Genomic DNA, 144,179 nt, shown 5'->3' on the forward strand with positions numbered 1-144,179 from the left:
TTGTTCCAGCTTGGGCCATTGGGAGGTCTGCCAAGTTATCTTGTTTTGACATCTCTCTTTTATGAAAAGCACTTTTCAGCTTTCTGGCTCTACAAGAAACTCTACTCAACTTTTATTTTCCATTTTCAGCCCTAGAATTATCCATTTTTACAAGCTTTGTTTCCTTTTATTAAAGAATTATATTAGAAATCAAGATCTAGAGAGCTAGGTGTGCTCATAGACACTGGGATATAACTGCTTTTGGGCCTCTCAGCAGACGGACTTTGAAACTGTGTATATAAATATAAACTCAAATATGCCCACATCTATCTATCTATCAATAGATCTATCTATCCATCCATCCATCCATCCACCCATCCATTCATCCATCCTGAATGTATGGACATGGCTTCATTCTGACATTTCCAACTCCAGTCCAGAACCGCTAGTTTATTCTAACATGATTCCTTTGTTTATGTGTAATTGTTTTATGACTATACTGAGAAATGGGCACTAATCATCTACAAAATATATTCTAACATATAAAGTAGTTTCAGAATTACTAACCCATATTCTTGCAGGAAACAAATTTACCAACTAGATTCCAGTGTTTGTATACAAACTTGAGTCTTAACAGCATTCAATCAAAACACTGCTTTCCAAAGTTACTTAGGTCAAGACTCTTTATCTCCACCCTTTTAAGGGTGGCTGTACTACAAATGTATACATTTGTAGTACAGTTAGACTCATTTATCTACTTGTATATTTTGAGATGGAGTCTTGCTGTGTCCCCCATGCTGGAGTGCAATGGTGTGATCTTGGCTCACTGCAGTCTCAGCCTCCCGGGTTCAAGTGATTCTCCTGCCTCAGACTCCCGAGTAGCTGGGATTACAGGCACTCACCACCACACCAGGCTAATTTTTATAGCTTTAGTAGATATAGGGTTTCACCATGTTGGCCAGGCTGGTCTTGAACTCCTGACCTCAGGTGATCTGCCCAGCTTGGCCGCCCAAAGCACTGGGATTACAGGCATGAGCCGTCGCACCCAGCCTCTGAGTTGTATGCTTTATAATAAACTGGTAAACTTAAGTAAAATGTTTCCCTGAGTACTCTGAGAAGTTCTGTCAAATTATTGGACATGAGGGCTTATGGGAGCCCCTGATTTATAGACAGTTGCTCAGTGTAGATGGGCTCCAGAGATTGTGACTGGCATGGGCAGTGGGGGGCAGTTGGTGGTTCCGAGCCCTGAACTTGTGAGATCTGTGCTAACTCTGGGTGGTGACAGAATTGAATTGTTGGAGAACTAGTTTGTGTTGGAGAATTGGTTTGTATTCAGCAAGCTACACACATTTGCTGTCAGAAGTGTTGTCAGATAAAAGACATCACAGGATGGGTGTGGTGCCTCACACTTGTAATCCCAGCACTTTGGGAGGCAAAGACAAGTGGATGGCTTGAGCTCAGGAGTCTTAGACCAGCCTGGGCAACACGGGAAACCCCATTTTTATTAAAAATAGAGTGGCTGTGGTCCCAGCTACTCTGGAGGCTGAGGTGGGAGGATTGCTTGAGTCTGGGAAGCAGAAGTTGCAGGGAGTCCAGATTGCACCACTACATTCCAGCCTGGGTGACAGAGGGAGACCTTGTTTCAAAAAAAAAAAAAAAAAAAAAAAAAGGAAAGAAAGACATCACAGGTGAGAACCTTAAACTGACTCCAGGTGAGTTTGGCTAGTGGTGAGAATCAGGTTTCTCTCCCTCACCACTTAGAAATGAACCACCCTGGGCTCCATCTCCAAGGTCAGAGTGGTTACTAAGCTTGGGCCTGTGTTTAATCTAGAGTATGGGGTTCCTTATGAACTGTGGATGAAACAGGCTGTTTCCCTTTTTGTTTTGTTTTCTTTTTCTTTTTCTTTTTTTTTGAGACAGAGTCTTGAATTCTTGCCCAGGCTGGAGTGCAGTGGGGTGATCTCTGCTCACTGCAAGCTCTGCCTCCCGGATTCAGGCAATTCTCCTGCCTCAGCCTCCCGAGTAGCTGGGATTACAGGTGCCCGCGACCACACCTGGCTGATTTTTGTATTTTTAGGAGAGATGGGGTTTCACCATGTTGGCCAGGCTAGTTTCAAACTCCTGACCACAGGTGATCCACCTGCCTTGGCCTTCCAAAGTGTTGGGATTACAGGCATGAGTAACACGCCTGGCTTTGTTTTCTTTATAAAAATCTTGCTGCAATGTAATTCCAGTTTGCCCAAGTATTTAAGAATTTTATTTCTTAATTTAAGTATAAGAGTTTTATTTTCCTGGTTGAAAATCTAGCCAGGCACAGTGCCTCACACCTGCAATCCCAGCACTTTGGGAGGCTGAGGAAGGTGGATCACGAGGTCAGGAGTTCAAGACAAGCCTGGCCAACATGGTGAAACTCCATCTCTACTAAAGATACAAAAAATTAGCCGGGCATGGTGGCAGGCACCTGTAATCCCAGCTACTTGGGAGGCTGAGGCAGGAGAATCGCTTGAACCTGGGAGGCGGAGGTTAATTTCTAGCCACTTTTTACATCAGTCAGTCCAGATTCCACAGAGCAAGCAGCTTCAAGAAATGGTTACAAAGCTCAAGGGGGGAAGTGAGACATAACTGCTGCCTAGTTCCTGTGCCTGTGTGGACCTAATAACTTAGAGGTAGTTTACATTCCTCAGATTAAAAAATTTCTGCCGGGTGCAGTGGCTCATGCCTGTAATCCCAGAACTTTGGGAGGCCGAGGCAAGTGGATTGCTTGAGCCCAGGAGTTCGCGGCAAACTTGGACAATGTATCAAAACCCTGTCTCTACTAAAAATACAAAAATTAGCTATATGTGGTAGTGCATGCCTGTAGTCCTAGCTACTCAGGATGCTGAGGCAGGAAGATCGCTTGAACCCAGGAGGTCAAGACTGCAGTAAGCTGTGATGGTGCCACATAAAGATGGGAACAGCAGACACTGGAGACCCCTGGGCTGGGGGAGGGAGTGGGCCAAGTGTTGAAAACCTACCTGTTGGGTATATGCTCACTGCTTGGCTGATGGGATCAATCCTACCCTAAACCTCGACATCATGCAATACACCCATGTAACAAACCTGCACATGTAACCCTTGAACCTACAAGTTGAAGTTTTAATAAAATCTAATATTTCCTCTTTATGGATGCCCAGTCATAGTTGAACACTGTAGGTATCTAGAAGGATTCCATAGTGAACTATGTTTATTCAAGACTTTTTAGGTTAATGTGTTTTTAAAGTTTTATTTTGCAATTTTATATGTCAATATCTCATGGTTTAGGATAGGCTACCTCATTTTAGTTTTTTGTTTTGTTTTGTTTTGTTTTTTTTGAGACAGAGTCTTGCTCTGTCACCCAGGCTGGAGTGCAGTGGTGTGACCTCGGTTCACTGCAAGCTCCATCTCCCGGGTTCAGGCCATTCTCCTTCCTCAGCCTCCCGAGTAGCTGGGACTATGGGTGCTCGCCACCAAGCCTGGCTAATTTTTTTGTATTTTCAGTAGAGATGGGGTTTCACCATGCTAGCCAGGATGGTCTCGATCTCCTGACCTCATGATCTGCCCGCCTTGGCCTCCCAAAGTGCTGGGATTACAGGCATGAGCCACCACGCCCCGCCAGGATAGGTTACCTCATTTTAGTTAATTGTGTTTTGTTTTGATTTATATATTTATAGTTCTGCATGGCAATATTCAACGTCACACATTTCAAGCCAGTGTACAGCAAAAGTCAAATATGAATGAGTCATACGTCTATTGCCACTATAATTATCTTCGTGTTTGTTTGCCTGTATAAATATTACCCACATTTTAAAAATAATTTGTATATAACTGTTATTTTGATTAGTGATAGGTGGTTATTTTCTCATGTGTCGGTGAGTAGTCATGGAAATTGTCTTAATTTCTACACCTGTTTATTGTTGAATATGTATTATCTTGGAGTGAGAGAAACATTTTGTGATTTGGAGGTATGTTTTGAAAAGCTTCTTAACTCTATTGATTGTATGTTTATTTTTGTGAAAAATACACACCAAAATGTACAATCTTAAATACTTCAAATTATGTAGTTCAGTTTATATTACATATATTGACACTGTTAGCAACATATATGTAGAATGTTTTCTATTTTTATGTTATTTCATTGAGACAGAGTCTCACTCTGTCACCCAGGCTGGAGTACACTGGTGGAATCGTGGCTCACCCCGGTCTCCCAGGTTCAAGCAATTCTCCTGGCTCAGCCTCCTGAGTAGCTGGGATTACAGGTATGTGCCACCATGCCTGGCTAATTTTTGTAGTTTTAGTAGAGATGGGATTTTACCATGTTGGTTAGGCTGGTCTTGAACTCCCAACCTCATGTGATCTGCCTGCCTTGGCCTCCCAAAATGCTGGGATTACAGGCGTGAGCCACCGTGCCCAGCCTAGAATGTTAGTATCTTGTGAAACTAATACACAATCCATGTGAATCCTATTTCCCATTGCCTGGCCCTTTCCAAACATTATTCTATTTTCTCTTTTTAATAGTGTATCTACTTTAGATATCCCATATAAGTGGATTCATATAGTATTTGTCTTTTTTCAGCTGGCTTATTAAATTTAACATAATGTCATCAAGATTTATGTTTATGGTAGATGTTAGAAGACTTCTCGTTTGCTTTTAAAGCTGAGTTGTATTCCATTATTTTTATATTCCAAATTATATTTATCCATTCATTTGGTGAGGGAAGTTTGGGTTGCTTTTACCTATTGGCTTTTGTGAATAATGCCACAATAAATGGTGTTAATAACTCATTTGGCCATACATATGAGAATTTTTATCTGTGCTGTATTCTGTTTTGTTGGTGTAGGGTTTTCTTTTACGCCAGTACCAAAGTGCTTTGATTACCTTACCTTTGTTTTGTATTTTGAAATCATTAAGCATGATGTCTCCAATATTGTTTTCTTTTTTTAAATAGTCAGGCTCTTTGTGGTTTCTTGATATTTCATATGATTTGGGAGTTGTTTTCCTATTTTTGGAAAAGAGAAATTTGGAATTTGAAAGGGATTGTATTGAATGTGTAGATAGATCACTTTGGTCCAGTATGGCCATCTTCACAGTATTAAGTCTTCCAACCTTTGAACAAGAGCATGCTTAAGTGTGTATTGTTTAATTTTCATATTTTGTGGGTTTTTTTGGCTTTCCTTCTGTTAGTGATTTGTAGTTTCATTCAATTTGGCCAAAAATAATAGCATGTAATATTCAAGTTTAAAAAATGGATTAAGACTTGTTTTGTAAGATAAGAGGTGTATCCAGGAGAATTTTCTTATGAGCTATTGAAAAGATTGTGGATTCTGCTGTTGTGTGGTGTGTTCTGTATATGTCTTTTAGGTTTAATTGTTTTACATTGCTTTCAAGTCCTTTGTTCCCTTATTAATATTCTGTCATGCTTTATTATTCATTACTGAAAGTATTGAAGTACTCTCCCACTGTTATATTACTTCATTTCTGTTAATGCTTGCTTTATATATTTGGGAAACCTGATAGGAGATACAAATAGGTTCCCAGTGAATGAACCATTTTATATTAATATAATGTCCTTGTTTGTCTCTTGTGAGTTTTGACTTAAACTATGTTTTATAAAATATGACAGCTTTTTACTTAATATAATTAGTTCTCCACCTCTCATTTGGTTAACATTTGCACAGAATGTCTTTTTCCATCCTGCCACTTTCAGTCTATTTTCACCATTAGATCTTAGGTGAGTCTCTTGGAGACATGACATAGGTAGATTTTGTTTTCTAAATTAAAAACAATTCCTTTATTTAATGTATTTCTTTTGATTGGGAAGTTTAGTCCATGAATATTTCAATACTTTTCTGAAAGAAAATGACTGGCACTTACCATTTTATTGTTTTAGTTAAGTCTTATAGCTATTTTGTCCCTATTTACTTTGTATTCCTTTATGTCTTGTTGATATTTGTAATGACTCATGCTTTGCTTTTTTATTTTCTGTTGCGTATCTGCATTTTCTTTATGGTTACCATTTAAATTACATAAAATCTCTTAAAGTTACAACTGTATATTTTAAACTGGTAACAACTTGCACTCAGTTGCATACAAAAATCCTTGCTCATTACATCTGCCCTCAAATTATAATGTCACTGAGTATATCAAATATTAATGGGTTTTAATTTTCATGATGTCTTTCAAATTTTAAAGCACAATTGTTTTCTGCCTAATTATTATAATACTACTAAGTTTTATTTTTGTGTATATGCATATCTTTCCCAGAGAGTCGTGTATTTTTTTTTTTTTTTGAGATGGAGTCTAGCTCTCTCACCCAGGCTGGAGTGCAGTGGTGTGATCTTGACTCACTGCAAGCTCTGCCTCCCGGGTTCACGCCATTCTCTTGCCTCAGCCTCCCGAGTAGCTGGGACTACAAGCACCTGCCACCATGTCCAGCTAATTTTTTGTATTTTTAGTAGAGACAGGGTTTCACCGCATTAGCCAGGATGGTCTCAATCTCCTGACCTCGCGATCCACCTGCCTCGGCCTCCCAAAGTGTTGAGATTACAGGCATGAGCCACCGTGCCCTGACAAATTGTGTATTTTTGTATGATTTGGTTTGTTTTCTGTCATTTTAAATTTTCAATGGGAAAGACTTCTTTTTGCATTTCTTGTAGGACAGTTATACTGGTGATGTACATTCTCAGCATTTAGTTACTTGGAAAATATTTATTTTTTCAAATTTTGTAGGACAGTTTTGTTAAAAGTTTTGTTTCCTTTAGCGCTTGGACTGTATAACTAAAGACCCCTCTTGTTGGCGGGGTTTTCATTCAAAAATTCACTGGTAATCTTGCAGGAGCATGCATATAGATGATACATCTCTTTTGTCTTTCTGCATTCAAGATTATCTTCTTTTCTGTGACTTTCAAAACTTTGCTTATATTGTGTCTTGTTATGGGTCTCTTTATCTGAGTTGAAGTTTGTTGAGCTTCAGTTTTTAGTATGTTTTTTCTTATAATGGATAATTTCTCAGTCTTTTTTTATGCTTCTGCTCTACAATTTGTTTCTCTTTGTCATTGTGTTGATATTCTTATTTTCCTGATTAAACTAAGTTTTCTGTGTTTCTATGTTACACATTGAGAATAATTGAGGTGGTTATTTTGATTTTTAAGGCAATTTATACATCATCATTTCTTTAGGGTTGATTTCTGCATACTTGTTTCTTTGATTGGGCCATGTTAGTCTGATATTTGTATATTTTGTAACATTTGGTTGAGATACGGGCATTTAAAAAAGTAACCTGTCACAGTCTGTATAAAGTGGCTCTCTTCCCTGCAGTGTCTGACACCAATTTACCAGGCTAGATATTGAGAATTTCTCAAACCTGTTCTTAAGATGTCTCTTCCCTATATTTTTGTGTTCTCTTTATTGAGTTATGTGGTTTTGCCCAAGTTTCTGCTTTACAGCTTGTAATTAGTTGGTATACCTGCTGTTTCTCTGTGGTCCTACAGTCTCTCTGCTGCTATAACAATCATTTACCTTTTGTCTCGCAGACACTAACCTGTCATTCAAAGAGTAGCACCATTTCTTTCAGCACTCTTTGTCATGGTAGACAGAAACCAGTCTTTGGAAAGATCCCTCAAAGCCAGAATTATGGACACATGTGCCACTATTTTTTTTTCACTTTTGAGAGAGAAGCCGGGAGTTGAGAGTTTTCACTTAAAGGCATTATTTTGTATTGAGGAGGAAGTATGGCTGTGGTGGGTAAATGTAACAAATGCTCCTTTTTTTTCTATGTGGCTGTTGGCATCGTTTTCATCTGTGGCACTGCAATCTCTTAACTGCTTTTTAGAACTCTTACAAAGGCACTGTGGTCAATATATTTTTGTTAAGTTTACAAGTCTATTAAGGAATTTGGGCTTGTGGTATTATGCTATCTTATTGTGCTTGGTATAATTTTATATTTTGTATTTGTAGGGTATACTCACCTGAGTCTAATAAGTGGTATAATTTATTTTTATTTTTTTTAGCTGTGTCCTCTCATTTCACTCCAGATCTTTTGCCTGAGCAAAGCATAAAACATTTACTCCCAAAAGTGATACTGAGAAGATATGAAAGCTATGACACTGAAAATTTAAACTTAAGACTGGAAAAGTGTGGGTGAGTGTAAGGAACACACACAAAAAAATTATAATGGACTTAACCAATGTTTATCAACTACCTTAGCAAAATCTTTCAGTGTGATGAATGTGGCAAAGCTTTTGACCGGTGCTTAATCCTTACTCAACATAAGATAATTCATGCAGGAAAGAAACCATACAAATGTAAGGAATGTGGCAAAGCCGTTAACTGGTTCTCAAACCTTATTCAAAATAAGAGAATTCATAGTGTAGAGAAGCCCTACAAATGTCAAGAATGTGACAAAGCCTTGAACCAGTGCTCACACCTTATTGGACATGAGAGAATTCATACTGGAGAGAAATCTTACAAATGTGAAGAATGTGGCAAAGCCTTCAACCAGGGCTTACATCTCACTGGACACAAGAGAACTCATACTGGAAGGAAACAATACACATGTGAAGAATGTGGCAAAACTTTTAACTGGTTGTCATACTTTTCTCAACATAAGAGAATTCATACTGGAGAGAAACACTACAATTATAAAAAATGTGGAAAAGCTTTTATGCATGGCTGAATTCTTACTAAAAATAAGATAATTCATACTGGAGAGAAATGCTACAAATGTGAAGAATGTGGCAAAACCTTTAACCAGAGCTCACATCTTATTGGACACAAGAGAATTCATATGGGAAGGAAATCCTACAATTGTGAAAAATGTGGAAAAGCTTTTATGCATGGCTCAATCCTTACTAAAAATAAGAGAATTCATACTGGAGAGAAATGCTACAAATGTGAAGAATGTGGAAAACCTTTAACCAGAGCTCACACCTTATTGGACATAAGAGAATTCATACTGAAAGGAAACCCTACACGTGAAGAATGTGGCAAAACTTTTAACTGGTTCTCATACTTTTCTCAACATAAGAGAATTCATACTGGAGAGAAACCCTACAATTGTGAAGAATGTGGAAAAGCTTTTATGCATGGCTCAATCCTGACTAAAAATAGGAGAATTCATACTGGAGAGAAATGCTACAAATGTGAAGAATGTGGCAAAACCTTTAACCAGAGCTCACATCTTATTGGACACAAGAGAATTCATACTGGAGAGCAATGCTACAAATGTGAAAAACGTGGCAAAGCCTTTAACTGGGTTTCAAACCTTACTAAATATAAGGGAATTCATACTGGAGAGAAATCCTAGAAATGTGAAGAATGTGGTAAGTATTTGATCAATGGTCAATCCTTACTGAATATAAGATAATTCACATGATAGAGAGCCCCTATAATTGTAAGGAACATAGCAAAGGTTTTATTTTGTGCTCAACTTTTACTATAAGTGAATTCATTCTGGAGAGAAATTTTACCAAAGTAAAGAATGTGGCAAAACCATTAATGAATGTTGACATCACAATCTACATCAGTGATTTCATACTAAATAAAATTGGTATAAATGTAATGACTGTTGAAGGGTCTTTCACAAAATATAACCCTTAAAGTGCACAGGATTATTTTACCGAACAAAAACATTACAAATATAAAGAAAGGCACAATACCTTACTTATACCACAGATTTTATTGTACACTGGAAAATGTATACTGAAGGGAAACTCTCCAGGAGTTCCTCAAACTTTATACTGGGGAGAAACCCTATGGATGTAATTAATTGGAAAAACTTTTGTTCCATACATATACCTTAGAAAACACTGGAGAGTTTCTACCAGAATATATTATACAGATTTAGATAATGTGAAAATGTAAATTAGAAATCAAGCCAAAGAAATATCATAGATTGACAGTAGAAAGCACTAAGGCAGTAACAGTTTAAGACATTACTCTAAATCCATGTTGATTATAGAGAATAATTTAAAATAGGTTGCTTACTTGTACCTAAGTTTAAATGGAGAAGGAGATTAATTTTTTCTTTTTTGGACAGTTATAATTACATTCAAATTATACTTTTTGGAATTGAAATAATTTTAGTTATTTTGAAAAGCAAATATTTATGTAAATTAAACACAAATTTCTTGATGTTATATCTTCATTTCTAGTGCTTATGTGAAAGCATGTGGTTTCTGCATCAGTCCTCTGAGACATGTTTCACTATTAGGTAGGCACCATTAACACACTTTTCCATGGAACACTAAGGACATTTAAATGTAAGACACATGAAGAAAATCTAAGTGGAGAGGCCTTTTATAACAGTGTTGTAAGTGATTCATGCGGCAGGTGTTAAGGGTAATATTATTTTGCATTGTAGTAGAAAAGAAGCATTTTGAATCTTAGAAGTAATTTGTTTTACCAGTTACACGTTAAAATAATGAAATGCGTGGAGTTTAAAATACTTTTTGAGACAATGTTTGAACTTAATTTATTTTAATGGAATAAAATTGTTTTTTATGTGTTAAGACTGTTTTCAGAGGCATAGACAGGCTCAGAGAGCTGCAGTAATATCCTTAGTACCCACCTAGTAGCCTGCAGAGTCAACACTGTGTCTTGGAGGAGACAGATACCTACTAAATAGCTGGCCCAGGAACTGTGGATTGGTGGTGAAGTCCTGGTAGGAGCCCAGGAAGGTGGTAAAGGAGAAGATGGCTCAACTTGGAAGTCTGGTACAAGAGGCTCATGCAGCTTCTCCCTTGTACATGGCTGGGAGTATCTGCATAATTCCCATCTCAAGGTTTAAGGTAGAGTTTTATTTATTTATCTATTTTGAGATGGAGTCTCGCTCTGTCGCCCAGGCTGGAGTGCAGTGGCGTGCTCTCAGCTCACTGCAAGCTCTGCCTCCAAGGTTCACGCCATTGTCCTGCCTCAGCCTCCTGAGTAGCTGGTACTACAGGTGCCCGCCACCACACCTGGCTAATTTTTTTGTATTTTTAGTAGAGACGGGGTTTCACTGTGTTAGCCAGGATGGTCTCAATCTCCTGACCTCATGATACGCCCGCCTCAGCCTCCCAAAGTGCTGGGTTTACAGGCGTGAGCCACTGCACCCAGCCAGAGTAGACTTATTTTTTTATGGAGGGGAACAAGAAGAGACATATGGTCAATGACAGCACTGTGAACCACTGGCAGGTTGGGGGCTGGGGCTTATACTAGGAAGCTCCCATTCTTCAGAGACTTGTGCATGTGGAGTACACAGGTGTCCATGGTGAAGGTTCAAGGCTTCCAAAGTTTTATGTGGGCCAGGTGCAGTGGCTCATGCCTGTAATCCCAGCACTTTGGTAGGCCGAGGTGGCTGGATCACCTGAGGTCAGGAGATCAAGATCAGCCTGGCCAACATGGTGAAACCTTGTCTCTACTATTAATACAAAAAATTAGCCAGGTGAGGCGGCAGGTTTGGCGGCAGGTGCCTGTAATCCCAGCTACTCAGGAGGCTGAGGCAGGATAATTGCTTGAACCTAGGAGGTGGAGGTTGCAGTGAACCAAGATCATACCATTGCACTCCAGCCTAGGTGACAAGAGTGAAACTCCATCTGAAAAACAAACAAACAGCGACAAGAAAGTTTTATGTGGAGGTGGAGAATAATTAAGCCATTAACACCTTCAAGGCATCTTCATGATACTTTGTCATCTGTAGAGCAACAGCACCCATCTACATTAATAGCCTGTATGAAGAGAATTATCCCAGTGAGTCCTCAAAAAATGTCCTTCTTGTAAAGTTGGGAAAACACAGGCTTTGTAATGTCAAATGTCTGCTGAACAGCGCATGGATCAGAACTGAGAACTGTAAACAGCAAGGGCTGCAAGAAATTTCCTTCAAGCTGTTGGAGGCTCTATCTGCTCCTCACATGGATGGAAAGGACCTCAAGGAGCCTCATTTTCTATTTTAGAGACAGTGCACAGGGCAAGACAGCCTAGGAATACTTTTTTGACTTTAAGCAACACAATTTTTTAACATTAAAAAGAACCTTGCCAAACAGATACAATTACAGACGTGACAAGGGGGCAAATGCTGGGAGAGTCCAGGAGGGGAGAAAGCCCACTTAAAGGGCCAAGAATCTGAGCAGATGACTCAGGGAAAACACATTTGTATTAAGCAATTGAAGGATGACTTGAAAATTTCAGTCAGAAAACTGGAAATCAACATGAATCAACATGATTTTATTTGCCACATGGATACCAGATTGGCAAAACATTAAAAGAAAGTTAACATCCAGGAGAATCTGGATTCAGGGAAGCAGCTACATTCAGAAATTGCTGGTGGCAATGTACCTTCCTAAGCCCTTTTGGAAAGTGATCGGTCTATAGCTATTAAAATTTTACATATGCATATCCTTCCACCAAGTAATCTCCTGGGGAGTTTGTCATCTACAAGGAAATAATATATCCAATGGGCTGAGCGGTGTCCCCTCCCCAAAGTTCATGTTCTAACACTCAGTGCCTCAGAATGTGACTGTATTTGGACATATGGTCTCCAAAGAGGTTACAGGTTTTGAGTTCATTAGAGTGGACCCAAATCCAATATGACTGGAGTCCTTATTAGAAGAGGCGTTAAGGATGCAGAGATAGAAGTTCAGCCATCTACAAGCCAAGGAGAGAGTTCTCAGAGAAACCATTCCAGCTAACAGCTTGTCGTTGGATTTCTAGCCTCCAGAATTGTAGAAAACTAAGTTTCTGCTGTTAAAGTCCTTCAGTCTGCAGTGGTTTGTATGGATGCTCTACCAGATGGTTATAGACTATTAGGGCACACATAGGATGTTTCCTGAGAAGTGGCTGAAATGGAAATAGAAGACGATCATGTTCAGGCTCCACCTGCATTGCAAGGCTGAACTGCTGAGGAAAATGGCCTCCTTTATGGAATATTATGAAGACATGTGAGGTTGCAGATCCAGCCCTGATGGGGCTACAGGAACGAATTCTGTGGGATAGCCCATACATAGAGTAGCCTAAACATCCACCCTCCCCTTTTCAGCACCCCTTTTTGTGTAAAAACCTCCCTAGTTAAAGTGTGGGCTTTTAAATCTTAAAGGTCTGGCAGGGCAGTGTAGTTGCCTGCTATAGGAAATACCTTGGGTGGGTGTTTAAAACAATATAAATAGGCTGGGCACTGTGGCTAATGCCTGTAGTCCTAGCACTTTGGGAGGCTGAGGCAGGTGGATCACCTGAGGTCAGGAGTTCAAGACCAGCCTGACTAACATGGTGAAACCCCGTCTCTACTAAAAATGCAAAAATTAGCCAGGCATGGTGGCACGTGCCTGAAATCTCAGCTACCTGGGAGGCTGAGGCAGTAGAATCACTGGAACCTGGGAGGCGTAGGTTGCACTGAGCCAAGATCAGGCCGCAGCACTCCAGCCTGGGTGACAGACTAAGACTCTGTCTCAAAAAAAACAAAAAAAAGCCAATATAAATAGTAGCAACATGCAAAGATACTCATGGCCTAGTGTAAACAATACAAAACTATTTTTCTCCTTTTTCTACAACTATGTGAGCAAGAACTTAGCACCAAACCAAGTTTCTGTTGGTGATGAATGGAGGTCCAATTCTTTTGGGAGGAGACTGTGGGTCATTTAGATGTCAAAGCCCTTTGACAGGGGCAATGGAGTCTCCATATTTGAGTCTGGGTCCTGGGCCTGCCCTGATCTTCTTGGATTCCTGTCTGAGGTGGTCCCTCTGTTCCTACTGTCACCCCAGACCAGCGCTGGCCATGGTTGGTGGCGTGGTGCTCCTGCCCTTTGTCCAAGGAGATGGGGTGGTTGAACCTATTACTCATTTCTACTGATCTGCATGAAGCTCTGCAAGGAGAGTGCCCAGAAGCTGGGCCAAGAGGCATCAGTGACCTGCCTGGCTATCTCTGCAGTGGGGAAAGTCCAATTAGAAATTCTGTTCTCCAGATCAGGTACCTGTGAGCATCTGCATAGACTCCCAGCCAGAGAGAAAACCAGATTACAGTGTGAAGTCTTGGGGTTAACATCTGAGTAGACAAACTTGTTCTCCAACACTCAACTTCTTATCCTGTCAGCCATGACTTGGGATATGATCCTGGCAGACCTATCAGGCTCCAAACACCTTACCACCTGCTCCTGTCCAGGGAAGGCACCCTCAACTCTTATTCCCCCAACACATGGTGATGGGCAGGGATGTGGGGTTGCCCAGATGGGATCACAGGTGAGGCCTGGCCTGGATGGGTCTGCCCTGAGCTGCCCTGTGTTACCTATGTGTGTCCCCTGCCAAGCGACCTGAGGATTTGTGGATGAGAGCTGAGCCAACGTCTGCATCATTGGAAGATGCCCTCACTTCAAGCCTTCCACAGATGAGAGCCTCAGGAAGTCAAGATATAGCAATAGAACATCTTGCTCTTGAGCATCTCCATGAAATTAGCTTGATACAGGGCTGTGTCTAGAATAAGGGTTTCTGGTTACCAGAGTTTTAAGTTCTGGAGGGTCTGACACCAAGAAAGTGAGGTTACTTGAAGGTTCCATGACCTGGGCCCCTTCTTTCAGTGTGAGCTGCCCACAGGCCCTGCTGGGGTCCTGACTGCTCACCCTCCTTCCCCGTGTCAACTTCTAGAACTGCCTTAATTGCACATGACATAATCCTTTATAGCAAAATGTGTAAGACTTTCACTCAAATACCATTAGAATTAATAAGTTGATCAGTGTCACAAGATACAAGATACACATACAAAATTTTACTTAAAGCAACCAACAATAAAAATAAAATGTATAAATTTGATTTATAATGCTTCAAAAATATTTAGAAAAAGTAATAGAAGTGCAAAAATTTTACACTTATTATTATTATTTTTTTGAGACAAGGTCTTGCTCTGTCACCCAGGCTGTAGTGCAGTGGTGTGATCACAGCTCACTGCAGCCTCGACCTCCTGGGCTCAATTGATCCACCTGCTTCAGCCTCCTCAATAGCTGGGACTACAGGTGTGTGCCACCATGCCTGACTAATTTTTGTATTTCTTGTAGAGACTGGGTTTCTCCATGTTTCCTAGGCTGTTCTCCAACTGGGCTCAAGCAGTCTGCCTGCTTCTGCCTACTAAAGTGTTGGGATTATAGGTGGGAGCCACCATGCCTGGCCTACACTTAATTTTTTTTTTTAATGCTGAAAGAAATCAAGATCTGAAATAATTTAAAGGTGTCTAATTTTCAAGAATAAAAATGCTTAATATTTCCAAGATAACAATATCCCACAAATGGACTGAGAAATTCAAAATAATCCCTTCAAATTCACAGCTATTTTTTGTTGTTGTTTAAAATGACAACTCTTCCTACACCAAAACTGATATAGATATGCACAGGAAACCAAAAGCATGAAACAATCTTGAAGAACAATTGACTTCCATTTCCCAATACAAATTCTTACTGCAGGCTGGGTGCAGTGGCTCACACCTGTAATTCCAGCATTTTGGGAGGCCGAGGGGGGCGGATCACTTAAGGTCAGGTTCAAGACCAACCTGGCCAACATGGTGAAACCCTGTCTGTACTGAAAAAAACAAAAAGCAAAAAACAAAATTAGCCAGGCATGGTGGCAGGCGCCTGTAACCCCTGCTACTTGGGAGGCTGAGGCAGGAGAATTGCTTGAACCCGGGAAGTGGAGGTTGCAGTGAGCTGAGATCACACCAATGCACTCTAGCCTGGGCGATAGAGTGGGACTCCATCTAAAAAAAATTCTTACAGCAAAGAATAATATCTATTACCCCACTTCCTCCCCATTTTTTTCTCTGTCCAGACTTAGAACTATGGGGTAATTTGACCTCTCTGTGATACAGCCAGCTGCAGGTTTTTCCCTGCAGGCTTAAACCCAAGCCAGGGTCTCAAACATTCCCAGGCACTGATAAAAATGTTTAGGATGTTGCCCACAGCATTGATAGAAATTAGCCCTGGCCCTAAGTCAAATTTCTTAACCTTTATATAAGCTCCATAAACAGATCCACTCATTGCAGACATACCGGGGTAGAACATCTGTGTTTTGACCCTTGCAAGGATACACTGCCATCCCCTCTTTGTGTCTGTTCCTTTAATGCATGCTTTGAACAGACCACTCTGGGCTTCGAGGCTTCTTTCTTTGGAATTCCATCTGCCCCATTTCAGGATGGTTTGGGGCAGTCCCTTGTGGAAACTCCCCTGCTGTCACTTTTAGGGCAACTCCAGCCACTGATTCAGCCTGAGGAAAGAACTGGTGTAGTCGGCATTACTCTAAAGAATGTGCTGGGAGGCCGGGTGCAGGGGCTTACACCTGTAATCCCAGCCCTTTGGGAGGCCAAGGTGGGTGGATCACGAGGTCAGGAGTTCAAGAGCAGCCTGGCCAACCTGGTGAAACCTGGAGTCTACTAAAAATACAAAAATTAGCCGGGCATGGTGGCGGGTGCCTGTAATCTCAGCTACTTGGGAGGCTGTGATAGGAGAATCACTTGAACCTTGGAGGTAGAGGTTGCAGTGAGCCCAGATCGTGTCACTGCACTCCAGCCTGGGCGACAGAGCAAGACTCTGTATCAAAAAAAAAAAAAAGAGAGAATGGCCTAGAGAAAACAGGACCCTGCTGGGGAGATCCCAGGATGACTGCAAGCGCCTATGTGAGGCTCTGTCACCCACTGCCTGATGCCTGCAGGCTGCCCTGTGAGTGCCAAGATGCTGTGAAAGCTCCAGCAGGCTAGAGGAGGCTGATGGGGGTGTTGAAATTTCCAAGGATCCTGGAGCTCATCGGGCAGAGAGGCGTTAGGCTGGCCTCTGCCACGGCAGTCCACCAGGGAACAAAGGCTCTGCTGGGGACCAAGAGCAAAGTCCCCAAGTTAGAGGAGGAGGAATGCACCTAGAGGAAGGCCTGCTGCTGCCCACTCTGTCAGTTACCCCTGTGGAGGTTAAATGGAAGAAAGGCTCTGTGGAGAGGTGCCAGGGGAGTCTGCAGCCTCAGGCCTGCTTCTGAGGGTGGCTTTGGATGGTAGTGGCAGCAGGTGCTCTGGGTCCCATTTTCTTTGGCAGACAGAGAAAAAAAGAGGAAAGAGAAGCTGCCCCGCCTGCCCCACAGTCACCTCAAGCTCACTGGGGCTCTAGGTGATCTGTGGTGGTAGCTGGACCATGCTAGGTCTTGAGGGGCAGGGCTGAGGGGTGCTGCAGCAGTGGCTGTTTTCGTGTAGACAGCAGGCCTGGCTGATACTTGGACCTGTACAGGACAGGAGTGGAATTTTTGGGGCTGGGAATGGAGTGTGGGTGCCAGTGTGAGGAGCAGGCTGGTACCACCACCTCTTCCATCTCCCAAGAGTGGAGCTAGCACCACAGCCCCTACCATGACAGGACGGCCAATATTTCTTTCAATGTTTGGCCATTGAAGGGCACCAGAGGCCCCATGTGGCTAGAATGAGTCACCGGTCCCTTCAGAGCAAGCAACAAGTTTTGGCTCTGAGGGGTCTACATCTTCCCAATCCTCTAGTACATGCTGGGACAAACACTCTCCTGGGAACTGTCCTTGAGACAACCTTAGACAAGTTCTGTCTCTAGGTGGGGGTCTCAAAACCCATGCTTTGAGGGGAAGCCAAATGGAAGCCAGTGACATTATCCCGCACAAGAGGACTGGTGTGTATCAAACAATGTCGCTTCCCAGGAGGGCACAGGGCATCATAGCTTTTTTTTTTTTTTTTTTTTTTTTTTTTTTTTTTTTTTTTACAGAGTCTCGCTCTGTCACCCAGACTGTAGTGTAGTGGCACAATCTTGGCTCACTGCAACCTCTGCTTCTCAGGTTCAAGAGATTATCTTGCCTCAGACTCCTGAGTAGCTGGGATTACAGCCAAGCACCATGACGTTGGGTAATTTTTGTATTTTTAGTAGAGATGGGGTTTCACCATATTGACCAGGCTGGTCTAGACTTCCTGACCTCAAGTGATCCACCCACCTCAGCTTCCCAAAGCACTGGGATTACAGGCATAAGCCACTGTCCCTGACCTGAGATCATGGCTTCTTTTCAGGACTTGGAGAGGATGGGGATTGCATGTCTGCACAGAGCCCATAAAACAGCTTTGTGTGGTTGGTGCCAAAGCCTGATGGTACCTGGAGTATGACAGTTGATTCTTGGGGTATTATGACAGTTGATCATTGATTATTGGGAACTGAATAAGGTGACTCTGGCCATGCATGCTGTTGTCCCCCAAATGGCTCAAATCCTGGAAAAACTAAATACTTGCTCAGGTCCATGGCATACTGTCCTGCATTTGGCAAATGCTTTTGGCAGCATACACTTAGACCCAAAGTCCCAGGACCATTTTGCCTTCAACTGAGAGGACTAACAATGTGCCTTTTGGTTGCTCCCAGAGAAATTTACACAGCCCAACTATCTGACATGGTTTAGAGTGATGTGAGACATTTTGGAGTGATGTGCCCAACATTCTCTGGGAAAACAATATGGATAATGTTATTCTAATCTCTACAGATTGAAGTCTTTTGCAGAAACCTCCCCAGAAACTCCTAGAGTATTTACAATCCAGAGGATGGGCCAGTCATGCACAGAAAGTCCAGGGACCAGGCGGCACCATAACATTACTGGGCATGGTCAGGTTAAGTAAGACCAAGGTTTTGCCAACAGCTGTGACCATCAAAATCCAGACATACCCACAGGCCTCTGTATAGTTTGGATCTGTGTCCCTGCCTGAATCTCAAATCTAACTGTAATCTGCAGTGTTGGAGGTGAGGCCTGGTGGGAGGTGATTGGATCATGGAGGTGGTCCCTCATGAATGGCTGAGCACTATCCCCTCTGCGCTGTTCTTGTGATAGTGAGAGCTCTCACAAGATCTAGTTGTTTAAAAGTGTGCAGGCCGGGTGCGGTGGCTCACGCATGTAATCTCAGCACTTTGGGAGGCCGAGGCAGGCAGATAACGAGGTCAGGAGATCGAGACAATCCTGGCTAACATGGTGAAACCCCATCTCTACTAAAAATACAAAAATTAGCTGGGCGTCGTGGCACGTGCCTGTAGTCCCAGCTACTTGGGAGACCAAGTCAGGAGAATCACTTGAACCCGGGAGGTGAAAGTTGCAGTGAGCCGAGATCGCACCATTGCACTCCAGCCTGGGCAACAGAGTGAGACTCCATTTCAAAAAAAAAGTATGTAGCATCTCTCTCCTCTCTCTCTTGTTCCTGTTCCAGTCATGTAAGATGTGCCTGCCTGCTTCCTCTTCCCCTTCCACCATGATTTTAAGCTCCCTAAGGCCAGCAGTGTGAGAATGGACTAATATACCTTGTTTTATGAAACGGCTGTATCTGCAAAGGGATCCGCAACACAGAAGGAGGCAGGAAACCAAAGAATGAGACAGACAAATCCAGTTTGTCAGTAAAGGGTAATTTATTGGGGGGAATTTGTGGACAGAAGCATGGTCTTGAGTGGTAGCAAGACAGGTAGTTCCCCAGGCTGTTACTGCCAAGATTTAGGGCTTACTTAGTATAGGAAAAGGGTAAATATGCACTATAGGAATGTGCAGGACATTTAAGGTCAGCCTTCCAGAAAGAAAATGAGGTGCTCATCGTAGCCTGTAGTTTGTATGATGACATATAGGTTGCTTTGACCTAAGGAGAAGATTTACAGTAAGTATGTGCTCTTACACAAGAAACAGTAGATCAAGTAGAAATCTTAAAGGCATTCCCAGAAATCGGGTTAATCCAAAGTCAACATGGTGGATTCGCATCCAAGATGGAGCTGCTTTAGCCTCCACAGGCTCCTTCCCCAGACCCGTGGAGCCCTTAGGGTTTAGAGGACCAGCGTAGAAATTCTCATCCAGGCAGTTTCTTCCTTTTGGTTCTCGAAAGGGAACTGAGTGTACACATCTGCTTATTATTCTCAAATAATTTCTTCTTTCACCTTATTATTTCTCAAATCTTTCCTTCTTTTCCCTCTCCACAGAAAAAGTTCCAGAAAATTTAAAAATCTTTTCAGAAAAGACAGTACACTGAGCAAGATTTGCACATCAAGAAAAAGTAGAGACAGGAGATGAGAGTCAAGTGTTTTGGGGGGTAGAGAAAAAGACTAGGCTGGAAGGGGTACTGGGCCACTTGTGCGGGTGTGTACACCTGTGTGTGTGTGTGTGGTGTGTGCGTGTGTGTGGTGTGTAACATTTCTACTTGAAAAACTCCAGCCCTCTCTAGCCTGGATTAATAGAAAGATGTGTGTTTGCCCATGGGCAGGTGGGGTGCTTGGGGGCAGGAGACCCTGGAATGGGATGCGGTGATGGCAGCTGGGCTGTTGGGCAGGCGGGATGAGCTGCAGAAGGAGCAGGGCTCTGGTTCCCAGGCTTGTCCATCCTGCTGGCATGGAGCCACCTCCAGGCTGTGGGGTGGGTGTGGTAGGTGGGGCTTCCTTCCTTCCCCAGACTAGCCCAGCAATTCCCCAGGAAGCCAGACCTCTGCTACCCTTCTTTCTGCACCTCTACAGGGAGAGTCATCCTGTCTGCACCAAGGATGGGAAAAGCAGAGGAATCCCACAGGCCAGGTGGGTCGCAATGGGTAAACGGGGGGTGAACATATATGTGTTTCCTGTGGCTCCCCACTCTGTCATTTGCAGACACTGCTAATCAGTCAGTCACAGAATTCTCACCCCAGTGCCCAGTGAGCACCACCAAAAGCTCCAGATGGTTTATAAGTATCTGGAGACTCTTGCATTCCCTGTGGATCCTTCCTGACCAGATCTTAGAATCTTGCCTGGAAATGAGGAAGTGGCATGTCACCACCCAGTACCTTAGGAAGACCCTGCCCTGTCAGTCAGAGATGGCATCTTGGGTGACCACTCCCTGAGTGGAGGAAGAGAGGGTCCTGTGCAGGGAGCTTCCTTGGTGGATCATGGGGTAAGTGATGCCTTTGGTCTGGCATAAAGCCTGGTGTGTGGAGCAGAGATTCGAGTGGGGCTGGGACAAGCAGGTGCTGCTCAACCAGGCCTCCAAATACACCTTGTCCCCCTCCCACCATAGCTGAGCCTGGATGGGAATGTGGACACCTCATAGACTCCAGAGGATGGGACCCTGGTCAGTGGTGGTCCTGGGGTGTGGGGTGAAGGCAGCTGGGACAGGGCCTTCAGGTGTGGGAGGAGCCAGCCTCTCCTGTGAGGCCCTGGGCAAGTCCCTGCCCTCTTTGGGCCTCTGTTTCCTCATCTGGCAAATGTACAAATCATGAGCCTGTTGTGCAGGCCTCACAGGGTCATGATGGGGTTCGGGGAGGATGGGAATTTGAGGGTGCTTGTGCCTGGCTCTTCTCATGAAGGATGATGGTGACAGCAATGCTGAGAGCCACATGAAACCGAGTCCTCAGGAGGCCCTGTGAGGATGGTGTGGTTCCCATCACACTTCCCTGACAAGAGGGAATTATGATCTTCAGACTCAGGAGAAATATGGGGTTTGTTTCAAGTCCATGGAGCTCCACAGTTCTTTTGAGAGGTGAGAGCCTAGCAGGTTGACCTAGCGGATTGACAGAGGGTGGGCAGAGACTCTGTCTTGTGGTCACTTTCAGACAGCCTGTGGCCACGGGTCCCTGGTCAGCAGCAGGCCCTGTTGAATGGGAGCACTGGGCAGGCACTGTGAGGGAGGCCTGAGGTGTGGCTCCTGGAACCTCACAGCTGTTGCTCTGTCCTACAGCTACAGCCTGTCCTGCTGCTGAGCCCCATCCCAGTAGGCCAGCCACGCCCTCAAGGCCAAGAAGACCAAGCCATGAAGAATCTCAGGCCCACTGAATGCCCGGGTGGCAGGGGCAGAGTGCCTCAGGGCTCAGGGAAGTTTGGGCTGAGTGTGTGCTCTGGGAGCCAGACAGCTAGCTGCACAGGGCTCCCAGCTCCACCATGACCAGCCCTGTAACTGGGGCAGGGGACTCACTCCTGTGGTACTTGAGCATCATTGTCATATAATTAATGTGTCTGTCCAATCCTTTTCTCTTTTTATCTCTCTTCCTCTATAATCGCCATGTACTACTGATCTGTTAGTGATTGTGTTCAAATGAATAAACATATGTTAAATAGTGTGTATTGTACTTCCTCATGATTTCTTCACTATAGTGTATGACTCCACTCATACGAGGTACTTAGAATAGTCAAGTTTACAGAAACACAAAGTAGAAGAGTGGTTCCCGGGGCTACAGGAAGGTAGGTGAGGTGTTTAATGGGTACAGAGTTTTAGTTTTGCAAGAGGAAAAACACCCCCTATAAATGTGGAGGATGCTCGTAAAACCGTGTGAATGTGCTTAATTCCTTTGACCTGCACTCTTAAAAATTGTTAAAATGAAAAAAAAAATTGTTGACCAGGTGCAGTGGCTCACGCCTGTAATCCTAGCACTTAGGGAGGCGGAGGTGGGCAGATCACCTGAGGTCAGGAGTGCAAGACTAGCCTGGCCAACATGGTGAAGCCCCGTCTCTAGTAAGGATACAAAAATTAGCCAGCTATGGTGGTGCATGTCTCTAATCCCAGCTACTCGGGAGGCTGAGGCAGAAGAATTGCTTGAACCTAGGAGGTGAAGGTTGCAGTGAACCAACATTGCACCACTGCACTCCAGCCTGAGAAACAGAGCAAGACTCTGTCTCAAAAAAAGAAACAGAAATCCCAGCAACAACAAAAAAAACAGACTATAGCTATCTGCAATGGCATGAATGAATATCACAAATATAATGTATAAAAGTAAGTAGATATAAAAATATACGTACTATATAATTTTATACAAAATCCAATAAGCAGAAAAAACTGAGGTCCTGGTTTTCAGTAATACTGGAGTAGCTTGTTGAATTAACACAGATTATAATGAAGACACCTGAATAATATATTTTTTATATATATATATATATTTTTTTAATGAAGTCTCACTCTGTCACACAGGCAAGAGTGCAGTGGTGTGATCTCAGCTCACTGCAACCTCTGCCTCCTGGGTTCAAGCGATTCTCCTGCCTCAGCCTCCCAAGTAGCTGGGACTACAGGCGCACGCCACCATGCCTGGCTAATTTTTGTATTTTTAGTAGAGATGGGGTTTCACCATGTAGGCCAGTCTGGTCTTGAACTCATGACCTCATGATCCGCCCACCTCAGCCTCCCAAAGTGCTGGGATTACAGGCGTGAGCCACCGTGCCCTGCCTATATTATATATTGTTATAGAAACACATCTGTATGATACAAATATGACCTATGTGTGGGTAAGAACTGAATGAGGATTTCAGCTGTGCCCACTGTAGGGGAGATAGGTATTGAAGTTTGAATCCAGCCCAATTAAAACGGTTTGTAAACAGTAACATCGCTCTTCAAAGCTACACAACGGAATTGAGAGTCTCTATAATGATTCTTTACAGTTTTAGTACACAACTTTAAAATTCATGAGACGTGTGAGGAAACACGAAAATGAGATCCATACACAATTTAAAAAGCAGGCAGTAGAAGTGATCCTAAGATATTCAAGGTGTTCTAATTCAGGATGTTTAAAGGCAGCTATTATAAATCTGTTCATGGGGGTAAAGGAAAATATTTTAAGAGATGTGGAACCTAAGCAAAGAAATGGAAATTATGAAACAATAGGAAGATAAGGAAATTAAAAGAAATACTTTTGAGCTTATTCAAAGATTAGAAACAGAAGACAGAGCAATAGAAATTGCCCATTCTGAATAAAAGAGAGAAAAAGCTTAAAGAAAATGAAGAGTCTTAGAGACCTGTAGAGTGATTGAGTCCAAGTTGGAGAGGGGACAGAAAAATTAAATGAGGTACAAAGTAAATCACCAACTAATAGCTAAAAACTTCCAAAAATTGGTCAAACCCCCCAGTTTTTATACCCAACATGTCAACAAACCCGTCCAAAAAATATAAATAAAACCATACCAAGGCCATATTGTGATTTAGGAGACTGGCAAGGCAGAGCTTTCTATTGACTTGCTGTGATTTCTAATTTTAACTACTTAGAAGAGTGAAAAATAGGTTCTCCTTAGAGTTTCTTTTTTTTTCTTGGAGAAAAAAAAGTATTAAAGGCAGATGAGTTTCCAGCTTCCTCTTAAATTTCCAGTGTCTTACTTTGGAAATTATTTGAATTTGTTTCTTCCAAATCCTGCAGTAATACTGATGCTCCAGAAAGGCGTCCCATGGAGATTCTGCTCTTGTGCATCCATCCTGCACGGAGCTGAAGCTGTGCCTCCTCTAGTTTCATTAGCGTTTAGTCGTGGGGTACTTCGAGTTAATCTGGAAAACTAAATGTTAACATGGATTCAGGCCTGGCGCGGTAGCTCACGCCTGTAATCCCAGCACTTTGGGAGGCCGAGGTGGGTGGATCACTTGAGGTCAGGAGTTCGAGACCAGACTGGCAAAAATGGCAAAACCCCATCTGTACTAAAAATACAAAAATTAGCCAGGTGTGGTGGCAGGTGCCTGTAATTTCAGCTACTGGGAAGGGTGAGGCAGGAGAATCTCTTGAACACGGGAGGCGGAGGTTGCAGTGAGCCTGGATTCAGTCACCGCACTACAACCTGGGCTACAGAGAGAGACTCCATCTCAAAAAACGAAAAAGAAAAATGGATTCAAAGAATTATCACTGTTAAGTTCCACCAGCAAATTACTAAACGTGGTTCCAAAGGAATATTTAAAAAGGGAAATTAAGTGTTACCAAGAAAGCCCTATTTACAGCAGAAACACAGACACTGTTCGTGACCTCACTACAGAAACTTCCTTCATGTGTTGGGAGGGACCAAGGGGCTCTCTGGTCCTGCACCTGCATTAATTACTTCCAGGAGGTCCACGCTAGGACCCCAAGGCCTGGGAACCAGCCTGGGTCAGGGGCAGAGAAGTGGTGAACGTGGCTCCAAGGGGCACTCCTGAGGTGCAGAGGAGGATTTGTGACAGCCCAGAGGATAGAGGAAATGGTGGCTTTGAAAAGGCAAGTGCCAGTTTATCAGGAAACATGTATCTCCATTTCTGGCAGTGAACTGACGGTTTCAGACACTCATGAGAAAGCGTCCTACGTGGAATGCCCAGAAGTCGGAGAACTGTCAGACATCTGGCCGTTAACCACATTCCTACGCAGGGGCTACACTGCGCATGTCCGAAGGGGCGTGTCAGGGGTGGGGCGAGGAGGAGGTACCGTTCCGATGCAGAGACGGTGCCGAGGGAAGGGGCGGGGCGAGGAGAAGGGGCAGAGCCGAGGGAAGAGGCGGGGCGAGTCCAGCTCCAGGAGGAGGAGCGTTACTATGGGAACCTTGACAGGTTTGTGAGCAGCTCCCTGTCTCCTGCTGCTCCGTGAGGAATCAAACTTCTGGCACTGACGAAGCATGAAGCCAGCATCTTAGGGGGAGGTAGTGACATAATTACAAGATACGATCAGCCACCCTGGTCCCGCTGTCGCCTGGCAGGCAGGAGAGGTTTGGGAACAACCAGGCTCTCCTTGGCATGGCAGAACTGCTCTGGACACAGGGAGGTGTGGATTGGTGGGCGGGAGCTAAGCCTGGCATACTGGGAGTTGTCGTCTTTGATTAGCTTCCAGTTTTTTCATCACTGGGCGAATGGATTACAATCCCAGCCAGCATGAACAGGAGGCGGCGCGCAGTCCTGAAGGCGAAGTCCGGTTGTGCCGGCCTTGCTGTGCATGCTGGGAGCTGTATGTAGTCTCTTCACCGCTCCCGCCCTTTCAAGAGCTTCGGGACTACAATCCTAGCATGCCCCAGGCTCGGGAGCCTGGTGAAGTTCTCGGGGGGAGGAGCGAAGCGGCGCGCGCCTGGCCAGGCACGCTGGAAACGGTAGCTCTTAACGGTTCTCAGCCCGTTGGTGGCAAGGCAGCTGGACTGGAATCCCAGCAGGCGACATGCGAGGAGGAGGGCAGCCCAGGAGGGTTGGGCAGGGCAGTGTGGACCTCGCCGCTTCCACAGCGATGCTGGCTACTGATCGCAGGCACCTCCTTGCCATGGGAAGTGAGTCGGGAGGGGGACAGGAGGGGCAGGTCCAGGCTGGGCAGTGAGGAGGGCATGACGCCGCGAAGTGCACCTCGCCCTTGTCCAACTCGGACGAGTGTGGTCCTCACCCCACTTCCCGCTGCTAGGCTGGGTTCCCTCTCCCACCTGCACCTGGGTTCTTTCTGGGCATCGCGCCTCCTCCAGCCCAGGGAGCCGCCTGCTTTGGGAAGCTGCTATGGGAACTGGCCTGAGGTCCAGGCGCTGTCCATTGTGCCGCTGCCCTCTTTTCTCTCCAGCGAGAGCGCAGTGCAGCCACTATGGGGAGAAATCCGCCGCCTGGCCCGCCAGTGCACAAGTTCAAAGCTTCGCAGGGGGTGACATGGCCTGTGGCTTCGTGAAAATGTCACCCTCACCAGCACCTTTTTCACGGATGTTGAGGCGGCAGAGAAGGTCATTATTGGTTTACGCAGGAGATGCTAAAATCCGAGGAGAAAATTTCACTTCCCAGGCGTGTGTCTCTGGTGCGCCATTTTTCACCAACCCATTTGGTGGAAAGTCCACCAAATGGCTACCTAAAGATAAAGACGGTTTAGGCATTTTCATTGGCACGTCATTGGCCTCATCTCAACTGAGGCCTGACTGGGCAGTGTCTCAAAGACACAGATGGCAACCTGATATTCAAGAACAGATAGTGCTCCAGCTTTGTGGGAGCGACTTTCAAGGTGTGGACCACTTGGGGAGTCTTTGAAATTCCTTAGGCTTCAACATCTTTGCTGTGAATAGAAAGCTGATCACCCCCGGCACTCACGGCAGTACCTTTACTCTCTCGGGCTGATCTGTTGAATTTTTCTGTCTAGACAATGGAAACTTCCGGAAGCACTTCTAGTTTCGTGTACCTTCCTAATAATTGATGTCCCTAAATTCCATATGTCCTCAGGGACAGTTGCTTTGATTCTGGAATGGCGCCAGCTTTTATGCTTTTATGTCTAATCCGTAAAAACCAAGGTGTTAATCTACATGAAAATAAGACCTTGTTCATATAGCACATTCCAACAGGCTTCATTTGTGATTCCTGAGTGAGGGTTACTATAAATAAAAACCCCTAAAAACCCTGGGCATGGATATTGACACTGTTATTGTACTTTGTGAATAATTTACTCCTTCAGGATCAATTACACATGGGCTCATCAGCACCTTTGTAAATAAAGGAACAAGAACCTTGCGGCATCTATGGACGTGGCAAGATGAAGTATAGGGAGACCACAGCACATCAGCGCTTCCCTTGTTTTCAGTAGAGTCTGTGGGGTCAAGTACCTGCATTCCTCCCCCATCCCTCAATATTCTCATTCTACTCCTGAGTGTTCCCTCGTTAGGTGGGAGTTTCTAAATACACTTGTCTGCAAGTGTTGGTGGGGATGTTGTAACGTGAGGGCATCCATCATCCGTCACCTTAAAGGTGAAGGGAGAGGATTTTGTGATTTGTGTTCAAGAGGCACTGCTGTTGGGTGTGTGGCTGCAAATACACGTGATCTCAGCTGTCCCCAGCAGCTGCCTCACAAGATTGGTCCTGATGCAGCCACAGCTGCTGTTCACACAGCCAGGAGCTCCTTGCAGTTTGGTGTATTCTGCTGAGATTTGTGGCTCTGACCCTCCTCTGCTCACTCCGTTCCTGGTAGTATCTGCTCAGCTGCCTGGTTTGTTCCAGTGTTTCCTGGGAGCCTGTTGTGTAACTGCATTTCAGAGGGTCTTTGGGGATTCCACCCTCACTACACCAGTCACTCTACACTGGCCATGCACTTAGCTTCTTGTATGTGTCCTCTTCAGTGGAGCTGTGAAGAGTTCTAGTTGGGGATAGATCTCATTCTCACGTGCTCAGGCTGCTTAGAAAGCTGATCATCTCCTCTTTGGACACATGAACATTATTTCTTTTGTGTATTTTGAAGTCTGATGCTGTTTTTTGTTTTGTTTTGTTTTTTGTTTGTTTGTTTGTTTGAGACAGAGTCTCGCTCTGTCGCCCAGGCTAGGGTGCAGTGGTGGAATCTCGGCTCACTGCAAGCTCCGCCTCCCAGGTTCACGCCATCCTCCTGCCTCAGCATCCCGAGTAGCTGGGACTACAGGCGCCCACCACCACGCCCAGCTAATTTTTTGTATTTTTAGTAGAGACGGGGTTTCACCGTGTTAGCCAGGATGGTCTCGATCTCTTGACCTCATTATCTGCCCACCTCGGCCTCCTAAAGTGCTGGGATTACAGGTGTGAGCCACCGCACCCGGCCTGTTTGTTTTTAAATAAAGTGGATTCTTGCATTAACAGTCACTTTTAGATATCTTTGTGAATTTAACTCTGGCATCAACTTCCTGATGTTGGCATGCGATCCCCATTTTATAAGTGAGGAAACTGACACTCAGAGAGGTAGAGTAGCTTTATTTACTTCACACAAGCTTTTCATGAATTTCAAGTCTCAACCTAGAAGTCTTCCTCTAAGGTATGATTATGGCATATTCCAGTTTGTGTTTCTCTGCCAGCATCCCGAAGGGGTCCACATCTCATTAGGACTCCATTTTCTTCTTAATGACAGGAAACTTGCAGAAACAGGCCTTTGGTTGGGGAGAGCACTTGCTGGCACTTGGCCTTCCCTGTCCTCTGCCTTCCTCCTGTCAGGGCGTAGATTTGATTTGAGGTGATTTGAGGGAGCTGGAGCAGCGGTAGATCCTGACCAGCACTCACCTGGAACGCTTGTTGATATGTAAAGATAACACCCACTCTCTTTATGAGGTGTGATTTTTTTTGTTCTAATTATTCCTCTGGGCCTTCTCTTCCAGGTTTGTGCTATGTACTAACATGCAATACAAATACTGATGAAAACAAAACTATTGCCCTCCTACCAAATGGTAACAATGCTTATATTTTTCCTCTTTTTCTAATTATAAAATAAATGCATGCTATTTTAAGAATGTCAGATCATAAAGATATTTATGTAGTGAAAGTCTCCCATGTCTTCCTCTTCCTTCCAAACTCACTCCCTTCTTAGAAGAAATTATTATAGCTTGGTTTTTATTCTTCTGGATGTTTTCTATAAATTTATAAATACATATAAAGTTGGCCGGGTACAGTGGCTCAGGCCGGTAATCCCAACACTTTGGGAGGCTGAGTGGGGAGGGTCCCTTGAGTTCAGGAGTTTGAGGCTGCAGTGAGCTGTGATCACGCCACTGCACTCCCATCTGGGTGACAGAGTGAGACCCTGCCTCCAGAAAAAAAAAAAAAAGAGATAAATACATGTACAGTTTTTGAACACATATTATATTATACTATATTGTTTTTATTTTGCTGTTTCACAAGCAATGTATCACTTACATTATTCCAAATAAGTGCATGAGATTCTAACTCTCTATTTCTAATGTATTCCAAAGAATGGGTATACAATATTTGTTTCACTGTTTATTTTTTGATAGAAATTTACATTGTTTCTAGTTTCATCATTGTTAAAAAATGCAGCAATAAGATTCTTGTACATAATTTATTACACTGATAATTAACTGTTCAGTTTATCTTGCCTTCTTTTAGTCAGAGAATATGTCATGAGTTTAATATTTATTTTATGATTTGTTTCATAGGGAAATTAATGTTATGACTGGATAAATTCGAGGTTGTCTATCTCCGTTTTCTGATGGAAAAGCGTGGAGTTCAGAAGCATTGCTCGCTCCTTCAGTTTCTAACAAGTCAGTAATCTCATAGCAATTTAAATTTAAATGTTTGAATTACCTCTCCTTCCCTGGTTCAGAGTAAGTATGTTGTTTTTCTATTTGTAAAACTTCTGACTCTGGGTTTTTTCAGTTGGGCTTTAGAGAGGGCAACTCCCATATTGCTGTTATATCTATTTCTCTTTGGCATCTGGCTGCATCTGATAAAGATTATAGAATTAGATCTGGTTCTGTATATATTTTGGGACCAAAAATTCAAAGTAATCAACTCAAGATAGGAGTCTACAACTTTAATTCTTAATAAAAGATTTCCTTTGATTTCCCCAAATCTTTATGATTCCTAGAAGAAATTCACCCATGGGTGAAGCATGTGGCTCTGTTGAATAAAGTTTTGTTGGGGATTTCCACATTGAGTTTCATGAGGCATACTATTTTACAGGGTTTTTTTTTTTTTTTTTTTTTTTTTGGTACTTCCTTTCTCTGATTCTATTGGAGAGTAATACTAGCTTCCTAAAATATATTGGGAAATGTTCCCTCTTCTACTTTTGGACAATATTAAACTCATAATGACAAGTTTTCTTGTGAAAATGTTCTGAAAAAAATGTAGGGTGGGCCAGTCATGGTGGCTCACACCTGTAATTCCAGCACTTTGGGAGGCCAAGGCAGGCGGATCACAAGGTCAGGAGTTCGTGACCAGCCTGACTGACATAGTGAAACCCTGTCTCTACTAAAAATACAAAAATTAGCCGGGGATGGTGGTGCGTGCCTGTAATCCCAGCTACTCAGGAGGCTGAGGCAGGAGAATCACTTGAACCCAGGAGACAGAGGTTGCAGTGAGCCGAGATTGCGCCACTGCACCATAGCCTGGGTGACATAGCAAGACTCCGTCTCAAAAAAAAAAAAAAAAAAAGGTGTAGAGTGCCCTTTTCCCTTTTGTACTGGGTAATATTATTTATCTTGATTGGTATTTACCCATATACCTGCCAATGGTTCAGTGAGCGCCCGTCTTCTACTCGCCAATCTTACCCCTACTTCAGCCACTCCTCCCTACTTTCTGGTACTCAGCCATATGTTTTTCTCTCCTCACATTCTCAACCCTGTCTCCTTAACATGTGGACTTCCATGCTCTTCCTATATCCTCCCACCCTGCACTGCCAGTAGGCTCTGCAGGCTCTAAGCTGGGGCAGCAACACAGTCCCCTCTCTTGATTTCAGCCTCTAGACCTCAGTTCTGTGCTCCTTGCAGATGCTTCTAGTGTTTGGAGACATCTGGCTCATGTGGTTGGTCTGGCTTCCTGTGTGTTTGGTGCCAGAGGGAGTCTGTTTCTTGCTCTTCCACCATACAGAGAGGGCAAAGCTCTGAATTGATTTTGAAATCAATTCTTGGTTATCTCTTTTGGACTGAAATAAATTGACTATTAATTTGTGATGACATAAATATTGTAGCTTAGTTTGTGGTAGTTATAATTTCATTTCTATTTATTGTTTTACAGGCCATGCCACCATGCGCAGCTAATGTTTTATTGTTTGGCAGAGGCATGGTCTCACTCTGTGGCCCAGGCTAGTTTCCAATTCCTAGGTTCATGCAGTTCTCCCAACTTGGCCTCCCAAAGCCCTGGGATTATAGGCATGAGCCACTGTGCTTGGCCAATAGTTAAAATTTTAGATTATTATGTACAGTACTGTGATTAGCCATATTTAACTTATTCACAGACAAGGCTTTAATAAAAATTACTTCAGGTTACTATATTTTTCTTTAATTTTTTTCAAATTAGTTTTCTTTATTTTTCTCTAATCTTTTTGTGCTAGCCTCAGTCACCTTTACCCTGAGTTTCCATCCTGGTCAGCAGAGGCAGCTCCATGGATGATGGCCTGTGGCTCTGTGTACTTGGAGCTCTTACCAAGTAAGACTTTGTGACCAGGAGGCCTCTTTTCAGGACAAATCATCTGCATGTAAAACAAAGAGCCTTTCCAGGCCAGGAGTACTTTGCCAAAATCTTTTTGCTTTTGAGGTTTCTTTTTGTTGATTTTTTGTTGTTGTGGTTGTTGTTGTTGTTGTTTTTTGAGACAGGGTCTCACTCTGTTGCCCAGGCTGGAGTGCAGTGGGGTGATCTTGGCTCACTGCAACCTCTGCCTGCAGGGTTCAAATGACTCTCTTGCCTCAGCCTCTCAAGTAGCTGGGTTTACAGGTTCACACCACCATGCCCCAATAATTTTTGTATGGGGTTTTGCCATGTTGGGGTTTGCCATGTTGGCCAGGCTGGTCTTGAACTCCTGACCTCAGGTGATCTGCCTGCCTTGGCCTCCCAAAGTACTGGGATTAAGGGCATTAGCCACCATGCCCGGTGAGTTTTTGAGTCTTTATCCATCATTGGACACAATAAATATCCAGACACACAGATGTTTCCCAACATGTCTATGCGTTTAGAGATTGGACCTTTCTTTTTCTAGTGATCCTGGTTCTTGACCTTCTCACTTAAGGTTTTGTCATCTCCCAGCAGCAGACACAAGGTCTCCTTAAGCCCTGTGAGTGTAGAGGGAGGGTCTTTGAAAATCATCGAGTATACACTGTATTTCAAGGTGCGTTCACGTTTCTCTGTCTCTTCCAGGCCAGGTCTTGGAGAGACCAGGAAGCCAAGAGTTTCCTCCAAGAATGGAGATTCCTTGGGAGCGATGTTTGCCTTGAGTAAAGAAAGATGAATCACATGTGGTCAAAGGCAGTTGTCCAGGGTCTCAAGAAAAGAGCCAGAAAGAGGAGCTGGGGCTGCTGGGATTGTGGGGGTCCTCTCTCCCACCTAAAAAGCTACTACTGCCTGCTGACCCTCTGAAGAGGAGACCCCTCTGGGCTCCAGCACCTAAAACAGACAAAACTGGGAGGATGGTTCTCTCTTCTGTGTCACACATGTCCTAGAGAAAACCTGTGTATCTAAATGACCAAAGAAAACGATGAGAAAAAATGCAAAATCTGTGCCAGGTCATTCAGTGTCTGGCTAGGGCTGTGTGGTGCACATGCATTCCAAGACTGAAGGGTGCTGAGCCTGCAGAAAATGTCTGTCAGACCTGCCTCTCACACCTGGAGTATGACTGCCCATCCAGGTTCATGATGCAGAACTGTCTTTAAAAGGCCACAGCAGATATGGAGAGAGGGATTTCTAACCCTAATAGAATATGACCAGCTGTCCCGCTGGGGAAAGCCGCATGCACCAGTGATGTGCTGCCTAAACTGGCCCAGACCACACTCTACTGCCTAATGAATAAGCCCCACATTTGCTCTTTATGGGTAAAGGGAGAGGGTGAGAGAGGAGAGGAGTGTCTGCACAGACATGAGAAGCCTGCAGATCCAGATGACCCCCTTGCTGATCAGAATATTAAAAATCGATATGCGGAAACAATGACCCCATAGCAGATAAGCTTCTAGAGCAGGCTTCAACCATGCTTCATCTGGACCCACTGGAAGAGAAGTGTGCCCGCCATCTATGTTGATGGTCTGGGGGATACCATTTCTGAGACAGATTTAAGAAATGGTCTCTACCTGTTGGCGAGATCCGGATGGTCACTGTTGTGCAGAGACAGCAGTGTGCTCTCATCAGCTTTCCACAGGGCAGGCTATGGAAATGGCCACTGAGAAGTCCTTTTGTAAATTGATTGTCCATGGCTGCAGACTCACCGTCAAATGGGGGAAGATTCCAAGCCCTCAAGGAAAAGGAGAAAGAGAAGCACAGAACGGCAGACTCTGGGATCCTGCCAGAGCCTATTTCAGGGCCGCCAGGAGGTCCTCCTCCTGCTGCAGCTCTGGTCCCCACCTTGGAGCCTCCTTCGAAGGAGTGAGACTACCTTTCTGACTTTTTCTGACCATAGACACCTTTTCTGACTATTTCTGTCCTTTGGACCTGCCGAGGACAGCAGCCCCAGGGACCCGGGCTCCTGGGCCCATTCTTCACCAGCTTCTACTTGATCGTGCAATTTGAAGTCATTCTTGTGCAGTGGAAACAGGGCCCCAGGACAACCCGATAGATCAATGGTCTCTGGCCTGTGCCCCACTGATGGTTGGATGGTGGCCACAGGGTGCTGGAGTCCAGCCATCGCTGCTTCCTTGAGTTGAAGAGGTTGGAGGCTGGTCCACTTGCTCCTGTCCTGCCCTCAGCGATGTGGATGGTTGCTCTTTGAGCCTGGTAACATCACTGGCTTGGCCCTGCCAGGCATGCCCTGCCTTGTGGGGGCCCTGTGTACCCACACACTGCTTTAAGGGGCTTGCCCTTCCCTGGGCCAAATTCTAGTTTTGGCCAGTGCCCCAGGAAGCTCAGTCCCCTCTTTTGTTATCTTGGCTATTTCTCTGGCACCCATGGCTCCCATGGGTCCCTTTTCTCCCAGGGCTTGGGCTGAGCTTGGCATCTGTAGGTCTAGGATGTTTGCCCTGTGAGGGAGGCTCTGTCACGCAAGTGGGCAGGCATGGGGACATGTGACAGGCTGCTGGCTGGCTGGGGCTCTGCAGATGCCACAATCCCCCTCCCCTCCAGCAGCCTCTGAGTCCAGCTTCCGCATTGACACTGATTTCACCCAGCTCAGGAGCTGTCTGGGGTTGTCTGGGTGCTGTCTTGACTCCTTTAAGGCTGTGCTGCTCAGTGGCCCCTGAGAAAGGTCAGATCCAGGTGCCACCATGGAAGGGGAGTGTCTACGGCCCTACTGCTGGGTTTTCAGTGGGCTGGGCAAGGCCTGGTTGTTGGGGCCCTGAGGGGGTTCGGGGCCAGGGCCTGTCCTATTGTCCTGGGGGTGTCCAGGGAAGATGTAGAAAGAACAGGGGTTTGGAATCCCTGCTCAAAGCTGCATTGTGGACACCATGAGCCCCGGATGTCCAGGTCCATGGGGAGTTTGGGAGAGAATTCCAACACAGAAATCGCCAAAAATCCCATGGTCTATCCTGAGATAGGAACAGGCTTGCCACATCTTGAGCCGCTGGGCCCCCAGAGAGTGGCCTGTTGCCCTGGGCTCCGTGGAATTCTTCTTGTGCTGCTGGGACTTGGCCTCAGGTCAGCTTCTGGGCTTCTGGAGCTGGGCTAGTGGACCAGGGAGGGCCAACCCGTCCCCCTTGGGGAGGGCCTCCATGCTGAGGGATGCCCGCAGAGGCCTGGGTGCGAGAGACCCTCTCTCCAGGACCAGGGCCTTCCTAGGGATCTTTGTATGTTTAGCTGAATGGAAAGCAAACTTGGTCCACTTCTCCCCCAAGCCCATCTGACCTTTGTACGGCTGGGCCCCAGGTATCTGGGTCCTTGGAGTTTTGGGGTCTCTAGTAACCCACCTGGTCTGACACTGAGGAAACACCTACAGGCTGCTGATCCCACAGTGAGGGGTGTGTGCCACCTGGGGTATGGGCGCTCGTGAATGAGGGTCCCTGCTGATCCCACAGTGAGGGGTGTTTCCTGCCTGGGGTATGGGAACTTGTGAGTGGGGACCCCTGCTGCACTCTGTCCCTGTTGGTGCTCGCAGCTATGGGTGTGGGCTGGCACAGACAGGACCGAGCCCTCCAGGGGCTTCCAGGGTTCTTGTAGGGCAGGAGGGGAAGGGTGTGGTGGGGGGCTTGGAGGGGTCTTGCCCTCATCCCCTGCCCTGTTACTGGGGTGAGTCCAGCACCTGCCCTGGGGCCCAGCTGGCCTGTTTTTAGAAGCTTCTTAGAGAAGGAAGAGGAGAAGGAGAAGGAAGGCCTGGGGAGCAGGGATGGAGGGTCCTGGGCACTCCCCACTATTTACTGTCTTAGATGGTGACTCAGGAGGGGACCTGGTGCTAGAGACCACCTTGGGGTCAGTGGTCATAGTGCATCTTTCTGAGCTCAGCCATGGAGGCCTCAAAGTGCTTCACAATCACATCATCGTCCATAGCCCAGGTATGGGACAGTGCATCTTAGGAAAGCTCCCACAGGACAAACAGGAGAGCTTCAGGAGAGGGTCTAGGTTTGGGGCTGGGCATCAGGCCAGGAGGGGTCTCCTGGGAGGGGTCTGTGACTTCACCTTATTTCCGCCATGGGCACCTCACACTAGGCAGTGCTGGGTCCTTTCTAGATACCCCTGGGGTCCAGCTCTGCACAGGAGGCCACTAATGGGGGAAGTTCCAGTCAGGGAAGAGCTTGCCACACTCCTGCCTTTCATCTGAGTTGTGTCAGGGGTAGGTTCGGTTTCCAGGAGGACTCATGGTGCCCTGTCCAGTCCACCAGGCCTGGCTTGGTTTGGCCGTCCCTCTGGGTTAAAGCAGAGGGTCCTGTGGACAGTGTGAGCACTGCCTTCGGGCCAGGTTTGGTGTGCTTGTGTGCTTCCCCAGCACCCTTGGGCACATGGGGACAGGGTTCTGTGCACTTTCAATGCCGCATGTGCCCTGGCTATGAGCATGCACTTGCCCTGCAGAAGGCAGATGTACCAGAGCCTGAGGATGAGCTTGTGATGAGCTTGACGTAGGGGTTTGTGGGAACAGCAGGCATGGGAGGACCTGGCCCTTCACGGTGGAGGGCTGGTGGCCTGAGCAGGGCCTACTGGGGCCTCAGTCTGTGGTGCTGGGGGCCCCCTCTGCATGGGATGAGACCTCCCCCAGGAGGCTGGATCAGATAAGGTCCTGCAGCTCCTTATGGGGGTGTTCTCATATCCATCAAATGTGACCCCTGAAAGAGGGGGCTCCCTGAGTGCTCTCCCAAGATGAGTCCTGGCCCAGTCTGCCCAGGATGCTGGCCCTGAGTCCCAGCCCCAGCCGTGTGATGCCCCCTCTCAGGCAGGGCATGGTTTGTGTGCCCTGCAGGGATCTGCCTCTGCCTCCTGTGCAGAGGAGGGGAGCTGGGTCCTTCTGGAGGAGCCAGACTCCTGGGCAGGGTCCCTGGACTGGGTCTCCTGTGCACACTTGTCCCATCAAGCAAGCACTGTAGGAGTCAGTTTAAGGTGGCAATCTGGGTGCACAACATTTGCTTGTCTTCAAGGAAGGAGCAGAGGTGTTCAGAATCCCCTGGACTGCCCTGAAAACCTCACTCTTCCAGGCCCCTCTGCAGACCCTTCCCAAGGCCAGATCTCTAGGCAGTAGGCTGGGCTGTCACCCTCTTCTCTGAGACCCTACCCCTGTCCTGAGACCTCCCCACTGCCCCTCAGATGCCCCATCCCTGCGGATTGCCCACCTCCCCTGGCACCCTCCATGCCCCACACGCCTTACTTGATGCTGCAGCGCTCTCTGAACATGGCATGGCTTGTGAAGGTGTGGCTCACATCTAGGTCATTCTGGTGCATGTTCAGAGGACATCTTGGCCTGCTCCATTTTCTATAGAGCAGGGCCAAGCCTCAGAACAGACACAAGAGTCACTGTCAAAACTGCTGTCATAAAACAGACATTCTGGAAGGGAAGGAGTCTTTTTCTGCAGATACTTCATTTCCAAAGCCAGGAAAGTCATCAGCACACAGCTCACCTGTGTTGCCCATGCCACTGTCTGCCCAGGATGTGTGACTGACCCCTTCCGCCCCTTTGGGGTTGACTTTCCCTCCATCTGGGTAGCTGGGCTTCTGACACAGTCTGGCCTATGCATCCTGCTCTAGCTGGGAGTGGAAGGGCCAGACCTGGTGTTTCCCTGGGTTCTTGGCCTTTGTCTTCTCGACATTCAGTAGGAGTGACCGTGCTGGGCCCCAGACCTCTGTGAGGATTCCTTTTTAGACCCAATGAGACATTTGTGGACAGAAGATGCTCTGGTGAGACAGACCTTAGGGTGACTCTAAAGGGGATCTGAGCCTAAGGATTCTGGAAGTTTCCAGTCTTTGGCTCCACAGTTCCTCAGGAGAGGTTCAGTCTGCCTAGGACTGGGCCTCCCTTTTCACGAAGAGTGGGCAAGAGCTCAGGTTGTGAACTCTGATCTGGATTTATTCCTTCCTATGGGATGTCCAGAAGGTGTTCCTGTTCCTGGCTTAGAAGCAGACCATGCCAAGGCATCAGATTCCTCCCAGCAAGGTGATGCTTGCAGGGATGGGCAGGAGGGCTAGGGACCAGGCCTGTTGTCCTTTCAGTGAGGAAAGTGTGTCCTGCCCTGTCTGAGAGGCAGGCAGCACCAGGAGGCAAAAATGGGCTCCTGTCCTAAACCCTGAAGAGCAGTCATGGGGGACCCTCACTCACAGCTGTGCCTTCTTGCTGTTCCTAGATTTATTCCAGTTAAGCATTTATAGGCATTTATCTGTGTGTCTGATGCCCTGACGTTTTTGCTGTAGGTAAGAAGTGATGGAGTGAGCTGAGCTGCCAGGCTTCCTGGAGTGATTCTTGGATGCTGGGTCACGTGGTTAGGGGCCCTGATGGGACTGAACTGGAAGGAACCAGAATAGGACAGAACCAAGCCCCTGATTAGTGGGCACTGGTGGCCTGGCCTCATGACCACAGGACACACTGTTCCCAGGGCACAGACACCCTGGGCTTTGGTTGGGTCTTGGCCTCCAGGTAGGGCCCTGTTGGGCAGCGGGCAGCAACTCCTGAGACACTACTGTGATTCTTGGTGGTGGCTGTGGTAAAAAACCTGCAGGGCTAGAGTTTGGGGTGAGATTCAGCAGTAACTGTGGCCTCTCCTAGTGACAGTATGTCACTCCCACTCCCAGCACGCATGCCCACAGGCCACGGCCTCCACATCACAAACCCCCCACCAAGTTGCCCATCTATGGAGCAGCTCCCATACGGCAGGGTCAGGCTCTTACCTCCACCTCCAGGGCACAGACAGGGGGAGCTCTGTCTCACTGTAAGGCAATGAGGAGAGTTGAGGGCCCAGACCAGGCTAGGGGCCATCCCCTTTCCCGAGCAGGCCTCAGGGAAGGACCAGCCCCATTCCCATCTGACCTAGGTCTTAGCCCAGGAGCCTGCATAGGGAAGAAAGGACAGACAGGGCCTCCTTACTGGCTGACACTCAGGAGGGGCTGGGGCAAGAGAGCAGAGGGAGCGCAGGGCCAGGCAGGGGCTGCTGAGGATCCATGGGAGCTCAGGGTGCACAAGGGGGCTGCCCTTCCTGGGCTGCAGGCAGCATCCCCTATGGGAGCTGAGAAAGTCCAATCCTGAGATGGGACAGTGCTGCCCAGGGGTGTGTGGCTGGGCCCTGACAACAGTCTCCCCAAAAGTGACCACATCACCAGGCTCAGTTCCAGGAAGGCTGAGAAGTGCCCAGTACACTGAGGATGCACCTCAGTTACATAAAATAAATGAAACTGGAGTACTAACGTACAGTTTAAAGGTTATAGTTACTATTTTTATATGATATACTAGTAATTTTTGAATAGGGTAAACTTTAGGTGTTTTGACACCAAAAGAAAACTACATGAGTTCATGCATGTGTTAAATTGCTTTACTGTAGTAATCATTTACATGTATATGTATATATGAATATAATTATGGGCTCATTAAATTTAAATATTATAAATAGGTGACAAAGAATAAAGTTAACTGGAAAACTGTGTCATTAGACTTGATTTTGCCTAAATGACAAACTGAAGGTACCTCCTAAGTATTAATATTTGTACATCACATAAATTTCATATATTGGAAATATGTTTACAGAAAAGGAATTATAAATTTTAATACACACAAAATGATGCAGTAAATGCAAAATGGTGGAAAGAGATGAAAATCTGATTAATCAGAGTGGTTAATTCTTAGATATAATTAATGATGTGTTAGGTATAATTTCAAGACATATACATGTAGATTTAATACCAAAGAGTTCACTGTGTACACAGAGATTAATTAAATGAAAAATTGATACATTTACAATGATATTAATCGATTTTAAAATGATCACAGAAATCAACTGTCTGGTATAGAAAAAATAAGGAGTGTTAAGTAATTATTAGAAAGTTTGAAACTAAAAAAAAAAAAAAAAAGCCAGGGGCGATGACTTATGCCTGTAATCCCAGCAATTTGGGAGGCCGAGGCAGGCAGATCATGAGGTCGGAAGATCGAGACCATCCTGGCCAACATAGCGAAACCCAGTCTCTACTAAAAATACAAAAATTAGCTGGGCATGGTGGTGCGTGCCTGTAGTCTTAGATACTCGGGAGGCTGAGGCAGGAGAATTGCTTGAACCTGGGAGGCAGAGGTTGCAGTGAGCCAAGATTGCACCACTGCACTCCAGCCTGGTGACAGAGCTAGACTTTGTCTCAAAATAAATAAATAAATAAATAAATAAATAAATAAATAAATAAACAAACAAATAAAGTTCGAAACTTTATTAGAAAGTTAATCAAGTGGAAAAGTGATCAGCATTTTGGAGCACTAAACACAGGATGGACAAAATTTTCTAATACCAAGAAAATCATTTAATATTGCAAGGTTTTAAATCTAAATTAGTGTCTTTAACTTCACAAAGGCAGAAATCCTATAAGCAATGTTTCTTGAACACTGTAAAATGACAATAAAAATTAAAGTAACAAGTAACATGTAGCCACATGCAAATTTCCTTTCAGATTGTTGTATTTTTTTTTTTTTTATTTTAGGTGAATTTTTATTTCAACAGGTTTTTGGGGAAGAGGTTGTGTTTGGTTACAGGGATAAGTTTTTCAGTGGTGATTTCTGAGATATTGGTGCACCCATCACCCAAGCAGTGTACAGTGTACTCAATGCATAGTCTTTTATCCCTAAGATTGTTTTAAATGACATCTAGATTAAACCGAACATTCAAACTGAGATTACTTTTACAGCACTAGAGAAATGCTAAGGAGGAAGCTTCATGACTGAAACCAAAAGACCTGAATTTATATATTTGACTCTACTAACTAACATTCTTTATTTTATAAAAGAACAGCAATTCTGCCCACGTACAGGAGTTATGCATTAAAGTGGAGCATGATCACTTCAGACATTTGTCTGAAACATAAAAATTCTTCCAAGTATTAAGAAAATATTTAAACTTCACAGATAATGTTAGTGTATAATACATGGGCATTGAATAAGAAAAATTAAAATTTCTCATGTGGCACTGTTCTACACAAAATATTTATGTAAACATTTTTACTCATAACACGTGTGTACATTTGATGTTTTAGTACAGAATAACATATTCTCAAAGGTCATTTAATGTAGTAACTTAAAAATCTTTAAATTTTACAAGAATTCTAAAACTGCCCAGCAGAACGGATAGAAAAATATGGGAACTTCCCACGACTAGAAGTGAATCAGGAGGCAAATTAACAGTCATGAAAGCGAGAAGTTAGAGCCGCCTTCAGAGACAGCTCTGATTGCAGGGCTGATTACACAGACCTTAAACCTGTGAGGATCGTCCACTCTGCCCCTTGGAATAACAGAGAAAATTGCTAACCAGGGCCATCCCAAATGTGAGACTGCAAGGTAAGAACTAAATTGTAAATTATGAAGCACACAAAATAAGCTACCCAAAAAAGGGAAAGAAGAAATTATACATCACATAAACTTCATAGATTGGAAACATATTTAAAATAATTCAGTAACACAAATGGGGAAAGAGAATATCAAAATAATTTTGAAAACACATGAAGTTCTAAAGCGGGCACTGGGGGCTGTGGCTCATGCCTGTACTCCCAAGCACTTTGCGGCAGCCAAGGCAAGAAGATCACTTGAGGCCAGGAGTTTGAGACCAGCTTGGGCAACAAAGCAAAAGCTGTCTCTACAATAAATAGATATAAAAAAAATAAGCCAGGCACAGTGGTGTGTGCCTGTAGTGTTAGGTACTGGGGAGGTGGAGGTGAGAGGATCTCTTGAGACGAGGAATTTGAGGTTGCAGTGAGCTATGATCAGCACTGAACTCAAGCCTGGATGACAGAGAGATTCTGTCTCAAACACACACACACACACACACACACACACACACACACACAAAACAGGCATGTTTTGCAAAGACTCAAATAGAAATTGAACAACGGAAACTTAAATAAATTTAATATACAATGTATGGTTTAATTATTAAACCAAGTTAATAACAACAGGATTAGTGAACTAGAATACTGAGATGAATAAATAAAAGAACTACAGAAAAACAAAATGATCACAATACAAATATGATTGTACATGTACAAAGAATAAAATGAGATGAAATCAAACACATTGGTTTCACTAGCTTACATACAAATAACAAATCACACTAATAACAAATATTTATACATTTCTGAAACTGAATATCAGATAGGAACCCTTGAATGCTGAAGTGTATTGTGATTAAAAGTGACCACCAACTAAAAATACTCAACAGAAATAAAAGTCAAACTGCGTAACATGAAAGAAAAGAAAAAAATATTTAAAACCATGAGAGAGAAAAGCAGGGAGAATCAATGAAGGTGAGAGCAAAGTCTCCACAGCCTGTGTTCAGCTAGAAAACAGAGAAATAAGTAAGAGTGCTGAGAGGTTACTGTTCAACCAATAATTAGATACTTCACTAACATATTTTGAATAAGTGAGGATGCACTAAATGATTTCCAAAGGCAAAAAAATGAGGAATCTTATTACCAACATGAGCTTATTAAGAATACACTTCAAAAAGAAAAAAATTTAAAATGAAGTTCAAGGAATCAAAATGAAATGCAAGAAACTGCAAACATATTGGGCTATCAAATCATGGTGGACAATGAACTAAAGGATCCCTCAAGTCTTTGGCAGCATCAGTTTTCAAATGATTAACATAAAATAACAGTGTTAAACTCTATATAATGTAATGAAATAAAATATCAAATTTTCTGATACTTCAATAATTTTTTTTTTTTTTTTTGAGACGGAGTCTCGCTCTGTCACCCAGGCTGGAGTGCAGTGGCGCGATCTCGACTCACTGCAAGCTCCGCCTCCCGGGTTCACGTCATTCTCCTGCCTCAGCCTCTCCGAGTAGCTGGGACTAGAGGCGCCCGCCACCAAACCCGGATAATTTTTTTGTATTTTTAGTAGAGACGGGGTTTCACCGTGGTCTCGATCTCCTGACCTCATGATCCTCCCGCCTCGGCCTCCTAAATTGCTGGGATTACAAGCGTGAGCCACCGCGCCCGGCCGATACTTCAATAATTTAACTGGTGTTAGAATATCTTTTTCAGATAATTATTTTCAAAGAAAAAATATGTGATACTTCTGTCTCATCATTTGCAGAATATCAATTATCCTTTTTTCAGACCTTATTAGCACCAAAGGGTTCACAGTGGCATAGGCACTGGTCACACGCCTCTGGACACCCAGGATGACTGGGTCATAGGTTGATATCGGGATCGAGTAGGATGAGAGACTCAAATCCATCCAGTACGTGACCACAAAGAAACTCACCAACAGCAAGATGGTCTTGGCGGTCCTTTTTTTCTGGAGAGACTCTTGGGGAGACTTTTTTTTTTTTTACTTGCTCAATCTCTTTATTTAGTGGCACACATAGAATGAATGAATCAGCTGTTAGTTGTGGCATACTTAGTAAGTCTGATCTTGCCTATAGAAATAAGATCTTAATACTTCATTCTCAGAACACTTTAAAACCTAAGCCACAGTTTTTCTTTCAAGGATGTGGAAAGCATTCCTCATTCAAATCTGATTAATGGTTTTATAATGTATGTACCTCATTTTTACTAGTCATTATCTTCATGCTGGATTCTAATGTTCTTTTTGATGGTGGCGTGTTCAATGATAGAAACTTACAGAGAGAAAATTCCTTCCTTCTCAATTTATAAACAAACATTTTAAAAGCAACATTTTTGACGTAGTAGGAAGACATTTATATGACATATGCAGCTACTGCCTTAAATTGGCAAAAATAACAAAAGAAAAAATTGTTATTTAATCTTTAAATAATGAGTCTCTATTTGCTACAAATCTATAAATATTTTAAATATATTTCCTTCTACTGCAATAAAAATTAAAAGACAACCCTCTGTTTAACAGCTTTTGAAGATGTTAATTTTATAAGGAAATAAAAAAGATTGACTTGCCTCCCGAATATCCAGTGATAAACTGAACCCTAATTTCCCTACCTCAAGAACATAAAAATGATGTAAAGTGGACCAAAGTATGTAACAATATTAACAATATTAAAAATGATTTTTCATATTGTCTTTCACTAAAGTAATCAATGTAAAAAGAATGTAAAAATGTTTTTGCTTGAAGATTTAGTGAATGTCCAAGGAATCACAATTTTTTAGCTTTTACATCCAGGGTACTATACCATGTGAAAATACTATAGTGCCTCATATAAAAAAGCACAGTGATAAAATTTCACATGTAAAATAGCCTAAATAACAATAATAATTACATTCTCCACAATCGTTTATTATCTAAAACTTCAAAGCCCTCCATGTTTTTCAGTGCTTTGAGTGAGCAATCAAAACAATCGTGTTTATTCAGGTTTAAAACTTAATTTCTCCTCTTGAAATCTGGAGGCAGAGATGGAAGAGACACTTAAGGTCATCTTGTCCAACTTCTTAAGCCCACGTATGTGGAAACAGTCTACAACGTTTCATTATATCGTCATTGATGCACCTTCTTCACCAGTGGCATCATGGGAAATATGAAGGTCTTCAGGCATCTCAGCCAGACTAATTCGAGGTGCTCTTCATCATCATCGCTTTCCACAGGGATGGTTGACTCTCTGTAAATGTTGACATTTTTTCTAATTGCCTCATCTTTTTCAAGATCTTCAAGAAAATCTTGGTATTACCTTTCATCATCTGTATCCATGTTCTCTCTCTCGCAAGCTCCTTCAATTTCCAGTTTCTACATCACTGATGTTTGGTCCAGTCTTAGTCCTTCTTGATTCATACCACATCTGGAACTCTATCTGAGTTCATTTTATTGACATGCTCATCATTTAAATTACAGCTGGCCAAATCAAACCCTAACACCAGCTCTCCAGGATTTAGAAGATGTCCCAAATGAGTACGACAAAAATACTGTTTATCTGTATTCATTTCAGATGTCTTCTGTACCCAGACTTCCCTGAGGGTATGCTTTTTTACATCATTCCAGCATCTGCACCACATTTTATATCTCGGACTATGCTGCGTTCCATCACAATAAACTCCTCTAGCTGTTTGGGGTGACATAAACTATTGAAAGGGTGACTCCAGAAAGTACTCCCATCAATATCTGCAACTTGTAGGATGTTTGGATCAGTGAGGTGAATGGCACTGGTTACTCAGATACACACACAAATCTGGTTCATATTTCCCAGGCTTTGTACCAGTTTTGGAGACAGACAACTTTATCCTTGCATATTGGAACAAGTGTGTGTGTGTGTATGTGTGTGTGTGTGTGTGTCTGTAGACATACACAAACGTGTAAAGTAGACTCAGAATTGCTAGTCCATACCCTTTTGGGAAGCAAATTGTTCAACTAGAATACAGTGTTTTTGTATAGTTCTTGAGTTTTACAGTATCCAGTTAAAGTACTGTTTTCCAAAATTGCTTAGGTCAGGACCTTCCATTCTCACACATAGAATGGGATATAGTTTATCTTAAAAAAAAATAGGCTGGGCATGGTGGCTCATACCTGTAATCCCAGCACTTTGGGAGGCCGAGGCAGGCAGATCACGAGGTCAGGAGTTCAAGACCAGCCTGGCCAATTTAGTGAAACCCCATCTCTACTGAAAATACAAAAATTAGCCAGGTGTGGTGGCGGGTGCCTGTAGTCCCAGTTACTCGGGAATCTGAGGCAGGAGAACCGCTTGAACCCGGGAAACAGAGAAAGAAGTGAGCCGAAATTGTACCACTGCACTCTAGCCTAGGCGACAGAGGGAGAGTCTGTCTCAAAAAAAACAAAAAAACAAAAAAACAAAAAAAAAACACCAAAAAATTTAACACATGCTACAACATGCATTAACCTTAAGGACATTATGTCAAGTAAAATAAACCAGTCACAAAACAACAAATTCTAAGTGGTTCAGCTTTTATGAGGTACCTGGCATAGGTAAATGCATGAAGACAGAAAGTACAATAGTGGTTGCCAAGGACAGGGGGAAGGGAAAATGGAGATTGTTGTTTAATGGGTACAGAGTTACACTTTTCCAAGATAAAAAATGTTCTGGAGGTGGATGGTTATGATGATTGTACAGTAATGTGAATACATTTATTACTTCTAAAATGTACACTTAAAATAGATACAATGGTAAATTTTATAGTATGTGTGTTTCACCACTATTTTAAAAAGGGAAGTTGTCAGCTTTAGTATAATAATAGGCAAATACTATAAACCAAAAAATAGAAAGTAATTAATTATCATTGTGTAAGAATACACACAGTTCTTAAATAATATTTTAAAAAATATTACTAACTGATAGATGATTGATTCAAACACAAATAACATGAGAAAAATAAACTTAAGCATGAGAATTTTATGTGCTACTTGGGAAGGCTTCTGTAAGTATAAAATAAAACATCAAAGTAATTTAGGATAAGATTAATACATTTCAATGTTATTTTTTCTAAAAGTTTAAACAGCAACAAAGTGAAAATTAATTAGAGACTATATAATGAATTACAGTGTATTCTGTAAGCAGATAATTTATTTTAATAAAAACTCCAACAAAACAAAACTAACAAAAGTGGGCAAATTATTTTAAACACAAACAAATATTGCCTAAAAATAAAAGTTCTCAAACCTATTCATAATTTGAGAAAGGTGATTGGATGTGAGATGAGAAATCTATTTAAATAATTTTACCCAATACATAGGCAGTAAAAATTAATTTTTTGAGGCAGGTTCTTGCTCTGTCACCCAGGCTGAAGTGCGGTGGCATGATCTCAGCTCACTGAAACCTCAGCCTCCCAAGTTCAAGTGATTCTTGTGCCTAAGCTTCCCAAATAGCTGCAACTACTGGTGTGCACCACCACATCAGGCTAATTTTTGCATTTTCTTTTCCATAGAGATGGGTTTTGCCATGTTGGCCACGCTGGTCTTGAACTCCTGGCCTCAAGTGATCTGCCAACCTCAGCCTCCCAAAGGGCTGAGATTACAGGCATAAGCTGCTGCACTCTGCATAAAGATTAAATATTTCTGAAGGCATCCATTGAAAGAAAATGTCAAAGTTGGTAAAATAGGGGAGAACAAAAAGTGGTCCCAAGGAGCCAATGCTACAACCCACAGCTTTCCCTGAAATGGCAAAACAAATCTAGCCCCCTGGGTGAGATTTTGCTAATCAAGGAAATTACCATAAGGAGGCTCACCTGGATGTGAAAAGCAGTGTCCAGAAAAATGAAGCCTCTCTCATAGGCCTGGATTTGACCTCATACCTCTAACCTCCAGTGCAACCACCATCATCTTTTCCACATCTCCCCCATGAAGTCCCCACAGCAACAGGAGGAATTCTAGTCAATTATCTCTTCTGAAAGGCCCTGTCCTTGAATTGTCTCTTCTCTTAGACTCTCAATGGTTCATGCAGCTATTTTCTTTTCTTTTCCTTTTTTTTTTTTTTGAGACAGGGCCTCACTCTGTTGCCCAGGCTGGAATGCAGTGGTGTGATCTTGGCTCACTGCAGCCTCCACGTCCCAGGTTCAAGCGATTCTCCTGCCTCAGCCTCTCCAGTAGCTGGGATTACAGGTGCGTGCCACCACGCCTGGCTAATTTTTTGTATTTTTAGTAGAAATGAGGTTTCACTATGTTGGCCAGGCTGGTCTTGAACTTCTTAACTCAGGTGATCCGCCTGCCTCAGCCTCCCAAAATGCTGGGATTACAGGCATGAGCCACCACACCCGGCCCATTCAGTTATTTTCACACAGAGCAGACATCCATTGTCTGAGACATTAAAGTTTAGATTCCAACCCAGGTTGCACACTTATGCTCTGAGTGTATAGTGAACTGATTGCTATGGAGCAGGAACAGTCCTCAGGCTTCTAAGGTGAAACCACAGGAGAACTCCAACACACACGACCCCACTTTCACATTTGGATAACCAACACCAAAGCCTACTTAAAACCATTCAGACACCTGTGTCTCTGACTGCATCTTCTGTGGGCCAATATCCTTGCTGGAGAAGACACACAATATGCACCCAGATATTGGTTCTCCAAGTCATTTACCTGAATAAGCAGCATTGGAAACACATGAGAACTTGTAAAAAAAAAAAAAATAAAAGAATATTCTTGAGCCACGGACAAGAACTGTAGAGCAAGACATTAAGGAGAGGCCCAGTAATCTGTGATATTTCAAACCCTCCAAGTGATCCAGATGCACACTAAATTGAACAACTTCTGCAGGAATGAAGTAATAGCTCATCCCTGAGTTAACAAATTATACAAGGAATATACCACAGGCATGTGGCAATTTTGGAGTTTTGACTCAACACTCAAAAAAATATAAATAAAAATCAATTCGATTGAAGATATAGCCTTCATTGACTTTTCACTCTTTTCTGTCTCACTTCTCTCCCTGTCCTCTTTGTACTTCCTGGGATCACCTCCCAAATCAACCTCTTGCACTTATTAAGTATCACAATTTTCTAATGGAAAACAAATGATAATTTATTCACTATTTTATCAAATACAATAGAAAATTCATATGACAACCGAGTAGCAGATGGTATATTTGATAACATTTTTATTATTGTAATGTGCTTGATAAGTTTTATTATAAGGCCATAAATAACAATCAAACAAGTAAACAGATTTTCTATTTTTTTTTATTATTATACTTTAAGTTTTAGGGTACATGTGCACAACGTGCAGGTTAGTTACATATGTATACATGTGCCATGTTGGTGTGATGCATCCATTAACTCATCATTTAACATTAGGAATATCTCCTAATGCTATCCCTCCCCACTCCCCCCACCCCACAACAGGCCCCAGTGTGTGATGTTCCCCTTCCTGTGTCCATGTGTTCTCATTGTTCAATTCCCACCTATGAGTGAGAACATGCAGTGTTTGGTTTTTTGTCCTTGCGATAGTTTGCTGAGAATGATGGTTTCCAGTTTCATCCATGTCCCTACAAAGGACATGAACTCATCTTTTTTATGGCTGCATAGTATTCCATGGTGTATATGTGCCACATTTTCTTAATCCAGTCTATCATTGTTGGACATTTGGGTTGGTTCCAAGTCTTTGCTACTGTGAATAATGCCGCAATAAACATACGTGTGCATGTGTCTTTATAGCAGCATGATACATAATCTTTTGGGTATATACCCAGTAATGGGATGGCTGGGTCACATAGTATTTCTAGTTCTAGATCCTCGAGGAATCGCCACACTGTCTTCCACAATGGTTGAACTAGTTTACAGTCCCACCAACAGTGTAAAAGTGTTCCTATTTCTCCACATCTTCTCCAGCACCTGTTGTTTCCTGACTTTTTAATGATCGCCATTCTAACTGGTGTGAGATGGTATCTCATTGTGGTTTTGATTTGCATTTCTCTGATGGTCAGTGGTGATGAGCATTTTTTCATGTATCTGTTGGCTGCATAAATGTCTTCTTTTGAGAAGTGTCTGTTCACATCCTTCACCCACTTTTTGATGGGGTTGTTTGTTTTTTTTCTTGTAAATTTGTTTGAGTTCATTGTAGATTCTGGATATTAGCCATTTGTCAGATGAGTAGATTGCAAAAATTTTCTCCCCTTCTGTAGGTTGCCTGTTCACTCTGATGGTAGTTTCTTCTGCTGTGCAGAAGCTCTTTAGTTTAATTAGATCCCATTTGTCTATTTTGGCTTTTGTTGCCATTGCTTTTGGTGTTTTAGTCATGAAGTCCTTGCCCATGCCTATGTCCTGAATGGTATTGCCTAGGTTTTATTCTAGGGTTTTTATGGTTTTAGGCCTAACATTTAAGTCTTTAATCCATCTTGAATTAATTTTTGTATAAGGTGTAAGGAAGGGATTCAGTTTCAGCTTTCTACATATGGCTAGCCAGTTTCCCCAGCCCCATTTATTAAATAGGGAATCCTTTCCCCATTTCTTGTTTTTGTCAGGTTTGTCAAAGATCAGATGGTTGTAGATGTGTGGTATTATTTCTGAGGGCTCTGTTCTGTTCCATTGGTCTATATCTCTGTTTTGGTACCAGTACCATGTTGTTTTGGTTACTGTAGCCTTGTAGTATAGTTTGAAGTCGGGTAGCGTGATGCCTCCAGATTTGTTCTTTTGGCTTAGGATTGTCTTGGCAACGTGGGCCCTGTTTTGGTTCTATATGAACTTTAAAGTAGTTTTTTCCAATTCTGTGAAGAAAGTCATTCGTAGCTTATGGGGATGGCATTGAATCTATAAATTACCTTGGGCAGTATGGCCATTTTCACGATATTGATTCTTCCTACCCATGAGCATGGAATGTTCTTCCATTTGTTTGTATCCTCTTTTATTTCATTGAGCAGTGGTTTGTAGTTCTCCTTGAAGAGGTCCTTCATGTCCCTTGTAAGTTGGATTCCTAGGTATTTTATTCTCTTTGAAGCAATTGTGAATGGGAGTTCACTCATTATTTGGCTCTCTGTTTGTCTGTTATTGGTGTATAAGAATGCTTGTGATTTTTGCACATTGATTTTGTATCCTGAGACTTTGCTGAAGTTGCCTATCAGCTTAAGGAGATTTTGGGCTGAGATGATGGGGTTTTCTAGATATACAATCATGTCATCTGCAAACAGGGACAATTTGACTTCATCTTTTCCTAATTGAATATCCTTTATTTCCTTCTCCTGCCTGATTGCCCTGGCCAGAATTTCCAACACTATGTTGAATAGGAGTGGTGAGAGAGGGCATCCCTGTCTTGTGCCAGTTTTCAAAGGGAATGCTTCCAGTTTTTGCCCATTCAGTATGATATTGGCTGTGGGTTTGTCATAGATAGCTCTCATTATTTTGAGATATGTCCCATCAATACCTAATTTATTGAGAGTTTTTTAGCATGAAGGTTGTTGAATTTTGTCAAAGGATTTTTCTGCATCTATTGAGACAATTATATGGTTTTTGTCATTGGTTCTGTTTATATGCTGGATTACATTTATTGATTTGCATATGTTGAACCAGCCTTGCATCCCAGGGATGAAGCCCACTTGACTGTGGTGGATAAGCTTTTTGATGTGCTGCTGGATTCGGTTTGCCAGTATTTTAATGAGGATTTTTGCATCGATGTTCATCAGGGATATTGGTCTAAAATTCTCTTTTTTGGTTGTGTCTCTGCCAGGCTTTGGTATCAGGATGATCCTGGCCTCATAAAATGAGTTAGGGAGTTTTTCTATTGATTGGAATAGTTTTTCTATTGATTGGAATAGTTTCAGAAGGAATGGTACCAGCTCCTCCTTGTACCTCTGGTAGAATTCAGCTGTGAATCCATCTGGTCCTGGACTTTTTTGGTTGGTAAGCTATTAATTATTGCCTCAATTTCAGAGCCTGTTATTGGCCTATTCAGAGACTTAACTTCTTCCTGGTTTAGTCTTGGGAGGGTGTGTGTTCCAGGAATTTATTCATTTCTTGTAGATTTTCTAGTTTATTTGCATAGAGGTGTTTATAGTAGTCTCTGATGGTAGTTTGTATTTCTGTGGGATCAGTGGTGATATCCCCTTTATTTGATTCTTCTCTCTTTTCTTCTTTATTAGTATTGCTAGTGGTCTATCAGTTTTGTTGATCTTTCCAAAAAACCAGCTACTGGATTCATTTATTTTTTGAAGAGTTTTTTGTGTCTCTGTCTCCTTCAGTTGTGCTCTGATCTTAGTTATTTCTTGCCTTCTGCTAGCTTTTGAATGTGTTTGCTCTTGCTTCTCTAGTTCTTTTAATTGTGATGTTAGGGTGTCAGTTTTAGATCTTTCCTGCTTTCTCTTGTGGGCATTTAGTGCTATAAATTTTCCTCTACACACTACTTTAAATGTGTCCCAGAGATTCTGGTGTGTTGTGTCTTCGTTCTTATTGGTTTCAAAGAACATCTTTATTTCTGCCTTCATTTCGTTATGTATCCAGTAGTCATTCAGGAGCAGGTTGTTCAGTTTCCATGTAGTTGAGCGGTTTTGAGTGAGTTTCTTAATCTGGGTTCTAGTTTGATTGCACTGTGGTCTGAGAGACAGTTTGTTATAATTTCTGTTCTTTTACATTTGCTGAGGAGTGCTTTACTTCCAACTATGTGGTCAATTTTGGAATAAGTGTGGTGTGGTGCTGAGAAGAATGTATATTCTGTTGATTTGGGGTGGAGAGTTCTGTAGATGTCTATTAGGTCCGCTTGGTGCAGAGCTGAGTTCAATTCCTGGATATCCTTGTTAACTTTCTGTCTCATGATCTGTGTAATGTTGATAGTTGGGTGTAAAGTCTCCCATTATTACTGTGTGGGAGTCTAAATCTTTTTGTAGATCTCTAAGGATTTGCTTCATGAATCTGGGTGCTCCTGTATTGGGTGCATATATATTTAGAATAGTTAGCCCTTCTTGTTGAATTGATCCCTTTACCATTATGTAATGGCCTTCTTTGTCTCTTTTGATCTTTGTTGGTTTAAAATCTGTTTTATCAGAGACTAGGATTGCAACCCTTGCCTTTTTTTGTTTTCCATTTGCTTGGTAGATCTTCCTCCATTCCTTTATTTTGAGCCTATGTATGTCTCTGCACATGAGATGGGTCTCCTGAATACAGCACACTGATGGGTCTTGACTCTTTATCCAATTTGCCAGTCTGTGTCTTTTAATTGGAGAATTTAGTCCATTTACATTTCAGGTTAATAGTGTTATGTGTGAATTTGATCCTGTCATTATGATGTTAGCTGGTTATTTTGCTCGTTAGTTGATGCAGTTTCTTCCCAGCCTCGATGGTCTTTACAATTTGGCATGTTTTTGCAGTGGCTGGTACTGGTTGTTCCTTTCCATGTTTAGTGCTTCCTTCAGGAGCTCTTTTAGGGCAGGCCTGGTGGTGACAAAATCTCTCAGCATTTGCCTGTCTATAAAGGATTTTATTTCTCCTTCACTTATGAAGCTTAGTTTGGCTGGATATGAAATTCTGGGTTGAAAATTCTTTTCTGTAAGAATGTTGAATATTGGCCCCCACTCTCTTCTGGCTTGTAGAGTTTCTGCTGAGAGATCAGCTGTTAGTCTGATGGGCTTCCCTTTGTGGGTAACCCGACCTTTCCCTCTAGCTGCCCTTAACATTTTTTCCTTCATTTCAACTTTGGTGAATCTGACAATTATGTGTCTGGGAGTTGCTCTTCTCGAGGAGTATCTTTGTGACATTCTCTGTATTTTCTGAATTTGAATGTTGGCCTGCCTTGCTAGATTGGGGAAGTTCTCCTGGATAATATCCTGCAGAGTGTTTTCCAACTTGGTTCCATTCTCCCCGTCACTTTCAGGTACAGCAATCAGACGTAGATTTGGTCTTTTCACATAGTCCCATATTTCTTGGAGGCTTTGTTCATTTCTTTTTACTCTTTTTTCTCTAAACTTCTCTTCTCGCTTCATTTCATTCATTTGATCTTCAATCACTGCTACCCTTTCTTCCAGTTGTTCAAATCAGCTACTGAAGCTTGTGCATTCATCACGTAGTTCTTGTGCCATGGTTTTCAGCTCCATCAGATCATTTAAGGACTTCTCTACATTGGTTATTCTAGTTAGCCATTTGTCTAATCTTTTTTCAAGGTTTTTAGCTTCTTTGTGTTGGGTTCGAACTTCCTCCTTTAGCTCGGAGAAGTTTGATCGTCTGAAGCCTTCTTCTCTCAACCCATCAAAGTGATTCTCCATCCACCTTTGTTCCATTGCTGGCGAGGAGCTGTGTTCCTTTGGAGGGGGAGAGGTGCTCTGATTTTTAAATTTTTCAGCTTTTCTGCTCTGTTTTCTCCCTATCTTTGTGGTTTAATCTACCTTTGGTCTCTGATGATGGTGACGTACAGATGGGGTTTTGGTGTGTGTGTCCTTTCTGCTTGTTAGTTTTCCTTCTAACAGTCAGGACCCTCAGCTGCAGGTCTGTTGGAGTTTGCTGGAGGTCCACTCCAGACCCTATTTGCCTGGGTATCAGCAGTGGAGGCTGCAGAACAGCGAATATTGCTGAACAGCAAATGTTGCTGCCTGATCGTTCCTCTGGAAGCTTTATCTCAGAGGGGTACCCGGCCGTGTGAGGTGTCAGTCTGCCCCTACTGGGGGGTGCCTCCCAGTTAGGCTACTTAGGGGTCAGGGACCCACTTGAGGAGGCAGTCTGTCCATTCTCAGATCTCAAACTCCGTGCTGGGAGAACCACTACTCTCTTCAAAGCTGTCAGACAGGGACATTTAAGTCTGCAGAGGTTTCTGCTGCATTTTGTTCAGCTATGCCCTGCCCCCAGAGGTGGAGTCTACAGAGGCAGGCAGGCCTCCTTGAGCTGTGTTGGGCTCCACCCAGTTCGAGCTTCCCGGCTGCTTTGTGTACCTACTCAAGCCTTAGCAGCAGTGGGCTCCCCTCCCCTAGCCTCGCTGTCACCTTGTAGTTTGATCTCAGCCTGCTGTGCTAGCAATGAGTGAGGCTCCGTGGGGGTGGGACCCTCTGAGGAAGGCGAGGGATATAATTTCCTGGTGTGCCGTTTGCTAAGACTGTTGGAAAAGTGCAGTATTAGGGTGGTAGTGACCCGATTTTCCAGGTGCCATCTGTCACCCCTTCCCTTGGCTAGGAAAGGGAATTCCCTGACCCCTTGCACTTCCCAGGTGAGGTGATGTCTCGCCCTGCTTTGGCTCACACTTGGTGGGCTGCATCCACTGTCCTGTCCCCACTGTCCGACGAGCCCCAGTGAGATGAACCTGGTACCTCAGTTGGAAATGCAGAAATCACCCGTCTTCTGTGTCACTCATGTGGGGAGCTGTAGACTGGAGCTGTTCCTATTCAGCCATCTTGGAACCACCCCTTGGCTAATTATTTTTTATTTGTTGTAGAGATGGGATCTTGCTGTGTTGCCCAAGCTCATCTTGGACTCAAGCAAGCCTCCCACCTTGGCCTCCCAAAGTGCTTGGATTATAGTCATGAACCACGGTGCCCAGCCCAGAGACACAGTGCGCAGCTTGGCAGAGCGTGTGATGGAGCCAAGGACAGGGCTGTCAACTGGCTCCACAGCAGGGTCAGTGGGAGAAGAAGGAAAGGAAGCTGTTCTTGGGGGCTTCCCCATACTATTGACTCCAGGTATACTTGGCATCAATGGAGGACGTGGGGCTGAGACACTGGGTCCAAAGTTTGCGATCATGCCAGGATCCCAGAGCAGCAGAACTATGGTTGCTGATAGGTGTCATGACACTCAACAAGAGTGTCAACCTTTATCTGGGAGTTTTGGAGGCCATTGGTCATGAAAAGCTAGGAAGGCTGAGGTGGGAAAGGAAGTAGAGGTTGGTAGTCCCTCAGATCTTACTCTTACCCAGCTCTGTTTCTTCTGTCAAAAGGCCTTTCCTTCTCATCTTCATGGCACCCACTCTAGGAGCTAAGTCCACTGCTTCATAGTCTGATTGCCACCCTATGCATTCTTTGCCTCATGTTAATTCCCTGGAGAGGCAGTTCTGGGAAATCATTAAGAACCCGATTTAAATATCCCAGCTCTGTGACTTCGTGTATGTGACTTCATCTCCCTGTGTCTCAGTTTCTTCATCTGTGAAATTGAGATAATAATAATAATAAAATATACTTCACAGGATTGCTGTGAGAATTAAATAATGATATAGTAAAGCCCTTAAAATAATGCTTGGTATATAGTGTCATATATGTGTTTGCTGCTGAAGCTACTTCTGCTACCATTACATAACTCTTCCTGCTCCTCCTCTTCCTCCTCCATACAGTCCAATCCCTTCAAGCCTCCCTGCAGCCTCCAGATGCAAGCACTCCCCAATCTTCTGATGTTTAACCCACAAGTCCCATCTCTCCTCCATTCCAATGGTCACCACCTAATTTCTAGTCCTCAATGCCTCTAGCCAAACAATGGCCTTCAGATTGTCCTCCTTTCCTGCAATTAAGTTCCCTTTTGAGCCATTTTCCAATCTGCCTCTGAGAGAGTTATTTTTAGAAAAATGCAGATCAGATCATGTCATTTTGTCTTATTTTCAGTAACTACATTGCCCGTAGAATAAAGGTCAAACTTAATCTGACACCAAGCCATCTTCTGAACTCTCTGTGTACCTTTTGCTCTAAATATATCCAAATTCTTGCTCTTTTCCAAACCTATCCATATTTTTCCTTCTGCCTAGAAGCAATGAATATTTCCTTCCCTCCCTCCCTCCCCCTTCCTCCTTCCTTCCTTCCTTCTCTACTTTCCTTCCTTCCTTCTCTACTTTCCTTCCTTCCTTCTCTCTCTCCCTTCTTTCCCTTTCTTCTTCCTTCCTTCCTTACTTCCTTCCTTCTCTCTCTCCCTTCTTTCCCTTTCTTCTTCCTTCCTTCCTTTCTTCCTTCCTCTTCTCTCTCCCTTCTTTCCCTTTCTTCTTCCTTCCTTCCTTTCTTCCTTCCTTCTCTCTCCCTTCTTTCTTCCTCCTTCCCTCCTTCCCTCCCTCTGTCCTTCCCTCCCTCCCTCCTTCCCTCACTCCTTCCCTCTCCCTTCTTTCTTCCTCCTTCCCTCCTTCCCTCCGTCCCTCCTTCCCTCCCTCCCTCCTTCCCTCCCTCCCTCCTTCCCTCACTCCTTCCCCTCCTTCCCTCACTCCTTCCCCTCCTTCCCTCACTCCTTCCCCTCCCTCCCTCCCTCCCTTCCTTCCTTATTTCCTTCTTCCCTGTCAACTGCACTTTTATTCAAAAATTAAAACCCAGATGGAGAGAGAGAAGTCTTCCCCAGTTCCCTCAGTGCATATATACACAGTAGATGGTAATCCTTGAAGACAAGGACAGAATCTTATTCATGCTACTCACACATGGGTACAAATGAAACAAGTGAGTAGAAAATCATGTTCTGCCACATAAGGTGGTGTCTTAGTCCATTTTGTGTTGCCATAACAGAATACTTGAGACTGGGTAATTTATAAAGAAAAGAGGTTTATTTAGCTCCTAGTTCTGCAGGCTGGTAAGTTCAAGGCATGGCCCTGGCTTCTGGCATGGGATTCTGTGCTGAATCACAACATGGCAGAGAAGGTCAAAGGGAAAGCAGACATGTGCAAGGGGATAAAATGCAAGGGGCATCCTGGCTTTATACCCACCTGCACTTGAGGGAACTAACCCGGTCTTGCCAGAGTGAGAAGTCACTACCAGGAGAACGTACAAAGACATTCATGAGGAGCCCACCCCCAGGAAACAAACACCTCCCACTAGGCCCCACCCCCCAACACTGCCACATTGGGGATCAAATTTCAACAAGAGTTTTGGTGGGGACAAACTTAAACTGTGGCAGATGTCATGTCTGAAAGTGAGTTATGGGAAGTAAGGTAGCTTCAGTAATTTATGACAGAGAGGGAAACTTTTCAGGTAATGCTAAATAAGGATGTTTCCTCTTTCTGTCCAAAATGTCAGGTACCTTGCAATAGCCAGAGAGAAAGCATTCCAAACGACAGCAGTGGGTACAGAGGAGTGGAACTCTCTAGGTTTCTGCTTTGTCAGAAGTGTGCACTTTCAAGTCAGGAATACCTGGAGCAAGAGATTCAGGAAAACAGAAGCAGACAAACTCCAGCTCAAATCACTGGGTGCTGAACTGTGAGCAGCTAGGGATAGAGATCCTGGAATTATTGGAGGGGAGGATGTCAGCCTTGATCCAAAGAAATGGCCAAGTGCACTTGAATTTGCGTTGGATGTGAAATATTGTGGAACCAGAAAACAAGAGCAAAGCTGGTGGATTAAAGGTGAAAGGGCCTATGCAAGGCAGAGCTGAACTACTCCAAGCTACCAGGAACTATGTTCTGGTCACTATTGCTGCTGAACAAGTCATCCCTAACCTCAACAGATTCTCATGAATTTGCAATTTTCTGCATGAATCTGCAACTGGACAGGGTTCCTTGGGAAGGCTGGTCTTTGCTCTTTGTGGCATTAGCTGGGAGCTGGAGAATCTACTTTAGGACAGCTCTCTCATATGGTTGGCAAGTTGGTTCTGGAAGTGAGCTGGGAGCTCAGGGGGGGATGAGGGCCAGGGGTCTTGGTTTTCCTCCCTCTCGGCCTCTCCACAAGCTGCTCAGGCTTCCTTACAACATGGTGGCTTAGTTCTGAGAGTGAGCTCACAAAAGAAGCAGGTGAAGCAGAGTGCTAGCCAATGTTGAACAATTGGCTTCCTGGGGTAGAAAAAGCCCTAATTTGCAGTGTTTGCTAATTTCCAGGGAGTAAATAATCCCAACATGGCTAATTTCAAACTACTGAACATAGAATTGGGAAGAGATGTATACAATTAGCTTTCAAGAGCTGGTATAATCTCCAGCACCTCACTGGGTGGAAACTGCCCTAGCCTTGGAGGTCACATAGTGTCACTTGTACTGTAGTCCATAGACATGTCCAAATGCAAGAGAAAGGAAGTTAGACCTCTATATCTTGATGGAAAGAGTATCGAAGTACCATTGTAAGAAGAACTGTGGGATGGGAGATATTTTTGCTACAATTTAGAAAGTACAGTAGGCTGCAGAATGGAGATGTTAATGCCTAGAGAAGCCAGGTAGAGAATGAAAATTGGTAGGGAGGTCAGGTGTCAAGTGATGAGAACAATTGACATGTGCCCTCCATGCCCTGGGAGAAGTAGGTGGGGAGGGCTGGGTGTGGTGGCTCCTGCCTGTAATCCCAGCACTTTGGAAGGCTGAGGTGGGCGGATGACTTGAGGCCAGGGGTTCGAGACCAGCCTGGCCAAGATGGTGAAATTCTGTCTCTACTAAAAATCCAAAAAAATTAGCCGGGCATGGTGGTGCATGCCTGTAGTCCCAGTTACTTGGGAGGCTGAGGCAGGAGAATCACTTGAACCCAGGAGGTGGAGGTTGCGGTGAGTTGAGTTCACACCATTGTACTCCAGCCTGGGTGACAGAGTGAAACTCTGTCTCAAGAAAAAAAAAAAAAAGGTAGGCAGGGAGCAGGTGCTGGTGAACTGGAGACTACCACGTTGGGTGAGCCAAACACTCAAACACTTCTATGGATAGAGCCAGCCCTCAGGCAAGTTGTTGGCAACATTTAACACAGTCCCAACTCAGAGGTGACTAGAGGAAATAAATTAGTTGTTATATGTTTAAACTTATAAACATATGTAATATGTTTAAAATATAAAGCATATTAACTTGGCAGCCTGGATTTAAAAAAACAAATGGCTGAGTGCAGTGGCTCATGCCTGTAATCCCAGTACTTTGGGAGGCTGAAGAGGGAAGATCACTTGAGACTGTTGACCAGTCTGGGCAACATAGTATGATCCCATCTCTACAAAAAATAAAAATAAAAATAAATTAGCTGGACGTGGTGGCACATGCCTGTAGTCCCAGCTACTGGGGAGGCTGAAGTGGGAGGATCACTTTGAGCCCAGTAGTTCAAGATTGTACTGAGCTATGGTAGAGTCACTGCACTCCAGCCTGGGTGACAGAGTGAGAACCCAACTCTAAAAACAGAAACAAAAACAAAACAAGCCCTGCCTTTTAGTTATTTTTAAAAGTCATCAGAAATGAGTAGACCCAAGTGCCATTTGCATTCAAGGCTCTGATAGATAGTTTCCCCATGGAATGCTGCTTAAATCAGTCCCATTTCATTTTGAGCATATCTAATATTTCCAAGGCACAGTGTTTGCTTTGTATGTATGTATAACATGTACACATCTTCTATCAGTACACACATACATATATACATATATATGTATAATTAGCACATGGAGTCTTGCTCTGTTGCCCAGGCTGGAGTACAGTGGCATGATCTTGGCTCACTGCAACTTCCACCTCCTGGGTTCAAGCGATTCTTGTGCCTCTGTCTCCCGAGTAGCTGGGATTACAGGTGTGTGCCACCATGCCCGGCTAATGTTTGTATTTTTAGTAGAGACAGAGTTTCACCATATTGTCCAGGCTGTTCTCAAACTCCTGACCTCAGGTGATTTGCCTGCCTTGGCCTCCCAAAGTGCTGGAATTACATGTGTGAGCCACTGCACCCAGCCTCTTGTACTATTTTCCATATGCATCTTTGCTGCAGAGCCCAGAATGAAGAAATGGCAGCACAGTTGGCTGATTTAGCCGAGGGTTACACATAGCTGGTGACCTAAGGGGTCAGAGTGCTGTTATGAGTTGGAATTCAGGGTGGGGTCCTACAAATCCACTCTGTCCTTTGCCACCGCACTGGGCAATGCCTCCTGTGACTCACGGTCAAGCTGCATTACTTGCAGCCTGATTAGCTGTGATTAGCCAGTCCCCAGATCCTTCGAACCCTGGTTTTCCTTTCTTCCTGCTAAGATGACTTTTTTGGCAATGTTTGCCCCTGCCAGAGAGGAGGCGCAGGAACAACAGTGACATTCACAGTGGGAAATTTTCATACTGGCTGGAAGCATCCACTAAAATTAAATGTACGGATTATTTGTGGGTTTCATTTTTCAGACTATTTGTGTTCCCCAGTGACACAAGTAATTGGAAATTGACTATAGTAGCTCTTTGAGAAGATTATGGAAACACGGTGAACAACGTATGCAGCTGGGTGAATTGGGAACGTGGGTCTTCTGATTTTTTTATTTTTATTTTTTATGTTTCCGAGATGGGATCTCACTGTCACCCAGGGTGGAGTGCAGTGGCGTGATCTCGGCTCACTGCAACCTCCACCTTCTGGGTTCAAGTGATTCTCCTGTCTCAGCCTCCCAAGTAGCTGGGATTACAGACACCTGCCACCATACCTAGCTAATTTTTGTATTTTTAGTAGAGACAGGGGTTTCACCATGTTGGCTGGTCTCCAACTCCTGGCCTCAGGTGATTTACCCACATCGACCTCCCAATGTGCTGGGATTACAGGCCTGAGCCATCACGCCCAGCCCAGATCTTCTGATTTTTTATGTGTGTGCGCTAATAAAAGGTTTTAGCATACAGTTTTCAATTAATTCATATTTACTGGGAATCTTCTATATTCAGTTAGGGAATTTGAAGTAGGCCATAGTCCCTGATCTCTAGGGAAGCAGGGTCTACCTGTGACAGATTATACAGCAATACAATGTCAGTAGCCACTCAATACAATGGTTTAAGCCAAGAAAAAACTAATATTTATTTTAGGGTTATAGAGTGTACAGTGCCTGATTGGAAGAGACATGAGAAATTGACAAATGGCCTGAACAAACTATAGATGAGGTAGAAAAATGGGTTGGTCGGATCTGGGAGGGCTTCAAGAGGAAAATTCTTCACAGCCTGAAGAGCAGGTGGTAGCACCAGGGGGTGGAGGAGTGAGACACATGGGGGCGAGGGATTGGGGTGAGAAGAGCATTCCTGAGTAGAACCTCAAAAGCAAAACCTCAGAGTGAAGAAAGTAGAAGACAGTTTTTTTTTCCTTTGTTGCCTGGGCTGGAGTGCAGTGGTGTGATCTCGGCTCACTGCAACCTCCACCTCCCAGGTTCAAGCGATTCTCCTGCCTAAGCCTCCTGAGTAGCTGGGACCACAGGCACGTGCCACCACGACTGGCTAATTTTTTTGCATTTTTAGTAGAGATGGAGTTTCACTGTGTTAGCCAGGATGGTCTCGAACTCCTGACCTCGTGATCCACTTGCCTTGGCCTCCCAAAGTGCTGGGATTACAGGCGTGAGCCACCGTGCCCGTCCGGAAGACAATTTTTTTTATGTATAAGTTTGTTTTGGATTTTTAGTTTCTTGAAATATTTACTTATTGACTCTAAATGGACTTATTATATTGGTAGATCTGCAAGAGAGTACTATTATTTTTAAAATACAGGAAAAAGGCAACTTTTTTTATCAGACCAGAGTGGCTGGAATGGAATGTTCTGGAAGGTGGGCAGCTGGCAGCAGGATTGAGTAAATTCCTTTGAACCAGACCGTGGTAGACCCAGTAACCAGGTCAAATAACAAAATGTTTTTCTAGGGCGAGATGTTGTTTTCATGAAAACGTAGCATTGCTACATGTTTTGTTCATGCCCAAGTGTGCTGTCTGTGAAAAAATAAATTGCTTATTTATTTTTTGAATATGCATATGTTAACAAAATTCCAAAAGACACAAAAAGGTATGTAGCCCCAATTAAGTCTCCTGCTCACCCCTGCCCCCTGGCAAACCAGTTCTTTATTCTAAGACAATTTAGCAGTTTTTGTTAGGAGTTTTTGTTATATGCTATTTGCCAACAACTAAAAGGTCTCTGGGCTTAGAAAGAGCCAGTATTATCTGCATCATTTCGAGTTGTGCTCAGTTTTAAAATTCTAGTCCTCAACTGCAGCCCAAAGCCAGCACTGTGTCAAGTGAACACTGGTTGCAAGAATTGTCAACACTGCCCATGTGACATTTATTTATTTATTTTGAGATAGAGTTTCACTCTTGTTGTCCAGGCTGGAGTGCAATGGCGCAATCTAGGCTCACTGCAACCTCCACCTACTTGGTTCAAGCGACTCTCCTGCCTCAACCTCCCAAGTAGCTGGGATTACAGGTGCCTGCCACCACGCCTGGCTAGTGTTTGTATTTTTAGTAGATACAGGGTTTTGTCATGTTGACCAGCTGGTCTCGAACTCCTGGCCTCAGGTGATTCACCCATGTTGGCCTCCCAAAGTGCTGAGATTACAGGTGTGAGCCACCGCGCCCGGCCAATGCAGCATTTAGTACATAAGTGCATGAGATTCTTTTGGGCTTTTGGGTTCTAAGGCACAGAACATAGTCAAATCATTTCAGGCCCAAAAAGGAGCTGTTGCCTTGTAAAGAGATCTCACAGAATCCGAGGAAAGAAATCAAAATACAAGCAGTCTCTGGGGAATGTGTCTGGGCATGACAAACTGAAGCCTGTCTTCTCTTTCTCTTTCTGATTGTGTGCTGTGGGTTTGTGCAATTCATCTCTTTGTGCAGATTAGCCCTCTTTTTGTTGTTGAAAATAGTTTGCCCTCTTCCCTAAATCGATACGACCTTTCAGCTCTAGTGCTCACCACCCCTGTTGGCAAAAACTTCTATGCCTTTTAGCTCAAATTCTTGTGAGAATTGGATTGTACCAGTTTGTCTCCCTGAGCCGGGCCACACACAAGCAATGGCTTACACTGGCTGGCTTTGGTCACATGTCCCTCCCTGGTCCCCTGAGCTGTTATTTGAGCAGGAGCAAGGGAAGGTCAAATGGCAGGTTAGAGGTCCCTTTCAGGCAGTTCAGAATTACCCTTTTGACCTTATCTTGTTTCCACTGCTGTGTGTAACCTCCTTAAGGACAAAGACCCTGAGGGTGTCTAGCTTGGCACTGAACACATAGTTTGATGCGCAGCAAATATTTGTTAGTTTTATTGATTTTTGCCCCCCTCTTGGAAAACACTATCCTTCAGAAAGGACTGAAAAGTCTGCATTTTAGATATTTATTCAACTGCCATTAAAGGAGTGTGGTGAAGCAGATAGGACTCAAAAATCAGTTACTGCCAGGAGGTAATGATTTGGAGCTGTGTGTTCCTCTTTTGAACAGGATCAATAGATTATTTTCATTAGAAACACAAGGCAAAAAAATAATAATCACACAGAGGCAGAGCAGCTATAGCCTGGGATATGTCCTTTAGACAGAATTTAACCATATGTCTACTCAGCGTCCTGAAAGTGTGACAGAGTAATAAACTCTTTTTTTTTGAGACAGAATCTCGCACTGTCACCCGGGCTGGAGTGCAATGGCGTGATCTCAGCTCACTGCAACCTCTGCCTGCTGGGTTCAAGCAATTCTCCTGCCTCAGCATCCCAAGTAGCTGGGATTACAGGCACCCGCCACCACATCTGGCTAATTTTTTGTATTTTTAGTAGAGAGGGGGTTTCACTATGTTGGCCAGGCTGGTCTCGAACTCCTGACCTTGTGATCCACCCACCTCGGCCTCCCAAAGTGCTAGGATTTCAGGCATGAGCCACCGTGCCCAGCCCAAGTAATAAACTCTTAATTGGAATATCTTGGAGGTGGCCAGCCCTAGTGAGTGAAAATTGTGAAATTATGACAAGCATTTAGCCAAGTACAAGGCCTACTTTAATGACTAGATAAGAATCTTTGATAAGAGTAGAATGTTTACATGCAAATGATGCTGATAATGTGATTGTCAAGTATCCAGAGTTAATTTTCTTTCATTTTTTTTTTTTTTTTTGAGACAGAGTCTCGCTCTGTCTCCCAGGCTGGAGTGCAGTGGCGCAATCTCGGCTCACTGCAAGCTCCGCCTCCTGAGTTCACACCATTCTCCTGCCTCAGCCTCCTGAGCAGCTGGGATTACAGGCACCTGCCACCACGCCTGGCTAATTTTTTGTATTTTTAGTAGAGATGGGGTTTCACCATGTTAGCCAGGATGGTCTCAATCTCTAACCTCGTGATCCACCTGCCTTGGCCTCCCAAAGTGCTGGGATTATAGGTGTGAGCCACCACGCCCGGCCAGTTAATTTTCTTAGGTAGATTCAACATCCCTTTTCCGATTTTGTTAGAATTGATCATTTCATTTGCAAACATATTTCTAAAATCGCTACTAATTTCAGAAGAGCTGATTCTGGATGTGTCTTTTATTGGCTTACAAAAATTTACCATCTACTTGTGAATATATAATTGCCAAAAATTGGGTTAAATTTGAATTGTTTTCTTGGGGAAAATCTTAGACAAGGGATGACTGAAGCACTTATGTTCTGCTAAGGTAAATATATGTGCATCATTTACATTTGGTACATAAACAAGAAGTGTTATCTGGCCAGGTGTGGTGGCTCATGCCTGCAATTCCAGCAGTTTGGGAGGCCAAGGTGGAAGGATTGCTTGAGGCCAAGAGTTGGAGACCAGCTGGGCAACATAGCAAGACCTCGTCTCTACAACACAAAAAAACTAGCCAGGTGTGGTGGCACACACCTGTAGTCCCAACTACTCAGGGGGCAGAGGCTGGAGGACCACTTGAGCCCAGGAGATCGAGGCTGTAGTGAACTATGATGACAGGTTTCGCCATGTTGACCAGGCTGGTCTCAAACTCCTGACCCCAGGTGATTCACCCACCTCAGCCTCCCAAAGTGCTGGGATTATAGGTGTGAGCCACCGCAATTCAGTCTGGATGACAGAGCAAGACCCCAGTATTAAAAAAAACAAAGTCATTTGTCGGGAAGCACTAGAAAATGGGATTTTGGAAATCAAAGTCTGGACATGGAACAAAGGTAACCAGAATAATCTCTCAGCCTGACTTTACCTTATCAGGAAGTGGAGAGTGTCCATCCCTTTGACCCAAGCAGGCCTTGTGACTACTTTAATAAAGAGGGCACAGAAAAAATGACTCTGGGTCAGTTCAGACATAGCTTTTTGCTGGCCTGGCAGCTTCCAGTTCCTGCCTCTTGGAAGCCATCTGCCTTAGAAGTGTGTTCACCATTAGGTCTCTGTGTAGTAAAAAGTCCAAGCCACGTGGAGAGGCCTGGAAGATGTGGCACCTGTAGAGTGATGGAGGCCAAGGAGTACTAAGGCACCATACATGAGGGTGAGGAAGCCCTCTTGGAAGCGGGTCCTCCAGTCCTCTCCTGCCCAGCTTGTGACATGGAGAGCAGAGATGCACCATCAGCCGAGACTTTCTGACCTACAACATCAACAGCAGCTTAAATAGCGGTTTTAACTGTTAGGGTCATAAGTCACTTTTTTCTTCTAGGCCTCTATTGGTTCATCAGAAAAAGGACAGTGGTACCTTTTTCTCTGTTTCATAGGGTTGGTGTCAGATTTATCATGAGGTCATGCTGAGATAACAAGTGTGAAAGCTGTTTTGTAGGTTAAGAATGCTAAGAAATGGAGCACAGTGGGTAGGCTCAAAACATGTGACTTAGCCACATGTGGTGGTACGCCCCTGTAGCCTCAACTACTTGGGAGGCTGGGGCAAGAGGATCACTTGTGTTGAGGGGTTGGAGATGGCAGTGAACTATGATTGCACCACTGTACTCCAGCCTGGGTGACAGAATGAGACCCTGTCTCAAAACCAAACCAAACCAAACCAAAACAAAATATTTTGATTAAAAAAAAATTGTTTTTTCAGATGGAGCCTCGCTCTGTTGCCCAGGCTGGAGTGCAGTGGCACAATCTAAGCTCACTGCAAACTTCACCTCCTGAGTTCAAGCAATTTTCCTGTTTCAGCTTCCCATGTAGTTGGGACTACAGGCACATGCCACCATGTCCAGCTAATTTTTGTATTTTTAGTAGAGACAAGGTTTCACCATGTCGGCCAGGCTGGTTTTGAACTCCTGACCTCAGGTGATCCACGTGCCTCAGCCTCCCAAAGTGCTGGGATTGCAGGTATGAGCAACTGCGTCCGGCAAAATTTTTTTTTAAATGTGATGTGTCCCAGTGTGTACGTGGAATGTGACAGATGCTGATTGTTCCTATGATCACAGCTCTTGAAGCCCCTGGTATCATCTATCATTGGTCCTCAGGTTCCCTTACTGACTCCTATTCTATGTTTATCTTTTTTCAAAAAAATATTTCTTTTAGAGACAGGGTTTCCTTCTGTAACTCTGTCTGGAGTTTAGTGGTGCAATCATAGCCCAGTGCAGCCCTGACCTCCTAGACTCAAGTGATCCTCCCCTTCTTAGCCTCCTAGGTAGCTAGGACTACAGATGTGAACACCACCACCCCTGGGTAATTAAAAAAAATGTTTAGAGGTGGGGTCTCACTATTGCCCAGGCTGGTCTCGAACTACTGACCTCAAGTGGTTCTCCTGCCTCAGCCTCCTGAGTAGCTGGGACTCTAGGTGTGTACCACCACACCTGGCTAATTAAAAAAATTTTTAGGGATGGAGTCTTACTATATTGCCCAGGTTGGTCTCAAACTCCTGGCCTCAAACTGTTCTTTTGATTCTGCCTCCCAAGTAGTTGGGACTACAGGTGTGCACCACCACACCTGGCTAATTAAAAAAACTTTTTTAAGAGATGAGGTCTTATGGTCTTAAACTCCTGGCCTCAAGTGAGTCTCCTGCCTCAGCCTCCCAAGTAGCTGGGACTACAGGTGTGAGCCACCACACCAGTTAGCTTCTATTCTTTAGCCCAGTTACCTGTCATATGTCAGAGGCCCCCAGGGAAGGGTAGAGGAGATCCTGATTCTACAATTCCGTTTTATGATTCTTGTGCTATTGACATACTGGCCACTCCAAAACACAAGGCTCAAGGAAATTGTGAAAGTGTTAATACCGTTGTTCTTCCTAGGGTGATTCCTTTTTTTTTTTTTTTTTTTTTTGAGACGGAGTCTCACTCTGTCGCCCAGGCTGCAGTGCAGTGGTGCGATCTCGGCTCACTGCAAGCTCCGCCTCCCGGGTTCATGCCATTCTCCTGCCTCAGCCTTCCGAGTAGCTGGGACTACAGGCACCTGCCACCACACCTGGCTAATTTTTTAATATTATTTTTTTTAGCAGAGACGGGGTTTCACCGTGTTAGCCAGGATGGTCTCAATCTCCTGACCTGGTGATCCGCCTGCCTTGGCCTCCCAAAGTGCTGGGAATACAGGCATGAGCCACTGCAACCGGCTGGGTGATTCCTCTTATTTTAATTTAGACTTGATTTTTGACTGAATACTTTTCCACATTTATTGCATCTGTAGATTTTTTTTCTGTATGAACTCTCTGATGTTTCCTAGATGTACATTTTAGACAAAATTTTTTCATGTTTATTACATTTGTAGGGGTTCTCTCCTATACAAATTCTCTGCTAAGATGTGAGAAAACATTAATGGTTTTACTACCAACTATTCATTTTACCAACATTTGTAAAGTGTTTCTCCAGTGCAAATACTGTAGTGTTCTCTAAGGTATATGGACAAAGTTCTTTCCAAATTCCTTACATGTATAAGGTTTCTATCCAGTATTAATTCTCTGATGTTGGGTAAGTTGTGAACACCAGTTAAAGGTTCTGCCTCATTTTTTACACTTGCAGCATGTCTCTCTAGCATAAATCTTGTGTGTGTGTGTGGTAAGGTTTGAGCCCACATTAAAAATTTGCCACATTCTTTACATTTTTAGGGTTTCTCTCCAGTATTAATTTTCTGATGTTGAGTAAGACACAAGCATCAGTTAAATGCTTTGTCACACTTATTACATTTGTAGAATTTCTCTTCATGTATGGATTCTCTGGTGTTATGTAAAGTTTGAGTAACAGTGAAAGGCTTTGGCATATGTTTTATGTTTCAATCGTTCCTCTCCAATAAGAATTATCTTATGTCTATTTATATTTGATGACTGACTGAATATTTTCCCACATATTTTGCATCTGTATGCGATTTTTTCCAACATGACTTCTCTGCTGTTGAGTAAGTTTTGAGGACTGGCTCAAAGTTTCACCACATTAATTGCATTTGTAAGGCCCCTGTTGAATATGTATACTCTGATGGATAATAAAGTTTCCACATTGGCAAAAGACTTTCCCACATCTCTCACATTGGTAATGATTCCCTGGAAAGTTAGTACTTTAATGTTTACTAGAATTTGACCTTGGTTAAAGATTTTCCGGCCGGGCGCGGTGGCTCACGCCTGTAATCCCAGCACTTTGGGAGGCCGAGGCGGGTGGATCATGAGGTCAGGAGATCGAGACCATCCTGGCTAACAAGGTGAAACCCCGTCTCTACTAAAAATACAAAAAATTAGCCGGGCGCGGTGGCGGGCGCCTGTAGTCCCAGCTACTCGGGAGGCTGAGGCAGGAGAATGGCGTGAACCCGGGAAGCGGAGCTTGCAGTGAGCCGAGATTGCGCCACTGCAGTCCGCAGTCCGGCCTGGGCGACAGAGCGAGACTCCGTCTCAAAAAAAAAAAAAAAAAAAGATTTTCCAAGTTTCATTACAATTGTTATGTTTCCAAAATTGATGTTAATATTTACTTTAAAAAATATGGTTCTGGTCGGGTGTGGTGGCTCATGCCTGTAATCCCAGCAGTTTGGGAGGCTGAGGCAGGTGGATCATGAAGTCAGGAGTTCAAGACCAACCTGGCCAAGATGGTGAAACCCCATCTCTACTGAAAATACAAAAATTAGCCAGGTGTGGTGGTGGGTGCCTGTAATCCCAGCTACTCGGGAGGCTATGGCAGAGAATTGCTTGAACCCGGGAGGCGGAGGTTGCAGTGAGCTGAGATCGCACCACTGCACTCCAGCCTGAGCGACAGAGCAAGACTCCATCTCAAAAAACAAAACAAAACAAAAAATTATTATATATATGGTTTTGTAGAAGTAGCTAACATAAACCGAGTTTTTTCTGAGATGCTCTATATTCCTAATTTTCTTTGGCAGTTAAATTTTTGTTATTGTAGTTGTTGCACATTGGTTATCTATATTATAACCTTAGGATGCTAATTTCTTCCCTTCCCCGGAATGGGCTATGTCATCACTCAGGGCTTTGTCCTTCACATGCTCCCTCTCTTTGCAACTGATGTCACAAAGTTCTGCTGACATACTCTGTGACACAGCTGTTTGGAACTTACCTTATGGCCCCATTCTGAGCTGCTAGCTCCCATCTCCCCACCCAGGAAGCAGCTCCTATGGCCGATCCCCAAGTGCAGGGGTCTCTGGGCTTCTGTCTTCCCTGATAAGCCCACACATGGGAGACAGAGAGCTCAGGGTGGGACTTGGGCTTCTTTCAGAATGAGTCTGTGCCATAGGGCTGCACCTCAGCCTTAAGGACATGCTCAAAATGCCCATCTCTATATGTTGAATCAAGGACCTCTGGGGCAGACTGACTGACTGAAGTGAGGGTCATGCTTGTAAGTCTTGAAGACTTTTCATCAAACTTTCTGTTAAAATCTAAGATCAAAAGCAACTACTATCCAAAATATCAGGGTTTGCTGCCAATGAACGGAATGACTTGGAGGAAGAACAACTCATTACTGCTGGGCCTGAGGAACAGGCTGGAAGGGAGCGGACTTCACCAGGGACTTTCCACAGGTGACCCTGGTTCTGCAGTGATAGAAGCTCCTATACCCTAAGCTGTAAAATTATTCAGAAAGATCAAGGATAATGTGTCTACATTTTACCTTGAAACTGGCTGACAATTTACTTCTGGGGATTATTTATTTTCTCTCTTCTCTAATGAATTTATAACCTATTATATCTTTTTTTTTTCTTTTCTGAAAATCACAGTATTTTTAAAAGACAGTTGCAGGAAAGAACCATGACTTTCTATCAGAGTGCTTGTTACAAGTCCACTCTTCTAGTTTGTGAAAATGTGCCACTTGCCAATGTTTTTTGTTTCGTTTTTTTTGTTTTGTTTTTTGGATGGAGTCTCCCTCTGTCGCCCGAGCTAGAGTGCAGTGGTGCCACCTCGGCTCACTGCAACGTCCACCTTCCGAATTCAAGTGATTCTCCTGCCTAAGCCTCCCCAGTAGCTGGGATTACAGGTGCCCACTGCCATGCCCAGCTAATTTTTGTACTTTTAGTAGAGACGGGGTTTCACCACGTTGGCCAGGCTGGTCTCGCTCTCCTGACCTCAAGTGATTCACCTGTCTCAGCCTCCCACCAATGTTCAGTTCTTATCCTTTCTCTTTCTCAGTTCTTGTCCTTCTTCTTGTAAGTTTTTTGAACATGCCAGTGAAAAAGCAGTTCAGCCATTTGGTGAAAGAAATTTCCATTTACCAACATAGGAAGAGTTCATATTCACAGACTCCAAACATAGATAGAGTCAGCCCTCCTCATTCACGGTTTCTGCAATCCTGGATTCAAAAGATGTAAATCAAAAATATTTCTTATAAAGCATCTCTACTAAACATGTACAGACTTTTTTCTTTATGTTATTTCTTAAACAATAAAGCATAACAATTTAGGTATTACAAGTAATCTAGAGATTATTTAAAGTATGCAGGAGTATATGCATTGGTTATATGTAAATACTATGCCACTTTATAAAAGGAGCTTATGCATCCATGCATTTTGGTATCCAAGAAGAATCCTGGAACAAATGCCCTAGGAAGAGCAAAGGAATATGGTAAAATGTGTACAATGTTCATAATAATCTAGCTGTTCACTACAACAGATTGATAAAATGAATAATGGACTCAGACTTCCCTTGGCCTGTATGGCTTGGCTGGCAGCCTCTGAGATGCAGCCCTTTTCTACCAAGATGTGCATTAAGGCTACCATGTACAGTTGAGAGTCAGATGGCTCTTCACCAAAAACAGATCACATACTAATTTTAACACATTCCAGCCTCCTAAGAGTGTCCTGTTGAGAGGCATGCCATCTTGATGCAGGAGAGAATTCGTTAGCAAGCTATGGCAAACATCTGATTCCATGTACTTCCTATGTACCTACAATTGCATATAATGAGAAATTAGATAATTTATCAAAACTGGCCTTTACTTTTAAAAATGTTTCTTATTAATTTTGGTTGAAGAAGAGAGAAGACACAATGTTAATGCCAGAAGTGAAAGAGGAGTTATCATTACTGATCCTAGGAACGATTAAATAAAAATAAGGAAATACTATGAACCACTAGTAAAGTATACCAAACATTTAAGGAAGAAATTGTCCCAATTATCTACAGTCTCTTCAGAAAACAGATGCAGAGTTAATACTTTCAAACTCATTCTCTGAGGCTGTCAGTACCATAATACCAAATCTAGACAAAGGTATTACAAGAAGAAGAAGAAAACAGAACAATATTTCACATGAACAAAGATGTGAAAACCCTCAATAAAATAGGAAACCAAACCTAAAAATGTATAAAAAGAATTATATAACACAACCCAGTGAGATTCATTACAGGCAAACAAGGTGGGTACAACATTTGAAAATAAATTAGGCTGGGTGTGGTGGCTCATACTTGCAACCCCAGTCTATTAGAAGGCCAAGGCAGGAAAATCACTTGAGGAAAGAAGTTCAAGACAAGCCTGGGCAACGTAGCAAGATTCTGTTTATATTTACAAAAGAAAAGAAATTAATTAGTTCATCATATTAATATGTTAAAGAAAAATTATATGACCTTATTTGTACATGCAGAAAAATCATTTGACAAAATCAAAACCTATTCATCAGAAAAACTCTCTGAAAACTAGAAATAGAGGGAAGCTTCTTTTATTTAACAAAGAATATCTACAAAAACCCTGCATCTATGCTCATACTAAATGTTGAAACATTAGCTGCCTTCCTGCTAAGATCAGGAGCAAGGCAAATATGTTTCCTGTCACCATTTTTATATAACATCATACTATAAGGCCTAGTTAATGCAATAAGACAAGAAAAGAAAAGGTACATAGATTGGAAAAGAAAAAATAAAACTGCCTTTTTTCACAGATGATATAATTGCCTATGCAGAAATCCCAAAGGATCACAAAACAAAACTCTTAGAATAACCAACTATAATCAGCAATTATAGCAACTTTGCAGAATGCAAGATTAATATAAAACCATCAGTTGCTTTTCTACATATTAGTAATATAATTAGAATTTTTAATTAACACAATGGCGTTTACACTAGCACCAATAACAATAAAACACTTAGTTACAAATCTAACAAAATTAATGTAAGATCTATATGAAGAAAACTGTGTTTTAAAATGTCAAAGATCTAAATAACTAGAGTGATAATCCACAATCAAGAACAGAAAGATTAAACCTTGTTAAAATATCAGTATTTCCCAACTTCATCAGCATATTCAATGCAATCCCAATCAAAATTACACAAAGTTAGTTTGTGTATATTGACACACTGACTATACAGTTTAAATGGAAAGGCAAAGGACCAAGAATAGTCAAGAAAATATTTAAAAGAACAGTTAAAGGAATGACACTATCCAACTTTAAGAACTACTGTAAAGCTACAGTAATGAAAGCAATGTGATAATGGTCAAAGAGTAGAGAAACAGATCAATGGAAAAAAAAGAGAAAGCTCAGAAATTGACCCACACTAATATAGTCAGCTTATCTTTGAGGAAAGAGCAAAGGGAATTTGATTGAGAAAAAATGATTTTTCAACAAGCAGTCCTGGAAAAACTGGACATCCACATACATGATGGAAAAAATGGGGAAAAAAATCCCCAAACCCAGACTTTACAACTTTTACAAAGATTACTCAAAATGGATCACAGACCTATATAAAATGAAGAACTACAACACTCCTGGAAGATAACATAGAGCAGAATCTCAATTACCTTGGGTTTGCCTCCTTTAATACAACACCAAAAACATAATTGATGAAAGAAAAAAACTGCTAAGTTGGACTATATTAAAAATAACATTTCTTCACTACAAAAGACACTGTTAAAAGAATAAAAAGACAAGTCACAGAATGGGAGAAACGATTTGCAAAACACATAACTAATAAAAGACTGGTATCCAAAATATGCAAAAAGAAAAAAAATGCTCTTAAAACTCAAGAATAAGAAATTAACAACCCAATATAAAATAGCAAAAGGTCCAAAAATATACCTTTCTAAAGAACATATAAGCATGGCAAATAAGCATGCAAAAAGATGCTCAGCACCATATACCATTAGGGCATTAAAATTTAAAATAGCAATGACATACTGTCACACACATATTGGTATAGCTAAAATCCCAAACACTCACTACACTAAATGCTGGTGATGATGTAGAGTAACAAGAGCTCTCATTTATTGCTGGTGAATATGCAAAGTGCTGTGACCAGTTTGGAAGACAGTTTGCCAGTTTCTTACAGAGCTAAATATACACTTACATACAATCCAGCAATCATACTTACTGGCCTTCATTCAAAAGAGGTGAAAATTTGCATCTACACAAAAATCCATAAATGAATATAGAGCAGCTTCATATGTAATTGCCAAAACATGCAACAGACTAAGATCCCTTTCAATAGGTGAATGAATAAACTAACTCTGGCGCAACCATACAACAGAACATCATTCACTGATAAAGAAATGAGCGTCCAGCCTTGAAAAGACATGAAGAACCTTAAATGCACATGGCTAAGTAAAAGAAGCCAGTCTGAAAAGGCTACATACTATATGATTCCAACCATTTGACATTCTGTGCAAGGCAAAACCATGCAGAGAGAAAACAGATCTGTGGTTACCAGAAGTTTGAGAGGAAGAAGGGAGTGGCGAATAGGTGGAGGACAGCGAATATTTTAAGACAATAAAACTATTCTTTATAATGCAGTGATGGTGAATACGTGTTATGTCATTATGCTTTTGTCAAAATCCACAGAATGTAAAACAGAAGACATGAATCCTAATGCAAACTATGAATTTTAGTTAATAGTACTTTTCTTCTTTAAAATTTATTTCCATAGGTGATTGGAAAACAGGTGGTGTTTGGAGATGTACGTTTTTAGTGGTGACTTGTGAGATTTTGGTGCACCCATCACCCAAGCTGTATACACTGCATCCACTTTATAGTCTTTTATTCCTCACCCACTTCCCACCCAATAATAACTTCTCTATATTAGTTCATTAACAGTAAACAAATGCACAACACTGATGCGAGATGTTAATAATAGAGGAGAAGCTGGGTGGGGGAGAGAATACATGGAAACTCTGTACTTTCCACTCAATGTTTATGTAATTTTAATACTTATCTAAAAAACAAAATATATTAAGTATCCCAATGAGGACTATCAAATGTAGAACAGAATTAAAAATTATACTATGTTTACATAATTGAATATAGTATCATGTAGCAATTAAAATAAATAAATTCAGATGTTAAATGTCATCTCCATTACGGTAATCACAAAGAAAAGCTACAGAATATACACAAAGAAAAATAAAGGTTAAAATGTTTCACTAAAAGAAACCAAACAAACACAAAAGAAGAAAGTAATGTAGAAAATATCAAGTAAAAAGCTGTAAGGTATACCAAACACAAATAGCAAAGTGGTAGAAGTCAACAGAAAAGAAAAAGAAAAAGAAAAGCAGTGGCTCATGTCTGTAATCTCTGCACTTTGAGAGGCTGAGGCAGGTGGATCACCTGAGGTCAGGAGTTCAAGACAAGCCTGGCCAACATGGTGAAACCCCATCTCTACTAAAAATACAAAAATTAGCCAGGCGTGGTGGCAGGCACCTGTAATCTCAGCTACTTGGGAGGTTGAAGCAGGAGAATTGCTTGAACCCGGGAGGTGGAGGTTGCAGTGAGCCAAGATCACGACACTGCACTCCAGCCTGGGTAACAGACCGAGACTCTGTCAAATAAAAAAATTAAAAAAAAAGAGAGAGAGATCAGTTTTAATCCCATTCCATGATGCCAGCACTACCCTATACCAAAGCCAGACAAAGATACTACAGAAAACTACAGATTATTTGTTCCTAAAGAAACGCTGATGCAAAATTCCTCAGCAAAATTATAGCAAACAAAATTCAGCAGCATATTAGAAAGATTATACACTAGGACCAAGTGGGGTTTATTCTTGGAATGCAAGCCTGTTTTGGCATATGAATGTTTTTAACATACAAAAATTGGTCAACACATACACATTAAAAAAAGAAAGGAAAAAATGATCACCTTCTGGATACAGAAAAAAAGGATTTTGTAAAATTCAAAATTTTTTCATGGTGAAAACACTCAACAAATTAGGATAAAAAAAAACACTATCATCGTGAAATCCACATATTAAAAACCAACAGCAAACAATGTCCTTCAGGGTAAAAGACCTAATGCAATTAAACAAGAAAATGTAATAAATAAATGTTATAGAGATTGAGATTAATAAAAAAAGACAGAAAGCTTTTCCTCTAAGCTCAGGAACAAGGCAAATGTGCCTTCTTTTGCCATTTCTATTCTCCATAGTATTAAAAGTTCTAGTTAGAGCAATTAAGAATTAAAAAGAAATAAACCGCATCCAAATTGGAATGGTAGAGGTAAAATTAACCCTGCTTACTGATAATATAATTTTATGCGGAAAACTCTAGAGATTTAACGCATTCACACAAAACATATTACAACTAATAAATTCAGCAGAGTAGCAGCATACAAAATCGACATACAAAAATCGCTTGTGTTTCTACACAGTAATAATGAATAATCTGAAAAAGAAACTAAGCAAACAATCCCACTTACAATAGCATCCAAAAGAATAAAATCCTTAGAAGTAACCAAGAAGGTAAAAATCCCAAAGACTCTTTTGCAGTAATAGAGAAATCCTGCCTAAATTTCATATGGAATCTCAAGGGACCCTGAATAGTCAAAACAATCTTGAAAAAGAAGAGCGCTGTTAAAAAATTCATACTTACTCATTTCAAAACCTACTACAGAGTTCCAAAATAGTGTGGTACTGGCATAGAGACACACATATGGACAAACAGAATAGCAAACAGCTTATAAATAACCCCTCATTTATATGGTCAAATGATATTTGATGGGGATGTAAAGATCATTGAATGGGAAAGGACTGTCTTTACAACAATTGGTGCTGGGGAAGTTGGATATCCATACATGCAAAATTATGCATTTGGTTCTTTACCCTACACCATAAACAAATAAAAATGGATCAAAGACCTAAATGTAAGAGCTTAAACTACAAAATTTTTGAAGAAAATACAGGTAGAAAACATCTTGACATTGTGTTTGGCAATGATTTCTAGGATAGGACACCCAAAGCACAAGCAACAAGAGAAAAATAAAGACAAATTGGACTTTATGAAAATAAAATAAAACTTTTACACATTAAAGGATATTATCAACAATATTGCAAAGCAATGCACAGCATGGGAAAATATTTGCACATCATACATCTGATAAGAGATTAATACCTGGAATATATAAAGAACTGCTATAACTAAACAACAACAAAAAAAAACTACCTCATTCAAAAATGGGCAAAGGACTTGAACAGACATTTCTTAAAGATGGTGTAAAATGGCCAAAAAGCATATGAAAATATACTCGAGAGAACTAATTATTAGCAAAATGCAAATCAAGCCTACAATGAGCTATCTCTTCACATCCATTAGGATAGCCACTATCAAAAAACAGAAAATAACAGTGTTGATGAGGATGTGGAGTGATTAGAAACCTAGTAAGCTATTGGTGGGCAAGTACAATGTCGCACCTGCCATGAGAATCACCAAGCGCAGTGGCTTACATCTGTAATCCCAGCACTTTGGGAGACCGAGGTGGGTGGATCACGAGTTCAGGAGTTTGAGACCAGCCTGGCCAACATGGTGAAACCCCGTCTCTAATAAAAATACAAAAAAATTAGCCAGGCATGGTGGTGCACGCCTGTAATCCCAGCTACTCAGGAGGCTGAGGCAGAAGAATCACTTGAACACAGGAGGCGGAGGTTGCAGTGAGCTGAGATCACACCACTGCACTCCAGCCTGAGCAACAGAGCAAGACTCCATCTCAGAAAAACAAACAAACAAACAAATACAATTACACTTATAATTACCTTATAATCCAGCAATCTTGCTTCTGGGATATACTCAAAAAGATATGAAAGCAGGCACACAAAGAGATATACATACACCTAGGTTCCTAGCAGCATTATTCACAATAGCTAAAAGGTGAAACAATCAAAGCTTTCCTTGAATCATCAACATCAATAAATACGTAGGTAAACAAAATGTGTTTTTACATGCAGTGGAATATTATTCACTTAGCAAAAGTAAGAAAATTCTGATACATGCTACAACATAGATAAACCTTAAGGACATTGTGCTAAGTACAATAAACCAGTCACAAAATGACAAACACTGTATGATTCCACTCACGTGAGGTATTTAGGGTAATTAAATTCATAGAAACACAAAGTAGAAGAGTGGTTCCTATGGGCTAGAGGGAGGGTAACTGGGAGCTGTTGCTTAATCAGCACAGAGACTCAGTTTTGCAAGATAAAAAATGTTCCCTATAGATGGGGATGGTGGTTGCAAAACAATGTGAATGTATTTAATTCCTGCACACTTCACACTTAAAAATGGTTAAAGTGGTTAATTTTATGTATATTTTACCACAGTGTAAACAATGCTTTTTAAAGTGTACAAATTATAGCAATCTGCAACAGCAAAGATGAATATCACAAACATAATGACATGTAAAAGAAAGTAGGTGTAAAAGTATCCATACTATATTATTTCATTTATATAAAATCCAGTAAGCAAACAAAACTAAGGTTCTGGCTTCCAGTAGTACTGGAGTATTGTTGAACTAACACTCTCACATGTAACTGTGACAAAATCTGCATAGTATATACAGTTACATAGAATCACACATCTATATAAAATACATATATGTGCATAAGAACTGAATGAGGATTTCAGCTGTGCCCACTGCAGGAGAGACAGGTATTGCAGTTTGAATCCAGCCAAATTAACCCCTTCTTCAAATAATAACAATGCTCTTCAAAAGAATACAGCAGAATTTAGAGTCTCTATAACCACCAGAAACTCATAGAACACATTAAAATTCATGAAATGTGTGAAGAAAGATGAAAATGTAATGTATACACAAGATAAAAAGCAACATGATGTAATCAGATCAGCAGACAAGGATTTAAAATCAGCTCTTATGAGTATGTTCATGAGAGTAAAGGAAAATATTCTCATAATGAATTAACTGATGTGGAACCTCAGCAGAGAAATGAAAATTATAAGAAGAACCAAATAGAAAAATAATGAAATGGAAAACACGCACACACACACACGCACACACACCCTTGAGCTTATCCACAGAGTAGAAACAGAAGACAGCAATAGAAATCATCCAACATGAAACATGTTTGAAGAAAATGAACAGAGCCTTTAGAGACTTGTGGAGTGACTGAGTCTGAGAAGAAGAGGAAGACACAGAAAAATTAAATATGGTACAAAAGTAAAGAAACTACTAATAGCAGAAAACTTACAAGATGTGGTCAAAAACCCCAATTTTTATATCCAAAAGGTGAACACACCCCAAAAAGAAAATACACCTAAAACCATACCCAGGACATGTTGTGATTTAGGAAACTGCCAGGGCAGCATTTTCAGGTAACTTGCTATGATTTCTCATTTGTAATATTTATAATAATGGAAAATATGTTCTCCTTAGAGTTTTCTTCTGAAGAAAGTCTGATAGTTCAGGCGTAGATGACTTTCCAGTCTAGTTTTCGAGGTTTAATTTCTCACCTTGAAAATCAATTAAATGTGTTTCTTCAAAATCTTGCAGTAAAATTGATGCTCCAGAAAGATGTCCACGGAGATTCTGCTCTTGTGCATCCGCCCTGCACAGATCTGAGGCTGGGCCTATAACAGCTTCAGGAGCATGTAGCCGTGGAGTACTTAAGAGTTAATCTGAAAAACTAAAAGGAAAAATGAATTAAGGGAATTACCACGGTTAAGTTCCACCAGCAAATTATTAAAAGTGGTCCAAAGGGATACTTAAAAAGGATTAATAAAAGAGTTTTCTCATTTGTAGAATCCTAGCCCATGACTTAATGTTGAGGTTTGCTTTGTCTTTTACATTAACATGTACGCAGAACATTTTTCATGACCTCACCACACAAACTTCCCTCATGTGTTGGGAGGGACCAAGGGGCCCTCTGGTCCTGCACCTGCATTAATTACGGCCGGGAGGTCCACACTAGGACCCGAAGGCCTGGGAACCAGCCTGGGTGGGGGCAGAGAAGTGGTGGATGTTGCTCCCAAAGCGACTTAGGGGCTCCCTTCCTGGTGGCTGTTTCCTGACTGGATGCAGCAGGGTCAGGCCTTTTCCCTGTGACATTTTCTTCTTTTTATTACAGCGGCAGGAGCGTCCCTGTGAGGGTCGTGACCCAGGTGTGGGCCATGCAGCCAACCCGAGGTCCAAGGGGCGTCCTGGGGAGCATAGGTTGATTTGTGACAGCTTGGAGAGATAGAGCTAAATTTAGGTGACCTTGAAATAGAAGTGTCAGGTTACCAGGGACTAGGTGTTTTCACGTCAGGCAGTGAACTGATCGTTTCAGACACTCAGGAGAGAGAATCCCACACGGGATCGAAAGACGCCAGAGAACTGCCAGGCCCGTGGGCCTTAAGTCCCAGCCATAGGGAAGGGCTGCACTGAGCACGTCCGAAGGGGCATAGAAACGGATGGGCGAGAAGAAAGCGCAGGGCCGAGGGGAGAGGCAGGAAGGGAAAGTAGGGGTGCGCCAAGTTCCGGGAGGACAAGCGTTACTATGGCAACCCTACTGAATAGACTGAATAGAGGCGACCACTTGCTGGTCTGCGGGAAATCGAGCTTTCAAAACAAGTCCTGAAGCAGGAATGCTGGGGAACGAGATGTCACAATTACCAGGTGAGACCAGCGGCCCTGCTCAAGCTGTCTCCTGACAGGCAGGAAAGGTTTGGAAACAGCCAAGCTCCCCCACCCACCGCCAAACGACACGGGACGCCTGGAGGGACGCGGAGGAGGAGGGACCTCTGCTCGATGTATCTGTATCTGAGAGCTGTAGTCTCTTATTCGCTCGCAGCTGTAGTCTCTTACTTGCTCACAGGGCTGCCTGACTACAATCCCAGCATAAACCAGGATTGGAGGCGGTGCGTGTCCCAGGAGAGAGGGCCAGCGCGGTGCGCGCCTCGCCAGGCATGCTGGGAGGAGTAGTCTCCTAGCCACTTCCGGCCGTTGGTCACAGGTTGCCGGACTACAATCCCAAGCATGCATTGGGATTGGGGATTGCGGATGGAGTTGGTACCTTCAGGGAGGGGCAGTGCGGTGCGCTCCTCACCAGGCATACTGGGAGTAGCAGTGTTTTTGCTTTTTGTTTTTTTTTTTTCTTTTCTTTTTTTCTTTTTTTTTGAGATGGAGTTTTGCTCTTGTCGCCCAGGCTGTAGTGTAATGGCGCGATCTCGGCTCACTGCAACCTCTGCCTACCGGCTTCAAGCGATTCTCTCACCTCAGCCTCCTGAGTAGCTGGGATTACAACTGCCCGCCACCACGCCCGGCTAAGTTTTTTATTTTTAGTACAGACGGGGTTTCACCATGTTGGCCAGGCTAGTCTCGAACTCTTGACCTAAGGACCTCTCAAAGTGGTAGGATTACAGGCGTGAGCCACCGCGCTCGGCGGGGTGTAATAGTTTCTTAACCACTTCTGGCTGTTGGTCTCGGGGCTACCGGACTAGAATCCTAGCATGTGCCTGGTGGTGCGCAGCCCCGGAGGGAGGGGCAGGGCCGTGTGCACCGCTCCGCTTCCAAAGCCATGCTGGACACTGATTCTGCGCCAACCCTGGCTGAGGGGAGCGAGTCCGCAGAGGGACTTGAGGGGCAGGTCTGGGCTGGGCAGTGAGAAGGGTGGCTGCGAAGTGCACCTCGCCTTTGCCCAAATCGGGCAGGTCTCATCCTCACCCCACCTCCTGCTCCTCAGCTCGGTTTCCTCTCCCACCTGCACCCGGGGTCTTTCCAGAGCATCGCGCCTCCTTCAGCCCAGGGAGCCGCCTGCTTTCTTAAGCTGCTGTGGGAACTGGCCTGAGGTCCAGACGCTGTCCATTGTGCTGCTGCCCTCTGCCCTCTCCAACCGGAGCGCAGTTCAGCCGCTCTTGGGAGTATCTGCTGCCTGGCCCGCCGGCGCACGACTTCGGAGCTTTGCAGGGGTGGGCATGGGCTGTGGCTTCCTGGAAAGGTCACCCTCACCAGCACCTTTTCCGTGGATGTGAAAGTTGAGGCATGAGCGGGGTGGCGGGGGTGGGCCGGGGGCCATTATTGGTTTACCCAGGAGATGCAAGAGCAGAGGAGTAACCCTGATTCCCAGGCATGTGTCCTGAGCCAGGGACAGACTGGCCAGACCCTGAGACCCTGGGGCCACCAGAGAGCAGCCTACTCCCCTGGGTTCTGTGCCTAGGTTCTGCCCTGGGTTCTGGGTGAGGGGGGGATGACCCACCGGCTGGTGGTCCTGAGAGGGCCAGCCCATCCCCCTTGGAGAGGGTCTTTGTGCTGATGGATGCCCGCAGAGTCCTGGGCACCAGGGACACTTGCTCCAGGCAAGGGGCCTTCCTGGGGAACGCCACAGATTTGGCTGAAAGGCAAGCAGACTTGGTCAGCTTTTCCACCCAGCCCATCTGGTTCTTGCAAGGCTGAACCCCAGTGTGAGCGCTACCCTCAGGACAGTCGGGATCTGTCCCGCATGTTCCCCACAGCTCCCTCAGGCACACGGGGCAAGATTCTGTGCACCTTGAATACCATGTATGTCCTGGCTGTGAGTATATGCTCATCCTCCAGAAGACAGATGTCCCAGAGCCTCAGGATAAGCCCGAAGGGGGTCTGTGGGGACAGCAGACACGAAAGGACCTGGCCCTTCAAGGCTGGAAGCCAGTGTCCTACTGGGAGCTCAGTCTGTAGTGCCAGGGACCCCTCTGCATAGAGTGAGACTCCCCCCACACACATGAGGCTGGATTAGACAAGATCCTTCAGCTCCTCATAGGGTTGGACTCATCTCAGCAGAATATGGCCTCTGGAAGAAGGGGTCCCCTAAGAATTTGGGGCTTTCCTGGGCTCTTGCAAGATAAGTCTTGGCCCAGTCTGCCCACAATCCTGGCCCTGAGCCTCAGCCTCTGCCATGGGACACCACCTCTCAGGCAGGGCATGGTTGGTGTGTTCTGCAGGGACCTGCCTGTGCCTCCTGCTGGAAGGAGCTGAGTTTTTCTGTGGGAGCCAGAACCTTGGGCCAGGGAAGCCAGGCAGTGTCAGGCAGCAGGATCCCTGGCCTGGGATCTCCCTCTGCATCCTTGTCCCATCAGTCAAGCACTGTGAGCAGTGCTTTAAGGTAGAAATCTGGGTGCAGTGTCTTCTTGTCCTCATGGAAGGAGCAGAGGTGTTCAGAGCCCCCTGGGCTCTCCTGAAAAACTCCCTATTTCAGGCCTCACTGCAGACCCTTCCCAAAGTTAGAACTCCAGGAAATGTCCTGGGCTGTCACTCTCTTCTTTAAGACCCCTACCTTTGCCCTGATGTCTCCCCATTGCCCCTCAGATGCCTCCATCCTTCTAGATTCCCCACTTCCTCTAGGACCCTCTGTTCCCCAAAGGCCTTACTTGATGCTGTAGCACTCCCAGAATATGAAATGGCTTCTCAAAATGTGGTTCATGTCCAGGTCAGTCTAGTTCATTTTCCCCGAGGACATCTTTCTCTGCAAGTTTTTCTTTTTCATTTTCTGAAGGGCAGGACCAAGAGAAGGAACCAGCTTTGGAACAGACACAAGACTCACTGCCACAAAGAGCAATGTGTAACAGTCGGTGCTGGTGGAAAGAAAAGAGGCTTTTTCTCTGCAGAAATTTTTTTTTCTTTTGCTTGTATCTGAAACCAGGGAAGGTCACCAGAGTTCAGTTCACCTGTGGTGACCATGTTACTCTCTGTGCCCAGGATGTGCTACTGGCCCCCTAACCCTCAGCCTCCAGGTGGTGTCCTTGTGGTCAGTGGGCAGTGACCCCTGAGCCACTATCATGAATCTTGGTGGTGGCTTTGGTAAAACGACTGCAGGACAGGGTTTGGGGCCATTCAGCAGGAATTGTGGCCGCTTCCATTGAGGGCATGTCGCCCCCACTCACCACCATTAATGCCCACAGGCCACACACACTGCATCACTGACCACCCATCAGGTCACCCATGGATGGACCAGCCTTCCATGCAGCAGGGACAGGCTCTTACCTTTGCCTCTAGAGCACTGAGAGGCGCAGCTCTGTCTCACTGGAAGGCAGTGAGGAGAGCTGAGGACCTGCACCAGGCTGGGGGCCATCCTCCTTCCCAAGCAGGCCCCAGGGGAGGACCAGCTCCACCTCCAGCCACCCCAGGTCTCAGCCTCCCTGTTGGCTGATACACAGAAAAGGCTGGGAAACGGGAGCAGAGGAAGCACAGAGCTGGGCATATGCTGCTTGAGATTCATGGGACTTCCGGCTACACAGTGGAGCTGCCCCTCCTGGGCTGGAGGCAGCATCCTCTTTGGGAACTGAGAAACTCCAATCTTGAGATGGGCCAGTGCTGGCCAGGGGTGTGTGCCTGGACAGAAGTGATGACATTGCCAGGCTGTGATGCAAGGATCTTGGCCTGAAAACTGCTCCGTGAACTGAGGATGCATCTGGAGCCTGTCCTGCCTGATGGCCCCACAGCCATTGCAGGGTCTGACCATATAGCATCCACCTGCCTCTCACTGAACACGAGCCACTGACTCTTCCTGCTTCCTCACTTTCCCAGCCTGTCTAACCCAAAGACCAGGACTGTCTTTTCAGCCACTCTGGCTCTTCTTTTATCCTTACGCTGTCAAAACCTCTAAGCAAGAACACCCAGATCCACATACCTGCCTTGTCCACTCTTTAACTGGGCTGCTCAGCACTGCTTGGGGGCACCAGGGGCCATGAGGGTGACTGAGGGTTTCACAGGCACCTGGGATGGTCCTGTACCCAGTCCCCAGCCTCAGGTGGTGCTTGGGGCTTTCAGTCAGCAGCCTCCTCCCTTTCACTGCAGCAGCCCTGGCACAGGGCACCTGGCTGTCCTCCCATTTTTCTCTGACTCAGCCTCGCCCATCTGTCCTCTGATCATGGTGTTGACCAAGTCAGCAGGGAGCTGAGTCTCCAGAGGGTGCTTTGGGGACCGACCGAAGCCTCTCTGCTGAGGGGTCCCAGGTGAGTCGCTGCCCCGACCCCACCCCATTTACTGTCGTCCCCAGATCCATCCACTCCACCCCAGGCTGGCTCCATCCAGATGCATCCCAAAGTCATCAGTTCCTTTGGGTCACCCCCACCCCAACTTTCCCAATGACCTCTGCAGGCACAGACTCCATACTGGGTTTTTCCCACCAGATTTCAGATCCCCTCTCAGCATGAGACGCTTGGTCAGGTTACCTTAGCAGCAAGCTCTGCTGCCTCTTTGCTTTCTCTCTGAGATGCCCATGCCAGGGCCCTGACCATCTTCTCCTCCCAGGGCCACAGCTTTTCCTGCCCCTGTACCCTTGTACCCTTCCCTGTGGGGTGGCAGAACTGGTCTCCTTTAGCCCTCAGAGACCTGCTGGACAACTGCCCACAGGCCATGCCAAGCATCCCCCCACCCTGTGGCCACACCCTGCAAATTTCCAGGGCTGGCTCCAAGGAACAGGGCTGGACCCTCAGGCTGGCCCCCTCCTCCTTTGTTGACTTAGAGACTGCACTGCTGAGAACCCAGGGGGTTGGTCCAGCCATATCTCTATTCCCACCGTTTCTCTGGGTTCCCACAATGGGCCACTCAACACTGGCCTAACACTGACACCATGGGCTGGACCTGCAGGGCATCTAGGGGAGGAGTGCTGATACTGGGAAAGGGATGGGTCATAGCCATGGAGACATGGGCTTCCTCAGAGAGACCCTTCTAATAACAAAACCTATCCCCGAGTTGAGATTGCTGGGTTGGGGGCGTGGGAGGCAGAAGACACTGAAGAATTTGGAGCTGATGACTTTCCAGATCAAAAATCTTCCTGCCCCATGTCCACTGGCATCCCGGCCTGGCCAACCTCCGCCTCCTGGGTTCAAGTGATTCTCCTGCCTCAGCCTCGTGAGTAGCTGAGATTACAGGCGCCCGCCACCATGCCCAGCTAATTTTTGTATTTTTAGTAGAGACGAGGTTTCAACATGTTGGCCAGGCTGGTCTTGAACTCCTGACCTCAGGTGATCCACCCTCCTTGGCCTCCCAAATCTAGTAAATGTCACATAATTTATAAGGCAATATAAGAGAATATTTCTTATATTAACTGACTGTCAAAAGCAACTGTGTAATACTGTTTGTATCTTCATGGCTATCAGATATATAAATTTAATGTATTTGCCAATAACAGCACAGAGGTGAGTGCAGGAAAAGTACCTCAGCACTCACACTGCCACACTGCTCACACTGTCCACAGGACCGTCTGCTTTAGCCCAGAGGGAGGGTCAAACCAAGCCAGGCCTGGTGGGCTGGACGGGGCACCACGAGTCCTCTTGGAAACTGAACCCACCCCTGACACAACTCAGATTAAAGACAGGAGTGTGGTGAGCTCTTCCCTGCCTGGGCCTCCCCGATCCGTGGCCTCCTGTGCAGAACTGGACCCCAGGGGTGTCCAGAAAGGACCCAGCACTGCCCAGTGCAAGGTGCCCAGGACAGAAACAGACCCCTCCAAGGAGACCCCTCCTGGCCTGATGCCCAGCCCCAAACCTAGACCCTCTCCTGAAGGGAGACATGAGAAACATATTTATCAGAAACTGGAATAAAAACATACACTAAAAGCCCAGGAAGCTTTTGTGAATTCCTAGCATCTCTACACCACACTGATTAGTGACAGTTTATTCCTGCAGTACACCTGTCTATAACAGTGAATAAAGTGCTTGGGTTTTTTTTTGTCTGCAAATTCTTAACTCTCATAAAACGATTATAAGGCATATAAAACAGGAAAATGTGGCTGAATAGAAACAAAATAAGCCTTCAGAAAACAAGCTCAAAGACAAACAGATTTATGTCTCGCTTTATGAATAATTTAAAACAACTGTGTAGTCCCAGGTACTTGGAAGGCTGAGGTGGAAGGATCACTTGGGACCAAGAATTCAATGCTGCAATTACCTGTGATCTTGCTGCTGCACTTTATCCTAGATGACAGAGAGACATTCTGTCTCAAAAATAAAAAAGAGAATACTGTACCCACCAAAGCTAGCCTTCAAACACAAAAAATAAAGACTTTCCCAGGCAAATGAAAGCTGAAGGAATTTCTTGACACCAGATGTGTCTTACAGAAAATGCTAAGGACAATTCTTTAAAAGGAATGGACACTGACATGTAAGAAAGAAACACCTAAAGTTATAAAACTCACAGGTAGAAGTATTAATAGGAATACAGAAAAACTCTGAATAATACCATAATTGTGGTAGGTAAACTGCTTATATTATAAATATGGACATAATACAAAAGTTCTAGCCACAAGAATTATGACAATTGGTTAAGAGATAGGTAATATAAGAAGATGTAATTTAAAATATCAAAAAGTAAGAGTGTCAGGGGGATGGTGTTAAAGTGTAGAGTGTTTTATATTACTTTTATTTGTAATTAAAGTTAAGTTGTTATTAGTTTAGAACATGTTATAACCATAGAAGTTTTTGTTAAGCAGTCATTATGTTATCTGCAAAACAAAAATCTATAATAGATACATTAAAAGACATAGGATAAAATCATAACACGCTACTAGAGAAAATCACTTAACCACAAAGGAAGACAGTAAGAGAGGAAGAAAGAAAAAAAGATTTACAAAACAACCAGAAAAGAAGTAACAAAATGGTAGTAGAAAACAATTACCTATAAATAATAACCTTGAATGTAAATGGATTACACTATTCAAGTAAACAAACGAAGCATGGCTGAATGGATTTTAAAAAGACCAAATATATGCTGTCTACAAAAATGTCAATCTACAAAAACCCATAGACTTAAAGTGATGGAAAAGGGTATACCATGAAGTGAAAACCCAGAAAGAGCAAGAGTTATATTAAATAAAATTGACTTTAAATCAGAATGGTAAAATGCCATTATAAAATAATAAAGAGGTCAATACTACAAGAGTTTGTAACAATTGTAAATAAATATGTACTAAACACGGAGGCATCAAAGTATCTAAATAAATATTAATAGGCTTACAGGGAGAAATTAACTATAATACAATAATAATAGGAAACGTCAACACAAAAATAGAGTTAAACTGCACTCTATGCCAAATGTACCTAAGGGACATTTACTGAGCATTTCCTCCAGCATCAGCAAAATATAAAATTTTCTGGCAGGACATGGGATATTCTTTAGGATAGACCATATGTTAAGTCACAATAAAGGTCTTAATAAATTTATAAAGATTGAAATTTTATTAACTATATTTTCTGACCAAAATGTAAGAAAACTAAAAATGAATAATAGAAGGGGTGGTGAAATCTACACAAATTTATAGAAATTAAATGACATGCTCTAGAACAATGAGTAGGTAAGTGAAAAAATTGAAAAGTGGTAAGTTTCTTGAGACAAATGAAAATGAAAATAACACATATCAAAAAAATTCGAGATACAGCAAAAGCAATTATAAAAGAAAAGCTTATAACAATAAACACCTACATGAAAAAGAAGAGATATTTCAAATAAACAACCTAATATTACATCTCAAAGAACCAGCAAAACAAGAAGAAACAAATGTTGAAAAGTAGAAGGGAAGAAATAACAAAAATCAAAGTAAAAATAAATAAAAAAGAGAATTAAAAATAGAAAATATGAATGATGAAGTTGGTTTTTTGAAATAATAAACTCAACACTTCCTAGTAGACTAAGAAAGTAACAGAGAAGAGTCAAATAAATAAAAGTAGAAATAAAAAGGGAGAAATCACAACTGCTACCACAGACATAGAAAGGATCACAAGAGTCTATTAAGATCAACTGTATGTCAATAAAATGAAAAACAGAAAAAAATAGATAAATCTGTCTATCTACCAAGGTGCATCTACATGCAACCTACCAAGATTAAATCATGAAAAAAATAGCAAATATAAAAAGACAAATAATTAGTAACAAGGTCAAACTGGAAATACTCTCCTCTCAAAGAAAAGCCCAGGGACTAAAGGCTTTACTGTTAAAGTCTGAAAATATTTAAAGAAGAATTAATACCAATACTTCTCAAATCTCTACAAAATATGAAAGAGGAGGAAATTACTGCAAACTCATTCTACAAGGCCAGTATTACCATGATACCAAAATCACAACGAAAAGTAAAACGACGGACCAATATCACTCATGAACACAGATGCAAAAATACTTGAAAAAATGTCAGGAATTTGAACTCAACAACATTTTAAAAAGATTATTTACCATGAGCAAGAGGAGTTTATCCCAAAGATGCAAAAATGGTTCAATATAGTCATATCAATAAACAAGATTCATCACAATATAATCAAAGTAAAAAACTGTATAGTCATTTCAACATATCCAAAAACATGTATTCAGTAAAATTTAGCATCATTCATAAACAGTTCTGTAGATAAAAACTGTCTACAATTTAGATATTGGGGGAACATACCTCCACAAAATAAAAAGCCACATATGAAAAACCAATAGCTAACATCATACTAAATGGGGGAAAATTAAAAGCCCTTCCCCAAGATATGTAACAAAGCAAGTAAGCCCACTTCTACCATTTTTTTCCAAGATAGTACTGGAAGTCCCAGCCAGAGCAACTATGCAAGAGAAAGAAAAAAGGGACATCTAAATTGGTAAAAAGAAAGTGAAGTTGTTTTTGTTCACTGATGACATGATTATGTATATAGAAAATCTTGATTCCATTAAGAAACTATTAGAACTAATACATTAACTTAGTAAAGTGGCAGGATACAAAATCAACATACAAAATAAGTATCATTTCTATATGTCAATAACAAAGTATCTGAAAAAGAAATTAAGAAAGCAATCATATAATTGCTAAAGAATAAAATAAAGTATCTATGAATAAATGTAACCAAGGAGGTGTAAGAGATCTACAATAATTATTAGGTTGGTGCAAAAGTAATTGCAGTTTTTGCCATTAACAGTAACGTAAACAGTAATATAAAACACTGGTGATAAAATTAAAGATACCAAAAAAGGATATTCTGCCTTCATATTTGAAGAATAATAAATATGTTTGCACTTTCCAAAATGATCACATATTTATGACAATTTTCATCAAAATGTCTATGAAATTCTTCACAGAAATAGAAAAAAATAATAAAATTCAAATGAAACAAAAAAATACCAAAAATAGCCAAAGTAATCTTGAGAGAAAGAACACACACAAAGCTGGACATATCGCATCACATGACTTCAAGACATACTACAAATCTATGGTAACAAAACAACATAGTACTGGCAATAACAACAGACACTTAGACCAGTGGGACAGATTAGAGAACCCAGAAATAAATCCACACTAAAAAGACAGATGATTTTTTGACAAAGGTGACAAGAACACACATTGGAGAAAAATAGTCTCTTCAATAAGTGATGTTGAAAAAAACTGTATATCTACATGCAGGCTAACAAAACCAGATCCTTATTTCTTACTATATTCAAAAATTCACTTAAATGCATTAAGAACTTAAGTATAGAACCCAAAACTATAATACTACTTGAAGAAAACATGGGGAATTCTCTACGACATTGATCTTTAAATGGAGTTTTTGCATAGGACCTCAGAGCATAGGCAACACAAGAAAATACAAGTAAATAGGTTATATCAAACTAAAAAGGTGCAAAGCAAACAAAACAATCAACATAGTGAAGAGACAAGTTACAGAATGGGAACAAACATTTGCAAACTATACAAATATCCTGAGTATATAAAGGATTCAAACAACTAACCAGCAAGCAAACAAACAACACAACAAAACAAATAATCCAATTTAAAAATGACAAAATACCTTAATAGGCAGTTTTCCAAGAAAAAAGTGTACAAATGACTGGCAGGTTTATAACAAAATGCTCAACATTACTAACTATAAGGGAAATGAAAATTGAAGCTATGAGATACCATCCCACCCTAGTAACAAGGCTAGTATCAAGAAGAGAAAATGTAACAAATACATATGAGGATGTAGTGAGAGGAAAACTCTTTGACACTGTTGGTGGGAATGTAGCTTAGTATAATCACTATAAAAGATAGTATGGTGAGTTCTCAAAAAGTTAAAAATAGAGCTAACATATGGTTCATTATTGACTACTGGTACACAGCCAAAGTAATTAAAATCAGTATGTCAAAAAGATATTTGCACTATGATGTTTATTTCAGCTCTATTCACGGTAGCCAAGAGATGAAATCAAAACGTGTTCATCAGTAAATAAATAGATAAAGAAAATGTGGTATATATACACAATGGAATACCATTTGACTACGGAAAGGAACAAAATACTGTCATTTGCGGCAATATGTGTGAACCTAGATAATATAATGTTCAATGAAATAAACCATAGACTGAAAGACAAATATTGCATGAGCTCACTAATAAGTGGAATATAGGAAAGCTGATCTTGCAGAAGTTAAGCATAGACTGGTGGCTACCAGAGTCTGGGGAAGGGTCTGGGAAGAAAAAGATTAAGGGAGGTCATTCACTGGGTGCATTTACAGTTACAGTTATATAGAAGAAATAAGACAGAAGAAATAAGTTCTGGTGTTCTATTACACAGTTGGGTGACTAACAATTATGGTATAACAACAACATGTATTTTACAATAGCTAGAAAACAGTAACTTGAAAGTTATCACTATAAAGAAATGATAATGGCTTGAGATGATGAACATGCTAATTATCCTAATTTTATTATAACACAACATACATATGTTTTAAAACATTACACTATACCCTATAAATATTTGAAATTAGGGGCCAGGCATGGTGCCTCACGCCTGTAATCCCAGCACTTTGGGAGGCCGAGGCGAGCGGATCACGAGGTCAGGAGATCGAGACCATCCTGGTGAACACCTTGAAACCCCGTCTCTACTAAAAATACAAAAAAATTAGCCGGGCATGGTGGCGGGTGCCTGTAGTCCCAGCTACTCTGGAGGCTGAGGCAGGAGAACGGCAGGAACCCCGGGGGCGGTGCTTGCAGTGACCGGAGATCCGGCCACTGCACTCCAGACTGGGCGATAGAGTGAGGCTCCATTTAAAAAAAAAAAAAAGAGAGAAATTAGGGCCTGGCATGGTGGCTCACGCATGTAATCCCAGCACTTTGAGAGGCCGAGGCGGGCAGATCACGAGGTCAGGAGATTGAGACCATCCTGGCCAACATGGTGAAACCCTGTCTCTACTAAAAAAACAAAAATTAGCTGGGCATAGTTGCACGTGCCTGTAGTCCCAGCTACTCCGGAGGCTGAGGCAGGAGAATCACTTGAACCCACGAGGCAGAGGTTGCAGTGAGCCAGGATAACACCACTGCACTCCAGCCTGGAGACAGAGCAAGACTCCGTCTCAAGAAAAAAAAAAATGAAATTATGTGTCAGTTATAGGATAACTCACTAACTTAAATAAGTAAGTTTACCAATGCAAAAAATTCCAAGTTCCTGAAGCTGTGTTCTCTGTGTCTCTTGTAGAATAGCTTTTCCACTTTATCAGAATGTTTTCAACTTGGCCTTTCCCTTTATTTTCTGCTTGTCCAGAGATTGAAGATCAAATAGACATCAGAAATTAGGGTCTTTCTAGGTTTTTCTGAGCCAGCACCTGGCCCTAATCCTGTACATTGACTGCTAGATTGTCTTAACTATCTGGACAATTCTCAAAGATTTTATTCCCAAAGCATTGACTCTCCATTCTTTCCTGTTAGGCATTTCAGTATGATTACTTTTTGTCCCAAAGAAATTCCTTTGCCCAAGGTTATTGATTTGAAATCCTTTTTTTCATGAAGAAACTGACTGCTATAAATTTTCTGTAGTTTGCATGCTTTGTTGTGTTGAGTAAACATTTTTATTCATGTGAAATATTTTCCAATTCTTAAGTTTTTATTTGACACATTGGCTATTTAGAATTTCATTGCTTAATTTTCACGTAACTGTCACTTACCGAAATTTCCTAATGTCATTAATTTTTAATTTTATTCTGTTGCAGTCAGAGAAAATTCTTTGCATTTACACAATTCTTTTAATTTTATTGTGTATTTAATCACCTAGAATATAGTTTATTCCAAAGAACATTCCATGTGCACTTACTAAAAATGCCTAGCCTATTCCTGTTAGGTGGAACAGACAGTACCTGTCTGCTAGAGCTCAGTGGTTTTGTTTTCTTCAAGTCTATTTACTCTTTTACCTCTTGACTGTTTTTTAATTCATTATTGAGAGTGAAGTATTTAAATCTCTGTTATTTTTCGATTATCTCTTGCTTGCTTTATTTTTGTCAGTCTTTGCCTCATGTATTTTCTTTCTCTTTTCTTATTTGCATATTGGTTTATGGTTGTTACATCTTCCTAAGAAATTGACTTTTTTGGTCAATATTGAATGTCTCACTTTACACCTAAGCGTGTGTTTTTCTTTTTGTTTGTGTTAAATTCTCTTTTTTTTTTTTGAGATGAAGTTTCACTCTTGTTGCCCAGGCTGGAGTGCAATGGTGCAATCTTGGCTCACTGCTACCTTTGCCTCCCCGATTCAAGCAGTTCTCCTGCCTCAGCTTCCCAAGTAGCTGGGATTACAAGTATGCACCACCACCCCCGGCTAATTTTGTATTTTTAGTAGAGACGGGGTTTCTCCGTGTTAGTCAGGCTGGTCTCGAACTCCTGACCTCAGGTGATCTGCCCGCCTTGGCCTCCCAAAGTGCTGGGATTACAGGCGTGAGCCACCGCGCCCGGCCTAAATTCTTTTTTAATTGTGTAATTGCAACTACAACTTTATTATAGCTGCTCTTTGCAAGCTTCTATTCTTTCACTTCTACACAATTTGTTTATTCGGATCCAAAGCAATTGTGCTGCAGACAGCATATATTTGTATCATATTTTTATATTCTGTCTAATAATCTCAGTTTTTCTTATTTAATAATCTTATTATATTTAGTATTATTTATATAGTTGGATTTATTTTTCTGTATTTTTTTCTACATATCATGTGTATTTTATTTTTTTTCTATTTTGCCTTCTTTTGCATTAAGAAAGCATTTTTATGTAATATTGCAATTTTAAAAATAATTTTTAATATATATTTGGAGCTATCTCTTGTTCTTTGAGGGCTTCTGATATACATCTTCATCAGAATCTGTTTTACATTTATAATAACAATACTGATAAGTTACACAAATGTTAGTTCTATGTATTTCTATTTCTGCTTCTTATTTTGTGACATAAATTTTACACTTATATCTATATATACTATAAACAATATTTTACACTTATTGTATATAATTTTATTTTTAAAAATAAGATGAGAAAAGAAAAAAGAGCAAAGGTATAGCTACAAATCGATTGATATTAACCTTTTTATTTCCCATTTCTGAATTTTCTCAGTTGTTCCAGAATATTCAGCTAATTTTTATTGCAAAACATGTTATCATTCACCTGTTTTGTTCAGTTATTGGTGAGTATATTACACGTATTTGTAATTGGTCCAACAATATATTTTTATTTATATTGTTATGCATTCATTTTTTAAAATAATATAAGAAATGACCAGGCGCGGTGGCTCACGCCTGTAATCCCAGTACTTTGGGAGGCTGAGGCAGGCAGATCACCTGAGGTCAGTAGTTCAAGACCAGCCTAACCAACATGGAGAAACCCCGTCTGTACTAAAAAAAATACAAAATTAGCTGGGCATGGTGGCACATGCCTGTAATTCCAGCTACTTGGGAGGCTGAAGCAGGAGAATCACTTGAACCTGGGAGGCAGAAATTGCGGTGAGCGGAGATCATGCCATTACACTCCAGCCCGGGCAACAAGAGCGAAATTCCATCTCAAAAACAAACAAACAAACAAAAACATAAAAATAAAAACAAGATGAGAAAAAAAAGAGCAAAGATATAGCTACAAATCGTTTGATATCAACCTTTTTATTTCCCATTTCTGAATTTTCTCAGTTGTTCCAGAATATTCAGCTAATTTTTACTGCAAAACATGTTATCACTCACCTGTTTGTTCCATTATTGGTGAGTATATTACACGTATTTGTACTTGGTCCAACAATACATTTTTATTTATATTGTTATGCATTCATTTTTTAAAATAATATAAGAAATTTAAAAATGTATGCATGATGTCTTTTATAATGACATGATTATCTTTACTGGTGCTCTTGTCATTTCATGTAGATTCAAATTATTCTCTTTGGTTATTTGATTCCTTCCTTCCTTCCTTCCTTCCCTCCCTCCCTCCGTCCCTCCTTCCCTCTCTTCCCCTCCCCTCCCCTGCTAGATCTCCCTCCCTCCCTCCCTCCCTGCCTCCCTCCTTCCTTCCTTCCTTCCCTCTTTCGTTCTTTCTTCTTTCTTTCTTTCTTTCTTTTTTTGAAACGGAGTCTCCCTCTGTCACCCCGGCTGGAGTGCAGTGGCACAATCCCAGCTCACTGCAATCTCTACTTCCCGGATTCAAGCGATTCTCCTGCCTCCACCTCCTGAGTAGCCAGTACTACAGGCGCCCGCCACCGCACCCAGCTAATTTTTGTATTTTTGTCTAGTTGAAATCAACTCAGTTTTTGTTTACCTGGAAAGGCCTTATGTTGCCTTTATTTTTTATTGATAGCTTTCCCATTTAGATAATTACTTCTTGACAGTTTTTCTTCGATGAGTAGACACAAAGATTTAAATGGAGTTGAAAGACTTAGAAAGGGCAACTAAACTGTGGTCTAGAAAATGGAAATGAAATTGTTTTTAAATTGAATTGAAAATAAAATTATATTTATGGCAGCTGATGATATGTTGGACTGGGATGCAGACACCAGAAAGAATTAAACTATGGACAACAGAAATCTGTGAGTTGTTTGGTTCTGACTTAGGCCAAATGAAGGGCATGCTTTTTAGAGAATTAAAGATGTTTCATGAGAGCACAGCCATGCTTAAAGAGGCTGAGTGCCTGCACTGTGCTAAGTTCCACAGATTTATTGAAATAGAAGTCACTATTTTAACATACAACAATTTAACATACACTATTAGACTAAGAAAGCAAGTAGGCAGTGATAATTATGATTAATGTTAACTTTAGTTTTAATAGAATCGTATTTGATGGGTGTCACAGAAGCCAAAAAAAATGGCCTTTGCTATAAAATGTGTGCTCTACTACTGAGTGTGTAAAACACTCCTGTGAGTGGAAGCCACAAAGAAACCTGAGGGTCAGGGTGGTAGAATAACCCTTTGATACTTCATATCTAAAAAAAAATCTCTTGGCATGGACAGTTTGTATCCAAACACTCATTGCTTGAAATAGATGTGCATTTCTATACTCTATAAATGTACCTGGACAAAGTAGTGAGAGGTATAAAGCAGCCTACATTTTGCTCCCATGTCTAGTGCCCTGACTCAGAACTGTGTCCTCAGGAAAATGGAGCACTTTGCCCATTTAGGTCTGATAGAGGTGGCATTTTTCTGATTCTCACAAAGGTGATTTTGGTCTACTTCTTACCGTGAAAATCAGAGATTAGTAGGGAACATTAGTGAGGGCAACCATGAATTACTTGAACCAGTATTAATGCAGTGGAAAATCTGACATTGTGTTTTACTAGTTTTGAAGGTTGGGTAATTGGGAGATCACTGTTTCGTTTATAAGAACAGACACCGTACAACCCACTTGGCTGAATATACCTGGGGAAGTAAGCTTACACATGGAAAAGTTGGAGCACAGCTGTTTCTAATGTATTTTCTAGGAATCAAAAAGTTTCATTTTCCCTTGGTGGTTCCCTTTCTTAAAATCACAAAACCAGAGCTTGTACTATCTTTATATTTGACATGAAAATTATAGGCCTTGAGGGGATGGGCTGATGGCATTGCTGCCTTATAACCACATATTGTGAGCCTCATCTTACAAACATGGACTCACTCCAAAGACTCAGCTGGGTGACTGACTGTTTGTCAGCATTATTAACAGTGAAAGCTCAAGACTCAGGTGAGTTCTGCCTCAGATGAGGCAGAACTTTCTCAATGAAGAGCTAGGATCATTGTCTTTTCCTAATTTCAGTCATGTCTCAGTGAATCATATCTAAGTACAATAGGTGATTCCAAATGAAAAAAGCAACTTTATGAATACTGAGGCCATAATATATCGATCTTATACTTTGACAATTTTTTAATATTGTATTTGAATTGTAATTGTATTTTGTTATTATACTAGCTTTTTCTCAGTTTAACTTACTGTATATACCTAGGTAAAATTTTATATTTTCAAACACAAGAAACCTGAACTAATTCATAAGAATTTAGTCATACTTCTTTGTTCTTTTAAATTTGAAAACACTTAAATATATTATAATGTTTAGAGTCATCTCAAAGCTTGATTACTACTTAATATTTTACATTAATTAGCTTTCAGTGAATGACCATAAAATTATTTTGTTTTATTGTGGTGTGGTTATTGCACATACAGGATTTGGTTCTGGTTACCATGAAACTGTAAACAAATATCTCCTTTTGTCTTTTATCACATTTTGTAGAGTTAATCACTACATTACACATTTAAAAGCTTGTAATACTAAGCATAATTACAAATTTGTAAAACAAATTCAGCTTTAGTGTATTATATTTTATTAATATAAATAGCTAATATAATGTTATTTTATTAATAAGCTAAAACTTATAAAATGTTCTATAAGTTTGGGTAACATTTTAAATAATGAGAGAATAATAAACTTCGAAATTTGAACAAAATAGCATCTCCTTATTATAAAAAATTGTCCAAGTTTTGCATTCTTACAGTTTTTCTGTAAGTTTCAAATTTACAATGTACATGTTAAAAATGCATTCATGAGTGTGGCCAGTAAATTTTAATTTTGCTGTTAAAATACATGTTAATTTTGTCTAACTTTATTAGGAAATAATGTTTTCTAGTTCTGTGATTTTTAACATATAAAAGAAAGGAGTAAGGAGAAGTCAGAAAAGAAAAAGATAATAATAATGGTTGTCTAATTGTGGCTCAAAGGGCACGAAGCCCTCAAGAAAATATAATAGCACAAAATCACTATGTCTCTGAACATTAGGAAAAAAATAGCATTTCTAAGTGCTTCAAATATCTGCATTTTATGTATTTAGGGAGGAAGGACCTCAACTGCTCATAGTAAGTGTACATGATGAATAGAAGATGCGGTTTTCCAAATTGCAATTTTCAACTTGGAAATATTCCTCCAATTTCAATATTTGACACATTTGGTAAGACTCTTATCTATACTGTGATGCACAGTGGCATGATTGTACAAGACCTTTCAAATTAAAAAAAAAATGAGCATTACACTTAGCTGATATCTCCTCAGTTGAAATAATCACAAAGAAACACTCTTCCAAAAGGATTTTAGGCTTTTTCCAAATTGGTAGTGTAGAATTTGTGATCAAGACCCTCCAGTATTTTTCTATTGCCTACATTTAAAGTAATAACTTTCCTACTTATTTTTTCCTTCGAGCTAGCTGGGAATTAAATGTCTTAAAATTATAAATACCGTGTCAGCAAGCATTGTGCTTCTAGCTGCAGTCTACACTAATTTCAACTTCCAAAGAGTGGCAGATGCATTACAATCATTCAATGCATCTGATACTTACCATATTTATTATTTTAGTCTCTGTGTATTTTATAAAACTTCTTTTAACAGGCCTAATCTTGGTGCAAACATTTTTTCTTTTCTAAATTTGCCAGCTGTATTTTTCAGTTTGCCATTTATTGCCACTTAACAACAAACCCCTTCTCCCTGGCACCTAAATTTTTTAGGTCCAACAAGGCTGCTCAATGAATGTTGTGAAATGTACGATAAAAATGACATTTTTTATTAATATAATAAAAACATTTTAGATTTATATAGATTATATTTTAAAACTACACAAGGGACAGTGCAAACATCACTATTCAAATAATATTATTAATAAAATAACAATACTAAACAACTATATTTTATAATAAAGATGAGGAAGTTATTTTATCAAACTTCTTTTTCTACAAATAACATATCCATCATATGCAAAACAGCTTTTGGATTCCTGTTAAGTGGCTTTTTCCTTTTATATACCCTTTATCTTTGGTTCAGATGTCTGATCTAAGCTTCTGTTTTTTATGATCAGATTTTCATTCCTGGTCAGTATAATGGTGTGTTATTCCCCTATTATACATTATTATTTTTACACTTTGGGACTTAAGAATTGAAATACACTAAAGTGAAAGGCAGTATAATGAGAATAAACTTGAGCTGCATTATGTGTTTATGGAGAGTGCTCAGGAGCTTCACCCTCAGCCCCAGCGGCCTTAGGTTGTCACTTCTAATGCCAAGAGCTAAGCTGTACATTTAGATTTTGAAATTTTTAATGGGTCACATGGAACAAAATTTTTCTTTGCACTCTGAACAACCTAAAAGTAGCATCTATGAATTTTTACCCTATTTTGTTTCATCTACTTTGGCATCATATTAATGCAAATTCCATAATTCTTCTATGGTATAGTTGCCAGACTTATGAAATAACAATATAGAGTACAGCTGAATTTAATATTTGAATTAAAAATGACTTCTGCAATATGTTAAAGGCAATTAACAATTGTTTAGCTCTGGCAGGTGAGAAAAATTTTTGAAGATATAATCAATTTAATCATACTCTATCTGTGTCCTCTAATTTATGACAACCAAGATTGTGACAACCAAGATTGCTGATCTCGTCTGGGATCAGCATCAATGCTCTCAAGAGCCTCAGTGGGAAGATGCACCATCTGATCAAGCAGAAGATTATTCTGTTTCAGTGTGTTTAGGTTATTTACAGAGTAAGGAGAATGAATTAGAGAGCATAAGCTGGATGTTTTTTAGGGTGAAAAAATAAAGTATTAAAATTCTTATCTATGTTATTTAATCTATTTGTCCTATATCTTATTTTGGTGTGTGGTTCATAATATGTGGGTTATATTAATAAAACTATACAGATATATAGTTAATAACTCATTATACATATATTATTGTCTCATGTTCAAATATATTTTTCTAGTACTAAAATGTGATCCTTAAAATTTGGATACCATTAAGCCTTTAATTTAAAATTACTTCATTTTTTTTTTCCTGATGTTAACTTGACAGGAGAACTGAACTGCGCTGATGGTGTAGATGTGTGCTGGTGGAAATCTTTCATTGTTTCTAAGATAAATGCATTTACTTATTAATGTTTTGTAGAAAGAGTAATAACCATTTAATCAACTAGATGTTTCCTTTATAAAATCAAACATATCTGGTGGTTTTAGAGCAACTTTTTCTCAGTCACTAATTTTTTATTATTAACTAAGGATTCTCAATGTCAATATTTTTGCATCATCTCATATATTTTTATTTATGGAATTGTATAATGATAAGTGACCTGGAATCAGACACACTTTCATTTAAAACAAATCCGAGTGAATTTAATGGTGTTTCACTTTTTTAATGTCATGAAGCTAAATTGTTCTTAGCCCTGGATTAAAGTAAAATGATAAATGACTTCTGAATCTTGGCAAAGTAACATGAAATGGTGACTGCAAAATTGTTCCGCAAAATTTTACAAGGTGTTATATTATTGAAGTTATCCCAAGAAAACTTGAGCAGAATTATCTTTCTCATTGAAGACTAAGTATTTTGATCTTATTGAAGATCTTATTGAAGTATTTTTTATCTTATTGAATACTAAGTCTAACCGAAGACTTAGTATTCTTATTGAATACTCAGACTAAGACTTAAGTATTTTTCTAGGCATGGTAGAGTACCTCTGTATTAAGTGAAATCTCAGGAAGAAGACCAACATGTGACATTCTGATGCAACTTTATGGTGAAACAAAGTAATTAAAAGTAGTGGCCAGGCTCGGTGGCTGCTCCATGGCCCACGCCTGTCATCCTAGCACTTTAGGAGGTCAGAAGTTTGAGACCAGCCTGGTCAACATGGTAAAATCTTCTCTACTAAAATACAAAAATTAGCTGGTGTAGTGGTGAGCGCCACTTGGGAGGCTAAGGCAGGAGAATTACTTGAACCCAGGAGGCAGAGTTTGCAGTGAGGAGAGATCATGCCACTGCACTCCAGCCTGGGTGACAGAGTAAGACTCTGTCTCAAAAAAAAAAAAGGGTGTGTTTATTTTGTTGGTACCTGAGAGGAAAATATTAAAAAATATGTTCTGAGAAAAGAGAGATCACATAATAAATCTCTGGGATGTGAACTAAACTGAGATAGCCAGAACCATTTCTATATTATATGTAGTAAATTAGGGTTTGATTAAGCAGAATAATGTCCCCCAATCCCTATAAGGATATTGACATTTGAATTCCAAGATATCACATTACACATTACAATTCATGACAAAGAGAATATAAGGGTGCAGACAGGATGAAAATTGCTATTATGCTGATGAAATATCATGTATTTATCATGGTGAGTCCAGTAAAATCACAAGGGTCAAAAATCATGGAAGAGTGATGACGAATAAATTGTATCAAATGATAGATCGTGAGAAAGACTCGAATGTATTTTTAATTGTTGTAGTGAGTCTTTTCACATTAACATTCATTTAATTCAATTCAACTGTACAAATACTATTCATTTTATATGCCCAACTGAAGTGCTAAATATTAAATGAGAGAACATAGAATAAGGATATGATTATTCAGATGAATGCCAAGGTACATGAGGAACATAGATAGTATGCACCTTAGACAGGCAAAATTGAAAACGTATTTATTATATATAGAGATTCATAATCATTATATATGTATACATTTATTTGGTTTAGAAAATAGTACAGGAGACACATTATCAAGAATTTATATAAGATGGGGTTATCAAGAAAATGAGAGTAAAATAAAAATAATGATAATGGTAATCATTTTGAACGCTGACAAAAGAACACTGATGACACAGATCTATTTTTTTCAGGTCTTCAAAACGTTTCTTCTATGTCATTAGGATGAACACACATTTCACATGTTATCTTTCAAAAAGGCCTTTTATTTTCAAGCTGGCATTGGAATCTCAGCCAACATCTTTCTTCCTCTCTGGCACATTTTCACATTCTTTAAGGATCACAAGCCTAAAAACCATGACCTGATCATCTGTCACTTGGCCTTTGCCCACATAGTGATGCTAGTCATTGCAGCAGAGTTATTGTCTCCAGACGTGTTTGAATCACTGAAATTTCAGAATAACTTCAGATGTAAGGCTGTGTTCTACACATACAATTAGGGTCCTCTCTATCTGCAACACCTCTCTCCTGAGCATGCTTCAGGCCATCACCATTAGCCCCAGCACTTCCTGGTTGGTGAGATTTAAACATAAAATCACAAAACACAATATCCTGGGTTTACTCTTTTTTTGGTCCCTCAATTTGTCTTTCAACAGTGACATGATAAGTTACATTGTAGGTTTTTCCAATGTGACCCAGATAATACTGAATGTCAATAAATACTGCTCACTTTCCCCAATAAATGTCATCATCAGAAGGCTGTTTGTTACTCTGTCGTTATCCAGAGATGTCTTCCTTGTAGGAATCATGCTGCTCTCAAGTGCCTACATGGTGATTCTCTTGTCCAGGCATCAGAGGCGCTCCCAGCACCTTCACAGCACTAGCTTTTTATTAAGAACCTCCCCAGAGAAAAGGGCCACCAAAACCATCTTGCTGCTGGTGAGTTTCTTTCTGGTTATGTACTCATTGGACTTGTCTCATCCTCCACAATGTTGTTATGGGTATTCAGTCCTGTCATCTACAGTGTCCACAAGTTTATGGTCAATGCCTATGCCACTGTCAGTCCTATGGTGCTAATCAGATCTGATAAAAGAATCATCAGTATTCTGCCAAAGGTTCATTGGAAGTGCCATCCATTTTTAACAAGTTGGTGATATTTATTTTGTCGTCATCAATTAAATTATTCAAAAACAAAATTTGCTATCTGATTTAAATAAAACATGTGGAATTGCACTTTTGTAATATCTAATTTTTTTTTTTTTTGAGATGGAGTCTCACTCTGTCATCCAGGCTAGAGTGCAGTGGTGTGATCTCGGCTCCTTACGGCCTCCGCCTCCCGGGTTCAAGCAATTCTCCTGCTTCAACCTCTCGAGTAGCTGGGACTACAGGCATGTGCCACCATGCTCAGCTTTTCTTTCTTTTTTTTTTTTGGTATTTTTAGTAAAGACAGGGTTTCGCCATGTTTGCTAGGCTGTTCTTGAACTCCTGACCTCAAGTGATCAGCCCACCTCGGCCTCCCAAACTGCTGGAATTACAGGTGTGAACCACTATGTCCAGCCTATCTCAATATTTTTAAAATTTCCTGGTGCTAAGAACTACATGGTGTCCTCAGTTTGGTGTCCTCAGTTCAGTTTCCCCCATGATTTAATATTCCCCAAGCATGTCTCTCACTTCTTAATTTTACCTTTATACAGGAAACACTAATTTTTCTTTCTTTTTTTTTTTTTGAGATGGAGTTTCACTCTTGTTGCCCAGTCAGGAGTACAAAGGTGTGACTTCTGCTCACTGCAACCTCTGCCTCCCGAGTTCAAGTGATTCACCTGCCTCAGCCTCCTAAGTAGCTGGGATTACAGGTTCCTGCCACCACACCTGGCTAATTTTTGTATTTTTAGTAGAGATGGGGTTTCACCATGTTGGCCAGGCTGGTCTCGAACTCCTGACCTCAGGTGATCTGCCCACCTCAGCCTCCCAAAGTGTTGGGATTACAGGCGTGAGCTACCATGCCCAGCCCATATATGTTGTTTTCAATGGCAGGATTTCATTATTTATGTAGATAAATAGCATTTCATTTGGGTTTCTATGCCATGTTTTCTTTATCTGTTTGTCCCTCGATGGACACTATGATTATTCCATATCTTGGCTATTGTCATTAGTGCTGTGATAAATATGGGAATGAAGATATCTCTTTAACATACTGGTTTTATTTCCTTTGTATATACTCCCAGTAGTGGAATTGCTGGTTCATACAGTAGTTTTATTTTTAGTTTGGGAAACCTCTACTTTTTTACGTAATGGCTGTATTAATCGGCATTCAAACCAACAGTGCATGAGGGTTTCCTTTTCTCCACGTATTACCAACACTTGTTATCTTTTGTCTTTTTTATAATGACCACGCTAATTTAACAACTCTATTACTTTAATTTACATTTCCCTGATGTCTAGTGATATTGAGCATTTTTTCATACACCTGTCGACTATATATATATCTTGTTTTGAGAAATATCTATTCAGGTTTTTGCTCATCTTAAAACTGGGTGATTATGATTATTATTTCTGCTGTTGAGTTATTTGAGCCCTTTACATATTTTGGATATTAACCCCTTGTCGTTTGCACATGTTTTCTCCCATTCTGTAGTTTGTCTTTTTTCTTCTCTTCTCTTTTTTTTTTTTTTTTTTTTGAGACAGAGTCTCGTTCTTGTTGCCCATGCTGGAGTGCAGTGGCACGATCTCAGCTCACTGCAACCTCTGCCTCCCGGGCAGGCTCAAGCGATTCTCCCACCTCGGCCTCCGGAGTAGCTGGGATTACAGGCACCTGCCACCATGTCCGGCTAATTTTTTGTATTTTTAGTAGAGATGGGGTTTCACCATGGTGGCCAGACTGGTCACGAACTCCTGACCTCAAGTAATCTGCCCGCCTTGGACTCCCAAAGTGCTGGGATTACAGGCGTGAGCCACCACGCCTGGCCTGTAGTTTGTCTTTTCACTCTGTTAATGGTTTTCTATGCCATGTAGAAACTTTTATTAATATTTTATTAACTTTTTTTCTGTTTTCTGGTTTTATACAAAGGTGAGACATTTTGCTCTCACTGCTTTTATGAGCTTTTTTTTTCATGTTGGTGTTATGAAGTTTGACCTTTTTAAAATTAAGGTTTATTTTATTTAAAATTGACATATAATTGTACACATTTATAGATACAGTGTGATATTTCAGTGCATTTATTCATTGTATAATGATATAACTAGAATAATTAACATATCCATTGTTTTCAACATTTGTTATTTCTCTGTGCTGATAACACACAAAATTCTCTCTTCTAGCTAACTTAACCCATGTAATAATATATTATTATTAGTTATAGTCAAGCTACTGTGTAATATAACACAAAAATTTATTTATTTATTTATTTTTGAGACAGAGTCTCGCCTTGTTACTGAGGCTGGAGTGCAGTTGTGCAATCTCGACTCACGGCAACCTCCGCCTCCTGGGTTCAAGCAATTCTTGTCTCGCAGCCTTCCATGTAGCTGGGATTACAGGCATTTACCACCATGACCAGCTAAATTTTGTATTTTTAGTAGAGATGGGGTTTCACCATGTTGGCCAGGCTGGTCTCGAACTCCTGGCCTCAAGTGATCCACCTGCCTCGGCCTCCCAAAGTGCTAGGATTATAGGTGTGAGCCACCTCGCCCAGCCTATTCTTTCTGTTAAATGGTAAGTTGCATTCATTGGCAAACCTGTTCTCATCCCTTCCTCTCCACATCATTTCCAGCCTCTGGTAACCACCATTTTACTCTGCTTCCATGAGATCAGCTTTAAATTTTACACAAAAATGATATCATGTGATGTTTGTCTTTCTATGCTTGGCATATTTTAATTAACATAATGTCCTCCAGGTACATCCATGTTGCTGCAAATGACAGGTTATTATCCTGTTTTAGCAAAAACAGTATGGAGATTCTTCTAAAACTTAAAAATAGAACTACCCTATGATTCAGCAGTTTCAATACTGGCAATTTCAATCAATGTATTTCAAAAGGAAATAAAATCAGTATGTCAAAGAGGCTGTTTATTGCAGCACTAATCATGCTAGCCAAACTATTACTTCACTTAAGATTTTTTCATCTCTTTTGACACATTACACTTGTAAACTTCTAAAGGATTTAAAGATTTTCAGTTTTAGAAACTATTTAATCACCAATTCTTTAAATATTTTTTGTTTATATAGTCTAGTAAAGGAATTAGATGTTCATTTCTTCTCAATCCAATCTTCATATATGAATAATTTCATTCTCTATTAACTTGCCTTCTGTAAAATATGTAACTATATCAATTTTGCTTAGTATTCGATTTTATTGGCCTCTCGTCAGCTCAGTGTATTTTAATATGTAACCCATATGTTGTACATTACACTGTTTCACCACATTTGTAATAGCTTACTTTCAATTTGTTTTTTTTTTTCAGATATGACTTGAGAAGCTTATCGTTTTTTTTTTCTTTGCCCATTACTTTGGCTGTTTTTTCATTGTATTGACAAATATTTAAACATAAGCTAAATATCTGATGTTTATGTACCATATAATTTCTTTCGACCCTTCATCATGGTGGTTTATCTAATTGTGTGCAACATAATGCATAACTTAGTTTTCACATATGGAAGATGTCATACTTGGATTGTCACCAGTCTGTATATTTATTCGCTGATTCCATTTGCCTTGTTGGAAGTTGAACAACCCACATGAATCTGACGTTCTTGTGATTAGTCCTGTCTGAATAGAGCACGTGCTTCTTAGGTTGACTACTCCACTGGGATTATTCCCTTCATTTACTTCTGGTCCTGGGAATTTATATTTTTCTTCAACTATATTTAGCATAATATGGATTGTTTTAACTTCCTGACAATTTTAATTGTATTAAATGTTTAAAAAATATATATTATTTTCCTGAAAAGCATAAATAGCAACAGTTGCATACATTAGTAAAATGTGGCATAGTCTATGACATAAAACATCATCTCGTGTGAAATCTCAAGTCTCTTGATGTAGAAGACCTCCTTCCCAATACATCATATTGTAGTAATTTGTGAAGTGTGATTACTTTTTACTATTATGTATGTATTGTATACGTATTATGCACAAATTTCAGAAACACTCCAACGAATATATAGCCAGAATTACTGTTTTATATCATAGAAAGCTAATATGGGTTATTTACCTTAATTCAGATTTTTTTTCTACAATTACTATTATTTCTCACAGCACTTCCCTGATATCAAAAACGTAGTTGGATTTAGATTTTTTATTTAATCCAGAAGATGTTGAAAAAGGTTTTAAGTGGAGTTTACCCGTGGCTAGATAGTACTTGTTACCTTTAACTTTTTTTTACATTTATTGAGGTATAATTGACAAACTAAAAGTATATATATTTAGGATGTAGAATATGATGTTTTGAGACATGTTTATATATTTTTTAATTACCTCGGTTAAGCTAGTTAACATATTTATCACTTTACATAGTTACTTTGTGTGTCTGTGTGTGAGTGGATATGAGTGGTAAGATTACTTGAGATTTGATTTTGAAAAAATTTTAAGTATACAGTATTATTAACTATAGTCACCAGTCTGTATGTTGCATTCTCAACATTTATTTATTTTATAGCTGTAAGTATGTATCTTTAGACTGATACCTTGTCATTTCCTCCCACATCCTAGCCTATAGTAATCATTATTCTTGTTTCTATGAGTTGGAGTTTTTAAAGATTTCACATAAATGTGAAATCATGCAGTACTTGTCTTTCTGTATCTGACTTATTTCACTTAACATAATGTCTTCATGGTTCATCAATGTTGTTGAAAAAGGCGGAATTTTCATCTTTATTAAAGATAAATTACAGATATTAGTTTCTTCATATATTCATCTATGCTAAGTAGTAACCTCTGTAATTTATCAAATTATCTTTTCCATATTATCATTCAAATACAATATTGTTTTGCATTTATTATTATTAAAATTAATTTCCTGTCTTTAAAAAATTTTTATGAAATTTATGGGGCCAATTCAATCTGCCCTCTTGATAAAAGCCAAAGTTACATGTCAGTTTTACTAATTTGGATTTGATTGAGATTTTTATTGCCTCAAATAATAAGTATAAGCATTAAGGATAAAAATACAGTTATGTTCTTCATCTTACAACAAAGCAATCTTTGGGTTATTTATTGGACAAAAGACTTATTCTATATTATTATTTCTATTTTTATGTTACTTACCTAAACGTTTATTACACATAGAATGCCACAAAATAGGAATAAATTGGTAGTCACAAATTATGAAAGTAAAATTAAGAAACAAGATATGCTTCCCAGAGAATGTCTGTAACAAAAATAAATGAAGTATGTTTTAGGTGATGCATATTCTAATTCCCCTGATTTGATTATTACATATTATATGCTTGTATCAGACTATCACACGTATTACATAAAGATACACAACTATTATGTATCTGTAACAATTAAAAATAAAAAAGAAAGTAGATATGAATATATGTATATATAATCATGTAACAAGTAAAGTATTAATTAAAAATATTTCCACAAAGAAAAGTTTACAGCCTGATATCTTATGTGTCAAATTCAATGAACATTTAATAAATAATATCAATTGTTTAAAAAAACTTTCAAAAACTGAAAAGAAATTTATACTTTCTAACTCACAACACTAGAGTTATTATACAACAAAATATATGACAAAAATGAAAAAAATTCTCCAGATTGAAAAATAACAAAACTGTCTTTTTTTGCAGATGATATAATTTTCTATATAAAAATATATAAGGGGTTCAATAAAATATCCCTAAAACTATAAAGTTAATTAATGTCACAAAATGAAAGATCAGAAAACAAAATTAAGTTGCAGTTATAGATGAAATAAATCAATGAAAATGAAATAAAGAAAAAAATCATTTATAATAGCAATAAACAGAAATATTAACAAAGTTTTAAAAAGAAGTACAAATGTATTACACTCGATTTCTTAATTCAGAAAAATCATAGAACTGAATACATTAACATACATTAAATAATCAATTACCATTTTTAAGATTATAATATCTCACAGATCTACAGATTCAATAAAATCTCTTCAAATTTTTAACTAGTTCTAGTGGAAATTGACAAGTTCTTCCAAAAAACAAATATAGATAAGCTGGGCTTGGCGGCTTTGGGAGGCTGAGGTTGGAGGACTGCTTGAGGCCTGTAGTTGAAAAAGAGCCTGGGCAACATAGGAAGGTACTGTGTCTACAATGATAAAAAAATAAAATTAGCTGGATATGGTAGTGCATGCGTATAGTCCCACCTACTTGGGAGGCTGAGGTGGTGGAATTGCTTGAGCACAGGAGTTTGAGGTAACAGTGAGCTTTGATTGATCCACCTCACTCCAGTCTGAGTGGCAGAGTGAGACCCTGTCTCTAAAAAATGATTTTAAAAAACAATATAAATGTGCACAGAATACCAAATACACAAAAGTCTTTAAAAACAATTTATACTTTTTGATATAAATTCTTATTATCAAAGATAGATTCACATAATTAATAGAATATATTTGAAGATCCAGCTGGGCGCGGTGGCTCATGTCTGAAATCCCAGCACTCTCGGAGGCCGAGGCAGGTGGATCACTGGGGTCAGGAGTTCAAGACCAGCCTGGCCAACATAGTGAAATGCCATCTCTACTACAAATACAAAAAAATTAGCCAGGTGTGGTGGCATATGCTTGTAATCCCAGCTACTCGGAAGGCTGAGGCAGGAGAATCGCTTGAACCCGGGAGTCAGAGGTTGCAGTGAACCGCGATTGCACCATTGCACTCCAGCCTGGGCAACAGAGCGACCGTATCAAAAAAAAAAATGACTATCTCAAAAAAAATCCATTAAAAAACACATTGATTTATGGCAAATTAATATTCACAATAGTTCCAAAAAATTTAAATGTGGAAGAAACATCTTTTCTGGGAATTTTTCTAAGAACATTGGCTATAAACATTTAAAATAAAAAGTTAGACCCCTATCTCAAATCAAACATACAGAAGTACTTAATGTAAGCTGTAAGGCTAAATGTAAGAGCTAAAATGACAAATTTCTCACAAGAAACATAGAAGTAAATTTTTATAATCTTGTATTAATTTCTTTTGTTTGTTTTTTACATTTAGGTTTGTTTTATTTAATGTTAATTCCATACTGTGTTTCAGTAAGAATGATACAGATTCTGTGTCTGTGGCTCCAGTCAGATATCCAGTAGTACAAATTAGCTTCCAGTTACATATACTGAACAAAAGAGATTGAGCTAGTAGAGGGGAGGAGTGAAGTAAAAGTAGGCAAGAATGAGCAGCCACGATTGTTGAACTGTTACCAGCACCATGCTTTCTAGTAATATTTCAGCAGAGTTTGAAACACTTTTTACAGCAAAACCATTACAACTCCTCCCTCCGCAAACAACGTTTAACCATCTCAAGCTAACACCCAATTACTTTGAAACATTTGGTATAAAATACGGTTCAAACAATTAGAAAAACTGAAAAATGATACCACTTAATGCCTCTATAGTGTGATTAACATCTCCCTTAGATGCTTGCATCACCTAGAAGTCTTAATGGCTTTCAAACGTAATTTCCATTTCTAATGGTAATCTTGCCACATCTGGCACGGAGACAATACAGTAATGCTGAAAAAGCCTCTGCGGTCCTGTTAGTGTCTTAAAGAACCTAAAAGCTGGGACCAGTAAAATCCACAGAAATTCACTTCTTGACTTTAAGAACTTTTGAAAACTGTTAAAAAACAAACAAACAAACAAAACACACACACACACACACACACACACACACACACACACAAATCCCACAAAAAACAACAACAGGGCAGGAACCTAAATTCTGAGGCCAAATGTAAAAGTCAGATTTGGTGGTTCTTAGTGACAATGGGGACTTTCCAAGGGGTGGGTGGGATGGGGAAGAGTGGGGGGGTCAGGGATGGTTTCTCTTGTTGGCTTTTATGTCTCACTGATTTTCATCTTCCACGTCCTGCAGCGCTTCTTTATTCTGTTCTTCACCATCACCCTGCATGCCTGAAGTCCATAGTGTCATTATAGCTTCCTTCACTCAGCGTATCCAGTTCTGCAATTGCATCATCAAAAGCTGCTTTTGCCAACCTGCAGGCATGGTCAGGGGACTTAAGAATTTCATAGTAGAGCACTTTGGGAGGCCGAGGCGGGTGGATCACGAGGTCAGGAGATCGAGATCATCCTGGCTAACACGGTGAAACCCCGTCTCTACTAAAAATACAAAAAATTAGCCGGGAGCGGTGGTGGGCGCCAGTAGTCCCAGCTACTCGGGAGGCTGAGGCAAGAGAATGGCGTGAACCTGGGAGGCGGAGCTTGCAGTGAGCCGAGATAGCGCCACTGCTCTCCAGCCTGGGTGAAAGAGCAAGACTCCCTCTCAAAACAAAACAAAACACACAAACAAACAAACAGAAAAACAAAGAATTTCGTAGTAGAATAAGGAAAAATTGAGAGCAAGACTTAAGCGAATAGGATGCGCAGGTGGAAGTTCTGTCATAGCAATATCACTAGCAGCTTTATAACCCACTAGGCTGTTCTCCACAGCCTCCTTCCTGTCATTTCCTGTGGCAAATTCTGCCAGATACCTGTGGTAGTCCCCTTTCATTTTATAATAGAAAACCTTGGACTCACCAGTGTTAGCTGCTGGAATGAGGTTTTGTCCAGTACATACAGAAAGTGACAACAGATTAAATTTAGCTCAGTCTCAACCATTTGCTGATATTCCCAAATCATTTTTAGCTTGTCTTCTCCCTTGTTTTCTTCTTTCTGTTCAATGCTGATTATTCTCCAGAAGGCTCTTCTAGCTTCAATCACATTGTTATATGAAACAGATAGGAGGTTTCTTTCTTCAACTGTCAGCTCCACATCCATCCCTGCTACTTTCTTCATTGACTACACTATTTCTTGGAAGATACTGCGGGTTCACTTCCAAAGCACGTTGTATTGCTCAGCCTGCTGGCCTGCTTTGCCTGGTAGCAGATCCTCTATTTTTTTTTTTTTTTTTTTGGAGATGGTCTCGCTCTGTCGCCCAGGCTGGAGTGCATGGCGCCGGCTCACTGCAAGCCCTGCCTCCCAGGTACACGCCATTCTCCTGCCTCAGCCTCCCGAGCAGCTGGGACTACAGGCACCCGCCACCGCTCCCCGCTAATTTTTTGTATTTTTAGTAGAGACGGGGTTTCACCGTGTTAGCCAGGATGGTCTCCTGACCTCGTGATCCGCCTGTTTTGGCCTCCCAAAGTGGTGGGATTGCAGGCATGAGCCACCGCGCCCAGCCACCAGATCCTCTTGATCACCCATAGTGGCAGAGGCTCCCACAGGGTCTGTGCGACGGACGGAAGCAGATAGTGTCTCTGACTCTCTCAGCCTCTGGTTCCATGTCCGGGCAGCAAAAATGGTGGCATCTCAATCTGGGACTTCCACCTGCGCACGCGGACAACTGCTCAGCTCTATGGCAACCGCTCCCTGGCAACTAAGGATTTCTTAAATAATACCACAAAAAAGCATAATCAAGAAGAAACTGATAAACTTCATCAAATTGAGAAACATTTTTTTCAAACACCAAGAAGAATATATAATCTAAGCTGCATAATGAGAGAAAATATTTCAAATTATATATCTTCTTAGGCTCTAGTATCCGGAATATAAACAAAACCAAAACAAAACTCTTATATGTCAAATAAAAGGACAAATTACCAATTAAAAATGGTCAAGGGGCTTGAATATATGTTTTACCAAAGAAGATAGGCAAATTGCTAATATGAACATAAAAATATGCTCAATATAATTTCCTACTAGGAAAATAAAAATCAAATGACAATGAGATAACAATGAACACACTATATTGGCTATGACAAAGAGACAATAACAAGTGTCAGCAAATCTGGAAAGTATGGAATTTCTATGCATTGCAGCTGGAAAGGTAAAATAATGTAGTCATTTTGTAAAACAATTTGGCAGTTCTTCAAAATTTTAAACACAGAATTGCCACATGGCCCAGAAATTTTTCTCCACATATGTATGCAAAGGAAATGAAAATCTAAGTCACACAAAGACTTGCATGTGAATGTTCACAGCAGCAATGTTTATAAGAGCCAAAGGGGAATACCATCCAAATGTCCACCAGCTAGTGAAAAAATATGTGTCATATTTATGCAATAAAATCCTCAGCATTCAAAGGGAATTAAGCAATAATCCATGCTACATTGGAAATAAACCTCAAAAATAGTAAACTAAGTGAAACAAACTAGGTTTCAAAAAGATTATGTAATGTATAATTCCATATATAAAAAGAGTCCATAAAAAGCTCATTGATAGAAAATAAATTAATAGATGTCTAAGGCCTGGGTGATGGTGGAGAGTGAATGAAAACAAGATAGATTTTACTCTGAGATGATGAACATATTTTAAAGTTAGTTGTGACTATTAGTATGTAACTCTGTTAAAATATTAAAAACAGGCTGGGTGCGGTGGCTCATGCCTATAATCCCAGCACTTTGGGAGGCTGAGGCGGGTGGATCATTTGAGACCAAGATTTTGAGACCAGCCTGACCAACATGATGAGACTTCCATCTATACTAAAAGTACAAAAAAATTAGGCTGACGTAGTAACGCATGCCTGTAGTCCCAGCTACTCGGGAGGTTGAGGCAGGAGAATTGCTTGAACCCAGGAGGCAGAAGTTACAGTGAGCCAAGATCCCACCACTGCACTCCAGACTGGGCAACAGAGCAAGACTCTGTCTTAAATAAATAAATAAATAAATAAATACATTGATATTGTACAATTACAATGTCATTGTATTATATAAATTATATCCCATTAAAGCCTATCAAAAATAAACATGCCAAAAGTATTAAAATAGTTTCTGACTTTAAGAAATCCAAGTAACAGACTTTTAACACCAAAGTTATTTCTGCTGATTTAATAAATATTAAAGAAAGAAGAAGATACTTTAAATATCACAAAAGGACACAAGTGCAACCAAAAACATTATAGAGGTTACGTAAGCAAAAAGAAAACAGTTTGTAAGGAGTATTTATGAACAGGAACCATCTGGTTTTACTAGACTAGAAAAGTGAAGTCATTCACAGAAGACTACTGTAACTCACAGATGGTTAGAAACAAGTTATGTCATCATAGAATTAAAACAATTCATTTTAAAAATTAAAAATTAATTAAATTTTTAAATTAAAAAATCATTAAAATTAATTAATTAAAAATATTCAGAGATGCAATCTAATATAAAGTTGGTTGATGGCACCCGTCTCTACAGTTAGAGTAGCCTATTGCTGCACATTCATCACTTCTTCAAAACCAATCTCAATACCCAAATCTGATACTAATCTCTAAATTTATTACTACAATTTATGAGAAGATATCTGCCTATTTTTTAAATTATGTAACATGGCTAATGTTCAGTGTTTGAAGGTTTTTATTAAAAATAACTTAAATTTTTTATTTACAACTCATTATGGAAATTAAAAATGTAAACAAAGATATGGAAATTATACAAAAATTCATGAGTACCCATCACAAGGCTCCAGCCATTATTTTGTCTTTCATTTTCAATTATTAACTCCATATTTTGGTAAAATGTTAAAGTAAATATAAGAATCTGTATTGTTAAATTTGTAGAAATTTTGTAGCTGTAACAATGAAAATATTATTATGATTCCTCATAATTTTTCCTTTTTTGAGACAGAGTCTTGCTCTGTTGCCCAGGCTGGAGTGCAGTGGCATGATCTCTGCTCACTGCAACCTCCGTCTCCCAGGTTCAAGGGATTCTCCTGCCTCAGCCTCCCAAGTAGCTGGGATTACAGGTGCGTGCCACCATGCCCGGCTAATTTTTTGTATTTTTAGTAGAGATGGGGTTTCACCGTGTTAGTCAGGATGGTCTCTAACTCCTGACCTCATAATCTGCCTGCCTTGGCCTCCCAAAGTGCTGGAGTTACAAGCGTGAGCCACTGCACCTGGCCAAAAATATTTTAAAATTTATATTTGTGTGTATATTTATGGGATACATGAGATGTCGATACAGACATGCAATATATAATTATATCATGGGGAATGAAGTATCCACCTCTCAAGCATTTATTCTTTGTGTTACAAATAATCCAATTATACTCTTAGATATAATAAAATGTACAATTAAATTATTATTGACTATAGTCACCTTGTTGTGTTATCAAATACTAGGTCTTTTTCATTTGTTCTAACTACTTTTTGTATTCATTAACTATCCCCGCTTCTTCCCAACCCCCACCACCACCCTCCAGCCTGTAGTAACCATCCTTCTACTCTATTTCCATGAGTTTAATTTTTAGCTTCCACAAATAATTGAGAACATGTAATGTTTGCATTTCTTTCCTGGCTTATTTCACTTATCATAATGACCTGCAGCTCATGTTGTTGCAAATTACTGGATCTCATTCTTCTTTATGATTATGTAGTATTCCATGGTGTATGTACCACATTATCTGGTGTTCTATGTACCTCTTTATCTGGTCTTCTGTTGATGTGCATTTAGGTTGATTCCATGATATTGCTGTTGCGAATAATGGTGCAATGAATATGTGTATACATGTGTCTTTATGATAAAATAATTTATATTTCTTTGGTTATGTACCCAATAATGAAATTGCTCAGTCAAATGGTGCTTCTGTTTGTAGTTCTTTGAGAAATCACCACAGTGCTTTCCACAATGTCTGGACTAATTTACATTCCCATCAGCAGTGTACAAGCATTCCACTTCCACCACAACCTTTGCAGCATCTGTTACCTTTTTGTTTTTTTGAGACCGAATTTCACTCTTGTTGCCCAGGCTGGAGTGCAATGACACAATCTTGGCTCACTGCATCCTCTGCCTCCCAGGTTCAAGCAATTCTCCTGCCTCAGCCTCCTGAGTAACCGAAATTACAGGTGCCCGCCACCATGCCTGGCTAATTTTGTATTTTTAGTAGAGACGGGGTTTCACCATGCTGGCCAGGCTGGTCTTGAAATCCCGACCTCAGGTGATCTGCCCACCTCAGCCTCCCAAAGTGCTGAGATTACAGGCATAAGCCACCACACCAGCTCTTTTTTTTTTTTTTTTTTTTTTTTTTTTTGAGACGAAGTCTCACTCTGTTGCCATGCTGGAGTGTCAGGCGGGAGTGCAACCAGTGGCACGATCTCGGCGGCTCACTGCAACCTCCGCCTCCAGAGTTCAAGTGATTCTCCTGCCTCAGCCTCCCTAGTAGCTGGGACTACAGGTGTGCACCACCACGCCCAGCTGATTTTTGTATTTTTAGTAGAGATGGGGTTTCACCATGTTGGCCAGGATGGTCTCAATCTCCTGACCTTATGATCTACCTGCCTCGGCCTCCCAAAGTGTTGGGATTACAGGTGTGAACCACCATGCCTGGCAGCAGCATCTGTTACCTTTGAACTTTATAACTGGTGTGAGATAGTATCTCATCCACTATCTAATATTTTAAATAATGTGCAAAAAAGGAAACAAAATCAGATTATTCAGTAACAACTGTAACAAAAATTATAGCACATCTGTACAACTTGACATCAAATAATTGTTACATTGCATGGTAGTTGTGAAAACATACATGTAGATTAAATATTTAAAAAAGAAAAGGGGCTCAAGATGGTAAACTAGTGACATTGGATGCCAATTCTCCTTAGAAAGAACAATAAATATTGTGAACTGGTAATTTTACCTCAAACAGAATATCAAGGAAAGAACACTAGAACCTAACTGAGAACTCACGGAGAAAACCTGAGGAACCGAAGGAAAAGGAAGCAAGAGGCCAACTCAGCAGAGAGCTGCTAGGAACCTGGAGGGACTCAGCATTGCTGAGGATGGGTACGTGGGAAATGTTTCCGCAGCCTACATTTCTCCTGTGGACTGCCAGAGTCTGAACTGTGGGAGAGCTCCTTTGTTCTCATAAACCCTGACACTAGCATGGTTGTTGATTTCAAGAACTCTTGAGAGCATAGCACCAGACTGGGGACTTATACTGTGCTACTCACATTCCACCAAGATGCAAGTGGTTGTGTCAGGATGCCACTGGGAAAATGCAGGTATCAGGGGACTGACTCCAGCCCTGTGAACTTCAGTTCCCCTATCTCTGCATCTCAGGAGCTGCCGCTGACATTGGCCAGTGCCAGCTTGGAGGGCTGCAGTGGCACAGAGCTGGCTGGACCCAGGAATGACGCAGTTCCCCAGAAGTTTGGCCCTTACAGAGTGCTGCTCCTGGGAAAGAGGAGAGTTCAGTGAACCGAGAAGGCAAAACTGGGACAAAAATGAAAGCATTGTACTTTCAGAGTCCAAGAGCTGCCTGCTTGGGGACTGTGAAAAGTAATTTTGCTCTCAACAGGTGCGAAAACTGTCTTCAGCTCTGCAAATAAAGAGTGAAATGCCCTCCCACCAGCTGCACAACCTCTGTGCAGCGGCTCAGGCACACAGAATGAGACCCCTCTTCCCCCTTCGCACACCACTGCAGGCACAGTCTCTACTACTGCCACAGGAAGTTGGGGCAGGTGAGCATCTTGAGCTGTGAGTGGTGACTGCAACCCGACTGGCAGCATGGCCTTCAAGCCTAGGCTTAAAAAAAAAAGTCAAAGGTCTGGGCACGGTGGCTTATGTCTGTAATCCCAGCACTTTGGGAGGCCGAGGCGGGTGGATCACGAGGTCAGGAGATCGAGACCAGCCCGACCAACATGGTGAAACACGTCTCTACTAAAAATACAAAAACCAGCTGGGCGTGGTGGCGGGCACCTGTAATCCCAGCTACTCGGGAAGCTGAGGCAGGAGAATCGCTTGAACCCGGGAGGCAGAGGTTGCAGTGAACCGAGATTGTGCCACTGCACTCCAGCCTGGGCGACAGAGCACGACTCCATCTCAAAAAAAAAAAAAAAAAAAAAAAGTCAAGGTCATTCAATGCTGAAGATCTGTGGTCTTCACTGAGAACCAACAGAGCTTGTGTTAAGATAGTTGGTTGTAGAGGACTCTGTGTGCTCTGCCTTTCTCTAGCTGAGTAGTAATGAAAATGGGTTTAGAGGGAAAACACCAGAATTAACAGGGGACTTTAAAAAAGCTAACTAAGGCTGGGTGCAGTGGCTCATGCCTGTAATCCCAGGACTTTGGGAGGCTGAGGCGGGCAGAGTTCGAGACCAGCCTGGCCAATATGGTGAAACTCCGTCTCTACTAAAAATACAAATATTTCCTGACCTCGTCATCCGCCCGCCTACGCCCCGTCTCTACTAAAAATACAAAAAAAATTAGCTGGGCGTGGTGGCGGGCACCTGTAGTCCCAGCTCCTCGGGAGGCTGAGGCAGGAGAATGGCGTGAACCCGGGAGGCGGAGCTTGCAGCGAGCCAACATGGCGCCACTGCACTCCAGCCTGGGCCACAGAGTGAGACTCCGTCTCAGACAAAAAAAAAAAAAAAAAAATATATATATATATATATATATATATATATGTATGTATGTATGTATGTATAGACACACACACACACACACACACACACAAAACTATTAGACGGGCGTAGTGGCGGGCACCTGTAATTCCAGTTACTCAGGAGGCTAAGGCAGGAGAATCACTTGAACCCTGGAGGCGAAGGTTGCAGTGAACCGAAATCGCACCACTGCACTCCAGTCTGCACGTCACAGCAAGACTCCGTCTCAAAAAAAAAAAAAAAAAAAAGCTAACTAATGAGCTCCCTTCCAAACCAACAGAATCGCATTTTCTTACAGTGAGTGAGATCTGGAATACCAAATAATTTATATGCACATGAAAGCTTGAAAGGCAATGCTTAGCTAAGTGGCTCTCACCCTAAACTTCCATTTAAGAGCGTGTGGCCAGTTTGAAGAAATGCCATCCCCTGTGCCCTCGCCACTGCTTCTACCTATTGTTCTGGGTGGAATCGTTCATGTTGTTCTAATTAATTGCCCCATGTGATTCCAAGGTGAGGCCAGGGTAAAGCACACAGGCTCCCAAATCCTTTCAGGAGAGTTGAGTTAAGCTTTTTCCCTGAAGGGAGATCACAGAGGCTGCTCTGCTTGCGTTTGGTAGGGAGCAGGTCAGTTTAGCCCATATTCCCATTGCTGTAACAGAAACCACTGGAGTCTGTGGCAAGGGAGAGTACCACAGGGCAGAAAAATGAGTAAGTCACAGTTTCATCTTTATTTAGCAGGTCATTGTTTCTGAATTCTACAACAAAGGCCAGAAGGAGAGAACATTTTCTGCACTTTAAAGTCCTTCTGCCTGTGGGTGTGGTGGTACCAGGTAAAAAGTTTGTCCTGATGCCTTCAAGGACACATTCTCAAGATGAAGGTGAGATTTGTTCAGTTAATCTCTCCTGAGAAGGAATCAGAGAAAAGAGAAAAAATGGGTGATTCTCAGATAAGTGTCCCAGGTCAAAAAATGTGTCCACTTTTTCTTCTAGGATGTCATGTACCTAGAATTGCAATCATTTCCATTTCTACTTCTGATGTTCCTGCCTAACAAGATTATTTGAACTACTTTTTTCCTTTTCTTCTCATGACAGTGAAAGGACCTCTTTTAAATAATTCTCCCCTCTATACCAGAGCCTTATCTTCATTCTCTCCATCCAGGCTTCTTACATATCACAAATAATTCTTACCTTGAATTTATACTCTGAAATATTGACAGTATTCCCTGTGTTGACAGATCAGTCTGGGCAGGTGGGGATATAAAACATTCTTTTGGGGGATGGTGCTGGGTCCTCAGATATCAGTGAGTGAGAAAAGTCCACTGTTTATGTTCCATCTGGATGCTCCATCAGCTCTATGAAGAACATAACTTTTAAATGAACACTTAAAAAGGATGGAATTAATTGCCTAGGATAATTTGGAAGATAGGAAAAGGGATTAATTTTTACAAATGTGCCTTCTAGGATGCTAAAGAGAGAGCATTTAAATACACTATTAGAAATTACAAAACATGGGAAACATATATGGCTTGAACTTTACATAAAACTGATGTTTTTAATGATTAGATTCAGATTATGGTGTATGATTTTTGGCCAGTAATCTTGCAGAAGTCATGTTGAATCCTCCCGTATGTATCAGCACCTGATACCCATTTGTCCCATTAATTTTATTCACTTGGTTAAGGTGCTCTCTAAAGGATTCCTCCACCATAAAGTTACTTTTTCTTTGAACTCTGTCATTAGCAGTTATCTTGGAGAGACTTTCTGATTAATGTGCATAAACAATCACATTTAATCTAGAAGTGTCCCTTTCTTATTAGTTTCTCTTTGTTTATATCTTGCTTCAGAAAATGAAGCTTGTCAGCATTGTTTACTGGTCTTATACACTGGGATAAAACCCAGGTTCTGTCACTTACTAGATGTTTTACAAAATATTTTTCTTAGCTAGAATCATTGGCATCATTGATGAGTTGTTAGCAATGCAGAAACTCAAGTCTCATCCCAGGTCTCTTGAATTAGAATATGCATTTTAACAAAATCTCCAGTTTATTGATGTACACATTAACAAATGAGCAGTACCTTCTAACTTAATGTGACTTCTCCATATGGGAACTATATACAACTTACTCTGTATAATGTAAATATAGCACTCAAAATTGTATATGCTTGTGTTTATGCCATGAATTGTATGCTGCATCATTCAGAAAACTATAGTACCTACACTGGTTTTGTGGATCTTATTTCATTCTCTTTCCTCAGAATGAGGGAATACATTAGAGAATCATTCTGTATTAAACAGTATCTTATTGGATAATTCAAGTCTCTCGTGTAAAACAGAGCCAACTCTCTTAACTCTCAAACACCTAGAGTCAAATTAGGAATTCTGCCCACGGCCACTTGCTAAATATGTGTGTGTGTCTGTGTTTTTAGAAACTGCGAACATTGAAGGATGCGGCCATAGAATTATCTTAGAAGGAGTGGGAATGTCTGAATCCTGCTCAGTGGAATTTGTATAGGGATGTGATGTTAGAAAACTACAGAAACCTGGTTTCCCTAGGTGAGAATAATTTTTCCCCAGAATTCCTAATACACCCTAAGGTTTCTATTTTCTCCCTTAGTAGAACGGTTTTGGGAGTTTTTGGTCTGCTTAAATTATTTTTAGGTCAGTAATTTTTTTTTTTTTTTTTTGAGACGGAGTCTCGCTGTGACGTGCAGACTGGAGTGCAGTGGCGCGATCTCGGCTCACTGCAAGCTCCGCCTCCCGGGTTCACGCCATCCTCTTGATTCAGCCTCCCGAGTAGCTGGGACTACAGGCGCCCGCCACTACGCCTGGCTAATTTTTTGTATTTTTAGTAGAGACGGGGTTTCACCGTGTTAGCCACGATCGTCTCGATCTTCTGACCTCGTGATCCGCCCGCGTAGCCCTGCCAAAGTGCTGGGATTACAGGCGTGAGCCATCGCGCCCGGCCTAGGTCAGTACTTTTAAGGAAAACTTGAAGGTTTTTTGGAATAAAAGAAGTCTTCAAGATACGTTATCTTAACAGAAACCTTCCCCTTTCTTGAGCTAATCTGTATCCTTCACTCTAGATTAGTAGAAATCTAGAAATTCAGTGGCATAAAATATTGTTGCCCAAATATTGAAATCCAATATTCATCACCAATTTTAAATTCAATAGTGTTGGATAGTAGAGCTGTGGACCCAGAAATGTAAAATATATTTTAAATATTCTAAAGGTTCTGTCAGAAAACACTATTTTGAAATTAATTTTCTAGAATCTTTCATAATATTCTCTCCTCTCTACTGAACATAGTACTAGGTTGGTAATTGGAGAATCCCAGCAAGTCATGTTACTTTTTCTAACAAAACCGGTCTTGCTGTCTCTAACCCTCATCTGATCTGCTGCCTTAAGCAAATAAAAGAGCCCTGGAATGTGAGGAGACGTGAGACAGTAGTCAAATACTAAGATAGGTAAGCATGAATGAAGCAGATAACACAGACCAGAGGTACAAAGGTCAAAAAGAATGCCAGACCTTTAAATGTGATATGGGACACTGCTTCAATGGAAATGTTTCCTAAAAAGCCTTTTTCCCTCTTGCTCTCAAATAGGAGTATCTTCTGTCCCATACCCTTAAATTCTCTAAGGACTCTACTTCCCATTCTGTGATTTTCCTTTGGGATTACCATGAGAGCCAGAGTCTCCTTTATGGCTTATAAGGTACTGCATGATATGCCTGTTCTTCCATTGCTTTGGGGGGATACAAGAATATCTTTATTTTTAAGGAACTGCATATTAGATCATTTTTAAAGTTTTCTTTTTCCATCATGTCTGAAACGTGTGAGAGCAGTGCTGATATTAAGATTTGTTTCAGGAATCTTAGAAACATCAATGACAAAAGTTGCTTGTTATTTCTCTATTTTTTTCTTTCTGATTTTTGCAATCCTAACAGATTTGAAGTGATCGCTCATCATTGTTTTCATTTGCAACTGCCTGATGGTAGGTGATATTGAGCATTCTTTCATATACCTATTTGTATATATTTGTTGACAAAATATTTTGTCAGTCTTCTGTCTATTTTTCAGTTGGATTTCATCATTATTATTATATTTGCCTTTGCTTTGAATTTCTTATATATTTTGAATATTAAATGTATTGTATATATGGTTTGCTCTTGTGAGTGTGAAACAATAAACATGCAAATGTATCTATCATTTTAATATAATAAATTCTTTTTGGGGGTAGATCCCCAGTGATGAGATTTCTGAATCAAATGGTAGTTCTATCCTTAGTTATTTGAAAAATTTCCATTTTTTTATAGAAGTTTCATTAATTTATATGTTTCTGCTGACAGTGTATAGAGTGTTCCCCTTTCTCCACATCTTTGCCAATGTTTATTATGTTTTTTTCTTTTTAATAGTAGCCACTATGGCTAATGTAATATCTCATTGTGGTATTACTTTGTTTCTCTGCTAATTAGTGATATTGATCACTTTAAAAATATGCATGTTGGCTGTGTATGTCTTTTTTGAAAAATGCCTAGTTATTTGCCCATTTTTTAATGCAATTCTTTGTTTTTATTACTATGATGATTTGAGTCATTTGTAAATTCTGAATATTAGTTCCATGTTGGCACATAATTTGCAAATATGTTCTTTTATTCTGTAGGTTGCCTGTTTAACCTGTTGAGTTTTTTTTTTTTTTTGCTGTGCCAAATTTTTTTTAGTTTGAGTCCCATTTGTCTATTTTCCTGTACTTTTTTTTATTGCATGTTTGAGGCTTTAGTCATGAATACTTTGCATAAACCAATGCCCAGAAGAGTTTTTCTTATATCTTCTTTTAGTACTTTTATAGCTTCGGGTCTTACTTTTAATTCTTTAATTCATCTTGAGTTGATTTTTGTATATGGTGAGTGATAGGGGTCTGTTTTTATTCTTCTGTATATGGTAATCCAATTTTCTCAGCACTATTTATTAAACAGGGTATTCTTCCTCTGGTGTATGTTCTGATCAGTTTAGTCAAATATCAGTTGACTGAAGACATGTGACTTTATTTCTGGGTTTTCTATTCTGTTTGCTTAATCTACATGTCTGTTTCTATACCAGTACCATGCTTCTTTGTTTACTATTGTGTTGCAGTATAATTTGAAGTCAGGTAAGTGATGCCTCCAGCTTTGTTCTTTTTGCTTAGGATTGTTTTGCCTCTTTGGGCCCCTTTCTTATAAATTTTATGGTAATTTTTATCTAATTCTGTAAAACATAATGCAGATATTTTGATGGAGATTGCAGTAAATCTGTAGATTGCTTTGGGCAGTATGGTTATTTTACCAATATTAATTCTTTCGATCCATGAGCATGAGATGTTTTCCTTTTTGTGGCATTTACATTTTGTCTAGTCAATGTTTTGTAATTTACCTGTAGAGATCTCTCATATGTTCCTATGTATTTTATTGTTTTTTTGTAGCTATTGTAAAGGAGATTGCCTTCTTGATTTGGTTCTCAGTTGGATCATTGTTTGCGTATAGAAACACAGTGATCTTTTTTATTACTGTTGTATCCATTGTAATGTCTATTATTTCTGATTTTGTTTATTTAGATCTCTCTTATTTTTGCAGTTAGTCTAGCTAGCAATTTATCAATTTTGTCTTTTTGAAGAACTAACTCTTTATTCTGTTGATCATTTGTATTGTTTTTGGTCTTTATTTCATTTGATTCTGTTCTTTGTTATTTTTTTCTTCTTCTAACTTGGAATCTGATTTGTTATTAATTTTCTAGTTTCTTGAAGTGTGATATTAGGTCCTTAATATGTAAGCTTTCTACTTTTTTGATGCAGGCATTTAGTGCTATAAACTGCTGTCTTAGTACTATTTTTGCGGTATCTCACAGGTTTTATTGTATTGTGTTTCTATTTCCAATTTGTTCCTACAAATTTTTACTTTTCATCTTAATTTTTTACTTGAGATGGGGTCTCACTCTGTCACCCAGGCTGGAGTGCAGTGGCACAATCTTGGCTCACTGCAACCTTCACCTCCCAGGCTCAAGCAATCCTCCATCCTCGGCCTCCTGAGTAGCTGGGACCACAGGTGTACACCACCACACCTAGTTATTGTTTTGTATTTTTGGTAGACACAGAGTTTTGCCATGTTTCCCAGCCTAGTCTCAAACTCCTGACTTCAGGTGATCCACCTGCCTCAGCCTCCCAAAGTGCTGGGGTTACAGGTGTGAGCCACCACCCCTGGCTGACCATCTTAATTTCTTAATTGACACGGTGACTGTTTAAGAGTATGTTAATTTCTTTGTAATCTTATAGTTTCTGAAATTCCTCTTGATATTGATTTGTAGTTTTATTCTACTGTGGCCTAAAAGGTAGTTGATATAATTTTGATTTTTGAGGGTACTTTGTTGAGACTTGTTTTATTGCCTACCACATGGTCTATGCTGCAGAATGTTCTATGTTTTGATGACAGGGGTGTATATTTTATGGTTGAGTGAGAAACATGTTCTGTAGATGTCTTTTAGGTCCATTGGGTCTAAAGTCCAATTGAAGTCCAATATTTATTTGCCAACTTTTCTATTTCAATGATCTCTCCAATGCTGTGAGTAGAATTTTATTTTCTCCACTATTAATTGTATTACTGTCTATCTCTTTCTATAGGTTTAGTAATATTTATTCTTTAAATCTGGGTGCTTTGATGTTGGGTGCATATATATTTAGAATTGTTATGTCCTCTTGCTGAATTGATTCTTTATTATTGAATGATTACCTTCTTTATTCTTTGTGTTACTGTTTTTTGTTTAAAGTCTGTTTTGGTTGATATATATATAGATACACCTGTTTGCTTTTGGTTTCTGTTTGTGTTAATATATTCCTCCCTTCACTTTTAGTCTATATGTGTCTTACAAGTAAGGTGAGATTCTTGCAGGCAACATACTATTGGATCAACTTTTCTTATCCGTTTCCTAAATCTATACATTATGCAGAATTTAACTGATTTGTATTCAAGGTTAATATTGATATGTAAGGTTTTGTTTCTGTCATAATGTGTTTTCTAGTTGTTTTATTTTTTCTTTTATCTATTTATATTTGTGGTTTGATAAAATTCTGTCATGTTGTGATTTGATTTTTTTCTTTTTCTGTTTTTTTAAGACGTTTTATACTTTGATATGTTTTAATGATGGTGAATATCAGTCTTTTGTTCTTATATTAGAAATCCCTTGAACATCTCTTGCAGGCTCAGTCTAGTGGTAATCAGTTTCCCCAGCATTTATTTGTCAGGGTAAGACTTTATTTCTTCTTCATTTTTGAAGGTTAATCTAGCTTAATGTAAAATTTTTGGCAGGCAGTTTCTTTTTCTTTCAACTTTAAAAGTGCCATCCCATTCTCTTCTGGCCAGTGAAGTTTCTGTTGAGAGGTCTGCTGTTAGTCTGATGTGGTTTCCTTTATAAATGACTAGATGCTATTTTTTTGCTGATTTTAGAATTATTTCTTTCACTTTGACTTTAGATATTCTGATTATCATATGCCATGACGAACCCCTTTTGCAATGTATTTTTCTGGTGATTGCTGGGCTTCCTGTATATGGATGTCTAACTCTGTTGCTAGACTTGGGAAGTTTTCTTAAACTTTGTTTCCAATTATTTTCTTAAATAAGTTTTCTAAAATGCTGATTTTTTTACCCCTCAAAAACACTGATAATTTGTAACTTTAGTCATTATATTTAGTCCCAAACATCTCAAAGTCTTTGTTCATTCTTTATTCTTTTTGCCTGATTTCTGTCTGAGTAGACCATTTTGAAAGATCTGTTTTCAAGTTCTGAAAATTCATTTTATTCCTCTTCTCATCTATTATTGAATCTTTAAATGTATTTTTTTCCTTCAATAAACCTCCATAATTTTTTAGATTTCTTTTAAAAGATATCTATCTCCTTGATATATTTCTCATTCATTCTCTGTATTTATTTATTATTGTATTGGTTTTCAGATTTCTCTTGCATCTCTTTGAGCTTCTTTAAAATCTTTTTTTTTTAAGTCTTTTAAAGTCTGACATTTCAATGAATTTTTTTTTGTTAGAGTACCGGAGAATTATTGTGTTCTTTTGAACATGTCATAAATCTTGCTTTTTCATGCTTCCTGTGTCTTTATATTGATTCCTGCACATCTGGAGTAACAGTTTCTTCTTTTTATTTTGAATTTACATTCACTGGACGAAGCTTATTTTTTGAAGTTATTACCATGATGTTTATTGCATAGGGCCATTTGGCTTTACTTTTAAGTTTGTGCAGTGGGAAAGACTCTGTATACGTTTCTTGAGTATAAACAAATACACAAACACACACACAAATGCAATGTTTTATTGGCTTAGGAGTCATCTGTTATCTTAGGTTGATTTTCAAAACTGCATCTCAGAAAACAATTAATGTATCTTTGTTGTGTTGGTCATTGAGGTCATTGAGGTCCAGCATACTATGACACCTGACTTAATAGGGTGAGCAGTTAGGATGGGGGTGGAAGATGAGAAATTACTTAATGGTTATGATGTACATTATTTGACTGATGCATGCCCTACAAGCCCTGACCTCACCACTATGGAATATATGCATGTAATTGAATTACACTTGTACCACATACACTTGTATAAATAACTTAAAAAGAACTATTAGAGTTTGCTATCTTGCTTGTTCATAAATACAAATACATTATGGATGTTTCCCATGACATTAACTATTACTGATACAGGAGTTAAAAAGAAATTTTAATTTTAATCAAAAGCAACCCCCAAATTATTTCTTTTCTAACGTAGAGCAGCCTGTAAAATTGAGCTGCACACATACATAAGCAAGATGGAAGCTTGTACAAATAAATGCCGGCAGCTGTGCCAATAGGAAAAGGTGCCACCTGGGGACTAGGCATGTTCAAAAGGGTGGCTCTATCTTCCCTTTCCTTTGTAAACCATGCGTACAGTAAGAAGCAGGCAACATGGTGGCAGGCAACATGGCATCAGCCAGGCAAAGACCCCATTTGCATAATAGAAGAGTGGTGGGGGCAGCCAGCTTTCTCGTGCACTGTGTAAACATCACACCTGGCCCAACCAATCTTTGGGCCCTATGTAAATCAGACACTGCCTCCTCAAGCCAGTCTATAAAATCTGGTGCACTTTGCTGCAGGCCGGAAGTCCACTCGGGCAACCCTCTCCCTCCCAGTAGAGAGAGCTATTCTCCTTTCTCTTTCTTTTGCCTATTAAAGCTCCACTTCTAAACCCACTTCCTGCATGTCCACATACTCAATTTCCTTGGCATGAGACAACAAAACTCAAGTATTTACCCCAAACGACACCGCTTCATTATGTTGTAAGTGATTAATTTATTAGTTAAAATTGCTATGTTAAGAAATATAGGGGAGGAGCCAAGATGGCCGAATAGGAACAGCTCCGGTCTACAGCTCCCAGCGTGAGCAACGCAGAAGACGGGTGATTTCTGCATTTCCATCTGAGGTACCGGGTTCATCTCACTAGGGAGTGCCAGACAGTGGGCGCAGGCCAGTGGGTGTGCGCACCGTGCGCGAGCCGAAGCAGGGCGAGGCATTGCCTCACCTGGGAAGTGCAAGGGGTCAGGGAGTTCCCTTTCCGAGTCAAAGAAAGGGGTGACGGACGCACCTGGAAAATCGGGTCACTCCCACCCGAATACTGCGCTTTTCAGACTGGCTTAAAAAACGGCGCACCACGAGACTATATCCCACACCTGGCTCAGAGGGTCCTATGCCCATGGAATCTCGCTGATTGCTAGCACAGCAGTCTGAGATCAAACTGCAAGGCAGCAGCGAGGCTGGGGGAGGGGAGCCTGCCATTGCCCAGGCTTGCTTAGGTAAACAAAGCAGTCAGGAAGCTCGAACTGGGTGGAGCCCACCACAGCTCAAGGAGGCCTGCCTGCCTCTGTAGGCTCCACCTCTGGGGGCAGGGCACAGACAAACAAAAAGACAGCAGTAACCTCTGCAGACTTAAATGTCCCTGTCTGACAGCTTTGAAGAGAGCAGTGGTTCTCCCAGCACGCAGCTGGAGATCTGAGAACGGGCAGACTACCTCCTCAAGTGGGTCCCTGACCCCTGACCCCCGAGCAGCCTAACTGGGAGGCACCCCCCAGCAGGGGCACACTGACACCTCACACGGCAGGGTATTCCAACAGACCTGCAGCTGAGGGTCCTGTCTGTTAGAAGGAAAACTAACAAACAGGACATCCACGCCGAAAACCCATCTGTACATCACCATCATCAAAGACCAAAAGTAGATAAAACCACAAAGATGGGGAAAAAACAGAACAGAAAAACTGGAAACTCTAAGATGCAGAGCGCCTCTCCTCCTCCAAAGGAACACAGTTCCTCACCAGCAACGGAACAAAGCTGGATGGAGAATGACTTTGACGAGCTGAGAGAAGAAGGTTTCAGACGATCAAATTACTCTGAGCTACGGGAGGACATTCAAACCAAAGGCAAAGAAGTTGAAAACTTTGAAAAAAATTTAGAAAAATGTATAACTAGAATAACCAATACAGAGAAGTGCTTAAAGAAGCTGATGGAGCTGAAAACCAAGGCTCGAGAACTACGTGAAGAATGCAGAAGCCTCAGGAGCCGATGTGATCAACTGGAAGAAAGGGTATCAGCAATGGAAGATGAAATGAATGAAATGAAGTGAGACGGGAAGTTTAGAGAAAAAAGAATAAAAAGAAATGAGCAAAGCCTCCAAGAAATATGGGACTATGTGAAAAAGACCAAATCTACGTCTGATTGGTGTACCTGAAAGTGATGCGGAGAATGGAACCAAGTTGGAAAACACTCTGCAGGATATTACCCAGGAGAACTTCCCCAATCTAGCAAGGCAGGCCAATGTTCAGATTCAGGAAATATAGAGAACGCCACAAAGATACTCCTCGAGAAGAGCAACTCCAAGACACGTAATTGTCAGATTCACCAAAGTTGAAATGAAGGAAAAAATGTTAAGGGCAGCCAGAGAGAAAGGTCGGGTTACCCTCAAAGGGAAGCCCATCAGACTAACAGCGGATCTCTCGGCAGAAACCCTATAAGCCAGAAGAGAGTGGGGGCCAATATTCAACATTCTTAAAGAAAAGAATTTTCAACCCAGAATTTCATATCCAGCCAAACTAAGCTTCATAAGTGAAGGAGAAATAAAATACTTTACAGACAAGCAAATGTTGAGAGATTTTGTCACCACCAGGCCTGCCCTAAAAGAGCTCCTGAAGGAAGCGCTAAACATGGAAAGGAACAACCGGTACCAGCCGCTGCAAAATCATGCCAAAATGTAAAGACCATCGAGACTAGGAAGAAACTGCATCAACTAACGAGCAAAATCACCAGCTAACATCATAATGACAGGATCAAATTCACACATAACAATATTAACTTTAAATGTAAATGGACTAAATTCTCCAATTAAAAGACACAGACTGGCAAGTTGGATAAAGAGTCAAGACCCATCAGTGTGCTGTATTCAGGAAACCCATCTCACGTGCAGAGACACACATAGGCTGAAAATAAAAGGATGGAGGAAGATCTACCAAGCAAATGGAAAACAAAAAAAGGCAGGGGTTGCAATCCTAGTCTCTGATAAAACAGACTTTAAACCAACAAAGATCAAAAGAGACAAAGAAGGCCATTACATAATGGTAAAGGGATCAATTCAACAAGAGGAGCTAACTATCCTAAATATATATGCACCCAATACAGGAGCACCCAGATTCATAAAGCAAGTCCTGAGTGACCCACAAAGAGACTTAGACTCCCACACATTAATAATGGGAGACTTTAACACCCCACTGTCAACATTAGACAGATCAACGAGACAGAAAGTCAACAAGGATACCCAGCAATTGAACTCATCTCTGCACCAAGCGGACCTAATAGACATCTACAGAACTCTCCACCCCAAATCAACAGAATATACGTTTTTTTCAGCACCACACCACACCTATTCTAAAATTGACCACATAGTTGGAAGTAAAGCTCTCCTCAGCAAATGTAAAAGAACAGAAATTATAACAAACTATCTCTCAGACCACAGTGCAGTCAAACTAGAACTCAGGATTAAGAATCTCACTCAAAGCCGCTCAACTACATGGAAACTGAACAACCTGCTCCTGAATGACTACTGGGTACATAACGAAATGAAGGCAGAAATAAAGATGTTCTTTGAAACCAACGAGAACAAAGACACAACATACCAGAATCTCTGGGACGCATTCAAAGCAGTGTGTAGAGGGAAATTTATAGCACTAAATGCCCACAAGAGAAAGCAGGAAAGATCCAAAATTGACACCCTAACATCACAATTAAAAGAACTAGAGAAGCAAGAGCAAACACATTCAAAAGCTAGCAGAAGGCAAGAAATAACTAAAATCAGAGCAGAACTGAAGGAAATAGAGACACAAAAAACCCTTCAAAAAATCAATGAATCCAGGAGCTGGTTTTTTTGAAAGGATCAACAAAATTGATAGACCGCTAGCAAGACTAATAAAGAAAAAAAGAGAGGAGAATCAAATAGACACAATAAAAAATGATAAAGGGGATATCACCACCGATCCCACAGAAATACAAACTACCATCAGAGAATACTACAAACACCTCTACGCAAATAAACTAGAAAATCTAGAAGAAATGGATACATTCCTTGACACATACACTCTCCCAAGACTAAACCAGGAAGAAGTTGAATCTCTGAGTAGGCCAATAACAGGAGCTGAAATTGTGGCAATAATCAATAGTTTACCAACCAAAAAGAGTCCAGGACCAGATGGATTCACAGCTGAATTCTATCAGAGGTACAAGGAGGAACTGGTACCATTCCTTCTGAAACTATTCCAATCAATAGAAAAAGAGGGAATCCTCCCTAACTCATTTTATGAGGCCAGCATCATTCTGATACCAAAGCCGGGCAGAGACACAACCAAAAAAGAGAATTTTAGACCAATATCCTTGATGAACATTGATGCAAAAATCCTCAATAAAATACTGGCAAACCGAATCCAGCAGCACATCAAAAAGCTTATCCACCATGATCAAGTGGGCTTCATCCCTGGGATGCAAGGCTGGTTCAATATACGCAAATCAATAAATGTAATCCAGCATATAAACAGAGCCAAAGACAAAAACCACATGATTATCTCAATAGATGCAGAAAAAGCCTTTGACAAAATTCAACAACCCTTCATGCTAAAAACTCTCGATAAATTAGGTATTGATGGGACGTATTTCAAAATAATAAGAGCTATCTATGACAAACCCACAGCCAATATCATACTGAATGGGCAAAAACTGGAAGCATTCCCTTTGAAAACTGGCACAAGACAGGGATGCCCTCTCTCACCGCTCCTATTCAACATAGTGTTGGAAGTTCTGGCCAGGGCAATCAGGCAGGAGAGGGAAATAAAGGGTATTCAATTAGGAAAAGAGGAAGTCAAATTGTCCCTGTTTGCAGACGACATGATTGTTTATCTAGAAAACCCCATCGTCTCAGCCCAAAATCTCCTTAAGCTGATAAGCAACTTCAGCAAAGTCTCAGGATACAAAATCAATGTACAAAAATCACAAGCATTCTTATACACCAACAACAGACAAACAGAGAGCCAAATCATGAGTGAACTCCCATTCACAATTGCTTCAAAGAGAATAAAATACCTAGGAATCCAACTTACAAGGGATGTGAAGGACCTCTTCAAGGAGAACTACAAACCACTGCTCAAGGAAATAAAAGAGGATACAAACAAATGGAAGAACATTCCATGCTCATGGGTAGGAAGAATCAATATCGTGAAAATGGCCATACTGCCCAAGGTAATTTACAGATTCAATGCCATCCCCATCAAGCTACCAATGACTTTCTTCACAGAATTGGAAAAAACTACTTTAAAGTTCATATGGAACCAAAAAAGAGCCCGCATCGCCAAGTCAATCCTAAGCCAAAAGAACAAAGCTGGAGGCATCACACTACCTGACTTCAAACTATACTACAAGGCTACAGTAACCAAAACAGCATGGTACTGATACCAAAACAGAGATATAGATCAATGGAACAGAACAGAGCCCTCAGAAATAACGCCGCATACCTACAACTATCTGATCTTTGACAAACCTGAGAAAAACAAGCAATGGGGAAAGGATTCCCTATTTAATAAATGGTGCTGGGAAAACTGGCTAGCCATATGTAGAAAGCTGAAACTGGATCCCTTCCTTACACCTTATACAAAAATCAATTCAAGATGGATTAAAGATTTAAACGTTAGACCTAAAACCATAAAAACCCTAGAAGAAAACCTAGGCATTACCATTCAGGACATAGGCGTGGGCAAGGACTTCATTTCCAAAACACCAAAAGCAATGGCAACAAAAGCCAAAATTGACAAATGGGACCTAATTAAACTAAAGAGCTTCTGCACAGCAAAAGAAACTACCATCAGAGTGAACAGGCAACCTACAACATGGGAGAAAATTTTCGCAACCTACTCATCTGACAAAGGGCTAATATCCAGAATCTACAATGAACTCAAACAAATTTACAAGAAAAAAACAAACAACCCCATCAAAAAGTGGGCGAAGGACATGAACAGACACTTCTCAAAAGAAGACATTTATGCAGCCAAAAAATACATGAAAAAATGCTCATCATCACTGGCCATCAGAGAAATGCAAATCAAAACCACTATGAGATACCATCTCACACCAGTTAGAATGGCAATCATTAAAAAGTCAGGAAACAACAGGTGCTGGAGAGGATGTGGAGAAATAGGAACACTTTTACACTGTTGGTGGGACTGTAAACTAGTTCAACCATTGTGGAAGTCAGTGTGGCGATTCCTCAGGGATCTAGAACTAGAAATACCATTTGACCCAGCCATCCCATTACTGGGTATATACCCAAATGACTATAAATCATGCTGCTATAAAGACACATGCACACTTATGTTTATTGTGGCATTATTCACAATAGCAAAGACTTGGAACCAAGCCAAATGTCCAACAATGATAGACTGGATTAAGAAAATGTGGCACATATACACCATGGAATACTATGCAGCCATAAAAAATGATGAGTTCATGTCCTTTGTAGGGACATGGATGAAATTGGAAACCATCATTCTCAGTAAACTATCGCAAGAACAAAAAACCAAACACCGCATATTCTCACTCATAGGTGGGAATTGAACAATGAGATCACATGGTCACAGGAAGGGGAATATCACACTCTGGGGACTGTGGTGGGGTGGGGGGAAGGGGGAGGGGTAGCATTGGGAGATATACCTAATGCTAGATGACGAGTTAGTGGGTGCAGCGCACCAGCATGGCACATGTATACATATGTAACTAACCTGCACAATGTGCACATGTACCCTAAAACTTAAAGTATAATAAAAAAAAAAAAGAAATATAGCACATTTTAAGGCTGCTGATGCACAGTGCAATAACTGCCATATACAAGTATGACACCAATTTATACTAGGAGCTCAGGTGCAGTGGCTCACGCCTGTAATGCCAGCACTTTAGGATCCCGGGGGCAGGTGGATCACTTGAAGTCAGGAGTTTGAGATCAGCCTGACCCAAATGGCAAAACCCCATTTCTACTAAAAATACAAACTTTTTTTTTTAGTAGAAAAAAAACATTTATATTAGTGGGCATGGTGGCACACTCCTTTAACCCTGTAAGGGTGAGTCAAGAGAATCACTTGAACCCAGGAGGCAGAGGATGCAGTGAGTTGAGATCACACCACTCCAGCCTAGGTGATAGAGCGAGACTTCTTCTCAAAAAAAAAAAAAAAAAGAGTATTACAAAACTCTTGTTTCCTTACACTTACCATTTATGAATAGTTTAATGAAATATGTTATTTTTAGAAACATGTTTCATTTTGGTATGTAAAAAACTGGCATCTCATTAATTTGATATGCATTTTAGTAACTATTTAGTTAACTTGGTTTTATATATGTTTAGTGTACTACTTTTTGAATTGCCTAATCATGTCTTCTGCTTATTTTGCTATTCAATTATTTAACGTTTTACTGATTCATATGAGCTCCCCATTATAGTAACCACTTGTCCAAAATTATATATATATATATATCTCCATTGGATTCCAGTGTTCATTCTCAATGTTTTTGAGAGAAAAGGAGTTCCTCCCTTCTAAAGATTTCCACTCTCTAAAGAGCTTAAATAATTACCAATTACTAAAACACAATTAGGGAAGTTTAAACATTGTCTAATTGAACTTTATTTGTGGAAAATAAATGTTCTCACCTTTCCATTATTATTTAACCATGTATAGAAAGGAGCCCATACATTCTGGGCTGATAAATTTCTCTTTTAAAAAAGGGAAAATGTATTCTGTCAAAGAGGGTACCAAATTCCAAGTTCACACTGCACTTTGCTAAACACATTGCCTTTGTGTTGGCTGTGTTCTCTCTGAAACACAGAGCTGCTCACATCACGGCCTTGTTCCAAAACATTTGATGGCTTATAGCAGCCAACACAACCGATCCCCCATTCATTTTTCCAAGGTCAACACCTCTTACTATCACAACTCTATACAATATTTCCAAACTCTACTCTCTACTCACACTCCACTTCTTGTCCTACTCTGTCCTCGAATAAGCCTCATATTTTTATACTCCAAGGCCTATACTTAAACTGTTTTTTTTTTCCTAAATGTACATTTTCCCTGTCCCACATCTTTCTCCTCCACATGGCAAACCCTGCACATTTGAGGGCATCACTTTCTCTTTCCACTTGAATGGTCTCCACTTGTTCTTGCTGGTTGTGAGGCACTGGTGAGTTTTAGAACTAGAACCATATTTTATCCATCTTTGCAGTTCTAGAGCCTTGCACCAGGGGTAATTGTCAAAAAATGGTTCCCAATGCAAGCTTGCTGATGGTGATATTCAACAGATGAGAAAATGAGCCAGAATGCCTGTCTACTAATCCAGATTGCTTTTCACTATTATTTTGCTAAAACTCCCCCATTGTCATCAGCAAAATAACAATGATAATAATGATACTAGTACTAAATACACAAGATAAGTCAGTTATAACTGAGCTGGTAGCATGCATGACTTAAATTCTCTATTTACTGCTAGTTTCAAAATAGTCCTTATCCACAGATAGGAAAAAACAGGAAACAGACCCTCAAGTGCCTATCACAATGCAAACTCTTCCAATTCTAAAACTTGTTCAGGCATGTTCATAAAATAAACGAGGCACACTGGTGACCCCCATCTCAGACACACTCTAAGAGAGATAGAAGGTCTTCCTCTCACTGTCCTCCACTATACGTGACTCCTCCTGCTTCAAAAACAACAACAAAATAATATCTCCCAGAGGCTATCACACTTGAACTTGGACAAATTTTTAGATTTGATTAGTAATTAGGTCAATACAGTTGTTGCCCTTACTTGACCCATATCACATGTTATAAACCTCTTGGGATCATCCCAATACAAATTCTGAGGCAAAACTTTGAGTTTCTTATTATGTAAGATCACAATAACCTCTTATAACATAAAACAATGGACCTGTTCTCAAGGCATTGGCCCTACCCAAACAAAACTAAATTTCCCACACACTTATAAAGTTTACAGCTTCAAATCTCTTCAAAAGTAGGCTATATATGAGTCTTTGAACAGGGCTGAGCACTTTCAGTGAGGTTAAAAGTCAGTGTCCACAGGGAAGGTTTTGAAAGACAAGGAGAGTCCCCCACTATCCACCACACAGAAGACCATTAGAATGTTAGAGTCCACGCCCACTTCTCCACTTCTAGGACATCTCCCACCATGTGAAAGACCATCTCCATTCCACACTCTAGCCTTTCCAATCAGAGCAGGGTAAAAATTCAGTCTTTGGCAGGACTTGTCCAAGGTTTCACTCTAGTTTGCCACTGGATCTCACTCTGCCAGCCTTCTGCTTTAGTATCTTGTTGACCTCCCCATTTCTAAGGGCACACAAATCCCAGTCAGTTCTTTCATGTACTAACACCACCTCTGCAAGCCCCTCACTCCACAAAACATCCCTCTCACTTCCTGACCATCACAGAAGTAAAGGTCTAACTTATGTTTTCAAATACTAGTAGAATGTGCTGTAATCTATTTCTGGAAGCCAGAACCCTGTGCTGGCACACTTCTTTTTCTCTCTTGGTGTGTCCATCTTTTCCCTTGATGTGCCTCATAGGGAGGACTCTGCACACAGGAGGTTATCAGTTAGTGTTTGCTTGGTGAATGGATCATGACTCTATGGCGGGTAGTCTGGAAAGGGTCAGAAGCACAACCCTGGAGACACACTTAACAGTTTGAGTTCTAATAGCTGGCTGCCTCTCTGGGTCTCTTTCCTCATCTGAATCCTGAGGATAATAATTACATCTACATCTCTGTGTTAAGGAGTTGTTGTGGTGAATGAATGAGATGATGCATGAAAAAAAATTAGGATGCTGGTAGCTAGCACTCAATAATCATTAGATCTTCTGACTTCTGCTCCTACTGCTATCATGCTGAGTGTGTTTCTACATAAAAAAAGCTAACAACAAACAAAGGGTAAAAATTAAAGTATGAGTTTAGATTCTTGACTTGTCAAACTGGAGACCTACTGGGGTAATAAGTCTAGCACAGGAAGAAGAGAAAATGAAATACTTTATTTCTGGTTTATCTGATTTAAAGCAAATACAGGCAGGTCTGGTTAAAAAATGCTTTTCATCAAAGTTTGTCTGTAACTAGGATGTTGTAGGTTAAACTTATTTAAAAGTAGTCTAGACAGATTCATTTGTAATATAAGCATGTCATAGTTTCTGGCGTTTAGGACTGGATTTCTGTTTGTTTGTCCAATTATTGATTTTTGAGATGGAGCCTCACTCTGTCACCCAGGCTGGAGTACAGTGGCATGATCTCGGCTCACTGCAACCTCTGCCTCCTGGGTTCAAGTAATTCTTCTGCCTCAGCCTCCTGAGTAGCTGGGATTACAGGCACCTGCCGCCACATCTAGGTAATTTTTGTATTTTTAGTAGAGATGGGGTTTTGTCACGTTGGCCAGGCTGGTCTTGAACTCTTGACCTCAGGTGATCCACCTGCCTCGGCCTCCCAGAGTTCTGGGATTACAAGTGTGAGCCACTGTGCCTGGCCAGGATTTCTGGTTTTTTTTAGTTTTCTGAAGAGACACAAAAGACAGCACTAGCTACTATCAGACCTCCTAGAGACAAGCTGGTCCAATGAGCTTTTACACAATTTCATTTACTGCTGGGCATGGTGGCTCATGTCTGTAATCCCAGCACTTTGGGAGGCCGAAGCAGGTGGATCACCTGAGTTTAGGAGTTTGAAATCAGCCTGGCCAACATGGTGAAACCCCATCTCTACTAAAAATACAAAACTTAGCTAGGCGTGGTGGTGGATGCCTGTAATCCCAGCTGCTTGGGAGACTGAGGCAGGAGAATCGCTTGAACCCAGGAGGCGGAGGTTGCTGTGAGCCAAGATCACCCCACTGCACTCCAGCCTGGGCGACAGAATGAGACTCTGTCTCAAAAAAAAAAAAATCACTTACTGTAAAGATAGTAATGTAATAAATCAGAATCTATAAACATAATAATTTGATCAGTGCTAACCACTCCACTTTCCCAATATACATATACTTCTCCCTTTTTCTTGAGCATATATCCCAATGCCACATTCTTAGCAAGATGACAGTGGGTTTTTTTGTTTGTTTTTGTTTTTGTTTTTTTTTGAAATGGAGTCTCAGTCTGTCACCCAGACTGGAGTGCAGGGGTGTGATCTCCGCTTACTGCAACCTCTGCCTCCCATGTTCAATTGATTCTCCTGCCTCAGCCTCACGAGTAGCTGGGATTGCAGGTGTGCACCACCATGCCTGGCTAATTTTTTGTATTTTTAGTAGAGATGGGGTTTCGCCATGTTAGTCAGGCTGGTCTTGAACTCCTGACCTCAAGTGATTCACCTGCCTCTGCCTCCCAAAGTGCTGAGATTACAGGCATGAGCCACCGCACCTAACCAACAGTGGTTTTGAGTGTGCAAAGAATGAGCATATCACAGACATGCTTAAGACACATTACATGGCCTGGCTTACCTGATACAATTTTTAATTTCTCTAAAGTAAACTCACTAAAATTTGAAAACATATATTTCTTTAGCAACTTATTTCATTAATTTTCTCAGGGACTTTACGGAAAACATATTCAACTTTCATTCATTTAATCTTACCGCAATAGATGATCTAACATATTTAGAAGACAGAGTATATAAGGTGTGCCCATACCCAAAGCATAGAAAACTCAACACACCAGGGCCTTGAGGAAGCCAACACTAGAACAGTACAAATACACAATTTTCCCTAAAATGGAGAGACTAGTGCTCACTGGGGCCCAAAGGGATGTTCAGGTTGCATCTGTCAGGATTGACACCATAAAAGAGAACTTTCTTTGGAGCACAGTGGGGCTTACTTGAGGTTTTGGTGAGTCATTTGGATGACATCAGAGACAAGCATTACCCCAAATGAGAGTCACGTTAAGACTTCCATGTGAGATTGTCTTAGAGGATTGTGGCCCAGTTCACACATAAGAGGATGGCTGTGCAGCCCAGGGAGACAGATATCTTCTCTCAGGAGCAGAAATCTTCATGTAAAAGATGGCCACTTGCTGAGTAGTTGAAGCACGCCCTGATGGAACTCTCTGGGGGTCAGATTGCACACTGTCTCTTGAGTTGCATAAAGCACAGAACAACATGTCTGCACTCCAGCTTCTAGCATTTACCAACTCGGCAGAAAACACATCATTGTCTATCTCATTCCAGAAAGATCTTATTTGCCGGGGGAAAAAAAAGTGAATTAGGCCAGGTGCGGTGGCTCACGCCTGTAATCCCAGCACTTTGGGAGGCCGAGGCAGGCGGATCATGAGGTCAGGAGTTCGAGATCAGCCTGGCCAACATGGTTGAAACCCCGTCTTTACTGAAAATACAAAAATTAGCTGGGCGTGGTGGTGGGTGCCTGTAATTCCAGCTACTCAGGAGGCTGAGGCAGAAGAATCACTTGAACCCAGGAGGCAGAGGTTGCAGTGAGCTAAGATCACACCACTGCACTCTAGCCTGGGTGACAGAGCAAGACTCTGTCTCAAAAAAAAAAAAAAAAAAAGTGAATGAATATAGTAGGAACCCAAGGACTGTCTAAGGGTAGGTAGTAAGTCTGCCATCACCAGAAGTATTTAAATGCTGGCTAGACAATCACACTGTGGGAATAAGTTTCACTCTTTGTAAAAGGGGTAAATCTTTTTCTTTGGCACCCACAGATCTAGTGAAGATCTTAGCATACAGTAGATACACAGCAACTTTTGTTTACTAAATAAACTTTATTTTCATACAGATTACTGGTAAGCAAAATATTGATATAACTCTAAGACATTAAGGATATCAGAAGACCATTCATGTTCTTTATGGGGTTCCAATTAAGAAATAAGTTGAAAAATCAGGCAAAGAAAGGAGTTCTGATGCTCCTAAGTAGCATCAGAACTATTCTGATGGACTTAAGCCATTGTAAGAGTCCCAGTTTGATTCCTACCAAAAGTCTCTTTCCATGAACATTATGCTTACAATCAGACAGATATAAAGCACCACTAAAGCAAACACAAACTCAAACACTCTTAAAATTTAGGTGTACATCTCATTTGAAAATTATTCAAAAGCGAGACTTAGGAAGACTGGTTGATGCATTTGGGTTGTAGCTAGGCTTTTTCTTTTCTTTCTCTTTTAAAACATATCTAGGACAAGGAAAAACAAGCCTCGGATCTGATTTTTCACTCCTTGTTCTTGTGCTTGGTTCTTTCTGTGTTTGTGTATTTTAAAGGTGAGAAGATGAGAGCAACAAAACCAGCTGGATCCATCCATCACCATGGGTGGTTTTAATTTCTCGTTCTTCTCGTTAATTTTTTTAAACAACCATTCTTCACAATGAACAAACTGTATATCGGAAACCTCCACGAGAACGCCGTCCCCTTGGACCTAGAAAGTATCTTCAAGGACGCCAAGATCCCAGTGTTGGGATCCTTCCTGGTGAAGACTGGCTATGCGTTCATGGACTGCCCAGAGGAGAGCTGGGCCCTCAAGGCCATCAAGGTGCTTTCAGGAATTGACGCTGTATAATCCAGAACGCACCATTACAGTTAAAGGCAATGTTGAGGCATGTGCCAAAGCTGAGGAAGAGATCATGAAGCAAATAAGGGAGTCATATGAAAATGATATTGCTTCTATGGATCTTCAAGCACATTTAATTCCTGGATTAAATCTGAACGCCTTGGGTCTGTTCCCACCCACTTCAGGGATGCCACCTCCCACCTCAGGGCAGCCTTCAGCCATGACTCCTACCTACCCGCAGTTTGAGCAATCAGAAACGGAGACTGTTCATCTGTTTATCCAGGCTCTATCAGTCGGTGTCATCATCGGCAAGCAGGGCCAAGCACATCAAGCAGCTTTCTCGCTTTGCCGGAGCTTCAATTAACATTGCTCCAGCAGAAGCACCAGATGCTAAAGTGAGGATGGTAATGATCACTGGACCACCAGAGGCTCACTTCAAGGCTCAGGGAAGAATTTATGGAAAAACTAAAGAAGAAAATTTTGTTAGTCCTAAAGAAGAGGTTAAACTTGAAGCTTATATCACAGTGTCATCCTTTGTTGCTGGCGGAGTTATTGGAAAAGGAGGCAAAACGGTGAATAAACTTCAGAATTTGTCAAGTGCAGAAGTTGCTGTCCCTCATGACCAGACACCTGATGAGAATGACCAAGTGGTTGTCAAAATAACTGGTCACTTCTATGCTTGCCAGGTTGCTCAGAGAAAAATTCAGGCAATTCTGACTGAGGTAAAACAGCACAACAGCAGAAGGCTCTGCAAAGTGGACCACCTCAGTCAAGATGGAAGTAAAGACTCAGGAAACAGCCCACCACAGAGGCAGATGGCAAACAAAAGACAGATTGCTTAACCAACAGACAGGCGCTGACCCCCTATCCAGAATCACATGCACAAGTTTTTACCTAGCCAGTTGTTTCTGAGGACCAGGCAACTTTTGAACTCCTGTCTCTGTGAGAATGTATACTTTATGCTCTCCGAAATGTATGACACCCAGCTTTAAAACAAAACAAAAAGAGGGTGGGGGAGGGAGGGAAAGAGAAGAGCTCTGCACTTCCCTTTGTTGTAGTCTCACAGTATAACAAATATTCTAATTCTTAATATTCCCCCATAATTCCAGAAATTGGCTTACTGATGCTTTCACTAAATTCAAGTAGATTGCTCCTAAATTCAATTGTTAAAATTGGATCAGAATAATTATCACAAGAACTTAAATGTTAAGTCATTAGCATAGAAAAACTGTTCTCAGTTTTATTTTTACCTAACACTGACATGAGTAACCTAAGGGAAGTGCTGAATGGTGTTGGCAGGTGTATTAAACATGCATTTTTATTCAACTACCTCAGGTATTCAGTAATACAATGAAAAGCAAAATTGTCCCTATTGGGCGAAATTCATCCCCGATATTTCATGTAGGTTGTTTTCTATTTTCCCTAAGTGTCAGCTGGTCTGAGAAATAAAGGGACAGAGTACAAAAGAGAGAAATTTTAAAGCTAGGTGCCCGGGGGAGACATCACATGTCAGCAGGTTCTGTGATGCCCCGAGCTGTAAAACCAACAATTTTTTATTAGTGATTTTCAAAAGGGGAGGGAGTGTATGAATAGGGTGTGGGTCACAGAGATCACATGCTTCACAAGGTAATAAGATATCACAAGGTAAATGGAGGCAGGGCGAGATCACAGGACCACAGGACTGGGGCGAAATTAAAATTGCTAATGAAGTTTCAGGCAGGCATTGTCATTGATAACATCTTATCAGGAAACAGGGTTTGAGAGCAGACAACCGGTCCGACCAAAATTTATTAGGCGGGAGTTGCCTCGTCCTAATAAGCCTGGGAATGCTACGGGAGACTGGGGCTTATTTCATCCCTACAGCTACGACCATAAAAGACAGCCGCCTCCAAAGCCCTCAGGGACACATTTTCTTTCTCAGGGATGTTCCTTGCTGAGAAAAAGAATTCAGTGGTATTTCTCCCATTTGCTTTGAAAGAAGAGAAATATGGCTCTGTTCCACCCAGCTCACCAGCAGTCAGAGTTTAAGGTTATCTCTCTTGTTCCCTGAACATTGCTGTTATCCTGTTCTTTTTTCAAGGTGCCCAGATTTCATATTGTTCAAACACACATGCTGTACAAACAATTTGTGCAGTTAACACAATCATCACAGGGTCCTGAGGTGACATACATCCTCCTCAGCTTATGAAGATGATGAGATTAAGAGATTAAAGACATAGGAAATCACAAGGGTATTGATTGGGGAAGTGATAAGTGTCCATGAAATCTTCAAAATTTATGTTCAGAGATTGCAGTAAAGACAGGCATAAGAAATTATAAAAGTATTAATTTGGGGAACTAATAAATGTCCATGAAATCTTCACAATTTATGTTCTTCTGCATGGTTTCAGCCGGTCCCTCCATCTGGGGTCCCTGACTTCCGGCAACAGTTCCTTAATTTTTGAAAATTTTATATACTTTATAATGATAGAAGTCCAATCATTTTTTAAAAAATAAATTTAAAATGTAACAGAATCAGCTAACAGGCAAATTAAGAATTTTACTTCTGGCTGATGACAGTAAAGCTGGAAAATTAATTTCAGGGTTTTTTGAGGCTTTTGACACAGTTATTAAAAAATCAAATGTTCAAAGATATGGAGCAGTGCCTAATATCTGGAGAGCAGCAATACCATTTATTCTTTCATTTATAGTTGAAAACGTTGTTGATGGTACTAACAAAGTGGTGGCAGGAGGCTTTGGAACGGCTGGTTTAAATGGCTTTAGGAGACTTCAGTTTTTTGTTTAGCTACATGATTGAATGCATAATAAATGCTGTGTGTTTTTGACCCTTAATACCTAGAGAAAGTGCATCATTGAAGAGATGCAGGACTTTCAACTGATTGGCAAAAAGCAAGCTTTAGCTTGTCTTACAGGTTGCTTAGTTTGCCAGTACACTTCAGACCAATGGGACAGTCATAGATGGTGTGACAGTGTTTAAAGGCAACAAAAGGCACATCTCCATGTGGCTGGCACTGTCATGAGCCTCACTAAACTATTTTGAAGATTTTTAAGCAATGATAAATTTTAAAAAAATTAGACTCTGCCTAAAGTAGTATATAAAGTATAGCAGGATTTCTGTATACTCTGCAATCAGTTCTTTTTTTAAAAAAGTCAAAAGGTAGAGAATACAAGAAAAGTTTTTGGGATATAATTGGAATGACTGTGAAAACATGACCTTTGATACTGAACTCATTTGCTCACTCCTTAACTGGACAGCAAAGTCCAGTATGTACAATTGTGTTGGGTGTGGGTGGTCTCCAAGGCCACACTACTCTCTGAATTGACTTTGAGTTTTGTTTGTAAGATGATCACAGTCATGTTACACTGACCTGAAGGATATATATCCCTTTAAAAAAATCACTCTGCCTCATTCTTATTTCAAGATGAATTTCTATACAGACTAGATATGTTTTTCTGAAGATCATATCAATTAGACATTTTGAAAATGATTTAAAATGTTTTCCTTAATGTTCTCAGAAAACAAGTTTCTTTTGTAGTTTTAATCAAAAAAGTGCCCTTTTTGTCACTGGATTCACCTAGCATTCATAATTTTTTTTCATACAATGAATTAAAATTACTAAAATCATGGACTGGCTTTCTGGTTGGATTTCAGGTGAGATGTGTTTAAGGCCAGAGCTTTTCTCAATATTTGATTTTTTCCCCCAATATTTGATTTTAAAAAAATATACACATAGTTGCTGCATTTATATCTGCTGGTTTAAATTCTATTATATTTCACTTATAGCCTTTTAGTATGGCAAATGATATTTTACTTTTACTTAAGCATTTGTAATTTGGAGTATCTGGTACTAGCTAAGAAATAATTCTATAATTGAGTTTTGTACTCATCATATATGGATCATTCCTCATCTATAATGTGCCCCAAATGCAGCTTCATTTTCCAGATACCTTGACGCAGGATAAAGTTTTTCATCATTTAGGTGCCAAAAAAAAAGAAAAGAAAACTATTCAAAAGCTCAGGCAATCTATAAGAAATCTTTTCTTTGCCTCTTAGTATCAAGAAATTAAAAAGAAAGGAGAAAAAGAAGTGGGTAGGAGGAAACCATTTAATTATTTTAACAGGTAAGATAATAACATTGATTTTTCTCTGTTACATAAGAACTTTTCATGCTTCATCCATGCCAGGTACATAATTTTTAACCAACTAAAACACATTACAAGTAAAGAAAAAGCTAAAAACATAAAAAACATGTACATAACTCTTTAAAGGGTAGGGAACATGCCCTGTTCATAAACATTGCTTAATCCAGCATTCCAATATCAGTGAGGCATCAGCATCCACCCAGCTATAAAAGCCAAGATCAGAAAGTCATCCAGCACTTCTCAACACCATTCCATTAGCAAGTTTTTCCTACCTCTTCTATCAAATCCATCTGACCTCCCATCTTTACTGCCTCAATACTCTAAGCCACCACTGCTTTTCAAAGTTTTCATAAACTAGCCTTCTAACTGATCTTCCAAAGAGAAGGCCAATTATTATTTCCTCTTACAAGGTCCATTTTCTACTCTGGGTAAAAATAGTCCTTAACATGTAAATCTCATCATGCTGCTTTTTTTTTTTTTTTTTTTTTTTTTAGGTGCAATTTCCCTCTTGTTGCCCAGGCTGGAGTGCGATGGCATGATCTTGGCTCACTGCAACTTCTGCCTCCCGGGTTCAAGTGATTCTCCTGCCTCAGTCTCCTAAGTAGCTGGGATTACAAGCATGCGCCACCATGCCTGGCTAATTTTGTATTTTTAGTAGTGATGGGGTTTTTCTATGTTGGTCAGGCTGGTCTCAAACTCCTGACATCAGCTGATC

General features: G+C 41.1%; 4 long non-coding RNA genes and 8 pseudogenes across 6 annotated transcripts, besides 1 other annotated feature; 6 read left to right on the top strand and 6 right to left on the bottom strand.

Annotated features, from left to right (window-relative positions):
* On the top strand, window positions 8,013–9,491 carry LOC728376 (zinc finger protein 430 pseudogene; annotated as a pseudogene).
* On the bottom strand, window positions 23,865–25,079 carry LOC100240728 (uncharacterized). Its single transcript, NR_108095.1, has 2 exons — window positions 24,735–25,079; window positions 23,865–24,216 (listed from the first exon to the last, which is right to left on the bottom strand). It is a non-coding gene; the product is annotated as an uncharacterized LOC100240728 (long non-coding RNA).
* Window positions 24,883–31,681, top strand: LOC124901640 (uncharacterized). 3 transcript variants are annotated; one of them, XR_007060332.1, is made up of 4 exons: window positions 25,765–25,926; window positions 28,729–28,797; window positions 29,521–29,688; window positions 31,416–31,681. It is a non-coding gene; the product is annotated as an uncharacterized LOC124901640 (long non-coding RNA). The 3 variants fall into 3 exon arrangements; XR_007060333.1 differs by having other exon boundaries at window positions 29,521–29,625; XR_007060331.1 differs by lacking the exons at window positions 25,765–25,926; window positions 31,416–31,681 and adding an exon at window positions 24,883–25,225 and having other exon boundaries at window positions 29,521–30,264.
* Window positions 32,367–33,397, top strand: RBM22P3 (RNA binding motif protein 22 pseudogene 3; annotated as a pseudogene).
* Window positions 37,983–39,044, top strand: DKFZp434L192 (uncharacterized protein). The gene has a single exon (NR_026929.1). It is a non-coding gene; the product is annotated as an uncharacterized protein DKFZp434L192 (long non-coding RNA).
* VN1R24P (vomeronasal 1 receptor 24 pseudogene) lies at window positions 42,645–42,903 on the bottom strand (annotated as a pseudogene).
* Window positions 43,846–44,797, bottom strand: NMD3P2 (NMD3 ribosome export adaptor pseudogene 2; annotated as a pseudogene).
* Window positions 45,103–45,321: a silencer, noted in NCBI's record as "fragment chr7:56571036-56571254 (GRCh37/hg19 assembly coordinates)". NCBI's record gives its function as "represses an EF-1alpha promoter that drives an FKBP-Casp9 reporter gene in an ReSE screen in K562 erythroleukemia cells {active_cell/tissue: K562}" and the evidence as "EXISTENCE:reporter gene assay evidence [ECO:0000049][PMID:32094911]".
* LOC100419642 (zinc finger protein 85 pseudogene) lies at window positions 67,188–67,873 on the bottom strand (annotated as a pseudogene).
* On the bottom strand, window positions 75,990–79,890 carry LOC101928401 (uncharacterized). The gene is made up of 2 exons (NR_108099.1): window positions 79,809–79,890; window positions 75,990–78,648 (listed from the first exon to the last, which is right to left on the bottom strand). It is a non-coding gene; the product is annotated as an uncharacterized LOC101928401 (long non-coding RNA).
* On the top strand, window positions 100,873–101,784 carry VN1R25P (vomeronasal 1 receptor 25 pseudogene; annotated as a pseudogene).
* On the bottom strand, window positions 109,512–110,712 carry LOC100130210 (tyrosine 3-monooxygenase/tryptophan 5-monooxygenase activation protein epsilon pseudogene; annotated as a pseudogene).
* Window positions 139,308–143,305, top strand: IGF2BP3P2 (IGF2BP3 pseudogene 2; annotated as a pseudogene).

Source organism: Homo sapiens, chromosome 7, assembly GCF_000001405.40.
Source record: "Homo sapiens chromosome 7, GRCh38.p14 Primary Assembly".
Lineage (NCBI taxonomy): Eukaryota > Metazoa > Chordata > Mammalia > Primates > Hominidae > Homo > Homo sapiens.